Below are 121,896 nucleotides of genomic sequence, written 5' to 3' on the forward strand. Positions count from 1 at the left end.
ATGTTTAAGGTGTGTTTCCAGATAAGATTAAACTGACTTGGAAATAGTCTCCAGGCTGTTTCTTTTCTTAAGATAAAACTGACTTGGAAATACTCTCCAGGCTGTGTTCTCTTCTGTTCTCTAGCCTCTCCTCTCCTCTTTTTTCTTCCTCTCCTCTCCTCTCCTCTCCTCTCCTCTCCTCTCCTCTCCTCTCCTCTCCTCTCCTCTCCTCTCCTCTCCTCTCCTCTCCTCTCCTCTCCTCTCCTCTCCTCTATTTCAAAGCACAGAGTGCATTGTCAGCACAATGTTTTAGCCCCTTTCCCATTTCTCTGGAGGTTCCTTCCCCAATAAGGCTGGAAACTGCTGGACAATTTCAACTGAAACAGGTCTGGGAGTCTCAGCAATAATAAGGCAAGAGTCATGAAAATCAGTAGCAAAGAGGAAAAAGGTACAAATTAGTGGCCAAGGCGATATGAGCAGGTTGAATACACTCCTCCATCTATTTAGTAGCAACTCTCTAGCTGATGAGGATGTAGGTACTGCCTTGCCAACTCATCCAGGCACATCATTCAGCATGAAAATAACCTGGACAAGCCCACCACAGGCTGGCTCTTTCCTAATGGAAGTGTCATAAAAGATTTGAAGGAGTTCTCAGGGAGAAGCCAGGAATCCTTAAGAACACAGTTCTGTTACAGTCCCTGAAATGTCTTTCTTTTTTACCAATGAAGAAACATTAAAGCTGTTAACAGAGTCAGAATCTCTACTGGCAAAGAAAGAAACCAACACCTCCAAAGGGCAAATCTTCCCCTCTCATTAAAATAAGCATGTAAGATACTTGGGACAAAATGCACTCTAGTACCTCCAGTTGAAGGAACTTGCAAGACTGGGTGTTCATCATGGCAATAGCTGAAGTCAAACCAACCATCTGCCCAAGGCCTGTGGAAATTCAGGGCTCAGCAGAGGAAAAAAGTCCCCCAACTGGCCTCTCCCTCTCTATTCACTACTTTATGTTTGCCATCCAACTCAGCAATGCTGAGCCTGGTGCTTTCTCCCTGCCTTCTCACAACTGACAGGGAGGAATTGAATCCAGCAAAGAATTCTAGTGCCATGCAGAAGACACAAAGCCATCCCCACAGACCCCACTGCTTTGGCCCCTCCGAGCCCAGAGGAATGGAAGGTCTTTGTTTTGTGGTGACTCAATGCTCACGGTGAGGAGCATGGGGTGACACACATAACACAGCTGCTTTTTTCTCTCCCTTTGGTTAAACTTTTTCCAGTGGGCATTATGCAAACATTTACACTTGTGAGTGCCACACAGGCACTGACTCTCTGTGCAGATTGGAGAGCACTTATTAGACTCCATCAACACAGGTTGCTATTTGGCCACCTCTCCCCACCCTTTTGAAGCACAGATTGCACCACTGATGCAAAGGTGATCTCACCCTCCACCTGCCCATGGAGTGGGCATTGGCATTCAACCTCTTGAGTGCCCATTGGCACTCCTGTGACCACCACACAGGCTGCTTCAAGACACTTTTGGGATTAGAACTAACCCAACGGAAAATGTAATGGGTTTTCTTCTGGATCAGCTTGCCACCCTGCTTCAAGAACATGATGCTTTGGACAAAACCTTCACAGGAAGAGGCTTGGAGGGGAACAAGAGTTCAGTATTAAATACTGAATCTTTAATATAGAGAGACTTGGTGTTAATTGATGACTCACATCTCAAGATGTCTATTAAGGCATTAATCACTCAGCTGCAAGAAGCTGTCCACAGTGCTTGAACAGGCAATTTCACAGTCCAGCAGTTCCCATCTAGTGACTGATATCTAAAAGGAGCTTGTACTGTGGCAAGAAGCCATCCAAGGCAAACTTACAGGTTGCTTTTTGTGTGTACAAGCTTGTTCAAATCTTTTGAGTGCTCGTTTGCAAACAGTCACAGAAGAAACATCTGTCCAAGACTGATGGGCCCACCTTAGGAGACATGGCTGAGCTAGGTGAAATAAAACAGCTGAAGCTGCTAATTGCTCCTTGATGTGGACAAAAGGAGTCCAGACAACTGACTTAAACTTGACACTCTACTTGCATAGGCATCGAATTCATTGACAGCCTTATACTAAGTCATCAGGCAAGGATTCAAGTGGTTTGGGATCAATTCCCAGCTCCATAACAATCTGCTTTTATAACCCCATCAAGTCATTTAATTCCTCTATGATTCTGCTCACCATCTGTGAGCAAGACATCTTTTGCCTGACTCATCTGCTAAGAAGCTAAATTCTTGGAGTAGAAGCCATAAATCTTCCCCTAACTGCAGTGCTGAGCAAAACACGTTGTTCCTGGTGAGGTGCTGTCGTAACAAGGCTCAGCTGTGTCAGAGCTCTCTCGAGCCTCTGGGAGTTTACCAGCATGAGGAGCAGGGTGTCAACAGAGAACCTGGTCATAGAAAAAAACCCACACTCAACAAACCTCAAACAATCACTGTTTACATTAGATTGAAGTTGGAAGAGCCCTTGAAGATGATCAAGTCCAATCATTCCCCATTCTGTCACCACTAACCCACAATCCTCGGCATCTCAGCCCATGGCTTTGGGATCCCTCCAGGGATGGGGACAGGGCTGGACAGCCCTTGGGGGAGGAAATTGCTCCAATCCCAACCTCCCCTGGGCAACTTGAAGCTGTTTCCTCTTGCCCTGTTGCTTGGGAGAAGAGACTGACCCCTCGCTCCCTGGCCTCAACCTCCTGTTAGGGAGCTGCTCTCCCCTCAGCCTCCCCTGCTCCAGGCTGAACACTCCCAGGGCCCTCAGCCCCTCCCCAGCAGACCTGTGCTTCAGACCCTTCACCATATCAGATCAGCCTCTTCCTTACCAGCCTCCAGTGTTGTTATTACGTTGATTTCAAGAAAGCAATGAGAAAGTATTCTGATCAGCATCAGGAAGATTGGATAAGCTCTTGAAAGCTGTTTCTTCCCCTTTCCCCCCTTATCCTTTCCCATCTCCCTTCCCTCCTACAACAATCTTGCTGCCAGAGAAACCTCACATAGCTTTGTTTTCTCAAGAGCTTTTCAATAGCTTGAGCTCGTGTCTTCCATCTGAGTGAGCCTGAGCTGCTGAAATCAGCATTGCAAAAGCAGGTGACCACTAAAACAGAAGTGCTAAAAACGTGTTTAAACACATTGCATGGTAGGATTGGGCTTTGGAGAGTCTCCAGGTGGGGGGTATTTATGACATGGTTCTAAACTAAGCTCTGTCCACTCAAATTCAGCAGGCCACAACACCATGGCATGGTCACAGCTTGCTCATCCATCCAAATCAATATATGTTGTTAACTTTGGGGTGGGTGGATGTAGAGAAACAGCTTCTGCTTTAAGCAAACAAAAAGCAGTTCTGTGAACAGCAAAACTTCACAAAGCTGCAGCTTCTCTCTTGGGGGTGGGTTTTCTTGGAACTTTTCCTTTCCACTCAGCAACCTTTTCAAGTTGCTTTTCAATAGCTTCATATTTACAGGGCTTGCATTCATCTGTTCCATTTGCTTAAAATTGAGCAACAGGTTCAAAAGTTCCCAGGGCAGGGACTGAGAGATGTGAGAAGCAGATAAGTGGACAGTGGCAAAACACATGTGGAGTAAAATCCAATGAGTGGAATGCTACAAATGTAATAAACTTGATTGTTTTGGTGAGGAAGGTTAGAAGTAAATAGGACTGGCACATGTTCTTCTTGTAATGGACACTCTAAATAATTGCATTTACCACTCCTTGCTTCATTATTTTTGATCCACCAGCAAAGTAATGGCAAGAGGATTCTTTCATCAGTGTATAAATGTTCCCATCCTTCAGCAGGACCTTGACTGGCTGGAGAATTGGGTAGAGAGGAACCTCATGAGGTTCAACAAGAGACCCGCAGCTGGGAAGGAACAACCAGGACAGGCTGGGGGTGACCTGCTGGAGAGCAGCTCTGCAGACAGAGACCTGGGAGTCCTGGTTGATAATGAACTAAACATGAGCCAGCAACGTGCCCTCATGGGCAAGAAGCCAATGGCAGCCTGGGAGCAGCAAGAAGAGTGTGGGCAGCAGGTCAAGGGAGGCTCTTCTCCCTCTCTCCTCTGCCCTGGTGAGGCCTCATCTGGAGTCCTGTGTCCAGTTCTGGGCTCCTCAGCTCAAGAGGGACAGGGAAGTGCTGGAGAGAGGCCAGTGCAGGGCCACCAAGATGATCAGGGGACTGGAGCATCTTTCATACGAGGAAAGGCTGTGGGAACTGGGGCTGTTTAGTCTGGAGAAGAGGAGACTGAGGGGGGATCTTATTGACATTTATAAATACCTAAAGGGTGGGTGTCAGGAGGTTGGGACATCCCTTTTTTCTATAGTAGCCAGCAACAGGACAAGGGGTAATGGGATGAAGCTGGAACACAAAAAGTTCCATTTAAACATATGGAGAAACTCTTTCCCTGTTCAGGTGAGGGAGCCCTGGCACAGGCTGCCCAGAGGGGCTGTGGAGGCTCCTTCCATGGAGCTCTTCAAGACCCTCCTGGACATGTTCCTATGCAACCTGATCTAGGTGAAGCTGCTTGTGCAGAGGAGTTGGACTGGATGATCTCTAAAGCTCTCTTCCAACCCCACCATTCTGTGATTCTATGATCATCCCTGGGTTTTACTCATGGTACCAGTCTATTCCTAGCAGCCTCTCATCCACTCACACCTAAAACACAAGTGCAACTGCACAGCTTCCGAGACTGAACATTGTGTTTTTGCTGAGGAAAGGAATGCAATCCCAACTGCTAGACAGAGAACAGAGATGTCAGGGTTTGAATCACCTCGTTTAACTGTCTAGAAGCTGTCTAACCTAAAGTAGTCACCCAGGCTCCCTCTAGAGTTTATGAAGAGAGACTGGCCTCCTCAGAGAACAGTTCATCCTGGGCCTGGGGAGGTTTCTAAGGTGAATCTCTCTCTGGTACGACACCCACACAACTGCTTTAAATGAGATGTCAGTCTTTAAACATTTAAGTGAGTTGCATCCCACTTACTACAAGAACAGGCTATAAAACCCTATAAATGAGGTGTACCAGAGCTACTGTGAAACTTAAGGTCAATACACCAATGACTTGGCCAATCCATTGTCCAGACACGTTGGACCTGCACCTTATTCAGGCAAGGGGAGAGAAATGGTTACACAACCACTTCTGGTACTCAAGCAACCAGTTCCAACATGAGACTCAGTGATGAATCTGGAGTATCTTCTGGATTCAGGCCAGAAGGCTTAATCACAAAGTATCCCATCCCTAGGAAATTAAAGGTCATGGGAATTCTTCAGTACCACACAGTAGATGTGTTTAGTTATTTAAAGAGCAGGTTAAGAGTGACATCAGAACAGCACTCATGCCTTACTCAGCCCTGCCAGTGTATTTCCTCTCACAGTAATGAGTCAATTGGACATGACTACAGGTGTTCCTCTCAGGTAGCCAGATGTGCAGGAACCACAGCCCATCCAGAGTCCTCAGCACTGAAACCCTCTTTGGATGAAAAACAAACCACATCATTGTCCACTAGCAAGTAGCAGCCTCAGCTGCAAGAAGGTTGGATGATGAGAAGATGGGTGTCACACTGGGATGGCCAGTAGAGATATTGGGGAAGAGTGGGAGGTTTTATGTTGGTTTTCTAACACAGAGCCATTGCTTTGAGACACTAGGTACATCAAAACTGGAATAAACCAAAACAGGTCCCACAGAAGCTGCCACGTGGGATTCACTGAACTGAACCTCATCTCTAATTTATCTGTCTTGATATGCAAGTGGAACCCCACCTGAAATAATTGTTGTGCAGGAACAGGGATGTGGGAGGATGAGTGTTTAGCTCTGGGAGTTTAAAGCTGTTTGAACCCTAAACAAGTGGGTTAATTTCTTGGTGGTTGACCCTTGTGTTGTAGGAAGATGAATGACCTGACTAACCCTCCAGGCTCATTCATCTGGTGGCAAACCTCTTCAGCCTCTGACCATAACCCCATCCAATCCAAAAGAGCTTTTCTTTCCATTTAATACAGATTCCTTCTTATTTCAGGATATATTTTGTACACAATGCACAAGGAAACATATGTGTGGCTGTGTATGCAAATAGCAATCCCAGCTCCTGCTCTCAGCTGTGCCCAACAGAGGGAATTTGAGACCCAGCCTCTCCGTGGATGCACACAGACCATCATTTTCATTGCAGCCTGAACCTACCCAGGGCCAATTTCTACTCACCCAGCACTCTTTAGCTCACACAGCACTTTTCCCTCACCCACTATTATTGTCTCATCTCACACCCACTCCATGGTCCAGCCTGAGATGTTCTGCTTGACGGCCACAGTTCCTGTCCTCACCGGCTCAAGCGAGTCTCCGAGGCCGTCTCCTTGGAAGCCCTTGTGCATGGCAGTGGCCTTTACCCTCACAAAGGCAATGAAATGCACAGTTTTTTTTGGTTTTTTTTCAACAACAGCAGGGATTTTTAACAACCAGCACTTGGGAAATTGGCTTAGTGAATTGCTAGACACTGATTCACCTCTTCTGGAAATGGACCAGTTCCAACCAGTTGAATGTCTCCAGGCAAAGCTCAGCTAAAAACTGCTGACATCTGACAAAAACACTGGGACAACTTTCTATTTCAAGACTCTTCTGTCCATGTAGCACGTCCCCCACTGCCTGCCTGCCTTTTTTTTTCCCCCCTAAGCCTTTCTGCTGGGAGTGAGGATCTTGATGTTTACCATCTTCTAAAGCCATAAATTCGTGTATTAGCTTACTAGAAACTTTCTTGGACTTGCTGAGCGTGCAGTGTCTTCAGCTGGAGTCTGAGCAGCAGCAGGGGATGGAGAATAAAACGGGATTAATTCCACCTAAATCCAGCCATTGAGTTGTCTAGTTCAAATTAATCCTCTAGGCTCCCTCTAGAGTCATCAGAGAAAGAAGACAACACATGGCTTTCATTCCTACCCAAAGATAAGCATCTACTTACTACTAGAAAAGCACCTTTAAAGGGTGAAGTTGAGGAGGTGAGTGTTGCTATCACGTTGGACAATCAACATATCTGTCTCTCAGCTAAGTATTTGTTCCTCTCTGGCAGGCAGCAATGAGCTCTCACTTTTATCTTTGTCACATTTCCTCCCCACGTTTGTGGTCTGGTGATTTGGGGGTTTTCTCCCTGCTCCCTCCTAACTGTTTGGCATAAACAAGGTTCTGTTTGTCTTTGATATCTTCTTGATGCCTGGACTTGTTCCTGTGCCACCTGATCTAAGTGGGACCTGCTTCTGCAGGGGGGTTGGACTGGCTGATCTCTAAAGGTCCCTTCCAACCCCACCATTCTATGATTGTGTGATTCTGTGACACTGCACCTGCATGCAAACACATGTTCACATGTGAATGAAGCCTAGGCATGTGCTCCTGGAATTTGGACACGATTCATTCATCACAATACTCAGCAAATGTGGAGAGGAAGAGAAGAAACCCCAGAGAAGTGTGTTCATTCTTGTCCTAGTCTTCAAAACCAGCCCAAAACATCTCCATTTCAAACTCTCTACTGAAAAACACGCCACTGCACAGCACAAGGGGCAATGACACTGCTCTTGCACAAGGGAACTCTGATATTTTGACATTTGTTTTCCTCTCAAACTGGAACAAGGTCAAAATCTTTACACTGTCCTGGAGGGAAATAGTTCAGCTTAGAAAGGTCAGCTTTTCATCTCAACACATGAGATTGACATCAACAGGAGACTGATGAAATGCTTCCCTTTCATTTCACGTTACCCGTTGAGTCAAGCTAAAGCCACATGGAAGATGTTGCTTTGGGTCTCTCTCTGCCATGATCCCTGTGGACCAGTTCTTTGGTAAAGCTCCTTCTCCAGTGATGCATAGCTTTTTTTTTCCCCTCTCCTTTCTTTGTTGCCCTCAATGGCCTGAGCTCAGACACAAACTCAGCTCTGCTTACAAACAGCAGCCTCACCCAAGGACCAATAACCCAGGACCAGAGGGATTCAGTGGTTTGAGCACAGACGTCTACAATTGCAGTGCCACAAGGCATCTGTGTGGCTTCCAGCTGCTGCTCCAAAAGGGCATGGGTCTCTCTTTAAGGGAGACCCTCACACAGATGTGCTGGACAGCACAATATGCCTCAGAAAACACTGAAGTGTCTCCATTTGGGAGAATGAATTCCACCCCCAGTGGGAATGGGTAATATTTAGGATAAACAAATAATAATAAGCAAAGAGCTGCTCTAGCCAAGTGGAGAGAAGATGTGATGCAAAGGTGACAGAAATAATGCTTAATAATAATAATAGAATCCTTGATAATGCTTTTGCTGTTGTCTCAAGTGTCTCAGGCTAAGAACAACCCCACCTCAGCCATCCCCAAACATAGTTGCTTATTTGTTTTCTCCATAACACCCTAAACTGAGATTGCTACTTTCCCTATAGGCAGAAGAGGACAAACTCCCACCAGCTGAGAAGCTGGCAGACTGCATCTCAACTAGAATCACATGGAGAAAACTGGAGAGGAGGAGAAGAGAGAAGGAATCTCTACCTGTTCTCAACATGCTCAGTTAAAACACTGAGGTGGATCCTTCCAATAGGAATTTATTCCTCTCACAGTCCTCCACGCTGGGCACGAGCCCCAGAACACCCTGCCAAGGGCATCCCTGGGAGAACTGTTTGCATTCAAAGTTCTCACCTTCCCAATTAACACTCTAACATAATGGCTTTGTAAGGATTACATTTCTGTTGGCTACAGGAGCTCAGTCACTTTTTTATCCAACACAATTGTTTCTTTTACAGCCAGCAGCCGAAAAAAGACAACACAAGATGCACCACCTCACTAGCTGTGCCAGTGACTCAGGTTAGGCAGACCTCTGATGGAATAAAACAGATGGAGAAGCATTGCTGTCACTGCTAAGCAATCTGAGATCCTAGAGGAATGGCTGCTTTTCAGCTGGAGGATGCAGCTTTGTTAAAGCTGATCATGTAGTGATTGTTACAGTCCACTGTTACAGGCATTGGCAGCAAGTTTGCTGCTGATCCTAACCTGGGGGCAGTGGCTGCCACCCCAGAGGCTGTGCTGCCATTCAGCCAGAGCTGGACAGGCTGGAGGGCTGGGCAGAGAGAAATCTGATGGAATTCAACAAGGGCAAGTGGAGAGTCTTGTGTCTGGGATAAAACAACCCCATGTGCCAGCACAGGCTGGGGAATGAACTCTTTGTGGTACAGGGGGAAGGGAGCTGGGGGTGCTGTGGGGCAGCAGGATGAGCATGAGCCAGCAACGTGCCCTCGTGGCCAAGAGGCCAATGTTAGCCTGGGGTGTATCAGAAGGGCTGTGGGCAGGAGGTGGAGAAAGGTTCTCCTCTGCCCTCATGAGACCACAGCTGGGATATTGTGTCCAGCTCTGGGCCCCTCAGCTGCAGAAGGACAGGGAGCTGCTGGAGAGATTTCAGCACGGGGCCAGCAAGGTGATGGAGTGGAGCATCTGCCTTGTGCTGAAAGGCTGAGGGAGCTGGGGCTCTGCAGCTTGGAGAAGAGGAGCCTGAGGGCTGAGCTCAGTCATGTTACAAACCCATCAAGGGTGGGTGTGAGGAGGCTGGAGCCAGGCTCTGCTCAGAGATGGCCAGTGACAGGACAAGGGGCAACGGGGACAAGCTGGCACAGAAAAGGTTCCAAAGCAACACAAGGAAGAATTTGTTCCCTGTTGAGGTGAGGGAGCCCTGGCAGAGGCTGCCCAGATGGGCTGTGGAGGCTCTGGAGCCATTCCAACCCAGCTGGATGAGTCCCTGTGTGCCCTGCTCTAGGTGCTGCTGCTCTGGCAGGGGGGTTGCACTGGGTGAGCTTTGCAGCTCCCTTCCAGCCCTTGAGATTCTGTGACTACATCAATGCTGAAAGAACAGGGAGATCCCTGCTTTGGAAATTTTACTATCAAATGAGATGCAATTTGTCACTGACTCCTGCTAAAGCAGCACTATTTATAACCAAGAAAAGGGTTTTAATAAAGAAGCTGGAAAATGTTCCTAAACTGAAAATACCCCAAAATCCTGGCAAACAGTAAATGTTCCAAAGACTGATGTGTTTCTTTTCTTTCCTTTTTTTTTCCATTCTGCTCCCTTATTCTTATGCTTGGCTGAGTAACATTGTTGAAATGTGCAAGAGCCAACTTCCATCGTTTCCTTGTGCAGCAAAAGAGAAACATGGATGGGGTGTAACCACACAGCACCCCAGTGGATTTTATAGATGCCCTTTAGGTGCACACTGCATGGAGGTATAGAGTGAGCTAAAGGGAGGTGAGGAAGACTCCAAGTTGTGGCTGAAGAAGTCTGAGGGAAATCCAGGTGTAACACAGAGTCTTTGAGGGGAAATAGAGAACACACTGAGATAGAAAACGTGGTGTTGAGTGTTTCTTGTCGATTGCTTTATAACATTCCTACTTCTGCTGAAGGGAAAGGGGAAGAAGAACTCCACTACTTGCATATCAAAGCCTTGTTTCACCTTACAAAGGGGTTGTAGTGCAGCACAACTGCTTTCTAAAACAAGTTTTTAAACCAAAAAGCTTACAAGCAAGAGCTCCAAGGCCAATAGGAAATGATGAATGAGTCCCAGAGCTTCATTTGAAGAACACTCTCCCACACCAGTAAAAAGGATCTGTTTTTAAAGTCTCGTGTTCCTCACTGTGATGGATCAAGGTGATGGGTCCTTGGAGCCAAGGCTTGAGACTGGTAGATTGCTATGAATACATGAGTGGAGCTCTCTTGAAGCATTCCTAAGAAAATATTTGGGGTTTCTTGAGAGAAATCAATATTGTCCTTTGTAAATGGAAGAGGCTGGTGCAAATATGTCAATTTAGAGAAGGTGCTGCTGGATGGGGATGACATTTTGTTCAGTCAGTGACCTGAACTCCTAATACAGCCAATCAAGACACTCATGAGATGTTCCAGTTCAAATCCTTGCATGAAAGGAGAGGAAAAAATGCAGACTGAGCATGTGAGCCCTTTCTGGGCTGTCATTTCTCGCAGGAAATGGGGTTTTCCTTGATTTCTACCAGCTCATCTTAGATTCTGCCCATGTAGGGTGAAATCCACACTCACAGGCACACTTTGAATTCCCACTGCAGTTACTCTCATGCTCATTGACTCAGAAGCTCAGCTCAGATGGTTCAACAGCTCCTACATCCTCCTGCCATGTATTTTGCCCAGGTTTTGTGCATGACGAGCTAACCAGCCCAACAACCCAGCTGCTGACATTGTTAGAGACCTGGGGTGATCTTCCAAGGGTAGGAGGAAAGGTTTGAGCTTTAAATGGCTCCAATTCCCATTACAAACATTCATCTTCCAGTGAGGTGTTGCTGAGTGCACAGGATTCCTCTGCCACACATCACAGGATGAAATAAAGTTGGTGTCTTGGCTATTGTAGATTGGCATAGTGTTCCAGCAGAGAACAGAGGGAGATGGTGCCTGGACACACACAGTGAGAATAACATGTAAAAAGATACCTGAGAAAAGGGAGAGGAAGAGGAGGGAAAGGTGGAAGTGGAAAGAGAAGGGGGAAAGGATGAAGAAGGGGAATGGAAAAGGAAAGGAAGGAAAGGACCTGGGAGACAGATTCAGTCCTTTACATTGGTGGATTGTTTAGAGCATTCCCAGGCTGTTAAATAAGATCATTCCTGCTTTTCTTCCCCTATTGTCTTACTTCAAAGTGAAGGTGTTGGATGTCCCTCCTCCCTCTTACTCTGTGCTTTGTCTTTGCATTTTCCAGTACTGAATTTGGCTTTGTTGCTCAGGGACAGCCCTTCCAGGGCATGAATATTACTCTGGATTCTCCTGTGAGTTCTCCCCTTTCAAACTCAACTTTGCACTAAGTGCTGGAAGTTTAAGCTGCTTAGGAAAATGCTAAATAAGTCTCCACCACAGGAAGATTATTTGATCTTCTGTCCTGCCTGGGAGCAGATCTGTGTTTAGTCAGCCTGGCAATTATCTTTGCTCCAGTGGGAATATTTAAGAGGCAGAAAAACCCACCCCTGAGTCTCCAAGTAAGATCTGTCTGCCATAAGTTGTCTAAAAGGCAGATGGAAAGTGCTGAGGCAGTAACCCTAGGCTGTCTTGATAGGCACAAGAGAGAAATGGGCATCTGCAGAGCACAATTTGAAGATCAGTGCCTAAACTGGGTGAGGTCAATGATTGCTGGACACTCCTCTTTACCTCAGGGTGACTCACTCAGAAACTGATACCCAATGCACATCTAGTATGAGAAGGATGAATGCTACCTGAATGTTTCCAGCTTTTCTTATGACAGTATCATAAGAGGCAGCATCAAATGCTTTGTCAGAACCAAGACATAACGCAGTCTCTTATTCCTCTCTAATCCCATCACCTTGCCAAAAGGTAAAGAGCATTAGTCTGACACCATTTGTTCTCGACAGAGCCACGGTGGGTTTCTTTCCACAACCTTATCAGTACTTCCAGGTGCTTCTGGATGTATAAACCATCCCAGTATCTTCCCCAAGACCTGATGTGAGGTGACATCATCTGCATCTTCCCTCATCCTCTTTTTTCTCCTTTACATGAAGGCTGATTATATCTCTGCCTTTCTCCAGTCAACTGAGATGTCACTCTACTATAGTTTGTTAAGGGATTCCTGACTTAACTGTCTTCCTATCCAATCTTACTTTCTCCTCTAGATAAGATACTGGCATTTTTAAGTAACCCATCAGAGAAACATTAGGCTTTTATGCAAAGGAGCCCCAGAATGTTTCAGTCTCCTCGAGCCTCATTTCCATGGAGCATTAAGCTTATCCCAACTGCTTATTTTCTTATTTCTTACATATCCACAGACCCTTCCCCAGCATTTTTCTTTGGAGGGTCATGAGGGATACACCATACAGTTTCAGCTGTATTTCTCTTCCCATCTGCACCCCAAAACACTTTCATAACTCAAATATGTTCTAATTGAGTATCTCTTGACACTCCAAACAAGAGACAATCCAGTTCCCACACTCAAAAGCCTGAGAGAAGAAGAAGGAACTGTTTCTACTACAAACTTCTGTATGTTTCTCAAACCTGGGGTTTTTTTTCATTGTCTTCAAAGTGCTTTGTGTGATACCTGGTGCCAGAGATTTGCAAACCTGGACAAGGATCTAAAAGCAGCAAGGCAGGTTTTGCACCAGACTCAAAATGGCTTTTCAGCTCAGGATGCTACCTCCAGATTATTTAACTAGCAGATTTCTGTCACATTGGTATTTCAGGGTCCTGGCAGTCATGTTACAAGGTACAGTGGGGATAGGCAGAAAGACACTTCCAATTTTGAATTGTTTTTCCTCTACACCAGATCAAATCAGCCAGCATTCTCCAGCTTCATGATTTTGAGCTGAGGCACAGGACATTTAAGTGCCAAGCTGCATCTCTTCCCAGCTGTGAACATCCATTCTCTGAGTCCATCCTGCAGTCATGGAAAAGCCATCTATTATTCTCCTGTAAATGAAGAAGAGACTAATAATGTCTCTCAGTCTTGGGGAGGGAAATAATTATAAAACCAAAGTCTTTCCCTTTTCCCTCCCAGACGATGTAGGAAATCGCTTCTGTTTTCTGATGGCTTTCCTCCAGACACTTTCCACTTTGCCTAGGTGTTGTTCTGCAATCTTTCCCCAAGAGCAGGCACTTCACTTAGACAGTCAAAACCCCTTAGGACCAGCTTCAGGAATAGCTTAAGATATGCTTCAGGAGGTCATGGTGTCTGACCCACAGGTGGGATGCTGCAGCAATACCATGGCAATTCATTCTAGCCCCAAGTGCCAAGCTCACATCACAGAATGAAAAGGAGCAGATGTGTCTTGCATGCACACAGCAGGACTTGGAGCACTCAGTAATGCTCTATGGAAGCCCAGGTAGAACCACAGAATAATTTGGGTTGGAAAAGACTTTTAAGATCATCAAGTCCAATTAACCAATTCCAAGTCCAATTCTGTTATCTCATCTAATCACATTTTGAATCCATGCAAACAGGATTCTGTGTGAGGGGTTTCACAGCTTCACCCTTTGCTTGTGAAGAGCTCCCTCCTCTTGTTACCTTTCACCTACACCAAAACTCTCAGTCCCAATAAAGAGGCTGGGGACACAGGAAAGTGATCCACCATCTCCCAGTTGCCCTGATCATGGTCTCCTACCTGTCACCCTCTCCTTCTTCAGTATCCTCTTTTCTAGGTTGAAAAGTCTACAGCAAGATCACACTGATGAAACACAGCTCATCCCAATAACCTCAAAGTTACCAGGGCTTGAAGACAGTGACATTTGTGGTCAGAGTTTTCCTGCATCAGGGCTGCAGATCTGTTAAGGATCTGCCTAGACTGTCTGGGGAATGGTTTAAGAAGATTTTATTCATTGTACCAAGCACAAGCATCCTGGCAAGCTGAGGCTTTGTGTTAGAGCAGCAATCTCCATCAGCCTCGTTTCCCTCCTCTCCCTGCCAGCTCTGCAGGTTTCAGGCCATCACCTTTGAACACTTATCAGAGCTGAAATGGACTGTGAACTCCGAGGCTGTTCATGAGAGTACCTCACATGCTCCCCACACGCTCAGCCAAACAGGCTCATCAGAGATAAATGAGGGCAAGACACCATATACCAGTTTATGGTCCCAGGAAAGAGGTTACAAGCTCAGCAACTGTAAAAGACATAAAATGAAATCCCTCATCGTTCCCCTATCTGACTCAGCAAGGATCCCTCTTGCAGTTAGTGATAAGGTGATTCCAGCTCCTTTTGTCCTGCTTGCACAGGCTCTTTGCTGGCTCTGAGCACATTATAGCCAGCTCAGCCTCGTATCTGTGATTAAAAGGAAGAAGTATTACTTACCAAAACCCCTTGTCCAATAGCAGTTGGGCACAATGAACACTTCAAGGGTCCTTGCAGCTGTAGCACACTGTGGGTTTGCTGCTGTTCCATCCTGCTGTACACAGGCAGCTCCATTTCCAGGCTCTCTCACCCACAAGCTCTTAGAGAAGCTTGAGAAATGAGTCAAACTCCCTACCAGAGCCAGACCTCTCCAGCTGTTTTAACTCCACAGATAGTTCATCAAAGCTGCCTCAACCAATGCCAGGGAAGGATCTGGCCCACTTATTTACATGCTTAACTCCATGGTGCAGCTGTGAAAGGGCTCATTTGGAAGGCAGCAGGGCTGGGATTAACATCACTTAAGGGATAATCTGCTAATCAGAGCTTCTTTTGCTGAAGTGATGCTCCCATCTCATCATTCCACGCTGGCAGCTTCCTTCTGCAAAGCTTGCCACATGGCTTCAGCCTCTGGCAGTTTCAGAGGGGGTTTTCTTGCTCGCCTCTGAACTGGGGTTTGCTCTTGGTTCTGACTGTAGCTTGGATGACAACGTGAGCTAAAAAAGGAAGATTTGATTGCAGACATCCAGCCTGTCACACACATGGCAGGAGAAGGGGAGAGGTAAAGAAAGATCTTGAAAGAGAGTAAAAAAAGCCCTTATGCATGTCAAGAAATGTTTGTAGGCTTGAGAAACTCACTTCTCCCTTCAGGTGGGAATGAGACTGTCCAGTACTGCTCAGAAATCACTGACACAGCTGAACTGTGATGAGCAGCAGCCAGGGTAAGTACACGTGAAACCTCTCAAGTCACCCATTGCTGTTTTGAAAGGGGGAGCTGGTAAATGCCAAAAGACCCTCCAACTCATCACTTGCTGCTTTGCACGTTGTAAACCACAGAGTGTTGGGTGCCCCGTCTCTGACTACAGATCACAAGCAGTCCTGCATACTGCTGCCTAGAGAGATAAAAAGCCTTTGCAGAGACAAGTAAGCTACTCTTTTCAATTCATGTTTTAGATCTCTCCTCCAGATAAAAAGCTTTTTTTGCCCAAGATGAATGTTTTTGCTCAGGTTGATTTCCTGCCCCACAGAGTCAGGGAAGCAGGGTTCAGGAGGATGTGAAGCAAACCAGAGAAGAAAACTGCTGAGAACCAAACCATTGGTGCAGGAAGTGGTTATAATGCTTTTAGACTGTCACCTCCAGTTCTTCATGAGGATTCATTGGTTGTTCACTCAGGCTGTATGAGAAAAACAAGTGTATTGTCACCTCCCTGTCACTCCTTGGCAGGGCAATCCTGTTCCTTTAAGTGCTAATTGATGATGGAGAAAGTCAGAGCAAGGACCAGCAGGCAAAAAACAGCTCAGGGATAAAAAAGGGGGAGCTGCTTTGCCTGCATTTTGGGTGATTCACCAAGAGTTGATGCTGTGTTTTGAGAAGAGTGCCTTGACACCAAGATCTCCTGGAGGTGATCTCCCAGGGAAACCCCACTTGAAGGCTGAGAGTAGTAGTGACACTGAAAGGTTGTGAGTGGAGCAATAGCAGAGAGTGGGATGGAGACCTTCTTGGGTCTAACAGCTTACCCATCCTGATATTCAAAGGAACTCCTTCCTGGTTAACAAAAGAAGCCCAAAAGTCACCTCACTTCATCTGACTGCATGGCTCACATTGATGACAACAACGGGCCAATGGTCTAGAGAGAGGCCAAGCAGCACATCTGCAGTGGAAGCTGCTAGATAAGATACCAAGCCCCTTCTTCAGTTTAGCAAAATAGGTCCATGTTTGCCCTGGAAGCTACTGAGAACACATCTAATGTGTTTTCAAGGTGCTGTGGAACCTCTTAGGTGTCCCTGGTGTTGAGCCCCTCACCATGAACTCGCCTCTGAGAGACTCCTCTATGCCACCTCTTTTCTCACATCTCCTTACTGATGAGGGTGAAAGCCACTGTGCCCCTGAGAGAAGGCTACAGCTGAGCCACTGGTTTTTGGGCTGAACATCCAGCCCTGACCTTCCTTTCCCACAAGGCAGATTTCAGGCAAGGCTTGAGGAGCTGGAGCTTTGAAGCAGGAGAGTTTCATCCTGGTCACAGAGGTGTTTGACAAGGACGTGGAGGTCCTGACCTCCGTTGGTAACACCGACACAGGCTGTTCGCTGTGGTAATACTGTACCACAACTGAAGTGAACCATGGAGAGCCTCAAGACTTACCCTCAGGACCTCCATATGAGTTTTCCTTTTGCTCTGACACAGATTTTCACCTTGTGTTTTGTCTGCAAGCCTCAGAGCAGGAGTTCCCCTTAAGAGCCAACCAAGAAGCCGTCACACTTCGCCGTCACACTCATCTCAGCCAAGAGATACTACTTCAGCCTTGTGCAAACAGCACCAGGCCTAGAAGTATCTGGCCTCCTTTTCACTCCTCCTCTGCTCACATTAAAAGGAGGAGAAGACATCAAAACTCTCTTCTTTGCAGCACATACCAAACATACAGTGCATACGGCCAGGAATCCACCATGGCCATTTGGCCTGATGCACAAACCCACTTTAGCCAAAGTTCCTTCTTGTATGTTTTGGCCTTGACTTTGCATACAAAACATGAGCGATAGCCAAGTGGAAAGAGAGCAGGAAAGGCCATCTCACCCTCCACAGCACTTGGTCATTGGACTGGCTTCTTGCACAATGAGGGATTTCTGCAGCTTGGCCGCCAGCACCGTCCGTGTCAGACCTTTCCCTCCCCGATCAATGGGTCTGGCTGACGTCAGCTGTGATGTTTCACTGAACCTGAGTGACCCAGCACAGAAAGGACAGGAGGCTTTTCATCCAGGATGGGATTTCAGCTCCTGCAGAAGGGAAATGTTCACACAGCTGGGAAGAACACAATCCAGGGAGAGGAGAAGTTTATTATTAGTCTGTGCACAAGTGAGCTGCAACACAGAGCAGGTTCCCAATAACCATCATTTCTGGCCAAAACCTCAGTTTAAATTGATTATGCTGCTTTTTTTCTCCTTCTTCTTTTTTTGGATGCTGTTTTACATCAATAGAAGGATCTAAACATTTGGAGAGGCTTGTTGTAAGATGTTGGAGACACTCAGTTCAACCCCGTGCCATCCCCAAGGGTCTACTTAAAATAGGGATATTACAAAGAGCTCTTTTAGTGTCACATTCCTTCTTGGGTCATTATATCCACATTCCTGGATGCAATCTGAAAGGAAAACAAAACACAACTTAGATCTCCAAGTTACCTTTCCTTGATAGGAATATAAGCCTGGGACAGATCTGCTAAGGAGAATGGAGTCTTCCTGTGGGAAAACTTCCAAGCAGGGACCTCACACGCTCGCATTTATCATCCCAAACCACAGCCTGCATCTGGACATGTAGAGTGATCTTGTCCTCAAGAGCCTGTAGAAAGAGAAAGGATCCTCTTGGAAGCAGGGCAGAAAGAACACACAGCGTTTGGGGATGATGGCAAATGACAAAAGCATTTTCCTGGAGCACCTGCTCGAAAGCCAACCTCAGCAGTAGAGCTGTTTCTCATCTGGCCTTGCATAAATCACAATTTCCATGGATGGGTGAGGACTAAAACTACAGGGCCTGACTCTCTGCAGCTCACAAGTCAAACAGAGACACTTTTTATGAGGGGAAAGAACTGAACAGGTTGGTTTAGGATCATATGGGTGGTGAAGATGCTCACATGTTCCACTTCTGCTACTGAGAGTCCCTGGACAGGTTCCCTGTGACTTTAGAGGACACAGAATCATAGAATCATCTGTCTCAACCACTCATACAGTCCTGCATTCCTGCTCTGCCCAGAGGGCAGGTGATGAGCTGAGCAGGGTGGCATCCAAGGAGACCTCTCCTGTGGATCTGAGCTCATTCACAGCAGTGGCAAAAATCCACATGAGCGATTCTGAGCTGTGGATTGAACGTCTGAGAGAGGGATGGGAGTTGTGGGGCAGCACCTGTGCCTTGGGCAGAGGAGGGTTACAGATGTCACTTGTGGAAACCCACCTTTAGACTTGGCTGCAGAGATGCTCAGCCCTCCAAAGAACATCTCCAGCCCTTGCATTTCACATCCTCCTAGAAGGAAACAGACAGGGAGAAATTAATCATGCTCTGACTTCTGCAGAAGGCAGAGGGGTCATTTTGGATCCAGGGGGTCCTAAGGTGTGAGTTTGATGAAGGGGACCCAAGAAAACCTCTCCCAGGGTCTTGGTGGCCATGAGAGAGAGACATGGCCGGAGTCAGATACCTCCACTGTGCTTCTCGGGCAAGCTTTAAACTGGCAGCAATTTCCTTCTTGTTCAGCTTCAGCAGTTCAGCACTATCTGCCTTATTCATTACATGGTTTAGGGGAGGAAGTTATGAAAAGATGTGGGGAAGAAAAACCAGCCCAGAAGTATCCCCAGTCCAGACCAGTACCCTGCACATGGGGGACTGGATAGAACCAGAGCCTGGACATGGCCATGCCCTGAACTGTATTTGCTCCTGGTTTATTTACACCACCTCCTCCTCCTGGTATTGGCAGGAGGTGGGGGCATTTTAATATCTGAGGCTTTCCCCTGCTTCTCACCTCTCTCCAAGAAAAAAATAACCAGCAAGGGAGCAGCAATAGGGCCCCAGAAACTTTACAGAGGATTTTTTTTTCCCTCCTCAGAATGACTATAGAGCCCTGAGTACATATTTACTCAGCCTACCCCATACTTAAACACACACAGATGCTCAGCTCCCCTGAGGACAGGGGCTCCCCCACTCCCAGCTCCCCCACTCCCAGCTCCCCCCTCACTCAAGCACCGATGGGCAGGAGTGAGCCAGTGCCCATGAAACAACAGCAGAGCTGCAAATACCTGCCCAGGGTTTAGCCCAAGGAGAGTCAAACCATCCCCCCTTCTTCTTGAGCCCCTCTCCCCATTTATTACCTTTAGAATCCCTTTTATAATCCCTGCTGCAAGAGTTTAAAAAACAGATTTGGGATTGGCTTACAGATGGGGGGAAATAGGGTGAGAAGGGTTCACAGCTTTTCATTCCCCAGCAGCCCCCTCCCCAACCTTGCCCCCTCCCCATCTCCCCCTTGCGCTGCCTAACTGGAGGCTGTGCCCCCTGCAGGGGAAGGGGGTGGGACAGGGAGGTGGGATGGGCTGGGAGGGATGGATGCAGAACCCAGAGGCTGGATGCCACCAACCAATGGAGTCCCAGGCAGGGAGGGGGCTTTTATACCCACCCTGCTTCCCCCCTTCCCTCTAGGCGCAGAGGCTGGAGGGGAGAGGCAGAGGCTTTGCGAGGAGGAGGAGGAGGAGGAGGAGGAGGAAGAGGAGGAGGAGGAGGAAAAGATTGCATCAAGAGCAGAACTCTTTTTTTCTTCTTCCCCTCTCTCTCTCTCTCTCTGACAGGAAGCCCTACTCTACCTTAGCCTTGGAAAGAGCCCCTTTTCATAAGCTGAAGGCACCTATTCACAGCCATGGGGCCGTGAGAGAGAAAAAAAAGGCAGCAAGCAACAAACCGACTGTAGAGTTTTTGGTTTGGGGTTGGAGGTTTTTTTTTTCCTCTCTCTCTCTCTCCCTTCTATTTTTTTTTTTACCTCACTCCACAAAATCAGCCAGAAACACACACAGCTCCACTCCCTGAAAACTTGATGCTTTTACCGTCTGCTCCCTGAGAGATCTAGAGAGGAGGTTGGCGTTCAGCGGCTTTACTTCGTCCCCCACCCCCTTTTTCCCTTCCTTGACACGGTTCAAGCCCCTTCCAAATATCCACTGCTACTGCAGGGGAAGGAGGGAAAAAAACAACAGGGGAAGGGGGTTGGAAACTTCCCACCTTGGGTTGATTGCCAAAGTTCCCCCAGCAAGCAGAGAGCTCTGTGTGTGTGTGTGTGTGTGTGTGTGTGTGTTGCATCCTTGTCAGGGTTTCTAGCCCCCTCCCCTCCTCTCTTCTCCTCCTATGTTGAAAAGAAATGATAAGGGGATGGTTGCTGGAGGTTTCTGTGCTTCAATAACCCCCCAAGAGCTTGGCTTGGGGGCAGTGAGGGGGCTTTGTGTCTTCTTCTTTAAATTGGTATTTATTTCCCACCGCCCCCCGTAGCTTTATGAATGAAACCACCCAGCTGAGCTGGGATTAACATCCCTGCCCTGAAACTTTGCAAAACTAGTGGAGTCCAGGTGGGGAAGGAAAAGGGAGGTTGGGGATGGGGGGTGTGGAACAGGGACAGGGATGGAGACAGGACAAGAGGCGGCGGCTCGATGGGCTCCGGGCAGCAGCGGCAGCTCTGCCCCTCCCATCCTCATCATCATCCTCACCCTGATCCCCATCCTCATCCTCACCCTCATCCCCATCCTCATCCCCATCCTCATCTTCATCGTCATCCTCATCCCCATCCCCATCCCCAACCTCATCCTCACTCTCATCCCCATCCTCATCCTCATCTTCATCCTCATCCTCATCTCCATCCTCATCTTCATCCTTGTCCTCACCCTCATTGCCATCCTCACCCTCATCCCCATTCTCATCTTCATCCTCATCCCCGTCCCCATCCCCATCTCCATCCTCATCCTCACCTTCATCCCCATCCTCATCCCCATCCCGGGAGGTCCCGAGCCAGCCCCGGGAGCTGCGATGTCCCCTCCCCGGCTTTCGGAGGCTGCTCCCGGGTACAGAGAATTCTGTGCCCATGCTGCACAGAGCGGAAAGAGAGAGAGAGAGAGAGAAATAGTTAAACCAGAAACGTAAAGCGAAACCCAACAACCCCAAAGCCGAGGATTTCAGAGTATTTCGCGCGGTGAAAAGCGGTTTTGCCTCTGGGGGAGAGAGAAAAAACTACATGGGGGGGAAAAAGGGGAAACAGCTCAAAGAAACTCCTTTGAAAAGGGGGTGTCGGGAGCCATCCTTCAGCCCCACGCTCCCAGGTCCTGCTCAATCGGCTTTTTGAAACTGCAGATCCTCTGAGACAGAGCGGGAGAGAGAGGCAAGAAGGGAAAATATGTATATATATCTCTCCCTATTTGTAAAGTCAAACACACGGCAAGCTGGAAGGCTGGCAGAATAAACCCATTGTGGAGCTGAAACGCGCCGGGATAGAGAAGCAAATCCCTCCCGGCCCCGAGAGCCGCTGTTTGCGAGAAGGTAAATTGCGAAGGGAAAATATTCCCCGAGCTTTCGGCTTGCTTGGTGCTGGGTGGTTTCTTTTTCCCTCTTAACTTTCGACTTTGTTTGCGTGCTGAAAAGAGGAGAGGGGGAGGAGGGGGAGAGAAAGAGCTTTTTTCTCCTTTCCCCCCCCCCCCCCCACCAAACCCCTCTGAAACCTAACAGATAAAATTACTGCATCTAAAAATAAAGCAGTGGTTAAAAGCCTCCCCCACCCTCTCCAATCTCCCACCCCTTCCACCCCTCTCTCGCCTTTTCCCTCCCTCTCTCCCTCCTTCTCTCCCTCCCTCCCTCCCTCCCTCCCTCTCTCTCTCTCTGCCTCTTTCTGTGTGTTTGCGTTTGACAAAGAAATTATTTGAACTTCCCACTGCCTCATAAAAAGGAAATAGAGGAGCAGTTCGGACATATGGATGTGATTTTTGCTGCTCTGAGACAGATGCCCACGGAAAACAAACAGCACCAGGGGCTGCAGCTCTGAGAGGGAGCCGAGTCGCTCCCCTTCACATGGGCTCCTCGCTTGTATTTAGGGAGCTGCCCAGATCTCCAGACATGAGAAAACGAAGCAAAAGACCGGGCTTTCTTGTCATGTGCCTTTTTGGCTAAAACTGTGGAAACAAACAAACAATCAAACACAAATTCTGGAGGGGGGGTGGGGGGGGTGGGGAGGGAAGGAGAAATCATCTGCGAGCGGAGCGCTGGAAGACCTCTCGTCCTTCTACTTCCCTGAGCGAGCTTGGATGCTGGAAGGAGAAGCCTCTTGGATATGGGATCATATCTGGTTTATCACAGTCTGGGTTTGATCCTCTGCTGCTCCGTACTGAGTTCAGTCTACGCTCTGGTGAGTCCCTCAGTCCTTTTTTCTTTGCTCCCTTTCACGTTCCCGAGCGATCTGCGCGGCGCTTTCCTCGATGAGTAATTCGCTGTATCAAGGGGGTTTGAAGGCAAAGCTCTGCAAGGGGGGTTTTTTGAGAGGGGAGGGAAGGTTGCTGGGGTTTGTTTTTTTCAGCCCAGTGGTTTCCTTTGCTGGCAGATAGTGTGTGCACTCAGGCTCAGAGCTGCCACAGCAGATGAAATGAAAATGTCTGTGCTTCCCCAAGAGTTTGAATCACTTTTAAACCCCCTCGGACAGCAACGTGTGCAGTTTGACAGGGGGCTGGGGAAAGCTTTGGGGGGAATCAATTAAAAGACACCTTTTAATAAGCAGAAGGGGCAACTTTTTCTTCTTTCTTTTTCTTTCCCCACCACCCTCCCCAAGATGATCTATTTCATTTGAATTTCATCTCCCTTAATCTGCAAATCTGCTTCACCTCAGCGCAACTGCTGCCTTCCTCTCTGCGACTAAACGTGGAGAGGACCTCAGAGTGCAAGGGCTTGCAGACACTTTACACTCAGGAGCATGAAAGTAATATTAACCCTTTGCTCCTTGGTGCTGGTGTTACTCTGTTCCTTTCCAGAAGGAGCAAAAAGGGCTAAAGTCTGTCAAACTTGCCTTGATAAGGAATGGGCTAAGAGCTACAGACCCCTGCTCTGCAGCCACCAGTGATCTCCAAAGCCCTTCTGCAGAAGTGAAGGGTCATGTCACACAGAATCAGCCACCAGACATGGACTGCATGCTGCTTTGACACGTGCTTTCCTTGCTTTCTCCATCCCTGGAATCGCTGCTACTGCTGCCATTTCTCAGTGCCTTTTGGTATAGGAAGGGTCACAACCACCACCTAAAGTGTTGTCTGCTTTCCATGAGGGATTGGAGATGGATTTGAGATAGAGTAGGCTTCACCCTGACCCTGCCTCCAGCCAGGTTGTCCCTGATTCTCCAGGAACCATCTCCCTGAGCTGTGTCCCCTGGGTTTAGCAGGGACTGCTAGGGACCTTGTGCAGGGCTGGTAGCAGGAGGGCATTTCCCCACACAGCCAGCATTGTGCTAGAGGGAAACATCAATAAATGAGAAGAAGCAGCCCTGCAGAAAACAATCATTGCTGCAGCCCATCCCTGTCTGCTCTACCTCTGAGCCCAAATAAACCTTTCAAAACTCAAAGAAAACTGAGGAAAAAGGGAAGACCACAGGGGGATTTGTTGAGGTTTTAGTGACAGTCGAGGTTTCTCCCTTGTTCTGGGGTTAATGAGCATCTCTGTGACCGTTTCTGACTTTGGGGACATATGGTGAAGGTAAGTCCTGTGGCACCTGCTACCTCCCCCCTCTCCAGAGCCCTGCTGCCACTAAAGCAGCACCAAAACTCCTGCTGTCTTTGGTGTCTCTGCTGGTACTGGTGAAAATCAGCCAGATTGGGAGCTCAGCAAACTTCAGGACTCAGAAAAGACAGGTGAGGCTGCAGAGTTCATCTCCAGTTCCATTCCCAGTTTAATCCCCTTTCCCAGTACATCCCAGTACCCCTAGAAAGTGCAGAGGACCAGGCAATGAACCAAGTGTCAGCTGTCTTGTGGTCTCAGTGGGTGTTTTACTTTTGATAAGCCCATCACCACAGACACTTTGTGATCCCAGGTGAGCTGCTGAGCAGCGCTGGGAGGTGACAGGGACTCCTGACTGGAGCAGCCCCGTGCATCGGCTCATGGTGAGTTGGACCTGGGAATAAATCAGGAACAGCTCTACCAGAACCACAGAGGGGCAAGAAAGCAGGGGAATTTACTGGGAAAAGTTAGAGGAGGAATGCACAAGAGCACTTGCTCTGTTGCATTTGCAAAAGTCTGATCCCCTCCTGCACTGCTTTAGGGTCCTGCTGCCAGAAACCCCTTCAGTTTAATCAAGTGCAGGCTGAAGCACATATTTCAGACACTTCCCTTGCTTATCAAACCCACTATTGACACCTGAAGGAGTTGCCAGAAGCTTTGAAAAGCTGTCCTGACTATTCAAGGGCTGCAGGGATGTCGTGTGTCGCTTCTGGCACCCACTTAGGCAGAATAAGAAGGTCAGCCCCGTGTCACCTCACTGAACAACAACTTGTGAGGCAGGGAGCAACTTGCAGGGTGCCTGGAGTTTCTTTCCCAAACTGGTTTGATTCTTAAATGAGCTTTGACAACAAGGAGTGATTGACTGCATGTTTCAGCATAGTGATGTCTTGGTAGCTACACTGCAAGAAGGGTCATATATACACTTGATATTTTGGCTAGTGGGTCTGAGTGTGCCTTATGTGCTGCCATCAGTAGAAGTCACCACGTGCCTCTCTCTTAGAAGCAGCAAGCACAAAAATCGATGAGAGTAGCTGCAGAAGGATGAGGATGCATGTGCTTAATTTAGACTCAGGCTCTGTGGCTGCTTTTGGGCTCAGCTAAAAGTGGTACCTGCAATTTCACTCCCCTCCTTCCCCCACCCCGTAGAGCAAAGTCGGGAGGATTCCGGCGGATGGAGGCAGCTGACTGCTCCGAGCTTCAGGGCACAACTCTTCTGTCTGAGCCTGGAAGAGTCAGCTCTTGAGAGCTGTGGCCTTAATTGCTGAACTCTTTGCAGCTCAGCTGCTTTGTGTCTGAGAGCTGCCGATGCTGAGATCAGACAGGGCACCACGCATCCTAATCTGAAGCTCTGGCACCCGCTGTTCCATTTGTCAGCGGGCAAAGATGGTGACGATACAGGCGCCTTTTTGCAGCAGGAGTGCTGAAGTAGGGATGAGAAATGGTTTTGTTGGTTGCCTGTGTCACTGGCACATCGTGGGGCAGCTGAATCCTCCACAGCACGAGGGCTGTGGGTCACTGCATTGAGTGCACACCAGGGTGGGAAGTTCAGCACGGGAGTAAATGCCGTGGGAGTGAGTCCTGACAGAGTTAGAAGTGTCCATGCAGAAACTGTGACCTCTCCATGAGCCTGTGGCCATGCAAAATCCATAGTGAGACTGGAGAGCCCTGAGCTTGAGCAGCTGAGAGCAGCAGATCACAGAATCACAGAGTGGTAGGGGTTGAAGGGACCTTTAGAGATCACCCAGTCCACCCCCCCTGCAGAAGCAGGTAGATGGTTGGTCTCAAGGTGGGGTGAAGCACTGGGTGAAGCTCTGCTCTCCTCCAGCTCCCCAGGCAGTCCAGTGAAGCTCTTCCCCCAGCATTTCCCTGGGAATACCCTGATGAACCTCAGCCACAACAGCGAGGGAGATTTCTCTTGTCGGTTGGGTGCTTTGTGCTGAGATCTGCCAGGCTGAGGGGGCAAATTTGGGTTAATGCTGTGATTTGTGCCACACACAGTGGCACGTGGCCTTGCAAACATGGGCTTGGAAAAAGGATGTGTGCAAAAGGGAGCTTTAAATGTAAGGTCCCACATCAGCAGAGCATGAGGGCTGTTAAGATGTAGGCACAAGGGTTTCATTTGAAAGGCACTGCCAGAGCTCCTTGCAGAAAAACCTCCCCATGACCCACCCTCAGTTGGAAGCTTTGCTCTGCTGAGCCCTTTGGTTTTCACTGTGCTGCCTGGCAGCCCCTAACCCAGTTGTGACTGAAGGAGATATTCTGAAGGAGTCATCAGCCACCAGCCATCTGCAGGCATAACCCAACACAGGGACAAAGCTGAGCCACATCACCTGCAGAAGGCTCCCAGGTCCTGTCCCCCAAGGGAAGTGCATCCACACCAGCACTGGTGTTAATCTCAGGTAGGAAAGTCTGGTAGAAACCTGAAAGTTCACGGCAGAGTGATGCACAGGTCACCAGCTGCCCAAGAGCCTGGTGCTGAGGCAGCAAAGCAGCTGCTCAGGGTTTTGCTCTTGGATTTGTTTCCTGTTCTTTTGCTCAGATCCACATCTTCACAGACCGGGAAAGGGAAAGGATTTGAAGCTGAATGATTTATAGCTGGAGGGGAAAGATAATCACATCCTGCCTCAGAGCACAGCCCCTAGTGACAAGAGTAATAGTGATAAAATAATCCTGTGTAGAGATCCTGCAAATCCCAACCAGCTCTCCAACTTCATTCAGCAAAGACAGGCTCCAAGGGCAGGCAAACAATGTCTGACATGCTCTTTCCTCCACACACTCTTGGGAGCCTTCCCACCCCTGCCCATGTTTTCTTGAAAGAGATGATGTTTGGTTATTGTGCCTCAGGATGAGCAGATGTCCCCGACTACAAAACACTCCACCACAAAACACACAGCAAGCAACCCCCCTGTAGCATGGGCTATGATTTCAGCCCCTGTAAGCCAGAGGAAGGTCAGCTGCCTGGTGACAAGTGTGACCTGAGCAGGTTGGGTTTGGGGTGAGCTCCTTGCATGGGGAAGGGGAGAAGCAGCACAGCAACTGGGCACAAAGTGAGGGGGTCAAGGCTGGAGGAAACGAAACCCGAGGTCCCTCGTTCAGGTCGAGGCAGTTGTTGTTTGGTTTCTGGCCTCCTAGAAATAGCCTCAGAGTGGTGCTTTGAGATCAGTGGGATTATTGTGGCGAGGGCAGTGTGTCTGCAGTCCCTGTGAGGGGTAACCCCAACCCAGACAGCTCAAGCAAAGACAGCTGCTGCCCCTGCCACTGCCGTCGGGGGCCCTTTGAAAAGCGATGCTGGGAGGCTGAGCATCGTCCTACAGCTCTGGGTCTCATACTCTCATCTCTTTTCCTGGGCTTGATAAGAGACTCTCCTGGGGTGTAAACATGCTGGCTGGAGGATTTCTCTCTGCTTGGGAAAATGCACAGCTCAGCCTTGGGATCAAATTCAACTGAAAGAAGTCGTAGGATCGTAGAATCATGGAATGGTGGGGGCTGGAAGGGCCCTGCAGAGCTCAGCCAGCCCCAGCCCCTGCTCCAGCAGCTTCCCCTGGCTCAGGGGGCACAGGAACGTGTCCAGGTGGGGTTGGGAACCTCCTGAGCAGGAGCCTCCACACCCTCCCCCTGGGCAGCCTGGGCCAGGCTCCCACTAAACCCTGCAACCCTTCAAAGAGCAAGAGGTGGGAATAACAGAGCTGGACTACAGCTGCCTGTTGCTTAAACACCTCCTGGGAACACCTCCTGTCTCTCCTTGCTGCCCAGCATCTCTATCCTCATCCCACACTGCTGGGAGAGGGTGATGAAGCCCAGTGAGTGCTGAGGTACTCTCAGACTGTGCAGCTCTCTGACCCTCCTGCTGTCACTGGGCTCGTCTCAGCCTTTTGAGCTCTGACCCCTCCAAACCCTCTCCCCCTCTGACTCTGGATCAAAGGGAGAGGGCAGCAGGGATTCCTCATCCTTTGGATGGGCTGTTATTCTGCAGAAAGGCAAGAACTGAGGGGGTCTGATCATCTCCTTAGGGCAAGCTCTGACTGAAAGAACTCATCAGGATCTGTGTTACAGATTAGACCTTATCAGTTATTTTGCCCTGACTTGGAGAATTTGCTTTCTCCCTCTGCATCCTCTTGGCTGTTATAACATCCCTTGGCTACCTCTCCCCAGAACACCTCAGCCTTCAGCTGGCCTTGCAGCAGCCACTCTGCTCAAGATGATCTTTGTGTGGCACCTTTCACGACTTGGAGAGAAATAAATCACCCTTGGGGCTGAAACTCAGCCAGCAGAATACCTGCTGGGTCAGACTGAGCTTTGCTGTCTGCTGTCATAGGAAGAAAACACCCAGACTCGTGCTTGATGGGTCTGGTTTGGCATCCATCCCTTGATTTCCACTGAGGCCAGGCTGACCCTTGCCAGGGATTAGAGGGGCTCTGTGTTTTAAGGGTTTCTTTTCCCTTCAGAGGCTTCAGCTTGGACTGACTTCCAGAAACCTGATTTTTCAAGACAGGAAAAACTGGGACCAATGGCATCTTCTCAGCAGATGGTACTGTGATCCTCCTGTAACACAAATCCCTCTGACAGCATCCAGGTGGTGGTTCAGTTGTTGAAATCTTCTGCAAGGCTGACCTGTCTTTCTGACCCTTTACCCAACCAAGCAGAAAGTGGATTTCTCTGCCCCTTTTTCCTCTCACACATCCCTGCTTCAAGGCATTTCAGCTGCACAGGGATTGTGCCTTTGTCTCCCTTCTTCCCTCCTGACTGTGTGTCCTGTTGTGTGAGCTCATTCAACTCACTGAGCTTGCACAAAACTAACCCAAGCTGGGAAAAGTAACTGTAGGAGAAGGTTTGGAGCTGGGTCAGTGAGTGGCATCAGCACAGTAAAGGCTTGGATGAACCCCAGACACGTGAGGGAGCCACAGAGACAGGGGCAAGAAGGGATGAGCAGCAGGTTTGCCCTGACAGCGTGGCTGTGCAGTCCTGCTACAGTGGTGCAAAGCCCCCCAAACCCTCTGTTTGACAGACCCACACCCCATTCCTGTTGTTCCTCCCACTATTTGGTGATAAATACAGTGTGTACAGCAATCCAGGGTGAGCTCAGTGTAGGCTCTGTCAGATAAGGGCAGCTCATCAAAAGGAGACTTGGCCTTCTCAGGAAAGACCTCCTCCTAGATCAGTGTCTGGGGCAAGGGCTGGAGACAGGACTTGCTGCCTCAGCACTCAAGGCAGGCTGCTTAGCTCATTTTTCACATGGCTGCCCTGCTGCTCATCAGGGTTCCTCGATGTTATCTTCACTGCAGTCTCCCTTCCCCTCTCTCCAAGCATTTCAGTGTATTTATCTCCTTGCTCTTGCCACGCTGAGAGCAAGAAGCTGCTTCCATTGTGTCTGCAAAGGCAGGTTTGAAAGTCACTGGGTGTCCTCAGAAAACCTTCTCTTCACTGAACTTTGGTTTGGGAGCTAAATGTGGGGGAGTAGGGGGGTTTCTGTATATCCTAACAGACAGAGTGGTCTGCAAAAGCTCACCTGTATTTGCTGGGGGTTAAGGGATGAGGCACTTTATATGGTAGGGAACTCCCATCTCTTGGTCACACAGCAGAGAATAAATGATCATTTACCTGATAGTGGGGCTTTTGGGGGACTCTGCTACTGTTTAGGACTACTATGAAGTCATTTAATCTCCTTGGTCTTGCCACACTGAGAGCAAGAAGCTGCTTCCACTGTATCTGCAAAGGCAGGTTTGAAAGTCAGTGTGTTGCCTTGATTTACTTACACCTGCACTGAGCACTCAAGGGGCTGCAGCATCCAAGCCCATCCTGCACCCTAACCACAGGAACGGAGCTGGTAGCAGGCAGAGTGGGACGTTTCCTAACTCAGGAGGGTTTCAGAAGCTAGAAGGACCAGGGAGGTTGGGACTGATGGACCCAGGAGCATCATCTGGACCTGATTCTGCTCACACTTTCCTGCACTGTGCTGTTCTCACCGTGATGACAGCCTGCTCTGTCGCTTCTGTCTCTGGCCTTTCTTTCCCTAGTCTAGGGAGAAAGACAGCAATGTTTTTTAACCAAGCTGGAAGGCACATGGGGCTGCATTCAGATCACTCCTGTAGGCACATGGAAGCCACCAAAAGACATGCAAGACACCAAAAGTGGCTCCTGCTCGGGCTCACTTGCACTCACAGCGTGTCACTGCCGTTCCCCTTCCCCATAACACCTGAGGATGGATTCTAACCCACTTTATTTAGTGATACAGCAGCTCCAGGGGCTCTTGAGACTGCTCAGCCATGGGAAACCACAGCCTGGCTTGCAGAGTAATTAATTCATTGATCTTGTTAATTAAAGCACGTTAGCCTCTTGTTTTGCAAAGGTCCAAATCAAACTCAAAAGGTCAGTGGAAGCAGCAGCCTGATTTCCACGGGCCCCACGTGCCATGTCCATCCGTCCCACTGTTATTGACTAAACCCCTCCCTCCCCTCAATGCCACTTTGACTTTCTTCTCAACTCCCACACCTCAAACCACTTCTCCTTTCAGACACTGAGCAACCAGAGCTAAAGTAGCTCTTGAGACAGGGGCTCTGGCGAGCGATTGCAAGGAAACGACCCCTTTCTCCTGGCTGCACTCTGGAGAGCAGCATCAATAAAGCAACATTAGGTAGTGTAACTGTTTTGTGGTTGGCAATTTCACTCAGCTCAGTAAAAACACAGCAAAAGGATTTCAAAGTGGGAGGGAGCTGGTAAGAGGTGAGACTGCTAAGAGGTGACCAACACACAGAGCTTCAAACTTGGTTGGGACGGGTGGCTTATCAAGAACCATCAGCTCATGAAGAGTTCTGACCTCTCAGAGCTGGCATCCCCAGTGTTTCCCCCGAGCTTGTGTTTTCTTCCAGTGCCTTCAAGGTTACCCTCACTGAGCTGCTTGCTCTAAAATGGCTCTAAAAGGAGATGAGTCCAGGAGCTGAGATTTAACTCACTCATTTGGCTTTCTTGGTGCTCTCAGGCACTTCTTGCTCTGTACATGAAGCAAAGGCACAGAGGACTTGTGGGGAGTGAAAGTGGACTCTGTGCATTTGGAAACGGGGTTTGTTTATATTGTTCTTCCCAGAAAAGGATAAAAGAGAGAGAGATGGCTCCACAGGCACTGAGGTGGAAAGTTTCTCTCAGTCTACACGGTCTTGGTTACTAAACCACATGCCAGTAGGTGGTCAGAGGGGCTGATGCACCATGTCTAATGCAGACATGGCTTGTTTTCACTTGTGCTAAATGAGCAGGACTGTTTATCCAGGCCAGCCACTGGATGGGGACAAAGCAGGATAACAGGGCTTGGCTTCAATTGTCAGCAAGTGTCTCATCTCAGAGCTGTCCCATATCCTCAGCTGCAGAGCATCCCACCACAGACCATCTGTGGCTGTACCCCACAGAACCTGGGTGGGCCTTGAGGTCTTATTTCCTCATCTGACAAAGGCAGAGGGGTTGGTACAAAGCTGCTGTGTGTGTGTGTGTATGTGTGTGGGTATAACTATGGCTCTGACTCACGTCGTAGCATTGTTACACAGTCTCGGAGCATCCCACCGTAGGATCCCACTGCACAGCACCAGCTTCATCTCCAGTTCCTTCCCCACCATGCCTGGTGCCTCTCTGTCAGCCTTTCAGCACCACAATGAAGCGTGTTTGCTGTTGTTTTGGGGTTTGTTTTCTCGTCTGGTTGCCGGGATCAGAATTTCTCTGCGATTTGCCGTAACCTCATCATAGAAACCACAAAGCTCAAGGGGCCAGAGCCTTCTGCTGGAGTAAATCAGTGGTGTTCCTGTGGAGTGCAGAAGGGCCAAGAGAGCCTCATCTGATGTCAATCAGTCTACCACTGCAGGGAAATCAGGAGAGAGCAGGAGGGTAAATTGGAGATGCCCAAGTGGCACGTGCTAGTCGTGGGCTGCTGGCCCTGGGATGCATCTGCATGGGAAGAGGGAGGATTCTGCACATTGAGAGATTTGGGTCAGATGACAACACCCCCTCCAGGTTCCAAACACTCCTCCAAACCATGTTCAGCCATGCTTCAGTAGCTTCTCTTGTGGCTGGCTGCCTTGTGCAATTAATGCCTTCTTGAAAGCATTTAAAACAAGAGCAATTTGGGGAGAGATCTGAGGCAGAGGGAGGAGTGTCGCTCTTGTTTCTGGCTGTGGTGGTGCTGGGGAAGGATGATCATCATGCTGGCAGGGCTGGGTTTTTCAAACCACAGGATAGGGCTGAATTCCACTGGGGATTTGGGCCTTTTCTTAAAGGATACCAATCATGATGTCTGAATCTCTTGAGATCTGAGCAAGTGTAGCCCCAGTGCTGAGAGCAGACAGTGCAACAGAGGATTGGGGTTTTTTTCCTCTGCTCCCACCCAAACTTTTTATGCTGGTTTTGGCCTTCCATCCCTCAGTGCCATTGACAATGTCTGTGTGATCAGCAAATTGGAACTTAAGTGCATTTCACACACATTTGGTAGGGCTGGGAGTGTGAAATCAGGCCATTCCAAACTCACAGCTACTGCACACACTCCTCATTTACTCTGGCATCAGCCAAAGATGACTCAGGTTTATGGAGGAGCAGAGGGAGGGGCGAGTGCTTCAGCTGGTGAAAATGGAACAGAGTCAGCCCTTGTTTTGCACCCAGGAAAGGATCCATCCCTGGTTTCGTGCCAATAAGTCTGAGCACATGGAAGGTCTCAGTAGGGACCCATGCGGGCACGTGCTTGGCTGACCTGACTCAGCACTTCCCCAGCTGATAAGGGCTGTGAGTTACTCAGATAAGCAGAAAAGTGGCCAAGACAAAGGGTGAACTGACTGAGCTGGATGGAGGAGAGGCCTGAGGTAGGGTAAGGGTAGACAGCTCAGGTGGATCCCTGCATCCCTCCCTCTGGCAGTTTCTGCTGGAGCGGAGGGGAATCAGCCATCCCTCCTGCAACTGCACCGCACCAAATCTGCTGCGTGGAGGCTGCCAGCATCATCCCTGGGAGCACAGATGGGGGAGGGTCCATAGGATGTGGACAGAAACTTAGCAGGCAAGCACACAACTCCTTTCCCAGCCTGGTGCCTAACTCCTTCTACTGTTCTGTCAGTGTGAGCCCTCATTACCAGCACTGCTAGTCCTCCAGAAGAACCAATTACCCATTGTCTCGCTGCTGTGGCAGTAGCTTTTGCATCTCTTCTGGATTTCCTTATTCATCACTTTCCTTTTGGCTTCTTAGTATCACCATTCTTCCTTCCCCTGCTGCTGGCTTTAAGCTCTCAGCTTTGAAAACAGGCATCTAAAGTGAAATGGAAGAATACTCTGTTGGGAAACACCTTCTTAGGTACTTCGGTACTTCTCAGGTTGGGAAGCCCTATGTTGCTTCCTGGCAAGCCTACAGGACAATGCAAAGAAGGATGGACTGGGGAGAGAAAGCTGTTTGACCCACAAAATCCCAGCATTTTGTGTCTCCTCTTCCAGCTGTGCTGGGGAAAAGGAGTGTGACAGACACTGAAGAGGGTCCCACACCTCCTACAGATCACTTGTTCACAGCTGAAAACGAGGTGCTCAGGAAAGCAAAGCTGATACCTCTGGCTTGTTGGGATACAAAGAGGATATTTCCAGTGGAGACTGGAGATAAAACCATTTTGAGGAGGATCCAAGCTTTTAGCTTACAGCCTTGGGTTGGTATTGGAACCCTGGAACAGGGCAGGGGTATGTACAAGCATATAGGGAGGGAATATGTCCCATCCCAAGGGCTTTGATAGGGCAAGAGGTGCTTTTTTAACAGCTCAAAGGAAAGGAAGCATTGAAGGTTCCTCCAGTCCAGGGAGAAGGGTAGACAAGAGAGGAGAGATTTTGACACTGCCTAAAGAAGCTCTCAGCTGACAGGGCTTTGCCTTTAATGATACAAAGAGTAGGCAAGGCAGGGATGCTGCTTTCCTGCAATCCTCCACGCTGTTCTCACTGCCAGCGTGCTCCCTGCCATTGCTTTAGCTCTTAGCAGCCTGCAATTTCATGCTTTGGCCCATTTCAGGTGTAGGAGGTGGTTTGGATGAGACCACACTGCTTTGGGAAAGAGATGCTGTAGGCACAACAAGAGATGTTGTGGGTATGGTCAAAGGGGACAGAGAACAGGAGGCAGCTGATTTCTTTTTCTCACGTGGCTTGTGGTCCCAAAGGAGGGATCCCACACTGCAGCACATCCCACTCCCTGGCTGGTCCCTGCTACAGCCACACCAACAGCCTCGAAACAGGGGTCTTTTGGGACTCCCACCCACCACCTGACACGCTTGGAGTGTGGGGATGCTCCTGTCCCAAGGGAAGATGCACAGATGCCCCACTGTAGTGTGCTTTAGGGTGGATTTGGCCTCTTGCAATGGGTCACAGCCTGTGCTTTCCACTCCAGAGACCTTCCCCCTCCCTCCCCTCCCACTCTTGCCCAGGAATGAGCAGCCACAGCAGCTTTTCTCCCATGGTTCTGAGGCCATGGCTGCCCTCAGCTCCAGATGGGCAGCATGTCAAACTCTCCAGCCTCTCCCTTCCATACTCAGCAAAAGGAGGAGACAAGAGAGATGCCAGAGGTGACTGGCTGGAGCTGGGAGGACGTCATGCCCCAGAGCTGCCTGCACCTCACTGAGGGCTTAATGTGCCCTAATCACAGAGGTGGCCTTGTTGTAGCAGCACCCCAGCCATGCACAGCTCCCAGGACTGCTGGCAGCTCCCTGCCCACGGCTCCTGACCCGTGGTTATTTTGGAACAGATCTCCCTTCCCCTCCAGCTAAAGGGAGAGGGGTCTGAGGGGAGGAGGGGAGAGGGCAGGGAGGGGGGTGGTGTCCTGTCTTGGCTACCGATGCTGCCGCCCCTATCAGGCTGTGAATCGGGACATTAATCAGTGTTCTGGGGCTTGGGACAGGGTCAGATACCTGTGGTTTGAGGTGTGCTGGCAGGGCTCAGCTTCAGCAGAGTCATAATACCACACACTGCTCATGAAAGAGTGGAGCTGCCGTGGGACGGGCTGGGGAGGCAGCTGCTGATGGAGGTGGGAAAGGAAAGCAGAAGGGCAGAGGAAAAGAAAGAGAGAGAAAGAGAAGAAAGAGAGAGAGAAGAAAGAGAGGGTGAAAGTAAGAAAGAAAGAGAGAAAGAAAGAGAGAGAAAGGGAAGGGGAAAGGGAAAGGGAAAGGGAAAGGGAAAGGGAAAGGGAAAGGGAAAGGGAAAGGGAAAGGGGAAGGGAAAGGGGAAGGGGAAGGGGAAGGGGAAGGGGAAGAGGAAGAGGAAGAGAGAGAGAGAAAGAGAAATAGAAAGAGAAAGAGAAAGAGAAAGAGAAAGAGAAAGAGAAAGAGAAAGAGAAAGAGAAAGAGAAAGAAGGTGAAAGTGGAATTGAAAGATAATTTGAGAGGGAAAGTGAATGTGAAAGAGAAAGTGAGGGGGCAGTGAAAGAGAAGGAGCAAGTGAAAAAGAGAAAGTGAAAGCAAAAGAGAAAGAGATAGAGAAAGGGAAAGGGAAAGAGAGAGAGAAAGAGAAAGAGAAAGAGAAAGAGAAAGAGAAAGAGAAAGAGAGAGAGAGAGAGAAAGAGAAAGAGAGAGAGAGAGAAAGAGAAAGAGAAAGAGAAAGAGAAAGAGAAAGAGAAAGAGAAAGAGAAAGAGAAAGAGAAAGAGAAAGAGAAAGAGAAAGAGAAAGAGAAAGAGAAAGAGGAGACAATGATGCTGTGTTTGTGGAGCAGTGGTCAGTGGCATCAGCAGGATGTTCTCAAGGGCTCCCTGGTTTCCATGAACACTCTCTGCTCCAAATGTATTTTCCCACTTGATGCCAACAATTCACCTTGTCAGTCATTTCTTCTCTGCCACACAAGGAAAAACCCCTCTTCAGCCTCTGCAGTGCAATGGACATCTCGTTCTCCTCCTGGTTGAGAGAAGCCTGCAGGTTGCAGTCAGTGGTGCAGCAAAGGACACTCTGCCTTACATTGAATGATTACAAGAGGAGGATATACCCACAGTATACCTCACAGTCCTAAAGCATGTCTGGCTGCCCATGTCCTTAAAGGCTAGGGGCAAATGAGTTAGAAAACACTGTTATCTTGTTCCTGTGTGTCCTGCAGCAAATGATCCTCTGTTTGTCCTACAAATGCTGATGTCTGGTATCTCTCCTGTGCCTCCCCCCAGGAGTCACTAATAAAGATCCATTGGCTTGAGAGTGGTGGCTGGTTTTGCTGTGGGCAAGCAGCCAAAAAGAACATCTTCCTGCCTTCCCCCTCCAGTATCCATTGTGTGAATCACCTAGTGTCTCGTTTCAGATGGGGCTTTACTTTCAGTTGCCAAGGCATGGATGGGAGCATGTGCACAGAGATGTGCATCTCATGGGCACTCTGGCTACAGCAGCTCCTTCAGAGGTGTTTGGCACCAGCACAGCAATAGTGGATGATCTGAAGGGAAAATGAGGCTGGGGTTGGTGTTCCCCAGGGGCTGCTTGCCCTTGTAGAGGATGGAGCCTGGCCAAGAGAAGCTTTCTGCTTTCTCATTGCCTCTTGCTGCAAATCAACCCGAGATGGGAGGGAAGTGGGCTGTGAAGGAGTCTCAGTTAATGGATTTGAGAGGTTACAAGGGGAACTGTGCACGCCAGCGTTGTGGTTTCAGCAGCCACTCTGAAGTAACTGTCTTCCCTCTCCCCCTGCATCTGAGTGCTCGTGGGTATCGTGTCAGGCTCCAAGCCTGCTGAGCACGATGAGTTTGTGCAGGCTATCAGTTTGCTTTCTCCATGTCTGTCTCCTGTTTCTTCCTATTTCTCATACACAAAAGTCTGTGAAACTCTTGAATTTTCAGGAGGGGAGGCCTCTGGGAGCCTTTGGCTGAAACATCCCTCCCTCATGCTGTTCTTTAGTATGCAAATGCACATTTCACCTTTGCCAGAAAGCTGCATGATGACCAGAGGTAGAGAAGGGTTCAAGTATGAGCATATAAATGGATGGAAGCACCATTAATATGACATTGACAATGGTTTTGGGCTATACTGCAGGGCTCTGGGACACAAACCAGTCTGCCCTGAAGAAAGGCCATGGAAGAACATTTAATAGCTGTGTGTCACAAACCTTCTTTTGCCTTCATTTGGGGCTGGTGGTGTTCACCACAATCAGAGGCCAGGATGTTAGGATTCAAGATCAAGGGTACCACAGCCAAGCATGGCTCTGCAGCTCCTTCAGGCAGAGCTCAGGGACCTGCCAGAGCATTTAATGTGATGTAGTCACGGGAGTTCAAAGACTCCAGCAAATTCCAGAGCTCTTTTAAAGGAGAAAAATGCTTTGCCCACAGGAGAAAATCCAGCACTAGTCCACCAACACATCAAACTGTGAGCTAGCACTGGGGTCTCTGCTTTGAATAACCTCTTCCATAAGAAAGCCTGCTTCAGTCACTGCAAGTCCTCTCTGCCACAGCATCTTGCAGCCAAGAATCTGTGCTGCATGAGTGTCTCAAACCTGCCACCTCCTGATTTCAGCTGATGTCCCACAGCTGCATTGTCACTCCACAGCTCCTGCAGCCAGGCTCTGGTGATGCTGTTAGGAACTATCCACCTCCCTCCCTGGAAAGACTCAGTGGGCTTCAGAGTCTTCCTCAGGCCATAGGGATGTGCTTAGTCTGTACCTACCAAGGAACTGTCAGAACAGCCTCCATCAAGCTGCTGAGGACACACTGGAAGATTTTGGGCTCAAAGGTCATGCATCTGCCCTGTGCATCCCTTTGGTTCATTGCTGCTGAGCAGCCTCCTCACTCTTAGATAACAGAGTCCAGGAATAATGTTTTCTCATATGTCCAGTGTAGGAGGTGACTTTGTCCCACCCTGTCAGGCAATGACTCATGGTCAGCTCTTGCTTGGGTTTCCACAGGCTCATGAAGCTACTGCAGTGGCCCTCAGGTCACTGGGTTCCCTGTTCACAGTCCATAGCTGCCAGCCTATGTCCAGCATGCCTGTATGTTGGAGAATCCCCTCCAGCAACTGCCTGAGACCCCCCCCAGTCCCACTCAGAACACAGCCACAACACTGCAAGCCACATCCTCAGCATCAAAGGCTGGCAAATCACAGCTCCTCTACTTTTTACTCTGCCTGTGTGGATTCAAGGTTGAGGCTTTGAGAGGTTCCACATACTACATCAGAGAAGATAAGAGAAGCCTTTAACTGTGTCTGGAGGCATTCATAAACCCAGCATTCTTTGGTTGCCATAAATCTCCTTATCACAATCACAAAGGTCATTGGCTCAGGCTCCCATCTGTGTCCTGAGCTGGCCCAAGAGCAGCAGAGAACTCATGATCTGGGAGGCTCAGAAGACGTCTAGTCTAGAGGAGATCAAGGGGACACATGGTTGCAGCCTTCCAACACATAAAAGGCTTTAGCACAGAGGAATGGGGAGAAAAACATGTTCCTCATGTCCCTGGGGGATAGGAGGTGATGACCTTAGATTGCAGCAAAGGAAGTGTCTGCAGGAGCTCTGTAACAGAGGATGGCAGGGCAGGGAAGCAGAGTGGCTCGTGAAGGGAGACAGACACTGGGAGTTTCTAAAGCAGCTCCAGCACCTCACCAAAGCAATTACAACACAGCTCACCCTGCATATGGCTAAGAAAATGTACACAGTCCTTCCCACCAGACCTGACTTTTTAACAGGTTCAGCAGTGACATGATTGTCCCAAAGACCTCCCAGCCTACCACCTCCACCTTCCTCTCCATACCCCAGACATCTTTGGTTTCACCTCCCTTCTCTAAGGCAATTTCCCAGCAGAGGACACATTAAAGAAACCTGATCACAATCTTCAGAAAGCCTGGAGATAATCCTCCCTGCACACAACTGACTTTCAGAGGAGGGAAGGAAGCAAACAGCATGTCCTAAATAAATCACCATCTTCTTAGTGTGGTCCTGGAAGGGGTTTTTTTTGCAAGATGCTGGTGATGACTGGAGGTTGAGGTGAGCTGACTTGCTATTGTAACAGTCTCAGTGCACAATGGCAGCCCTCTAGGACAGGGGAGCCCATCAGTCTGGGTAGAGCTATCTAATGGAGTAAGAGATTGTAAGAGGTTGCTGGAACAGGCTGCCCAGATGGGCTGTGGAGGCTCCTTCTCAGGAGACAGCTGGATGAGTTCCTGTGTGCCCTGCTCTAGGTGGTGCTGCTCTGGCAGGGGGTTGCACTGGATGAGCTTTGCAGGTCCTTTCCAACCCTTGGGATTCTGTGGTTCTGTGATTGCTGGTTCCTGTCTGAAAGCAGATATCTGGGCTGTTAACAAAACCTTCCTTTCTCAAGCAGAACAAAAGCAATTTGCCTCCAGTGAGGCTGGGTTGCCTTTGTTGTGTAACTGTCAGTGGTCTCTGAGTTTAACTGTGTAATTACATTCTCCACAGCTGGCTTCAGTTCAATGAGTCTCTTATTCACAGCCCCATAGCTGCCAGGCACTTGCACAGCATCCCAATATCCTAAAGATACCCTTCAGTGTCCCAAGGAAGCATGTGTGCATCAATGTGTGCAATCCATGGAGCAGACTCCCACCTCTCTTTGTGCTCAAAGTGGCCAAGAAGCCAATGGCAGCCTGGGGGCATCCAGCAGAGTGTGGGCAGCAGGGCCAGGGAGGTTGTGCTGCCCCTCTGCTCTGCCCTGCTGAGGCCTCAGCTGGAGCCCTGTGCCCAGTGCTGGGCTCCCCAGCTGCAGACAGACAGGGAACTGCTGCAGAGAGGCCAGGGAGGGCTCCCAAGGTGCTGAGGGGATGGAACACGTGTGTGAGGAGGAAAGGCTGCGGGAACTGGGGCTGTTGAGCCTGGGGAAGAGAAGCCTGAGCTCAGGGGGATCTCATGAAAGCTTACAAGTATTTAAAAGGTTTCTGTCAAGTGGATGGGGCAGCACTTTTCTTCCTGTTGTCTCAAGTGACAGGACAAGGGGTGATGGACACAAGCTGGAACACAAGAACTTCCACCTAAACACAAGGAATAACTTCTCTGCTGTAAGGCTGAGGGAGCCCTCTGCACTGAACTGGCACCAGTTCTGCTCCCTTGGCCACCAGTGCTCCCTGGACACATCCCCTGTCATGCATCTGCCTAGTCCTGTGCACCATCCATCCTGTCATGCATCTGCCTAGTCCTGTGCACCATCCATCCTGTCATGCATCTGCCTGGTCCTGTGCACCATCCATCCTGTCATGCATCTGCCTAGTCCTGTGCACCATCCATCCTGTCATGCATCTGCCTAGTCCTGTGCACCATCCATCCTGTCATGCATCTGCCTGGTCCTGTGCACCATCAATCCTGTCATGCATCTGCCTAGTCCAGTGCACCATCCATCCTGTCATGCATCTGCCTAGTCCTGTGCACCATCCATCTGGTTACCTACTCAATGAGTACATGGGCAGTGCAACCTTACTGTCTTCTCAGCCTAATTAATGCTCCCTCTCCTCTTTTCCTCCTTTTTAAGTGCTCTTGTTACAGTCTACCCAGGACACACTGGGATGCTGCCTTTCACAGAGCTCCCAGGAGGCAGAGCACATCAATGTTTAATTCCATTTCCTTGCCTTCATCTAATAGCTTAAAGCACCTAAAAAAAAGGCTGAAGACTGGAAAGAGACACATTTGCTAATACCCAGAAGGGTGGGAAATACCCTGATAGTGTCTGTTTCTGTCTGCCTTGCAGGGAGAGTGCATTGGCTTCTTGTAAGAGTCATCAGCTCTGAAAATGGACTCAGCCTTCAGAGCAGTGACATTTCTGTGCCACGCTCTTTAATGCCCAGGCTCCTGCACGTGGGCTCTGGTGGCTGCAGGAAGAAGTGGGGCAAATGCAAAGAATCACTTCAGTTGGAAAAGACCTTCAACGTCATTGGGTCCAACTCCTCACCTCACCCTGCCACAGCCAGCACTGACCCACAGCACCTCAGCCCCACGGCTCTGGGATCCCTCCAGGGCTGGGCACTCCCCCAGCTCCCTGGGCAGCCTGGCACAGGGGTCACACCCCTCTCAGGGAAACAGTTCTGCCTCAGCTCCAGCCTCAGCCTCCCCTGGGGCAACCTGAGGCCGTTTCTTCTTGTCCTGTCACTTGGGAGCAGAGACAGACCCCCAGCTCACTGCAGCCTCCTGTCAGGGAGTGTCAGAGAGTGCTGCTGTCTGCCCTCAGCCTCCTCTTCTCCAGGCTCAACACCCCCATTCCCTCAGCCCCTCCTCCATCTCCAGTGTCTGGCTCTGGCCATGCTCCAGCTTCTCCATGCCTGTCTTGCAGTGAGAAGCCCCCAGAAGTTCACATATGAGTGGGACTCCTTGCCACAGGATGCTCTAAAGATGTCTTTGTGGCCATGCAGCTGAGCCCATCTCTCCCCAGCAGCTATGTGCTTGACTTCCCCATGGAGTGGGCTGAACTGAGCTGGCAGGACAGGGTGTCTCCTTGGGGCCATGGAGCTAAAGCTGCCACCCCAGCCTGGCCTCAGGTTCTCTGATTTCTGCAGTTAAACGCTCTGGTTCCCACACCAGACACTCTGGCTCCCACAGACCCAGCCAACTCCAGTTATGTGCTTTGCCACACGAGTCCCCCAGGTGCCACAGGGTCACAGGGCCATGGGAGCCAGGTTTGGGGAAGGGGAAAGGGAGGAAGGGAATGGGGGAAGAGGGGCTGGCCCGGGGCTCCTCTGCTGTGGCCAAACAGGCCGTCACAATGGCAGCCCTGTTGCCTCGCGGGCCGGCTGGGAGAGGGGGGTTTCACAGGGCTGTAAATCACTTGCCTGTGTTGAAAAGGCTTAGGTTTCCCTGGAGCAGAAGTGATGGCAAGCTCAGGGAAGGAGGAGGAGGCCAGGTGCTGGAAACATTGGTCGGGGGCATCCCCAATCGCATACCTCTGAAATCTGACCCTGGCAGGGAAGTCGATGCGGTTCAACTGACTTCAGGACCTCGCTGCTGCCTCGGTGCCAGAACAAACAGCTGCATTGAGGATTCCTGGGCCATTAGCAGTAGCCATCCACACTGGGAATGCTTTCTCTGCCTTAGCCAGGAAGGAGGGAGGGAGGGAAGGAGGGAGGGAGAGAGGCGCAGCCGCTCGCGGGCAGCCGCGGCGCTTGTGCGGCACGTGCAGCAGCAGCGGCACTGGCACCAGGGGCTCGTGTCAGGCACAGGGGCATGCAGACACCCTGAGCCCTGTGTGGATGCAGGCAGGCTGGCACATGCTCAGACACTGAGGCACAAGCTGAGCAGGACAGCGGGACCCTCTCAGATCAGCACCCGCAGGCAACGGCCTGGGCACGCGGTCCCCAGGGTGGGAAAGGCGGGTGCATGGTGGAAAAGGCTTTCTGCCTGCTGGGAAGAGCTGCAGTGGCAGGGAAAGGGTCTCCTGCAGCTGTTCTGCCAAAGAGGGTGTAGAGATGATAGAGGTGCCAAGCCTGCCAGGACAAAGTCATCACCTTCAAACCTTTTCTCACCTACATTCGAAACGGGGGATGCTGATGCAGAGGCAGTCCCAGCATCAGAGCTGGATGTTCTCCAGGCATCTGCTCTGGAGATATCAGGGTGTAAAAGGGAAAAGAGAGAGAAATGACAAGGGTAGGAATGTCTACAAAGCCCTTCAAGAGTGTGTGTATGTGTGTGATTGTGCCTGTGTGTTCCCTGCAGGGCAGCAGCGCAGCATCACTCACAGCCCTCAGACTATCACAGATAGTTCCAGTCTCTCTTGTCTCTGCACTTGTTAGCTGTTATTGGTGTCAGAGTCCAATGTCTGGTAGAACCCTGGACTCCTGTGGATCCTGAGACAGAAGCTTTTCATGGCATAGCTGTGCTGGGAAAGAATTGCCATAAGGTGTCTTTTGGATATCACCTCCCTTCCTCCCCATCCACATCTCCACATCCAGGCCTGTCCCAGGGGAGAGAAGCAGCCCTGAGACAGGTCCAGGCTGCAGCCAGCTCCCTGCCTGCTTTTGCATTCTTTATGATGGGCCGTAGATGGCAGCAGACCTCTCAGAGCATCCCTCTGCCTGGGCTGGCTGCAGCTGGGAGCTGCGGGAGCAGAGAGGGGCACAACCCTGGGAAACTCCTCCATCCTTTCACAGTACTGCCATGATCCGTTCTCCAAAGGCAGGGGGGAGCAGAGGTGCGTGTCACCAGCTGGCTCCCATCCAGGGATCTCCAGCCAAGCAGGTCCAGTGGTCACTAACAAGCAATCCCTGCACCAACTGCAGACCCCCATGCTCCAGGGTGCTGAGGTGAACTGGGGGGCTGTGGAAGGAGGCAGACCTGGTGAGACCCTTAGTATTTCCCACCAGCAATGGTCACCAGCAGCAGAGAAAGGGCTGTGGTTTGGTTCACTTTGGCAGTGTAAATTCAGCCACTGCATCCAGGTGTAGAAAAAGTAGACAAAACTAAAGGCTTTGCATCTGTAGATCTACACCCACCCCTCTACATCGAGGCACCTTTGATTTTACCAAGCCCATTTTCCAGCAGGGGAACCTGCTTCAGCACTGGATGAGCTCTGGATGTCCATTCCAACCCCCACCATGCTGGGATTCTGTGCTACCTCCAGCAGCAGCTCTGCAGGGATTTGAGGTGCCTGTGCATCTCACTGACCCTAATGCCTCAAGCTAAATTAGCTAAGCAGAGAAGCAAACACCTTCCCAAGCCCCTCCACCACCAAGGAGAAAGCACTGCAAGATCTGCTGTTTCTCACTGTCCCAGGGGTTTGCTGGCTTACTGGATTCTCAGCCTCCAGCTCTTTGTTCTGCATCTTGTAAGCCAGGCTCCAGACCCATGCCTCTTCTCCAGAGCCAGGAACACCGTTCCTCTGCCAGGTCTCCTTCTCTTTGGAATCCTTTAATTATCCTTTGAGGAGCATCATCACCCATGGGGGAGAGAAAGAGAGAGGAGGAGGGAGATGGAATGAGCAGGAGAGTGTTTCCCCCCAGAAGAGCAGGAGAGGAATGCTGTGGTTCTATAGGTTGGCTCCTGCAATTAGCACAGCCTGTGTAATTAGACCAAGATAGATGGTGCTGGCAAGGAAACACCTCATCCATCTAATTTCAAGCTGTTATAAAACCAGCAAATGGGAAGCAGGGAGTGCCCATTTGTTTCCAGCTGAGAAAAGTGCAGGGTTCAGGTTGGTGTCAGCTCCACCTCTTGCACACAGACACTTGCTCACACGTGGCTGAGTGAAACCACAAGAGAGCAGAGAATGTACAACTGTGACAAATCCTTTGGCCTCTCAGGACACAGAGATACTGAGGAGTCAGGACTTTGTGTCAGAACCCCAAGCAAGGCTTCCTTTGCCTCACCTCTTGTTTGTTTGGCTACACTCTCTGTTTATTTACTTCTTTTCCTACTCCTCCTCTCCTCCGAATTAGCATTCCCAAAGGAGGTTGAGCTCCCTCCTGATGGATAATTCTGCATGCATTTTCTACTCCAGACACTGACCAGTGAAGGAAGGTGCCCATGGCCAGCCCATGAGTCTGGGTCAGAAGAGACAAGAGATTCTGATTCCTGCTTATGCTTCAGATCCACACAGCATTCATCTTCCTCTGATCCACTGACCTGTCATCTTTTAACCCCTCACTCTCCCAGCGTCATGGCTTTTCTCTCTTCCCCCATTGCTCATCATTGTTTCTCCTCTCCCACCAAGCTTTTGCTTTTTCTGTCCCCAGCTGCATCAAGGGCTGGATGCATCTGCCTGGGGGTGCTGCTCCATCCGTGTCCTGTGATGGGTTAAGGGTGGCTGGCTGTGTGACTAGCTCAGGACCAGCAGGGACTTTCCTTAGCAAACAACACTCTGATTGTCTCAGCCTCGATTTTTTTTGCATCTGGGTAGACTTCAGACCTCTGTGCTCCTGCAAGCCAGGGCCAAAGGAAAGACTCTGAGGCTGTGTAGTTCAAGACAGACGTTGCCCTTTAAAGCAGAGGAATCAGCTTGGAGCTGAAACGCCTCCAGCTCAGCAGGACACCTTCCCAGAATCAGACGAGACACTCACCATCCTGTCCCAGCACCAGCAAAGCCTACACAGCCTCTTGGAACAAAATCCCACCCAGGCAGCTCCCTCATCTTTAGGTTGAGTTGCAAACTCCAAACTCCCTCCAAGTCTGAGCTCCCACGTGCCAAGTTCACTCCAGCTTTTGTGCTCACCAGGACACAACGTGTGGGAGGACAGGGAATGGGGAGCATCTTTTTTAGACAGCTTGTAGCCATGGCACTTGACATCCTCTCTTTTAGAAGCCCCTGGAGACTGGTGTGGAAAAGCAGCCTGCTTGTCTGGGCCTGGCAGGTTGGTGCAAAGGGAGCAGACAAGACTATTTGGGACCCAGAGGACTCTGTGCAGTTGCTGCTTGTTATTTCTGTCCCAGGACAGGCAAAAAAAACCCACCCCAAAATGGGTGAGTGCCTTTCAGTGTCTCCTTGAGGATTCCTCCCTAATCCAGGCAAGACATGAGCTCATGATCTCCAGGCTGGGTCCCCTCACTCCAGCAGTGACAGACTGAGTTGCATGCCCAGAAGCTCTGGCTGGGGATGTTTTTGTCTGTGTTCCTCTAGAACCTATTGCCTTTGAACCCAAATACCAGCCAGAAGCCCAAAGATGCAAAGTTCATACCTGCCCTTGAGGAGAAACCCATCAGGAGTCAAATGATCTCAGCTGCCCCACTTGCAGGAACAGTTGTGGCTGTTTTGCCACAGCCTCAGTGAGGGACACATGACCTGCAGAGAGCTGCTGGCGGTTCTGGAGGCAGAGAGGAAGGTAAGGGAGCATCAGCTTATTTTCAGCTGGGGCTTTCTGGAATGAAAATGAGATGGGTTCTGGGTTTTTGCTGGGGTATCTTGTCACCGACATACAAACTCACACTGGGGCACTGGAGTGCTCAGAGCTCCTGCTTCACTGCAAAAAGGCTGAACGAGCTGTTGGTCAGCAAGGGCACCTGTTAGTGGGAGACACGCTCAGGAGTGTGGTTTCTTGAGGGGCAGTTCATGACCTGATGTCACCCTTGGCCATTGAATTGCTGTCTTTCTTGAAGAGGGACTGCATGAGTTTGTCCTCCAGCTGGCCAGCCTTCTGCACACCAAAGAATACCAGTGGTGTTTTACTAAGTAAGGCTTTTCCATCCAAGCCAACAGCTTGCAGGCTGTTTGTGGACACAAAGACATTCACCTCCACAATATGGAGAGCCACCAAAGAAGCCTAAGTCAAGATCTAGTCAGCTGAGCTTCTCCCAGTAGTCAGTGTAGGCTCCTCAACCAGTAGTTGTGATTTCAGATGGGCTGAATCATCCCCCCAGATGCTTTTGTGGTGGATGGGGGCTGCCACAAAACCCTGCTACTAATTTAGGTGCTCTAGTAGGTGAAGTGAGGTGAGAGGCATCTGAGCTGTGGCAAGGGTGTTTCTAGAAGGAAACATAAACCCACATCTCAAAGCCTTGTCATTAAAGTTAAATGCAAGCCAAAAGACCCAGTTTACCCAGGAGAATTATGCTGCCCATTAGGAAATCCTTCCTGGTTCCTCAGGGCTTTGGATCACACTTTGTCACCTCCTGAGCTATGTGCTGCACAGCGTGGTCCTGGGTTTGTCACACACATCCACAGCATCCTCATGACCCCCACTCTTTGCCATTTCCAACTCTTCAGGGAGTCTTACACAGTGTGTCAGTTGAAAGCTCTCAGGGACCTGCTCATTAGCATGGTGCATGCCCACCAGATGGGCTGAGACCATCAGGAGCAACGACCTCCTGGCTGTCAGCCTCTTCTGGGGCTTCAAGAGAAGCCTAAAGCCTTCAGCATGTATGGAACCACCATCACACCTGGTGTGGGGAAGTAAAGTGCTCTTGGACCCATGTCTAAAGGGAATAGTGCTGCTATCAGTTTGCCTTCTCAGTTCCCACTGAATAGGATGAGGTAGTGCCAGAGGGTGGGTGAAGGGGTGGGGGGAGATAAGTGGGACGGGAAACACGTCCATCCTCTGCTCAGGTACTGTGCAAACACAACAAGATCCTGAGTGAACGTTCACCGGGCTCCTCCCGTGCCTCTGGAAAGCTGAGCTGCATCCTCTGCTGCACGAGGAGTCAAAGCTCTTCCCTTCTGGTTTCATTCCTCCTCCATCTGCTTTCCTGAGCTTGGCTCTGCTTATGGCTGGAGCCATTTGGCTGCTGTCTCAGGCTGTCGGCCGTGTCGGTAGAAGCACCTTCCTGTTGCAAGCTCCTTGGTTTTGAGTGACCAGCTTTCCAGATGGCAGATGCCACATCTCCCCTTCTCTCCTTCTGAGACCTGTTTCTCTTCTCGTTACCTGCCAATTAGGGCTCATTACCCACGGGGCAGAGCCATGGGAGTCAGGAGCCCGTGACTGCAGGACTGTGTTGTGGAGGCAATCGTGGCGTGGCGTCGCTCTTGCTGTTCAGTTCTCGTGATGGGAACAGAAAGCTTGCTCAGCTTAACCCAGATGGGGTCTTTTAACCCCAGTTCCTGCCTCCAAAGTGGCCAAAAAACAGACATTTCAGAAGACATGGAGCAAACTCCACTGTAAATGTACATGGTTCAATAGCCCATCCTCCTCCATCCAGGTTTATCTTCTAATCTCTGACTCACCAGTAAAAGCCTGAATCATGAGAAGTGTCTAAACTGTCCAAAAGTGGTTGGTTGGTGCTTTTTTTCACCTGATCCTCTAAAGAAATAAGATTTCCTTGGCTGTGTTTACACCTGTGAGCACATGGGTGTATTTTCCTTTGCAACCAGAACTTTCAAGGGGTTTGGAACCTTTTAGTTGAGGTTTACATGCCAGTGCCTGCAAACCCTGTGAAAACCAGCCACTGCTTAGAGGAGAACAATTAAACCAGTTGGTAACCTTGCAAACTTTTAAGCTGAAACTTGCATTCAGGTGTCAGGAGGCTGGAGCCAGGCTGTTCCCAGTGATGTCCAGTGATAGGACAAGGGGCAACGGGGACAAGCTGCAACAGAAGAGGTTCCAAAGCAACACAAGGACAAGCTTCTTCCCTGTTGAGGTGAGGGAGCCCTGGCAGGGGCTGCCCAGATGGGCTGTGGAGGCTCCTTCTCTGCAGCCATCCCAACCCAGCTGGATGAGCCCCTGTGTGCCCTGCTCTAGGTGCTGCTGCTCTGGCAGGGGGCTGCACTGGGTGAGCTTTTGAGGTCTCTTCAACCCTTGAGGTTCTGTGATTAACCAACAGAGTTAACAAAGAGCCTCCAAAGTGCCAGGTTGTCGAAAACCAGCATTTACTACACCCTCTATTTATCCAGTTAGCATGAGCTCCTCCAGACACAAAAGCCAGGCATTATTGCTGCTCCCTTAGCCCAGCACAAAGCCCGTGGCTTGCAGAGGAGATGGGGAGGTGTCTCTTTTTTTCAGGGGGCATCCAATCTCCTTTTTTGTTGTTGTTGTTTAAACAGAGAGCAGTCTGCACCCTGTGCTAAATTTAAGGAGCAGACACACGTATGTGCACACACAAAGCCAGAGGGCTGGCTGTGCAATGAAATGCCCACAGCTCCTCTGGCTATTTCTAACTGGGGAAAGGGTAATTGGATCTTTGCACGTGCTGATAGCCATATCTGTCTAGATGCCAGTGCATACAAACCTTGTATTGTGGTGCTGAGAGCGCTGGTGTTCTGATTCAGCCTCTGAGGAAAGGGATCCGAGCCCAGCTGACGTCAGCGGGGCAGCTCCAGTTACTCCGGCTGAGACTCTGGGTCCGTTGGTGGGTTCATCGGGGCTGCTGCTGGAGGGGACCTGTTGTGTTGTGCAGCTGTGGCAGGCAATGAGAAACAGCATCAAGGACTCCAGAGAAATGCAGCATAGGCTTCACCAGCTTCACAGTGAGAAGCAGCAAACAGAGGATGCCAAGGGATCACTTTCTGCAGCGTCCAGCGACAGGACAAGGGGTAACGGGCACAGGCTGGAACATAAAACGTTCCCCTGGCCCAGGAGGAGAAACTCGTTGGTGCTGAGGTGAGGGAGCCCTGGCCCAGGCTGCCCAGGGATCTCAGGAGGTTTCCAAACCCACCTGGACACGTTCCTGTGCCCCCTGAGTGAGGGGAACCTGCTGTAGCAGCGGCTGGGGCTGGCTGAGCTCTGCAGGGCACTTCCCACCCTCACCATCCTATGACTACAGGTGCTTTCACACACTGGGCAGCTCTACATCAGCCCTGGAAATGTGGTGCATACATATCCTTTCTTTCCCTAACATGTGACCAACCTCAGGTGTGCCTGAGTTGACTCTGCCAGGGGTCAGCTTGTTCTGCACGTGACCAGTGGATCCAGGGACAGCTTCAGGTGTTGAGTGAGAGCTGGCTGGAGAAACTCTCCCCATAGGGATGGAATCCACCTGCCTCTCATGGGTCTGGAGATAAGTGTGATGGAGCCAAGCTGAGCAACAACACTGAAAGTTCAGCAGGACCGTGGGGTCACAGCTTTGGTCACAGTCAGGCAAAAGCACCAAACAGCATGGACAGAAGTTGGAGGCTGAGATCACAGAAGGTCGTGATGAGCACTGCAGAGTTGGGTTCCTGGCAAACCCGAAGCCTGGATTGAGTGGGTCACCCAATGGCTGCAGGGAAAGCAGCCAGATACAGGGCATAGGCTCAGGAAAGCCAACAATGGTGAGAATAAGGTCTCAAGCAAGTGAAGACAAGTTGCCATCCCTTTTCCAGGAAAAAAAGAGCAATGGCCTTTTTTCAGAGCAATGCTGAGCTCCTAGAAATAGCATAGAATCATAGAATGGTAGGGGTTGGAAGGGACCTTTAGAGATCATCCAGCCCAACCCCCCTGCAGAAGCAAAACAAATGCCCAAAAGTCATGATCAAGAATATTTGTTGGTGGCAGAGATGGAGCATCTGCAGAGCCAGGATTACTTGCTCCTTTTTCCTCTAATAGCTAAGTTTCCCCTTCTCTTCCCACCCCTAATGCCAGTTCACCTGCAGAGCATCAATGCAGTCTGACCCTGCCTGACTTCAGCTTTCCTTTCCTATTCCATGACCCCAGGGTCCTGCTTCACTCTCACCTTTCTGCCCCATCCCACAGCTCTCCAACATCCTCCCCATGCAGATGCCATTCCTTCCCCTCTGCTGCTTGTTGACACTCGTGTTTAACCCCCAAACCAGGATGTGAGCAGGCACTGCTTGTCATAATCCCTCCACACCAAGCTCACCCCACAGAGAACCTGTTTTCAAACAGATAGAAGCTGTTTTGCAGGGTGGTGCATGCTGGTGGCTGCAGCTTTGATTCTGAATCCAAAGTGGATTGCTGGGGTAGCTTTTAACTGTAGGGAACTGAGCAGGTTAAATACAGTGAGAGATATTTTTAGGGGATTGGGTTTGAAGGGGGTTTTTTTAATCCTTCTCATAAATAATGATAATCTTCTTTCCTACATGCTGAAAAGATCAAGTGCTAGCAGGGAGATTGGCTGTGATGGAGTGAGCAGCAAGTCATTTGTCTTGGGGCAGGAGATGGGGTGTCAACTGCAAGGGGTCACTGTCATTTGCAGGAATGCCTGGTGTTGAGCAAAGTGCATCTTGCACAAGGCAAACAGCAGCAGGGAAGGGGTGGAAAAAAAGCCTCTCAGATCCAGCCAGGTGATCTGCTGCTCCTCACCACAGAGCTCTGGCTCTGGCAGAGGGAGTGCTGGAAGGAAACCCTTGTTAAGGAGGCTATGGCTTATCTGGAACGTCTGTCCCTGTGTAAGCCATGTCTGTTGATTTTACAAACCCTGAGAGTGGTGGTGAATAAAAACAGAGAGTGAAAGGGGGTGGTGTTTTAAACAGCCCCTCTGAGGCAGGCAGATGGGGAGGATGCAGAGGTGCAGGAGGAAGGAGAGCAATGCCCCCACCTCACTCTCGGTGGCAAGGGTGGGAACCACTCCCTCTGAGCTCATATCCCAGGCTCCCTTTATAGCTGCTGAGGAAAAACAGGCACTTTTAAGGCATGATTCATGTGCCCTGTTTACGTGTCTACTTCAGGAGGAGATAAATCACGCCTGGCACTGCAGTCAACACAACGACAGCTCTAGCAAACTAAACACTGCCAGTGCCTGGACACCACTTGGGCTTTTTTCCTTAGCTTTAAACTCTTCTCACCTCCAGCTTAGGATGGCTCCATCCCAGCAGCATATCAGAGATGGTGCTTATCCTACTGCTGACCCGTGCCCAGGAAAGCCTGAGTTGGAAGGTGTGCCAAGGAGCAGGCAGAGGGTTGCTCCAGTGCCTGCTCCAGGGCCAGAGGGATTCCCCAGCAATAACTCACTCCCTAACGAGCACAAACACCAGCTATTTTCAGCAGATCCGCGCTGAAGAGAGCCCAAGGTGACTTGTTCCAGTGGAGACATCTGCATCTAGTCAGCCAAATCCTTTCTAAATGTTATTTTAAAAGGCTGCTGGCAATTTCTATTTGCCTGATTTATTTGGTTGGCTTTTTCCAAAGCCCAGTAACAACTGTGGAGACAAGTGTGAGAGCAAAGAGAGGAAAAACAATACGTGCACTCACACACGCGCCCGCTTCGCCCCGTGGTCCAGGTGCCCTCAGGGCACTTCCCAAAGCATCAGGCCAGGTCATCCAGAGAAACTGACTCTCATCTTTCCAGGGATCTCTCAGATCCAGCTTGCAGAAGAGTTCTGCCTTTATCTCAGCGAGGTTTGGAAAAGCCTTTAACCTACAACGAGCCCTGATGGTGGATTGTCCCAAGAGCAAGGAATTCAGCGTGCTGAGGCTGTTCTAAACTGCAGGTGTTTGAGCTGGCTCGGTGCAAGGAGGCTGAGCAGCCTGCCCCAGCACTGCACAGCTCTGCTGTGCCACAGCCCAGGGTGGCAATCCCACCATCAGGTTAGCTCAACCCCAGCCGTGCCACAGCAGGGGCACTGGCATCCCTTCTTGTTCCACATCATAGACATGCCCAGGAGAGCCAAACCCTCTCCAGAAACCCCTCTGAGACCAGCAATGCCTTGCCCAAGCAAGAGAGATGCAGACAGTGTCTCCAAGAGTCTGGCTATTGATCCCTGAACATTACTATGTCACACATTGTTGATGGGAGGACAAAGAAACACAAGGAGCAGGAATGCCTTTAGGCTGGAGATTAGACAGGAGGGGTCCTAAGAAACATTCATAGGTGCTGAAGAGCCTTCCAGTCAAGAGTCATGGAGGTTAAGAAGCCTAAAACAGGCTAAAATACAAAGTCCAGCAAGCAGCTACCAAGATGTCTTTCGTTGCAGAACTCCTCAGATAGCTCTGTGCCTTTTTTCTTACAGCCAAAACCCAGAGTTTCATCAGCAAATGAACAGAAAGGAAGACCCCAGAGTCCTGGCAACAAGCCCTATGTGTGTTAAAGCACTTTTAGCTAGCTCCAGACCAGTGATTCCCTATGGAACTGGCCTTGCAGCTCCTGAGAATGTCCCTGAGAGCTTTGGCATCCTTTTGATTGGGTTTTCTCTTGGGAACTTGGTACAGAAAGTTTAGATTCACCTAAAAGCAGACACTTAGATCATGGCTGGGAAGTGTCTGTTTCTCCTCATGGCTTTCAAAGGGAGTGCAGAGCTTGGATGTAGACATCTGAGCTGTAGATGCTCAAAGTTCCATGGTGTGGACCCCTGGAATGTCCTAGAAACGTCTCTGAGAACATCACCTTCCTTTCCATCTTATATCCCACCAGCTGCTGCTGTGTACCCTTGTTCTTGCAGCTTCACTTTCTTCACACCACCTCATGCAAAGGTGTTTCTGGTGTGAGGAGGAGGAGGAAGAGAGCTTTGCTCAGATCCAGACTTCAGGCATTGGCTTGTTTTCCAAATCCTTTACACCCTTTTTGCACCCCTAGTCCCTTACCTTTGCCTACTTGCACTGCTCCAGCATCTGTCTGCTGTGCAATTCACACTATTCCTTACTTGCTGGGAGAATGTAGCTTCTGGAAATCCATCATCTTTGCCCCATTTAACAGTAGGATGTATTATTCCTTCTGCTAATCTACCTCAACCCACCTCTTCTGCTTTTCATGGCAATCTGCCTAAGCCTGCTTTTGCCTCTGTTTATGGTTAGTCTGGAACAGCACTGTCCACTAAACTCAGTCACTCAGGTCACAGATGGGTCAAAAGAGCATTGACTCATGGAGCAAAGGCATCATACAGTGTCAGCCAGGGCTGAGGACAGACAGACCTACAAGGAGCAGGTGCCCAGAGACATCTGTCTTGTGTGTCATAGCAAAAGATCAAGGGGGGTGTTCTGAGCAAATTCAACAGGGAGGGAAAAAAATCAGACACCAGGAAACCTTCAGAGATTTACCAGACTAAAGGAGTTTGTTGTGACAAGAGAGGGATGGAAACCAAGAGCTGCTGTGAGATCCAGGAGACTGGATGTTTGAAGAGACAGCAAGTATTTCCAGGATTACAGCTCCAACAAGGGATCTGGAGGGCAAGGAAGGGAACTAGGGATGGAGGGAGTCTGGAACCTCACCCTGCAGGTTTCTAATGATGAGAGGCTGTGAACCACCTCTTGAAAATGGTTGTCCCAGAGTGTCGTGGCTCTCAGCTTTCCCAGAGCATCTGCAGGTGGCTTCCAGTCTCATCTGCTCCTCAGTGACTTCTGCCCTCTTGGCAATCCTTGTTGGCCATGCTGTAGTTCAAGTGCAGGTGCCTGAGTTAGCAGAAGGTCCATCACACTCATCCTGCTCCCCTGATCCAGCCCATCTGAGCAGACTTCTGTGGGCACCTGGCAAATTGCACAGAGAAAGAGATTTTTGGCCCCAGAACAGGGCTGGGCACTCCCCCAGCTCCCTGGGCAGCCTGGCACAGGGGCTGACACCCCTCTCAGGGAAGCAGTTCTGCCTCAGCTCCAACCTCAACCTCCCCTGGGGCAACTGTAGCTCGTTGCCTCTTGTCCTGTCATTCATTACTAGGGAGCAGAGACCAACCCCCACCTCACTGCAGCCTCCTATCCTGTCTCCCCTCAGCCTCCTCTTCTCCAGGCTCAAGACCCCCATTCCCTCAGCCCCTCCCCAGCACCCTTGTGCTCCAGCCCCTTCCCCAGCTCTGTGCCCATCTCTGGACACATTCCATCAGCTGTATCTGAGTCACTACCTCCTTGTCCACACTAGCTCAGGGTGAGTAAGTGCTTTGGGTCTCACCCAGGTGAGAGAGAGTCTAGAGGCAGGGGGGGGGGGGAAAAGCAGCCTCCTTGGAAGGAAAATAATCAACATCTCTAGGAAGCAGGAGCCTGAGCCACAATTACAAGGAAAGCTGAGGCTGCACTCAGCCACCACACAAGTTTTTACACAGAGGGATGCCTTTTGTTTACCCCAAGCACTTTGCAAGGGAAGAGATGTTAGCAGAAGCCAGGAGCTCTTTTCTGCAGCACATGGGGCACAGGCTGGACCCCTTGCTGTGGGCTGGTTTACTGGGAGATGGCCCACATAGGCATAGCGTGGTCATCTTGAGCTGGAGCTGGAGTGGAGCAGACAGCCAGACAACCCCTGGGGTTGTATGGCCAGTTACAGGCTTCATCTTCATGCCATGATGTAGAAAGACCCAGAGGAGGCATCATCAGGTTTTCATAGACTGACAGAACTGGTTTAGTTGGAAAAGACCTTTAAGGTCATCAGGTCCAACCCCTCACCTCACACTGCCAAAAGCTTCCATCCCACACACTGTACTTTGAGCCTCAACGTGGGCTCACGAGAGGTTTTTCTGACAATGGGCTGGCATGGAGCAATTCTTGAGGTGGCACAAGCCCCTGTGGCCCTCTGAGCAGAGGATTTGCTGAATGCCTTTGCTCTGTTCCCACCTTTCAGGTATGTTTGTAATTAAGCAGGGCCATATTCATTAAGCTGAGTGCAGCTGCTGTCCTGGATGCTGCTGCAGAGCCTCCTGTGGTTTCTGGTCTGATTGCTGGTGGAAGGGCTGTTGTTGGAGTGACAAGCTTTTGCTGACATTACTTCTAATCTCCTACAGAGAAAAACCTTGTTTGGGTTGGTTTGGGCTTTTTTTTTCTGTTGCTACTGGAAGCCACCTTGATTTGCAGGATTTTTACTGTCACCATGCTCTCGTTAACACAATGGACACAGATGTCAGAGTCAGGAGAAACCTGGTTCTCCTGGAAAGCTGATTACCCTGAGTGTGCTCTGTGGCTGCTCTCCAGGAACAGCAGCTTGCCAGTGCCAGCATCCCCTGGTATGGCAGCTGTGGAACTCACTGACTGCCTGAGTGGTTGTATCTTGCTGCCTCTTCTTATCACTGACTCCCAGCCAGCAGGATCAGCCCATCACTGTCTTCTCCAGCAAAAAGCATCAGCCTAGTCTCATGAGCTGGCTGAATCACCAAAAGGTCCTGGTCAAGAATCTATTGCATTGCAAGAATCCATTCAGATACTGGATCTGAATCCACAACTCTGCTGAAACTCTCTACACTCACCTGTAGGTACCTGTAGGTACCACTGTGGCTCTGAACCTGTGTCTTGCTGTAAGTGAAGGGGAAGTCCCCATGAACCAAAGATATTTGCAACAAAGACCAAGCCAGCCTAGCCCAGACTTTTCCTCCTCACAGTTTCCTTCTTTTGGACCCTCCAGTTCTGATTTCAGCCCTGGAAAAGCAGAGACTGAGACACAGTGATTCCTGCTGTAAGTTACATAATGAACTGGAAAGGTCCCTGGCTCTGGGTTCATGACTGTCTCAGATATTAAATGCTGAGAGAGGATCTTTGGGTGCCTTTCACCTGGGTGAAAGAGCCCTGTCCCTAGCTCAGAGTCACTGTGCATCAGGCATCACTGCCATGGGACAGTTTGGATGCAGCCATTCTCTTTTAAAAGGTGCAAGAGCTTGACAGGAGGGATGTGGCTTGTCAAGAGAGGACAAATAGGGATGGTGTCTAGACTTGAGTGATGGCTAGCTCAGGAGGTGATCCCTCAGACCCTGGAAACACTAATTTCTCTGCACTGGCCTCCAAACCGAGGTGACAGGAAGCCCATTGATGTACATTTATAGGCACAGCATAGTCAGAGCAGCCTCACCATGGCAGCTACTCCCACTGAGGGACTCTTTTCCTGGCCAAACCCATGCTGGCATCTGTCCTTACATTGCCATCAGTCACTAGCTCCTGACCTCAGCTACTGGCCACGCTACTCAGGGTACGTGGAGGTGCACCCCAGAGAGAACAGACGTTGCCACTTTGCTGTGAGCTCAGCCACCAAGGTCTCTGTGCTTTCAGCTGTGGCTGCTGGCACACAGAGTGCAGAGGGGGAGATGGCATTCAGCCCATACCTGCCTGGCCCACAGCCTTGGCACAGGGCATGAATTCCTTCCTCTGCCTGCTGCATCCCACCAGCAGACGTGACCTGGCATGAGTCAACCCCAAAGCCCAGCACTGGGGCAGCAGGCTGAGGGATGTGGGACAGACCATTGGCAGCAGAAACATCTCAGAGGCATCCACCAAGCTCCTTTATGGACATCAAAGATGGGGAGAATGAACTCAGCTTCCAGATGGCTTTTTCACCAGCTAGAAGAACAGAGGGCTGCACCAAACCAGCTCAGTGTCGTGTCTCTCTTCCATCTGTGTCTCTTGCTGGGGAACTGTGGGACTGGATGCTGGTCTGGCATTAAGAGACCAAAATGCACACAGGGCTCTAGAGAGGAGCAGGTCATCCTGACCTAAAGGCTTTGTGCTGTCCCAGGTCTCCAAGCTGCAGTAGGGAAGACGTACCAAGACTTTGCCTCCCTGGCAAAATTCATGGGCTGTGTGAGGCCACAGTGTGACCTTGTCCTTGGCCAGGGCTCAGCAGCCTGCTGAAAGACCAAAAGCTGATGCTTTGGAAGGAGGGAAAGAAAAAAAGCCCCAAAAGAGAACTCAATCATAGCATGGCCCAGAGCAGCTGCAGTGGAAATGCAGTCAAGCCTTCAAGCAAAAAGGCTGATGATTTGCCAAGGTGAAGGCTACAGAGCAGCAGCTCAGGCTTCAGGGGCTGTTCTCTCATTCCCATTGCAAGCAGAGCTTCCCCTGACTGAGAGCTAAGTGCTTCTGCAGCTCCTTACTTGCTGATTGTAGCTGCCTGCTCTCAAATCTGTCTTTTCCTCTCCTCCCACCCCTCCCTCTCCTGCTCGAGAAAGTCAGAGGTAGACACTGGAACCATCCCTGTGTGCTTTGCTGGGGGTATGTGATTTTCTTCCCTCAGAACAATTAGGATTCTTGTCACTTCTGTGGCTGATAATAGTAAGAACAAGCTTTTTCCCCTCTACCTGGGGGTTATTTAATGATGCTGTAAGTCAGCCCTTTAATCCCAATTCCACAAGCAACACAGGGAAAGCTTGTTTTGCCTTGATGGGAGTGAAAACCAAAGATGCTTCCACATGTGGCATTTAGCATGTACAATATTATTTCTATACATGGATCCCTGTTTTGTCTGGTTGGGATCAATCTTGAGCATCTAATGAGTGCTGAGGTGTGGTAGTGGCACAACAATCACCAGTTCTCATGGACCAAAGTCACTGGGATGGGTTTTGTTGGCATGACTATGTAATAATAGGTAATTCATTCTGACTACTTGACAGCATTGGTCTTTCTTATCGTTGTTGTCTTAATTGGAGGTCATTTAGACATTCCACTGGGAGACTTTCACTCTTCAGCCTTAATGGTAAGGACCTGGTGTCAGGCAAGCAACAGGAATTGTGACCTGAAGAGCATCCCATTTCTGTGCAGTTTGGAGAGCTGGGGGAAGGCTGTTGGCACCTTCTTCCCAAGAGCACTCCCACAGTGCTTCATAACCCCCAGATCTTTTGCTGCTGGGGGGAGAAATGAAAGCTCAAAAAGTGCTCTTTATTGTTTCCTAGAGCTCTAATCTCGTGCTTTGATACAGAACTTTCTGCCTGTGCTTCCCACAGTGGGAGGATACCGAGGGACCACGTGTCAGAGTGCATTAAGACAGCTCTGTTTGAATCCTTGTTCCAGCTGGCTGCAAACATCTGTCTTTGCTGAGGGAAAAACTCAGAGTACTTGAGTTAAAAACCTGAACTCCAACTCCCTCGTCCACAGAGGATATTCCTAGAAAGGCTTTGCATATATCTATCAGTGCCTGAAGCTTTGGGAACCTGGAAAGAAAATGAGAAGAGGGAGCTGTTTTGGAAAGGTGCAACAGAGCTGGGGAGACAAAGGGGCAGCAGCTGGACTTTCCCATGAAGATTCAAGGAAAATGCTTCCCTTCTGTTGCTGTGCCAAGGTGGAATCACAGAATCCCTCCAGCTGGAAGAGACCTTTAAGAGCATCGAGTCCAGCCTTTGCCCCAGCCCTATCAACCACTAAGGGACAAGATCTGTCATGCAACTGGGACAATTTCAGGACCACAGGGTCTGTACTCAGGTGATCCTCCTGTCCTCTGTGACAGGAGCATTGGAAGGAGGAAAGAGGTGCCTCTTCTCACAAGATAACCCCTTCCCATGGCCTTCTGGCCTCTTGTCCAAAGGAAGAAGAAAGGGCAGAAATGAAGCCTTGCAGCCCTGACAGTTGTGATACAACCATTGTAGGCAGCGAGGTATGAAACCACAACATCTGCTTTCAAAGGACCAGGGGAGAAGAGGGAGAGAGGAGCCAGCCTTGCAGCTACACTCACACACTGGGAAACGTGGGGTCTTGCAGCACACTTCTTTGTGTCATCCCTTGAAGGTGAGAGAAAGATGTGAGTGTGAGCCAAGACAAACCAAAACACAACGTCATGGCCTCTGCTTTCTTTTATGGTCCTCGTGATATTTCAGCCAGTGGGGTACAGACACTGGGTTCCATCAGCAACAACTAACAAGGGGACCTGCAAGTCACAGGAGGGGGAGGCATCCCAGCTGTCAAGGAGACATCAAGGAGCATCTCTCTGGCAGCTAAGAGAACACAGACCTGTTGTCCTAGCTTGACTTTAAGCCTGCAGCCCCTGCCTTGGTCTAGACAGAGGGGACAGTCCTTGAGTTCAGTTAATCTCAGGCTTGGACACTCAGCTGAGAAGTTCAGGGTAGGGTTTATCTCATGTCACATGAGAGATCTGGAGACATGTGGATACCTCCAGCTGAGCCAGTCCTTCCTTCTCTGGAACCCCTGCAGCCAGAGAACTGGCAGCTTCAGGCTGTGATTCATCTGAAAGTTTTGGACATTAGCTTTAGGTTGGGATCCATCATTCCTGACTACAGTAATCCTGTTGCACAAGTGCAGAGTGTGATTTGTGATCCAAGGCTATAACTCAAAGCTGTGCTGATTGCTGCTGACCTCTCTATACCAGCTCCATCTCCTACTCCCTGGGAAGACCCCCTCTGCTTGGGCTGTACCAACAAGCACCATGCTGCATCTTCTCCTGGCTTGGAAGGATGTTCTTTCATAGCTGAGTCCCTTGGGTTATCCCTCACGTGCTCCAGGGGTGTAAAGCAGCAAGGTAATTGCTCTGGTGAGACAGCCATTCTGCAAATGCACCATAAATGTCAGTTCTCCTTGATAAATGGGACATGCTGACAGTAAATCATCAGATCACTCAGTGATAGAGGCATTAGCATGCCAGGATAGCTCAAGAGGGAGATCCATACAGGTCATCAACTTGAAGAGTCTGGAAGTGACAAGGATGATAGAGGTTCCCTTCCATTGCTGTCATGGTATCACTCCATCCCAGGGAAATGACTTGCAGTGTGACCATGAATGCAGTGGACAGCCACATTCAAAGCAGGTCATTTCTTTTGACATGACCTAACGAGAGTCTGCAAGCTGTGCTTTGTCCAGACACAACGTCATCCTGCTCCTCCTGTGCTGCTTGAAGGATGAGGCTTCCCCAGGACAAACTGAGGCCAAAGGGGATTGGAAGGGCACCAGGGAGGCCAGCTCAGCCTGTGCTGGTCCCCAAGGAATAGTGACTGGATGGAGCCCTGGCAGGAGCTGCCCAGATGGGCTGTGGAGTCTCTGGTGACATTCCAACCCAGCTGGATGAGTCCCTGTGTGCCCTGCTCTAGGTGGTGCTGGGGGGTTGCACTGGATGAGCTTTGCAGCTCCTTCCAGCCCTTGAGATGCTGTGATGCCACATTGCAAGTTCTGCCCAGCAGCTTTCCATGCTGACATTTCTCTTCCCATTCACTGTGGTATTTACTACAGCAGCCACGGGAGAACTGCTCTGAGACATGGACTCTGTCATACACAGGCAGAGAGGGTGGATTTACAACTGAGGGTGGGATGATGACCTCCTTACAGGGCAATGAGGCACTGAGAAACAGGAAGGCAAGCTGCTCAAAAGTGTGCAGACACCTCCTAAACGTGGGAGAGCTGGGTGTGAGGGTGGGATGAGAGCAAGGACCAGCCAACCTGGTGAGGGCAGCAGTGGAAAGGGCTGAGACAGCCCTGAGCACAGCATGAGGTTATTCAGCTTCCTGTAGCTGCTGGGTCCCTGAGCCCAGAGAGACAGAGATGAGCCTCCTGCTGCTCTGGAGCAGGCAGTGGTTTGGGTGATGTGGTCAGGGGATTAAGGAAAAACCACCAACTTCATTTACCCTCTGGGAGGCTGGGAAAGCAAGCAGAGGGCAGAGCAGGTTATGCACTAACCTCTCAGTGCTTCCCCAGCTTGTGGCTGGTCTCATTTCAGCAACATCTAAGCAACTCTTCCTTCTCTTTCCCATCAACTTCTTCATCTAGAAGACTCTGAGGTCTCACCCTCCTCTCCTTCTTCAGTCTTTATACCCTCTTGATTTGATTATCCCATTCAGGTGTTTACAAACTCAGCCTTAAAAAGGAGAAAGGCAGGGCTTGAGGGTGATTCACACCTTGTGTAATTGGGGTGGAAGGAGGATAGCAATGCAGAGAGCTCAGCTCCCAACTGAATTCCTGCCACTGCCCCAACATCACTATGGGTGATGTTTGGTAGAGGGGAGAGAAATAGTTGCATGATCATCATGGGACCCAGCAGAGCTCAGGAATAAGAAGAGAAGCTTTTCCCAGGCTCATCTCTGGTGCAAAGACAGGTGAGTAAGCCTGCTCCAGCAGCAGAGGGAGATTCAAGTCTGCTTTCTTGTGTCTGGGCATAGCCTGTCCACAAGACCAGGGTCTCCTGCTATGAAAGGACCCTCCTTCCCCCATCCCCTTTGCCACTCTGGTGTCCTGAGCAACCTGCAGCTCCACAGCTGCTGGGATTTGCTGCTGGCAGTGGATTGTGGCTCTGCTGCTTTTGGGGCTGTGTCTCTGCCTGGGCCAGCTGCCACTTCAGCTTTCTGTATTGTTAAATCTTTGCAGCATTAACCTGAAAGGTAACAGGTTTCTAACTATCTTTTTTTCTCCCCTAATTCTGGCAGTAATGCCAGTTCAGTTCAATTAAAGCCCATAAAATAAATGCCACTCTCTGCTTTCCCTCTCAATCAGCTCCTCTTTGCAATTCATTGCCCCCAGTGGCTTTTCGTGTTGACTTTGTGTTGGGGTTTCTGTGCCAAGGCAGTGATACCATGCAGGCTGGCAGAGGGCAAGCAGCATGGAGGTAGCAAGAAGAAAAGGGATTAGATTATTTAGGCAGCAGGCAGATCCAGCATTGCCCAATGAGAAGAGGATAAACACTGATTATCTGTATTTACTCTGCTGTGAGCCAGCCCTGAAATATGAAGTGCCAGACCCTCCCAGTCACAGCACAGAGCAGCTTTAAGGGGGGTGAGGGATGTGTTTTGCCTGAAGTGCCAGCTTCCAGGGTCAAGTGCTGGGGTCACCAGCTGCTGTTGAAGCCAACAAGGAGTTGTGCTTGCCAGGGAGCGTGTGCCCTGAGGGACTACAGAAGCCAGCATGCAACCCCAGCAAATCACCAGCATCCCTGTGTTTCTTGTGTGAAATACAGCCAGATACAGGGCACAGTTAATCACCAGCTGAGTAGCAGCCTGGCAGAGCCTCCTTTGCTACAGGACTGCCAGCAGACCCAGTAACAGAGATTGCACAGGGTACATTTTGTCCAAGACAGCACATACAAATCCCTGGGCCTTCCATACTTGCCAGAGTTCATCTGGACCTGAGTAAACCAGCCAGGAGCAGAGGCCAGGAGATGCAGAGCTTACACAAACACTTGCAGAAGTGCAGGAAGACAAAGACAGACCATGCAGCTAAACCCAGTCACAAAATCATTGACAGACTCCATCGTCTCTCATCTCCAGGAAGGCAATTCCAGTTATAAAACACAGGGCTCAGGATCCTGATTTACACTCTCCCACGTTGCCATCCCACTGCTCACCAACCTCATGCAATGCCTTGTGTTCCCAACTGCTTCCACTCTGCCATCTGAGCTATTACCCATCCCTATGAGCTCCTTACCAACCTGGTTTTGGCTCAGCCCATGGTGATGAATCTATCAGCTCCTGCCAAAGGCAACTGAATCCCTACTCTGGGGTATTTTTTAGCTGTGTCACCTTTGTCTGCACACATGGCATTGACACCAGGTTGTCTTCAGCCCAGCTTGATGCTGTGCTGTCACCAGGGACGTGCTGACCTGTGGCAGCTGCAGGTCTGATGCTAGATTAGGCTTGGTTAGATTAAGGTCTCTTCCAAGCCAAACTATTCTATGATAGGATGTATTAATCTGGTTCCAACAGGTACCTTTATCCTTAGAGTTGTGTCATGCTTCCCAAAGGCCCCTGTGTCCTCACCCCAGCTCCACCAGGTCCCCTCCTCCCAAAAAGAGCCCTGTGAACACCAAAATCAACAGGGATGCTTTGGGGTGCAGCCTTCGTGGCTGGCTGCAGCTCTGTCCCATGCTGTTCCCACACCCTTGGGACCCAATTCTCTTTTTCCTCTGCAGCACCAGCACCAATGCTTTCATTTTCCCACTTCCCTTTGTCCTCCTGAGCTCTCCTCTTGCCTGAACCCCTTTTCTGCTTCACACCATTTACCTGGTCCAAGATGGTGACCAGCAGTGGTCCTTTGCCTGGGCTCTGCTGAGGGCTCTGTGATGCTCTCAGCCCTGACCAAGGAATCTATTTGCCTTTAACTGTTTTGCTGAGCTGCTGCCAGGGAAGTTTCATGAAAAAGGGATAGTGTTGTCTCTGAAAATGAGTCCCATAAACAAGGATAACATGACCTCCCCATTGAGAGTTGGGGTTTACTTTAGTGGCTGGGAGACCAGCCAATGCAATGGAAATACCAGAAAACAGGATCATCATTATCCCCATGGACTCCTCTGGGGGCAAGGGGAGGGGGGGGAAAGCTGAACCCAAACTGATTTAACAGCCTCTGGATAGCATTGTCATCTCACCCTTCCCTGCTTGGCTTGCCTCCTGCTCTGCAGTTCTGCTTTCTCTGAACAAGGGCAGGAAAGCAAACCCAAGCCATTCCTGCATCCTTTCCCCACAAGGATCTTTTTTCCAGGCAAAAAAATAAACACCACCACCCCAAAAATCCAGTTCTGAGAAAGAGGAGCAGGCAGCTGTTGATTGCACAGCTGGGGAGGGCAGGGGAGAGCCTCCATCCCTTCCCTGAGTCTACAACAACAAGAGTGAAGGGCAAAGCTGTTCTGCTCCTACCTGTGCCCAGCCTGTCTGCACCCCCTGAGCTTCTATAAGTGATGCCAAGTAAGCTCAGTGCAGGAATTTATGCTGAAGCAAGTTAGAAGGAGGCTGGTGGAGAGGGATTTACTGTGAGCTCTTTGAGTGATTAACTCCTGCAGGGGCATGATGACCTGACACCACAAAGCAGCTGGATTTCAGGCATGTACCTGCCTCTGGTGCTATTTCTGACTTCCTTCAGGTCATCTCTTGTCTCCAGAGCTCGTGCCAGCAAAAGCTCTGCTCCTAAACCCCCCAGATCTTCACAGTGCTGCTGACATCACCAATTACTGTAGTTGCCAGGTGCCCAAAGAGGTGGGAAAAACCAATTTCCCACCCCCTCCCCCAGCTGATCTGATTCAGTTTAGGTGGTGGTTTGACAATGGGATGAATTTCAGCTGATTGATGTGTTTAAACACACTATAAAGGGAGCTCTGGGGGAGTAATGTCAGACTGATGAATCTCATCCTGGATGTGCCCAGTTCACTGGCAAGGCAGCTATCATTTTGGCTAGTGCATATGATGGTTGTTCCTTTCTGTTGGCTGATTAGCAGCTGCAGGAGAGGTGTTGGGCTGGAAAGGAGTGGGCTCAGAGCAGAGGTTCTTGGTGAAAGATGAATAACATGTTGAATGCCCAGGTCTTGCTGAGCTGTGGCTGCAGTGCTCACTTGCATGAAGTGCTTCTAGCACCTCTCCTCTGTTTTTCATGAACTGCAGGTGCAGAAAATACAGAGTAGATGGTGTTGAGTCTGTCAAACTGGGCCATAGCCCAAATGCTCAGCAAGGCACAAGGTTTCTGTGGCTTTAGCAATACAGAGAGTCTGCAGATATGCACAAAACCAGCCACATTCAGTCAACTCTGTGCTCTAACTGACCATCCTCAGGGGCTGCCAGTTGAGGATATTTAGAGTCAACTCTTAGCATTGTCATCTTCTAGGTTTTGGTGGTCAGCAATTTCAGACCTTCCTGCCTCAAAAGTTTGCATCCAGGCTCCAGTGTTGAGTTTGTCCTCTATTAATTTCTCCAAAGCTATGTTGAGTGCACTGATGTGATGATTTTCTTACATCCCGTTCCTTTCACACCCTGTTCTCTTCATCTGCTGCCTCCCAGGATCCCTTTCTCTTCACCACCCAGTATCTTACAGACACCTCTCATGCCAACATCTCTAGCCCCATCTTTTTCTCAGCCCATGGCACTCGAGTTCCCTCCAGAGCAGTGGCTGCTTCTCTAGCAGCAGCTCAACCCTGTTATGAACCCCTGCAGCCTGTACCTCAGCACCTGTGCAAATGAAGCCACTCCTTTTGCTGCCTGAGGGATTTCCAGGTTCCAAGGAGCTGCTAATGATTTTAGCAAGGCTGTCTCACAGTCTTTGGGGATCAGGTTTGAGATTTGTTTGTCAAAGGGAAAGTTTTGCCAAGCCAGATCCAAACGTGTCCAACAGGCTGAGCTGCATCCTTGTGCAAAGGAAATGTTCCTGTGCATTGCCTCTACCCTTTGACACTCAGGGTGGAAAGAGGAGTAGGGCAGCATTGTTTTAAGCTCAGAAGATCCAGAGTAAGAGAATCAGATGCAGAGGGAAAAGTGGGTTTGAACAGTTCAAATTGCTCCAGCAGCTGATAAGCCCAGAGCTGCTCCAGTTTCCAGCTCTGGGTATCTGCCCTGTCCTACCTACTCTCCCTGAACTCAAAGCTGAGCCATTTGTGTCTGATCTGGCTGCAGATTGCTCAGTCCTTGGAGAGCTTTCAGCCTGGCTGACACACTGAAACGCCTTAGTAAGGGGTTTGACAAGGGATGGGGGCAGGGGATGGAAAGTGGGGTTGGCACAGGAGGGGATGACAAGTTCAGAACCAGCATCAGCCCAGTTTTACTGAAGTGTTTCGTGTGAGCTCTCCAGCAGCACAGGAGCAGCTTTGCCAGCCTGGGGAGCTTTCTGTCAAGAGCACATGACTCCAAGTCACAGGATCTACTGAAAATCTCTATCCTCACTCGTATGTGTGTTTACATCCTTGCTTCAGCCTCTTTGACCACAGAGAAACTCATGTCCCAAACCCATCTGTCAGCATTTAAACCAGTTTTGAGGGAGGGGAGAGAAGGGAGGAGCTGTGGGCTTGTGCTTTTTGTACAGCTCTGGCAGGTTGAGGAGGTTTAAGACAAGTAAGCAGGGCTCAGGAAAGCTGAAAAGCTGAGCTGAGCTCAGAGCTCTGCCCCAGCCACTGGGCACGGTGCTCAATGACTTATCTCCCTTTCTGGGAAGTGAAGCTTATTTCTCTGTGCCTGGTCTGGAGCCCATAATTCCCTCTGGCTGGGAGCTGCCCTCCTGCCAGAGAGCAGCCAAAGGAGCCCAAAGGCTGAACGTGCAAGGGATGAATCATCTGGAATGGCTGAGGTCACATTCTGCTCTGGCCACTGTAAATCCAGACTAACTCCCCCAGCTCTGAGGGAATCACTCCAGGTTTGGAGCAGATATAAATTCCAACAGGAGTTGACCCAGAGGTTTTATGTTTCCAATGGAAAGGTTGAAAATGTGGGATGTTGCCTTAAACATGGACAGGCCAAGCATCTGGGAAGGGGTGGCTTTGCTTTGCATTAACATTAACGTGGTTTTGTAACCAGCTCCCACTTCTGAAGGGTTTGTAGCATGGAATTCTTCCAAGGCTGTGAAAAACTAACTTCTGTTTTACTCACAGCCTCCTTATCAGATGCAGCTCCCCATCTGTGTGTCCATTAACCACCCCAGCTGCTCCAACACCCCCTGCTCCTCTCCATGGGAGCACGCTGGGAAACTGAATCTGAGCTCACCTCTAAGCTGGATTTCATTAACCCTCATTAGGTCATTTGGAGTCAGTCTTGTTTGAGAACTAATTGGCCTTCAGGGGGTTTCTCTTTCTCTCTTTCCAAAGTGAATCCACTTAAAGTGAGTGAAGGAACCTTAATTCTGAAGAGCAGTGCCTTAAGGGAGTATAATGCAATGTCATAACCCCCCTTCAGGCTGTGCTTCAGAGGGACTGAAACCAGTAGCCACCTCCATGGGAAGGGTTCACAACCTATTAACAGGTTTCCTTCTCATCACTGCTGGCTTCACAGGGATTTGCATTCTTTCCTCTGCCTGCCTGGGCTATGCATTGCTCTGTAGGTCTGTTCCATCCATCAGGGTGTGGAATGCTGCTCCAGGATTTGCATCACAGCTTTGGGGCAGCCAGTTCCATCAGCACAGTCAAAACAAGTAGTGAGGGGGGGGGGGTGGAAAAGGAGAGGAAAAAGAAACACCAAGATGTTGTTTTGTATAAAACAGCCCCTGCAGCCCTTCTTGTTTATATTACACTTGTACAAGTGAGGGAGTGCTAAATTCTGTCCAAATCCCAGGAGAGGCATCGGCTGCCTTCATTGTATTTATAGTCTGATTAATCAAGACAGGCTGATATCAGGGAAACAATGAGGAGAGCAGTGATTTATCCCAGCTTACTGCATCACTTAATTCTCTCAGGCTAGCCAACATCCTTCACTGAGGAGCCCTGTAAGGTGTTACACAGGGCTCTTCTGTGCTTTGAACCTGCTTGGGGGTGATCTTGTGGATTAGGATCCCTCCAAGTCCTGATCTCCCAAAGGCTCTTCTGCCATGGCTGGCAGAGAACCAGGGATGGACCCAAACCTCAGAGGTTTCATGAGGCTGCTCAAGGTATGCTTGCCAGGAGATGGACACAGTCCCCAGCCTTGCTCACCTTCTTTCATGATGCAAATCACAAAGAACCTGCAGAGAAGGGCAGAAAAGGAGTGTAGGACAAGGTTAAGTATCCTGTTCTTTTGGGGCTGGGGAGTAAAGCAGGACAGAACAAAGGCAGTGTCATCCCAATGTAGCTGGGATGGATACAGTGAATTTTCCATCCTCTCCCTCCAGACTGACCTGGAAGAAAGTCCTCCATCTCTTTATCTGTCAGTGGGACTGGATGTCTGAGCAGGACACCCAAGAGGCAGAGCTGAAAACTGAAGCAGCATTCAATTACATTGCATTCAGTCAAAGCTCTGTGTGCCAGAACAACCAAAGCATCCACAGAACAAGCCTTCCCCAGGGTTGTATCCCCAGCTTCCTGAGGGTTCAGGAATATGCCTGCTCCATGGAGTAAGACTGGTTTTTTGTGACCAGCTGAGCCAAGTGAGATCCACAGAGCCAGGCTGGTGGAGGACATTGCTGATGCAAAGGAGAACTTGCATGCAGATGACCTGCCTTGAAAGTTTGTGTCCTGCTGCTCTCCACATGCTGAGGTTTAACCTCATTTCTCCCTGTCTCTGCAGGTGGATGCTGATGATGTCATCACCAAAGAGGAGCAGATCTTCCTACTGCTAAAAGCCAAAGCTAAGTGTGAACGACACCTGAAAGTCAAAGTGCCCAAGGTGCATGGTGAGTGTTCCCACCACAGCAACCCACACTGCATGGCTCATCTGCTCAAGCCCAGCCCTTCCACTCAGCCCCATCCACAAAGCTCAGAGCTCGTGAGGGAAGCAGCTGAAGAAGGCCTAAAATACAGGGCTTTCAGGATAGTCTGTGGGGAAGACCTTTCAGCACAAGGTGTTGAAGGAAAAAGAGTTGTCACAGCTTCTTTCTCCAGCTCCAGGCCTCCATACCACAGGGTCAGGAGGATGCAAGGGTGATAGTCATGAGTATACAGCCCTTGTCACTACACTCAGGCAATGCTTGGGAAGCAGCATCACCAGGCAAAGCATGGGAGATAGCATCAACCATCAGCTCTCCCAAGATCCTTCACAGCAAGGCAGCAGTGGTATGGGAAACAAAGCACCCTTCCAACACCCCTTCTCTGTTTCCCTCTGACATACTCTCTCTATTCTCCTCACATGGGCCCAAGCTCAGCTAAGCCTCTTCCTTCCACTTCCTTTCTATTTTGGGCTGCAAAATCACTACCAGATGTCAGGCTGGAGGGAGAAGGGAGAAAACTCTCTCATGTGGGCAGCAAAGTAATCATCCCCCCATTGGTTTCTTTCATCAGTTTCACATGTGTTAATTATTGGCCCTGGGGCTGTATGCTGAGGCACCAGCCAGTCCTGGGTGGGTGTCCTGTCCCACCTCCCAAGGCTGCCTGAGAGGAGGGAACAGGATGGAATGCTTCCCACCTCCACCTCTCAGAGGTCTCTCTTAGCACAGCCTCTGGAGACCTCATCAGCAGACAGAAAGGTCCCTAAAGCTAGCTGTGATCTTAGAGCAGAGCTGCCTTCCCACCTGGTGTCCCCCTCTTGTTGGAAATGACAGCAAGGGGCTGTAAAAGCCTGGCTTTCATTTTTATTCCAGGCTTCCAGCCTCACAGCAGCCAAAACCTCAAGCCACATCCTCTGTTGCTGCTTTGTCCTGTCCACCCAATGCCCAATTAACACCTCACTAAAAATGTATGTGCAAAGGCATTTCCTTCTGTTGTACCATTGCCCACCTGCCCACCTTGGGGTCTGGGGACATGAACCAGCTGCTTGTGCTCTGACACCCTATTTTCTGACTGTTCTCTGTGACACTGTCATGATTGAGTAGAGATTTCTCCCCTTAATTGTCAGCAGCAGCGTTGGTGGGGTTAGCAAGAGGTGTGTGACTGAGAGGCAGAGCTGGGGCAGTTTAACATGGCCACTTTGGTAGAGCAAAGGAATCAAACCACAGGGCTCAGCAAACACACCCTTGGTCCTATTTAGAGACCTTGTTCTGCTAATGAGGCCGGTTTTTGTTCTGTCATTGACTGGAACAGAAAGGAATCTCATCCACTCTCACTTAGATCTCATGCACACAAGTCCTGGCTTTGCAAAATCCTGTCCTGAGCTGCTTAAGCAATAAAACTTGGGCTTGCTCCTCCATCCTCCATAGCAAATCCCTGTCCAACCCCAAAGAGGAGGAACCATCTTGATGCCAATACTCACAGCTGTGTGTGTGTGTGTGTTAAGGCTTTAAAGACCCAAGGCAATCATTAGCAATGCACAATTAGATCAAAGTCACCTGCAAGAAGTCCAAAGGCAGAATGAATTCTGATTTAACCTGAAGCTTTCTTAAGATGTTGTGGAAGAACCTCCAGTAGCAGCAGCTCCAGAGCACCCCAGAAACTCACTCCAGCACCTCACAAACGAGGCAGTGAGTTGCCAGACTGTCTCTGAGATGGTCTAAAAGGTCCCAGGCAGAGGATTTAGCAAGTTGAGAAGATCTTCCCACTTTGCAGAAGAGTTTCCATCCACAGATTTGGACACATGAAATCATCGTCTCCTGGGTTATTTGTGGACAAGCTACCTCAATGTCCTTCTTGCACTGCCTCTGCTCCTTCATGCTGCAGGAGCTGAAGGAGATGGATAGGTTTAGATTCCCTTGTAGGGTGAGAGGTGACAGAATAGGGCTGTGATCTGCACTGTGTTAGCTCTAATGCAATTAATGGCTTGGCTAAGGCTTAGATGTTTAGGGTTTGCACAAAGGCTTCATAGCCCAGGGTAAGAAGTGGTTAGGTCTAGTCTTCTCCTTTGATGATATGGAAACTGGAGCCTGGTTTCTATTTGTGCTGATCACTCCAAGGACATGTGGGTCTGTACCCTTCTCAGCCAGATGAAAGGCTTCATTCCATTGCCTATTCCCTTGCTAGAGACCTCAAATAAGAAGCCTGGAAAGTGCAACATGGTCTTCACAGTTAAGATGCACCAGCATCCCCTTGCAGGCAACGTTTATGGAGGCAAAGTGCTTGTGTCTTGGGGAAATATAAGTCCTGGACAGCCACCACAAGCCTTCAGACAGTCTCCTGTGATACCAATGAGAGGATTTCTGAGGAGCACCCAGTGGGGTGGCAAGAGGACCCTGCAGACATGGAGGAATTGTTGTGCTTCCACCCAGCCAGAAAGAGAAGCTTTTGAGGTGCTATCTTCCTCCAATCTATTGATCCCAGGTTAAACCTGGTTTAGGTGGACCACAGCTGCTGTGCTGCAGCAGGAGATGCTTGCTGCTGCTGATGGTGTGGTCCCTAGGAGGGTAACCTAGCACTGAGGCAGCTTACCTGAACATGTGGTGGGATCTCCACCTTCAGAGGTGTTTTGAGAGCTAGCTAGACAAAGCCATGACTGATCTCACCTCACCTCATGCTGGTTTTCAAGGCTGAAGGTTGGACAAGAGACGTTCAGAGGTTCCTTCCAACAATCATTTCTATATTAGCCCTGCTCCCAGGGGGTTTAGGATGACAAGTCAAGAACATCAAGGCTCCTTGTGGGGATTTTCCTCCCTGTAGACTTCAGGGCTCAGCTATCAAAGACTGATGAGGGTTTAACTACAATGCAGCAAGTACAGAGCTGGACCAGGAGAGAAAGAGGGCTCTGGGTACTTTACCTGTCTTGTGTTTTGGAGAAGAAGAGGAGCTTTGCATGGCATCTCTCTCTTTTTTTTCTTGCATGTTGTTTCCATGTACCTTGAGAGTTCAAATCTGTGACTGCTTTATCATTTAATAGAGGGAAACAGGACAAGCTCACAATGAGACAGCAGTTTTTGGGGAGACCATAGGGAAAGCTCACCACAGAGTCATCAGAGGATGAGGCAGCTTCAGCCTTTCTTGGGTCCTTGCTTGTGGTGAGGGCAAAGGAATCTAAACCTGTGTTTAGGTGCCTAGGGTGAAAAAGGAGATGGAAACCTCTTCCATTGGTTCTGCATCACTCTATCTGAAAGTGAGAGCTGGATCTCAGCTGCCCAACCTCATGCATCTGCTCTTAGAGCCAGCATCCTTCTGGGACCACTGTAGCAGCCCTCAACATGGAGCAAACCTCAGTTTATATGGGACAAGCCTGCAGACAGTCCAGTGGTGCAGGATGTTTGGGAAAGGAGAAAGTCTCTGCTTAAAAACCCTTGGCCTAAGTCAGCCAGGAGTGGTGTCAGCCTGCAGAGTCCCATCTCTCCAGGGAAACTCTTAACCACAGAGGTCACAGGAAAAGAGGCCTTTGACCTCATGGCTGGTTTAGAGCTGCTTTGCACTGGATGCTTACACAAGCCTTGCAGCAAGTGAAGACTGCTGTGCAGCCTAAGGTCTGGCCTTCACATCTGTGCTATGGAGTTTCTTGCTGCACCCCTCAGCATTCAGTGTCGTAGCTCATGGGTGGAGACACAAAAGGACTTTGAGAGATGCATCCACTGCTATGGGCATGCAGGGATAGCTCTCTCTCATAGAGTCATACAGTAGAAACATTTTGGCTGGAAGAGACCTTTAAGCCCATGGAGTGCAGCCTCTGTCCCAGCCCTGTCACCCACCAGCCCACTGCCCTCAGTGCAGCACCCACCTGGCTCTGAAACCCCTGCGGGGTGACTCCAGCACCTCCCTGGGAGCTGTTCCAATGCCTGACAGCCCTGAGAGCAAAGAAATTCCTCCTCACATCCAGCCTGAACCTCCCCTGCTGCAGCTTGAGGCTGTTTCTTCTTGTTCTATTGCTTGTTCCTAGGGAGAACAGACCACCCCCTTGTAGAGAGTGAGGAGGGTCTCCCCTGAGCCTGCTTTTCTCCAGGCTCAACAGCCCCAGATCCCTCAGCCCTTCCTCAGCTGAGATGTGCTCCAAACCCTTTCTTACCTTGGTATCTTACCTCTGGATCCCCTCCAGCACCTCCATGTCCTTCTTGTAGAGAGGGTCCCAGAACTGGACACAGGATTGGAGGTGCAGCCTCACCAAAGCTGAGCCCAAGGCAGTGATCAGCTCCCTGCTCCTGCTGACTCTCGTGGCTCTCTAAGCCATGAGGAACTTGTGTGCACTTCTACAAGCAGCCTGTGCTTCTCCAAGGAGGCTTTTGAGGACCTGCTCTCATCAGCACTTTGAGCCTGTTACCTGGCTTCATTCAGCCTGAATGAAGCATTGTTCTTCTGCCAGCTCAGAGGCAGCCAGATGGAAGGTGTGAGGAGGCAGCAATAATGTCTCTTCTCTCAGAGAAGGAGCAAATGGAGTCCCATGGACCCTTAACTGCATCTCATGTCTTGAACTGGTCCTGTAGGGCATCTCTATGGCAAAGGGAAGTAGAGACTCCAGCACAAGCCTATAGCTTTGATCAGTTTGGCTAACAAGGGCTGAGCAGGACTCAGGTAAGACAACAGAGGCAGTAAGGACTCGTGTGTGCACACAGAGGCCAGTTTTCTTATCACCACAAAGGATGACTTCATTTGTTGCTTCAGACTCCCTTCAGCATGTATGACTGGCCTGAGAAAGAGCCTTTTTGGAGGAGGGTTTGTTTTTCATCTGGGTGAGCTTCCTGATCTGGTTCATCATGCAGCCACATAAACAAGAGAGGCATCAGAGGGCAAAGAGCAGTGCCAGGAAAGAAAGGTGTTGGTGTAAGCAGTGCTGTGCTGAGCATTACCTGCTTGAACCTCCAAGGTTTTCAAAGCCTAAGCTGACTTCTCCCCAGTTGCCTTCTCTCCCTGCTCCCATGGAGCCCCACACCACATCAAGGGGTGAATGCATCCACTTGGTCCTGTCACACCTTGTCCTGCCTCATGCCTATCCCTGGCCATCAGAACTTGCCAGGTACCACTGCTTGGATCTTACTTTTGCCCTGGGTGTGATTGCAGCCCGGTGTTGTCATTTACTTCCATCATCATCATCAGTGACCTGTGTTTTTGGAAGCAGTGAGGGAATTTGGAACACCTTGGGGGAGTTTTAGATAGAAAGCACTATCCCACAAGCTGGCCTGGAAGGTTGGTAGGGCTGCTGTCCTCATGCCTGGGAGCTGACGCACAGGGATATTCAACACCTCACCTCCCATCTCAAAGGAGAGCCTGTGGCAGAGCCAACGTCTGGATCCTCATCCCCTTACTCTTCAGCCAGGGCAGAAGCCACAAACCACATTTCCTTTTGTCCTGGAATTCAAGGTGAGGCTACAAAAAAAAAAGCAAACCCAGGTGGCCAGCAACTGATGGAAATGGCTGGATGAATCCCACCTGACTGAAACTCAAAGCTCTCGTCATCACTCCGGGTTTAAAGCCTCTGGGGTTTGTTCTGAAAGGAGGAAAACACATTTGCAGCTTCCTGCAGTTCAAGGAGTGCCTGGGTTCTCCTCCTCCTCTTTAGCTCAGCTCATTGCTGAGTGCATCTCATGGGCCAGCCCTATTCCTGGGATAAACTGGCAGGTTCCCATTCAGCTTGGTGAGGGAATTGGTTCATCACACGTGTGTTGATTTCTCCCACAGTTGAGCACTGCAGATCTTTCTCCCCTTCTCCAATGAGCATTCAAGCAATGTTTTTAAAGGGCAAAATCTGAATTTGATAGATATCCACGAGCCTTAAGAGATGAGGGGTAGGGTGAGGTGATCAGCACCTCGCTTTGGTTTTGGGCTGCTGTGTGCTGTTCCCTTCCTCCCCTTGCAGCTCCCCACTCCTAATGCAATGACTTGGCCATCTCAGGCTAGAAATGGCTGCACAAATTAACACAAGTGAAGGTGACATGCTATGGGAGGGATCTGTGAGTCCAGCACCAGGAGGGGAAGTGAGAAGTTGAGGAGCAGCTTTCTGTGCATCATTCCTCCAGCACAGACTTGGACTTGGCGTGGGGACACGCACCTGAACTGGCTCTTTGAGTGGAAAATGTGATGCTGCCTGTGCTGAGCTTCATGTGCTCTTCCCCAGGAAGCAGCCAGCCCAGGAGAGATAAGAACCTTGAATCACATTGTGGAGTATGGAAAGCAGTGGTGTCCATCCATCATGCAGAGTGCAGAAGGATGTGTTTCTTGAAAGGAGACTTCCAGAGGATGGAAGGGATAGTCACTGTCTGTCTTGATTATAACACTCACCTGATTCCTGGCTCATGCCCTGAAAGATCAGACAATTAGCTGTCAAGTGGAACATGCAACTAAGCTACCTGCTACCATGGCTCAGCAACATCTTGTTCAGCTGTCACCAACCACGTGCAGTTGTAGTAGACATGTGCCTAAGCCTCGCTCCAAGAGTTAAATCAGGGACTAAGGATCATCAGGGTGAGCAGCAGATGTGCCAAGTGCTTCTGGAGAGTGGCTGGTAGGTGTGTGGTTGCTAGCAGGGTCAGGAGTGACAAAGAGAGTCCATCCAAAGCAGAACAGGTAGAGAATGGGTACAGTTCTAAACTTCCTGCAGCAATAACGGGCCACTGTTCATGTGTAAAAGCCCCTCATTCCCTTTTCTCCCCCCAAGATGTTAGCTGTTAGCTTTCTGCTGGACAGTGGAGGGTGAGCATCCTCCAGCCCTCCTACAACAGATCCCATGCACAGTGTCATCTGTCCCCTGACCACCTCTCAGCCAAATCTCTGAGCCTGAGGACCTGCCATGGGCTTTGACCCGTGGGCACAGCCCCACAGAGACCTGTGCCATGGGCAGACAGGGCTGGGCCAGTCCAGTGTGCTTCCACACAGCCCTGTCTCAGGCTCTGTGCATCATCTGCCACTTTTGGCTAAGGCACTGAAAGATGGAGACTCAAAAGTATCAAACACAACCACCAGAAACCTGTCCCCACAAGCATTTGGCTGCTTCTCTTCTTTTCTTTCTCTCTGCATCCCTCCCCCTCGCTTGTTATTCCTCTCTAACTGCAGTCCCTCAGATGAAAGCCTTCTGGAAAGAACAGGAAACCCTCAAATCTCCCTTCTACATGCACAAATGTTCCATTTTAGCCACGGTGGGCAGCCTGATGCCATCCCAAAGTTAAACCTGGAAGGGGATGAAGTGAAATTCCCAGCCAGAAGCCACCAGACCTGCTTTTTCTTTTGCTTATATATATTTCTTTTTCCCCATGAATTAAAAGCCTGTCTGCCTCTGGTTTGGAGAGGGAGATGGGACATTTTGTGGGGGAAGAGAGAGGGGTGGTTTTTTTACACAAACCTGTTATTAGCAAAGGCCATCAGCTGTCTTTTCTCAGCCTTAGGTGTTGCAGCTTCCCTCCAAATGGTTTGTTGCTTTAATAAATAAACCTGTTTGCTAGGGAAAAGGGTTATTTTTAGTCAAGGAGCTTCTATGTATTTACCTAAGGTGTGTGGGTTGCACATCTGAGCTTATGGCTCCATTGTCCCTAAAGGACCTATGCCCAAGCTCTCTCCAAGCTTGCAGAAGACCAGGATCTGCCAGAGTTTCCTCACAAGTTGTGAGTAGCCTCAGGTGCCTTAGAAGCTGAGGGAGGGAAATGCATCCAGGCCACTCAGGATTTACCCTAAACACCTCAGATCTCTGCAAACCCATATCTTCCCCTGCTCTTTCTATCTCCTCTCTGTTTCTGTTCTCAGTCCTCGTGGCTCAGCGATGCAGAGCCAGAGTGTTAGCCCAAACAGCATCCTGCAAGCAACCAAACCATCCCTTGTTAACATGCTCCCAGCACAGTTTTGGCCTGGGACAGCTGTCACTGCCCCAGTGGACACCATTTGAAGGCCAGTGCAGACCTTTCAAGATGATGATACAGACAAGACTGTTCTTGTGGGATGTGCATGAGAGAGAGTGCAGATTCATGGATACAAGCCATGCTGGACTTGAAGGACCTGAAAAGGGCTTATGGTCTGGGGTATTGACTAATAGAGATGCTATCAGGGAGTTTCAGTCAAGCCTGGGTTTTCTCATTGCATCTGTGGTTCTGGAATGAACCACATCTGTGGTTCTGGGTGAAAAGAGCTCTGAAACCCTAGGGAGAGATGACATCTCCCCCCCAACCCCTCTACCACAGCCATCACTCAAGTCAGCAGTCTGTGATGATTACCAATGCCTTGCAGCTCTTCACAGATGACTGCTTGCCAATTGTGCCTGAATCAAAGCCAGCAAGAGATGGGAAATGCCAACACCTGGTTTCTACCTGCAAAAGGTTTATTGGCCAAGGGCTTCCACCTCCATTGAGCAATATCTGATCAGCTCTACAGGTCTTGCAGTGCACAGGAGGAAGAGGTCTGAGGGATTATGGTAGGCATGGACCTGTGCTAGACATGAAATGTAACCCAGAGGAAGGGTGACAAACAGTACACAGGGTGGCTAAACTGCAGCACTAATTATCATCCTTATGTAATAATTGATATGACCAACACCATTTCCCCTCAGAAGGAGAACTGGAGGGGGGTGGAAGGACTAGAGGTACTGGAATGAGGACAGAAGGATGCATGGGCTGAGCCAGGCCAGCAGTGGCAGGTCAGGTGTTGCCAAATGGGATGCTGGAGGTGGTGTTTCTTCACTTGGGTTGGAAGTTCAGTGAGTGGACTGGCAAGATGTGAAGGGGGCTAGTGATGGTGGGGTAGACAGCTCTCTGGAGCTGAGGCACAGGAGCAGTTTTCTAGCAGCACTCATAACCTTGTGACTTTCCCATTCTGCCTTGAGGTGAGGGAAGACCCACTGTGACTTGGAGCAGCCCTTTCCTTCCAAAGCCCAGTTCCTCCAGGGCTGAGAACACAAAAGGAGTGTTTTGCCCACTAAATGCTGATGTGCAGAGCAGCAAAGCTTCAGAGATGTATGCGCTGACATGAGGACACACAGCACTGTGTCTCCACACTGCAGGCAGAGCATCTTTCTCCAAAACAGACACACACTCCCCCTGCCTTGCCCAGCACAGCTCAACAACCATACCCCCCCCTCCCTACTGACCGTACTCACCCATAGACCTGTGCATGTACACAAGCAGGCACTCGTGCACACATGCTGTGACAGGTCTGAAACACATCTGCAACACCAAACACCCTTACACAGAGACACTGGCTCTCTAAACCTCCCTTTCTGCTCCTGTCCCAAAATGCTGCGTCATTTCTTTTTGGGCTGCTCCTTCCTGCCTGTTTCCAACCCACCAAACGTCCTTCCCGTAATGGAGTGACCACAATTGCACACCCCATTCCAAATGTGGTCTCCCTGGTGCCTTGCACAGTGCCAGAGCAAGTCAGGCTGATTTATATTTCATGCCCCTGGATAAACACCTCGAGACCTTGTTTGCATTTCCCCAGCTGCCAAGCGGCCTCGCAGATGGTTTTAATGTGTTCTCCACATGCATGTACCACTTGCACAGAAATCAGACCTGAGACTGGGGCAGGGGGGAAGGAAAAGAGGGAGCAGGCAAGGGGAAAATGGCAGAGAGGAGAGAACAGCCCTTATTGCACCTTGGGGGCTGTGCACTGAGCAGGCATGGCCCAAATATGCCTCTCCTTCCCTCCCTCTTGCACAAAAGCAACCTGCAGCGTGCTGGGATTTCTGACTAAGCTCAGAAGCAAAGAGTGAGCAAAATGAGAGAGATGTATGTGGTGCAGCCCTTCCACAGAGCACTCTGAGACTGGCCTTTCTGCCTCCAAAAGGCAAGGCTGGCACTAATGGCATCAGAGCACTCGCTTGCTTCGTCCTGAACCATATTGGCTTGTGATGATGAGTACCATTTCCATGCCCTGAGATTTCAACCCTCAGGGGCTAAGGGGAGCTGCAAGGCACATCTGTTCTAAAACTACATTAACCTGTGCTACCATGAGTACTCTGTAGCATGGTCTTGCTCTAAGGGAGCATTCATGACAGTCCAAGCAATGGTGAGATGAGTAGCTGCCCAATAACAGCAACCTGCAGGCACTGAGACACAGGCTCAGCTGGGAGGGTTTTACAGTCTGTCCTTAGAAGATGGGAAAAAATGGTCTGTAATAAAGTGTCATGCAGGTGCAGAGAAGTAAATCAGATGTTCTGACTTGCACCTGGCAGGTATATAGCTGCCCTGCTGTGACTGATGTTAGAGGAACGTGGCATTCAGTGTATTTCCACTGGTAACTTCTAGTTAGATGGTGAACTGGCACATTTCCACATGCTTTGTCTTCTCAGAGTGCTTATTTCACAGTGGTCCTCTGCAGAGCTGACTGAGGAGGAGCTGTCTGCTGGTGATTCGAGTCCCTCCCCCAGCACAGCTCTGAAAAGGCAATGGGTGGAAGTAGCATCCAGCTCCATCTCTCCCTCAGACTGTATTTCAATGAGGGCTTTGTTGCTTGAAACTTTGGGGCTGCCCTGAGCTGAAGCTGGGGACTGGGGTGAGCTGGATTGATGGGCTGCAAAGAGAAATAAAGCTTGATAGGAAATGCATCAGGGAACTAGAGGAGGTGAGTGTTACTGGTGCAGGGATGGAGTGGTGGAAAGAGAGGCTGAGCTCTGCTGTGGTTTAGCTTGACTTGAGGCAGTGATGAGCAGGGTACATCAAGATCAATGACATATGGGAGAACCATAGAATCATTCTGGTTAGGAAAGATCTTTTAGATCACCAAGTCTCAGCCCTCCCCTCCCCCTGCCCAGCCCAGCACTAACCCACAGCCTCAGCACCTCAGCCCCATGGCTTTGGGGTCCCTCCAGGGCTGGGCACTGCCCCAGCTCCCTGGGCAGCCTGGCACAGGGGCTGACACCCCTCTCAGGGAAACAGTTCTTCCTCAGCTCCAACCTCAACCTCCCCTGGGGTGACCTGAGTCTGTTTCCTCTTGTCCTGTCACTCAGGAGCAGAGACCAACTCCCCAGCCCCAGCCTCCTGTCAGGGAGCTGCAGAGAGTGATCCTGTCTCCCCTCAGCCTCCTCCTCTCCAGGCTGAACACCCCCATTCCCTCAGCCCCTCCCCATTAATGCCATTGCTATAATGACACCATCTGAAATTCACTCAGGGATGTTTAAACTCACTGACCCCATCCCAAACACGACTCATCTGAAGGACAGAAGCTCTCTCTTAGTTTCCAGTACGAACTTTGGTCTCTGCCAGTTTACACCTCTGTATTTTTGCATCATTTTCCACTTTTGCAGCCCATCTCCATTCTTAGTGCTTACCCTTGGGGTGAGAAAAAGCAGTATTCCTTGTTCTCTCTTGCTGGATTAAGCATCCCAACGCTTTTCTTCTCCTCTAAGGTCATCAACAAAATCTTCCCACCCTACCAGTCCTGTCACTGGATCACCTTTTCTTTCTGTTCCTTTACAACAAAGAAATTGATGAGCTTTTTCTCCCAGAGTGAGTCTTTTGTTTGTCCACTGACAAGGATATCTCAGGACAATGGATGTCTTTAATTCCTGCCTCAGCAGTTGACTTCTGCCAGCCTCACTTATCTGCCTCTGTTAGGTTTGTAGTCAGGGAGTCACTGAGCCTCCCTTTCCCCACAAGTACAGTCACCTTGTCTCCCTCAACTCATGCCAAACTACTGAAACAGAAAGGATGGGATATCTGCAGAGTCTCTGGAGAGGAAAAAGTCCTGCCTCACTTCCAGCTACTCAGGCTGTCCTGCAAGACTGATTTCTTCAGCACTAAAGTGGTTGGTGATCTCCTCTAAACTGCGCTTCCCACCTTCCCTTACAGCTCTGAACTGGGAGCAGCTTCACCCACACACATGCCTGAGAGGGAAGCAGTATCCTCATCCTCCATGCAGCATTGCCTGAATGACTGACACACATCCAGGACACTTAAGATGTTGGATAAGGATGAGATTTACCTCTTTGCTTAAAGGCTTATGGATTCCTTCTTACACCTTCAGTGGATCCTACTGTTTCATCCAATGAAATCAGTTTTGCCTTCCCAGTTCAACATGAGACATGTCCCAACCCTACCCACCTGTATCCCTCCAAGCAGCACATTTGATCCCTCAAACTGGTTTTCACCAGCAAAAGGACATTTTCAAGAGCTTTTCCATCAGCATTTAGAACAAACCAGCCTCCTCCTCATTGTGCTTCTAAACAGTGGTAACAGAGGAAAGGAAAACAAGAGAGAGGAGCCAAGTTGTTGGCACTGTAAATATTTTTACAAACCAAGAGAAAAATAAATGTTTGGAGGAAATATTTGGTAAAACAAACAAAAAGAAGAGTGCAGTTTGCATTCCAGCACAATAGCAATGGAATAGCTGGGATTTTCCTTCCCTGCCTCATCAGCAGCTCACTTCAGAGATCTCTGGAGTGAATAAAATAGAGGAAAGTGGAGGGTAGAAAGTGCAGAATCTGGTCCTAGTTATCACATCAGTGTTCTCAAGCTGGTTTAATGAGTGTTGATCAGAGGAGACAGGGGTATCTTCAACTACATCATGTTGCTCAGACCATGGCCCAACCTGACCTTGAATGTTTCCAGAGATGGGGCATCTACCAGCTCCTGGGGCAACCTCTGACACTGTTCCACCACCTTCCTCATAACAAATTTCCTCCTTTTGTCTAGTCTGAATCTACCCTCATTGAGTTTAGAATCTTTTCTCCTTGTCCTGCCTCTTGCCCACGAGGGCACATTGCTGGCTCATGGTCAGTTTATTATCACCCAGCACTCCCAGGTCTCTCTCTGCAGAGCTGCTCTCCAGCAGTTTGACCCCCAGCCTGTCCTGGTGCAGGGGGTTGTTCCTTCCCAGCTGCAGGACTCTGCACTTGTCCTTGTTGAACCTCAGGAGGTTCCTCTCTGCCCAAGTCTCCAGCTGGTTCAGATCCCACTGACTGGCAGCTCAGCCCCTGGGGAATCAGCCAGTGCTCCCAGTTTGGTGCCAGCAGGGCACTTGCTGAGGGTACACACATACCCACAAGGTATTCTCCATAGGAGCGTTTTCTGCATGAATATTGCAGTATGATACCAAATGAAAGTCCTTGCAAGCCAAGGCTGACCTTTGCAAGCTGTTCTGGGCATTTTAGAAGAGGGGAAAGTTCTTCTCTCTCTTTAGAAGAGGGGAATGTTTTTCTCTCACTTTAGGAAGGGGAAAGTTTTCCTCCCAGCACGACATTCAGATGGATTTTTTTCTCTCCCCAACCCTGTTTCTCCACAGCATTCACTTCAAGCTTTACCCAGCTTTATTTGTTGTGATAATAAGAAAAGAGCTTTATTTTAACACAGACCACTCCGAGGGCTAAATGGAACCTTTGTGTACTGACTTGTCTGCAAAACAGCCTCAGAGACAATCACATTTTTTTCCTAATCCAATTTGTTTTGGGTTTTCCTCTTTCTTTTGATCCTTCCAGAGAAATGAAAAATAAACAAGCTGGGTTTCAGAGTGTAAGTAATCCTGGAACATGATGAGCCCAGGGGAAAGGCTTTCCCAGTATCCATGAATAGGAAATGTAGTATTATCCTTCCTCTAATGTGGCTGGAAGCAGAGAAAATGCAACAAGCTTCCTCCTCCTTTTCTCTTCACACTGATGCTGAGGAGTTTTACCTCCTGTACCCTCACTCCTGCTTCATGCTTAAGAAGACAGGCAGTGCTTATCGTGGTCCTGCTCATCAGCACTGCATTAAAGAGAAACCAGCAGTTAAGAGCTTCTCTCTTGTTTTTCATCTCCAAAGGTAGCAGCAAACTGAATTGATCACTGTCACCTCTGACCCTGGAGGTCAGCCCATCCCAGCCAAAGGTCTTTAAAGCAATCCTGGATTCTTCCTGAAGCCTGTGAAACGTGAAAGCTTTAATGTGAAAGCACCTTCCTTACAAAGGATAACTCACACTTTGGTTGGAAGATTGATAAGGCACCAGCTTTGATATTAATGAATCATGCTGAGATCTTGGCTCTGCTTATCATTCCTTTACCAGTGGAGCTCTTTTGCAGATAAGAGCAGGCTGTGTCATTTTGTTGTGATCCACATTTAACTCCTCTCTGTCAGTCTTAGCAGCTTTTGATAACGTCCTCCACAGGCTGCTGCTGTTACAGAGGGCAGATCCTTCTCTCAAAGCAGCACTGCAGCAGGTTCACCAGGTTTTGATTTTCACTTCAAATGCTCTGCTGCAGCTGAATTGTAACTGATGTGTGCAGTTAATAGAGCCCAACACAGAGGCAAATCACAGAATCACAGTATGGTAGGGGTTGGAAGGGACCTCTAGAGCTCATCCAGCCCAACCCCCTGCTAAAGCAGCTTCCCCTCAATCAGGCTGCAAATATAAGCACCAGGTTAGGGTTGGGTGCATTGTCTTTCCTCAGGGACTGGAGGTTCAGTCCATCTTGGACATCCATATCTCACTGGGAATCTGTTCCCTTGGATCAGATCAGACTGGGATCAAGAGCTGCAGAATGGAAGGATGTAAAAGTTGGAGAACAGGTTTGACTTTCCTCTTTATAAAGCAGTGTTGAAAATGAGGTCAATTCCCACAGCTTTCAAGAAGCCTGAAGGTTTTCTCAGCCCTTCTAAATATGGATAAATTCTGGACTGTGGACTGAATGCACAGACTGTGAGGAAGATGAGACTGGGCAACCCAGCTCCCAGGACAGTCTGCATCCAGCACTGGTACCTCAGCTGCTTCAGGGGCTGGTGGCAATCTCTGTGGGCTGCAGAGCTCCTTCACAACCCTCCTAGCCTAGATACTCGTGTAGAAGGTGCTACTGGAGCCCTTGAATGATTAGCTGACCTCTCTGTTTGTGAGAAGAGAAGCAAAGGTTCATAGTGATGAGTCAATGGAACACCTACTTAATTGCTTCTCAAGCTCTGGAGAATTGCACAGTGACAATTAAAGGACTTTAAATATGTACTTCTATATTGGCCAATTTCCAAACAAAAAGGGGGTTGGGGAAAAAAGCAGATATCAAATGTGGGGAAGGACTTTTTTTCTTGGTTTCTGTCTCTGTTTTTCCCTGTGCTAAGCTAAATCACAGGTAACTGCAGGTCAGCTAATGTACACAGAGGGAAGAGGATGATCTGCATACAGGGGGAGGAAGGATTTCCCCTTCAGGGCTGTTTTAGCTTTCTTCAGTCAACAAAAAGGGAGGATGAGGATGACTTAAAGAAAAGCTTTGTCACAACCACCTCTCCATCTCCTGCTCAAGAGATTAGGAAGCAGCAGTGAGCTGAGCAAAGAGAGAAACAAACAGTTCCCAGGGTATTTGCATTCCTAAGGCAACGGGGTGCTGTGAGTCCTGCACCTGCCTCTGCTCTTTCTGCTCCTTTCCTGAGAACCTCTGACTGAGCAAAGGGCAGAAATCCAACACAGTGAGCAAGCAGTGGGGGGAGGAAAGCTGGGCAAACTCAGCCATTGTACGTTGTGCTTGGCAGCAGGCAAGTGGTCCATCAGCCTGTGTGCAGTGGCAGCCAGTTAGCATGGGCACGGCTCCAAATCCATCAGTGCATGACCTGTCATCATTGCCCCATGATGACATTACAGGGAAAAGAAGGGAGAGGGAGTCTGGGACTAGTGAAGTCACGGGCAAAAAGGGGGTCAGATGGGAAAGGATGCAAATGTCTAGGAAGCAGAAACTCCATCATGTCACTCCTTATGAAGCCAGGTGATGAAACAGTCTCTATTGAAGGTTCCAAGCATTGCCACAGGCACCCCTCTATAGATTCTTCCTAGTTTTGGTGTTACTTCAAAGCACACCCAAACTGAGGAACACAAGCACATCTGAGAAAGCAGTGAAGCACTGTGGTACAGCGCCTTGAGTTAAAATCAGAGCTGAGTTTGGATTTATGGTCTGTGGGCACTAAATCACAGCCAATCTGCTCTGTGGGCACGCATATCTTTCAGGGAAGCCTGAACTAGGAGCCACAGCCTAATCTGGCTAGCTCCTTGGTAGCCTGGTTCAAACCTTTGCTGTCATATCAGGGCTACACCCAGCCAAGCTCCTTTGGGCATGTCCATGTTGAGTCTCCAGAGTCCTGGATGCTCAAGCCCTCCTGTTCTCCACTTTGCTCTCCTGCCCCATTTTCATTTCTTCTAGCCCACAAGGGGAAGCAACTCACCATCACTGAAGTGTCTCAGGGAGTGCTCAGCTGTTACCCCATCACTGCCCATGTCCTTCTGAAATCAAACTTGGGAGAAGCTGCAGCTTCTGGAGCTAAACACTAAGAACATGGCAATGATGCCAATGATGCTTGAGAGCAGCTTGAGCTGAGTGACAGCAGTGCTGGCTTCTTCACAGAGAGCCTTCTACTGTCACCTCCGTGGACCCAGTGCTTCCTCTTTATCCTTATGTCTCTTCCACAGATGGCTTTTGTCTTCCTGAGTGGGATGGTATTGTCTGCTGGCCTGAAGGTGTGCCAGGCAAAGTGGTGGCTATGCCATGTCCCGAATACATCTATGACTTCAATCACAAAGGTAGGTGTTGTCCTCAGGGTCAGCAGCAAAGTTGGGGCCCAGGAGTTACAAATGCTCTTCAGCATCCCTTTTTTTTTGGGGGGGGAGTCACCCCAAGCAGGAGCAAAGCCAGGGGAAAGAAAGGAAAGAAAAGACACTATGATCTTTTTTTATGCTGAAGGAAAACTTGTGTTTTAACCAAAACGATGACAAAGTCCCCACGTGCCCCAGCCAGACTGAGAGAGGGCATTGGAAGCACCACTCCATGCTTGCAGCTGGGTGATCTCACAGCCTTACAAACCTGTTCCTTGTTTGATGGAGTGAAAGTTGCACAGGGACAGAAACCCACGAGGTATTCTTCTCATTGGTATGCTTCACTTCATGGGTTTGCTAATCCCAGCCCCTGATCTCTGCCCAGACCCCTAGGTGGGTGTCTGAGAAGGGAACATGTGAATTCCTCCCTATCTCACTTTCCCTCAGGCAGCTCATTTCTTGACTGGCTGGTGGTGCCATGAAGTCTGTGTGTGTTTGTAGAAGCAGCTGAAGTACACTCGCTCCTCAGTGTATCTGCAAAGCTAAAGCATTCTCTTTGCTCAGGCAAAGCTGTGCACCCAAAGGCAGGAAAAAAAACAGAGAATGAAGACTGTATGTTGCCAGCAGAGCACTGATGCTGTTTGCAGGAAGCAAGTAATGATATTCCAGTGCACTCTGGTTGCACTTAGTCTGTCCTGTCTTTCCTATAAGGGGCTGTGAGCTGAGCCAGCTTAACCCCTGGCTGATGACCTTGATCTGAGCCAGCTTAACCTCTGGCTGATGACCTTGACCTGAGCCAGCTTAACCTCTGGCTGATGACCTTGATCTGAGCCAGCTTAACCCCTGGCTGATGACCTCTCACAGACAGCCCTGCACACACATGGAACAGGCAATCCAGCCCTCTTTTCTCCATACAGTGGCATGGATTCTTCACCTCACTGATGTCCACTGGTCAAGTCAGCTAGAGTGGGAGTCACATTAAGACCCAGAGGTCTCCATAAGCTCTCCCTCTGTAGTCCCAGGACAGAGCTGTTGACTGTTTTCATCCTTGTTAACTGCAATCAGATGATATACACACAGCTCATGCAGTGATACCCCCACACAGACATCTGAACATGGGTGTTTTCATCTACCAGCTGAATCCCAAGATGAAACCTTCTTTTCCCATTGTAGCCATAAAAACACCTCTCTTGAGATGCATTGAATCTACAAAGAGCAGCACAAAGCAGTTCACTGCTTACTTTCACAGGGACAGCTGCAACTCTGGGGATGATCCTGTGACCTTTGAGACCTTTCAGAGCATCTCTCCTTGGTTTGTAGACCCAGTATCTTAAACTAACCTGAGCATTTCTCTCTGGTGCTTCCCAGCGAGAAGCACCAGATGGAAATCACCTTCTCACAGCTGAGCTTCCAAGCAGGCAGGAGGCATCAGGATCGATGGGATCCACCCTCAGAAGCAGCTGCTCCTGTCCTAGCAGTTCCAGTCCCACTGACTTTGTGTGTGTCTCTCCTTTCCCTGCCACAGGCCACGCTTACCGCCGCTGTGACCTGAACGGGAGCTGGGAGCTGGTCCCAGGCAACAACCGCACCTGGGCAAACTACAGCGAGTGTGCCAAGTTCCTCACCAACGAGACGAGGGAAAGGGTAGGCAACTGCACTTGTGCATGAAGTGTTGGCCTCATCCAGGGCTATCCTAAGGGGCACTGTCTCATTTCAAATGCTTGAGGAGCTCTAGTTTGCTGCCTCCTTTTGTAAAGCACGTGTGAGCTTGCCAAAGCCACATCGTTGTCTGGATGGGGAATTATTTGTCCTCAAAGCCAGAAAATGTTCCTCCAGCTGCCTTGATCCCATTTGTAAAGAGATCTTGGGGAAACTTGAAGCAGGCTCAGGGATGCTGAGAAATGGTTGGAGGTTGTTCCATGCCATTGAGACTCTCTCTTCCCCAGCTGGTAACAACTTTGCTGCCTGGCTGTTACCAATAATCCCAATGCTTATGTGCTTCTCTGTGCTTGGGGATGTACAAACACAGAGCTAAAAGATGTGTCAGTCAGACCACTAGCCACCCTTCTTCTGCAGCTGGTTAACAGAGAACCTCTTGGTTGAGAGGTATAAACTAGGAATCAGAGGCTTTATGTGATGTGTTCACTGGACATGGGTGGGAACAAAGTCCTTGCTGATCTTGAACTAATTCTGGTGTAGTCACTTTGAAATAGTCCAAGAATTAGAGAAGGGATTCAAAGCACATGGAGGAGGTTTGGTGTGTTCCTGGGAAAGAAAAGAAAAGGGTTCTCTTTATATACATCTGGTTTATGGGCCTTATTTTTACACTGATTCAAGTGATTGGCAAAAGAGTAGGTGGCAGAAATATCCCACTTCTCTGTCTGGAGGGTTTAGCGCTTCTCACTCCCAAAGCAGAGTGTATATCAGAAGCAATCCTGTGCTGACATGACAGCAAAGCTGTCAGTGGAGTCACCTGAGAGGATGTGGCTTGCTTGTCTCCCAGAGAAAGCCATTCCCACCCACACGTGGTTGCTGCTCTATTTCTGTGCCTTGCAAAAGAATTCAGCAGAAACCTCTGTTTTTTTCCAGCAGTGCTTGGAAGATGTCCCCCTCCCATAGGGGGTATGGCACTAGGGACTGATCATTTGCAAGCAAGGGTTATTTCCAGACACTTGCAGATAAAGATCTAACCACAAGCCTCATGGTAGGGAGCAGCCTTGAAGATGATACACAGTCCCTTTGGGAGAATGGTCTTAATTTTAAATCCAACCACAGCATAGGGGAGGGATTTTTTTTGCTGTTGTTTCCTTTTTTTCTCAATGGTGAAGGAACATATGAATGAAGTTGTTCAGTGAGGGAAGATGTTGTTTGAGCATCTGCATGAGTCACAGCCAAGGCTGTATACACGAGGGGCTGCTCCAGCTACTCCCAGCAAAGCATGTTCTCTCAGTGATGGTGCAAGCTGGAATATAAGAGGTTCCACAAGCAAGAATTTCTTCCCTGCTGAGGTGAGGGAGCCCTGGCAGGGGCTGCCCAGATGGGCTGTGGAGGCTCCTTCTCTGCAGCCATCCCAACCCAGCTGGATGAGTCCCTGTGTGCCCTGCTCTAGGTGCTGCTGCTCTGGCAGGGGGTTGCACTGGGTGAGCTTCCCAGCTCCCTTCCAACACTTAACATTCTGTGATTCTGTGACAACACTCACTTTTAGGGACTTCTCTTTTCCCAGTCCATACAGTGGAAAGAACCATTTTAGCCCTTTAGGAAAGCTTCTGGTGTCGGTGTTGGAGTCATTGAGCACTGAGAGATTCACTGACTTGTACAACTTCACCTCTCTGAAGTCATTGTCTCCCCTGTCCCACCGCTCTCATCCATCTCCTGGGGTGGGACTCATCTGCCACAGACCTCTCCATCTGAGCAGGTCTCTTGAATTTCCCTTAGGGAAAGGAGATCCTTTCTTTTAAACCTCCCACGCTGGTAGCTAGGATTTCATCGAGGCAAATCCATAGGGAATGGGTACAAAGAAGAGAGTTGTGTGATTGTTACCATCCATCTTCCACCCACAGGCTGGCAAAAACTACTGAAAGCAGAGTCTCTTGACCTAGATTTCATGTATTTGTCTGTTTCTCCTGAGTGTAGAGGTGGTCACTGCACAGACAGGGGACTTGGACTGTGCCTCCTAACAGAGAGACATTAGATGAGGTGTCATGACGTAGAAGACTTCGTTTTTGTTTACAGCTTTTGCTCTTAATTGGGAAATCCCTGCTCCTCGTGATCTCTCTCTTTATGAGCCACTTCAACAAACCATCCCAGTAGATCACTAGTCTGTACACAAGGCTCAGTCTTCTTTTGCCACGAGCTTTCTGTTCTAGCCACACAATGTGATGCTATTTCATGGTAAGACAGATCAGACCATCATCATCGTTCAGAGTGGAGGGACCACACGGTACTGCCTCAGTCATCCTTACCCAGGGCAAGGAACATGAGCAAAAATGGAAGGTTCTCCCAGCTTTGGAATTGCATTTTGATTAACAAATGCTTTCCAACAGCATCTGTTACTCTTGATTATTACTATCCTTGTATTTGCAAGAGGTTGTTTTCCTCGGCCCATCCATCCCTGCTCCCCCCTCGTGGTGCTGCTGCATGCTCTCACAGAGCTGCCTTGCTTTACCACAGAGGTGGCTGCATCTTAGTGCCAAGTGAAGCAATGCATATACATCCACTGCAGGTCTCTTGGGCCTCCTGGTATGAAAAGCACTTTGGAAACAAAAAAGGAATGACCTTCTATTTTCCTTCTCAGTTGGGTGATGACTCTGAGAGAAAGAAAGGCCTCTTGTCTTTCACACCCAAGCTTGTCTCTGAAGAGCTGGTATTAATAAACCTTCCTTTGATATTTTTTTCTTGAAGTAAATGTGTCAAGGGATGTAAGAATCAGGGAATTTGGCAAGATAGACCAGTCATCTTCAGAGAGAGATGGTTTGCTATTATTATTTCCCCCCCTGGGGAACAGCATCTCTGCGTCACCAGTAACAGCTGCATTTAACCAGCCTTTAGGAGGAAGGCCATGGGCTGGCTCTGAGCAGGAGAAGCATCTGAGCAGATGTAACCAGAGGAACTTATAAGATATGCATTACAAAGCATTAGGGAAAAAAATGTCTGGTTGTGGCTATATATACTTGGGTGCATTGCCACCTCTAGAAATAGAATCATACAATCACAGGATCGTTGAGCTTGGGAAAGACATTGAAGATGATGAGTCCAACTATTAATTCAGCACTGCCACAGCCACCACTGACCCCTGGCCTCAGCCCCACAGCTCCAGGCTTTGGGGTCCCTCCAGGGCTGGGGACTCCCCTATGGCCCTGGGCATCTGGGACAGGGCTGGACAGCCCTTGGGGGAAGGAATTGTTCCCCAGCTCCAGTCTTAACCTCCCCTGGGGCAACTTGAGGCTGTCTCCTCTCATCCTGTCACTTGGGAGCACAGACTCCTGTCAGGGAGTTGGAGAGCACTGCCCTGGGTCTGCTGCCACCCCACTGCTGAGCCCAGCCAGGCTGCCACTGGCTTCTTGCCCCCCTGGGCACGCTGCTGGCTCATCTTCAGCCTCTGGCACCAACCCTCCAAGGCTCTTTCCCCCCTCAGGCAGTTTCCAGCCCCTCTGCACTGCCTGGGCTTGGGGTGACCCAAATGCAGGACCTGGCTCTGAGCTTGAGTGAACCTCACACCATTGGTCTTTATCTATAGATATATACAGATACACCCACCTAAACAAACACCCACGTCCATGAGCACACAGACACACAGATGTGTCCGTGTGTGTGTGTTGAGCTGTAGAGTTTTCACTGTGGGATACTTTACAGATTGACCAAAGCAGCAGACACGGGTCCCCCATGAAAGTTTGTGTCTTTTGCTGCCTGAACTATATAAATAGGATCATTTCACAGAGAGCAGCAGGGAAACAGCTTTCTGAACTTAGCAAAGTATGTTGAAGCCATCAGAGCCAGGAGAGTTGGCAGCTCACAACTGCCCAGTGAGCAATTGCCCTGGGGCTGTTTGCTAAGGGAAATGAGCACTGCTGAAGGATGCTAGATGGACAGCCCTGAAGACTGAGGCTTGGCCAGGAGAGCAGGTAGGCTGCAGCTAGCTGTTGAAGTCTGTTTCCCCAAGCAGCTTGCAGATAGGAACAATCTCGTCTCAGACACAGTCTGTAGAAGACAACAGTTTAGCAAGGGGTAGGGAGAAGTTTTATGGAAAGGTGTCTTAGCAGCATGTCATGGGGAGATAAGGCAGCTTTCTTTGTGCCTTCAGGCAGTGCTGAAAGCCAGTGCTACACCACAGCTTGCATCATTTCTTTGATATTCTGCTTTTAAGATGAGCCTTCAGCAGTGCAGCAGAGATGGTGGAAAATCTTGTTCTCCCCCTGCTTTCCCAGGAGACATTCCTGGACATTCTCCATCCCAGCTGCCCCCTGGATCTTCAGAAAGCTTCCCTGCACCTGAACAGATAAGCTGAGAGATCTATGGAGAGATCATCAGCTCTGTTTACTTTCCGTGCTGTGTTTAGAGAGACACAGCAGGACAGGGCAAGGAAGGGGGGAACAAACTGGCATTCACTCGTTGAGGAAGGCAGTGTGGTTAAACACCAGCTGTTTCTCTGTCTGCTCTGTGTTTCACATTGCTGAACCACAAGCTGATGAACGCTGGGAGAAGGTATTCAGTGATGCTACCCAACCACCAGATGATAAACATGTCGATAAAGGAGCTTTGGTCTGGCCCAGATTGGCCAGAGCTTTTCTTGGAGCTTTCTCAGGTTCCCTTGAAAACAGGAGTGAGGGTGACCTGTATTCCTGGAGCTCCTCAACCTTCAGATAAAATGTGGCACACATGGGAAGTCCTCATGTGCCTCTGGCATCAGCTGGAAGCTTTTTAGTCAATTGTTCTCAAAACCATAGTAAAGCTTTGACTATGGACCCCTTTCCTTCCACAGAGGCAGCCAATAGCAGCACCTACAGCACGGTCATTTCTCTGGTCTCCTCTTCAGACACTGCCAGGAGCAATGGTGTGTTTTGCTCAATAAGCAGCAATTTCCTTCGTTCCCATCTCCCCAAAAACAACACTAGTGCCAAGGACAGCTGGTTTTTTTAGAGCAGGTCGAACCCATCCTGTTTTCAAGGATGAGCTTAAGGGTAAATGTGACCTCCAAGCACCGAAACGATGGGGAAGGGGAAGACGAGCCAGCAACTTGGGAGGTTAGCTCAGCTTGGAAACCACCAGCCTAGAGAGATGGACCATCCTGAGATCCAACTTCAACCCACCAATCCTGTCTTCATCTGCTACTGCTGTTCACATGGTGGTGGTTTTACTACTTCTAGGGAAATCAGGGAGGCCTGGAGAATCCATCTCATACCAAACACAATGGGAAAGGCACAGCGTGTTGCAGGGCTGCTTTATCTAAACTCCATTGTTCAGATCAAAAATCATCTCCCACTGGCCTTTGTTCTTGGAGCTCTCCAGGGTCCTTTGAAAAGTGAACAACTTGGTGCAGCCTCAGACTGGCAGAACACATGCTGACATGGTGTATGCTGAGTTACACAGATGAGATGCCATCAAAGTGTCTTCTATTTGCAACATGAAAGATGAGCAGGAGTTTTATAGGATGGGTAGGGATCATCCAGATGTTTCCTTCGCTCTTGCAAGCAGCCCTGCCATACAGCCCTCACTTCACAGGTTAGCTCTCATGGGTTCCTCTAAATGCTGTCCCCCTCAACCAGGAGGCTTAGGAAGCGAGTTTTGACAGGTGAATTTTGGGCCAAGGCTCCCTCACCTCAGCACCAAAGGACTTTCTCCTCCCTTGCCAGGGGCACTGCCTGTGTGCCAGCCTGTGCCCATTACCCCTGGAGTCCACACAGGTAGTTTCAGTCACCTCACACAGCACATAGTGCTTATGTGCAGGCAACTGAATCTGAAGATCCCTGCATGTGGACTCCCACGTGAACACAGCTACTCCACACACAGGGAGAGGTGCATTTACACATCTGAATTGCAGGGTCTTAGTCTGAGACCTGCCCTCAGCTGCTGTGCAGATCTGGAGTGGCCAGCACCTCTGCAGATGAGGGGAACAGGATTCTGTACCAAAAAGCTCATGTTCCACACTCAGTGTTTTCCCTGAGGCTTTGGAAATCAGTGTCTGGTCTGTGCCTTTTTTTTCTTAGTCACATACTGTATAAAAGACAAGAAAAGCAAGGACCAGAGCTAGTGACAGAGCCTTTTTGGCATTGCTCATCATCCAGAGCACTAAAATGCTTCCTCTGCTAATTTTAAACATGTCATTAGCAAGGTCTGAATCAGCAGCTTTGAGAAACTTTGCAGATAGTTGTACTGGAAAGCCCTTACACATGCTTCTATCCTCATATTCTGCTAACCCCACCCTTCAGCATCGCTTGCTAACCCCTCAAAAGACCACTGGATCCAGTTCAGCTTCTCAGCCTACGTGTTACACAGAAAGGGGAAGGGCAACAGGAGAAAGCTGGATTCAGGGCACAGTGCAGTCACACTCAGAATGGAGTTTGCCACCAGCCTTGTAGAAAATACCTCTCTGTCACTCACATCCCTCCCTGTGACACTGGAAGGAAACAGGACTCAGGAGCACCAAAGCCCTGAGGGTTTCATCCAGATGCTGAAACAGAGGTGATGTTTACTGCCAGGGTGAAATGAGATGTCCTAGGGTATATGCAGGGGGATTGCAGATGCAACACAGGACCTACAGGAAGCTCATTCCCTTCTGTAACAGCAGCTTGAAGCCAGACAGAACATTTGGGTGTCTGCAATGACATGAGACACATGGACATGCAGGGACCTACATGAGATGGGGCACATGCAGCCCATGGATGCCCACTTTGGCTCGGTTTTGTGTAGTTGTTTTTTCCCCTGCCCTCTCTGATCTCACAAAGAAGCCATCTCCAGCTCTGCTTTGGTTTTCTGTTCTCCCAAAGCTAGCAGGATGCTGTGAAGTTTCCTCCCTGAGGTCAGGCTGGTGGAAAGCTGAGATGCAAAGGGAAGCAGAGAGGAAGCCTCCCACCAAACCAGGAGGGAGGGGGAAAGGGAGATCTTGTTACAGGTTCAGCACACAATGCATCTGCAATAACACTTACTTGTTTGTGGTTCAGTCTGTGAGTTGTGCCTGGTGTGAGCTCAGGAAGGCAGATCAGATGACCTACCTTGCTGCAAACAGATCATTTCACCTGGCTATACAAGACAGCTTTGGTGGAGCTTTTGTAATGTGTGACCAGAGAGGATGAGGGGAGGGAAATGAAATGCCCTGAAGCTATGCAGTGCCTGAGAGCATCACAGAGCATGACCTAGAAAGGGTACAAGGTGCATGACTTGACATGAGGTCATTTCAGCACCCCCAAACCAGTTCAGCCACATCCTGCCTAGTGCTCTGCAGCACCAGACACAACCGGCTCAGCCTTGTGAAGGGAAGATGTCCAGGACATTCCTCTGCAGACCCTGTTGGCACAGGAAGGGAACCAGTTGAGTACTCCTTCAGGAGATGGAGATGCAAGTGGCACAGGGAAGCTGTAAGGGAAAAAAAAGGAGGATTAGGTCCATCCCACACCTTCCCCATCGTTATCCCATCCCAGCAGGGCATGGGATGGAGTAGGCAGAGGGCAGCATGCAAAGAGGCCAGTTTTGAAACTGGTGTTCCTTAATCTTGGTACTGTATTGTGGGTTTTACCAGACTTTGCTGATGATCCCACCCTCTGTAATGACAGATGTTGAGATTTTTGTCCTTCTGCTTTTCCTTGAGCTTGTTTTTTCAGTGCACATGTGTCAACAGTCAAAACAGCAAAGGATCACTGCAGGAGCCAAGTTACATGACACTAGTTAAAGGAGGTTTTTTTTAACCTTTTAAGACTTTTAAACCAGGGTCTCATGTTGTGGCAAGACCACATTTTTGTCACGTGGGTTGTCTCTTCCAGCAGGATGAGCAGTGATGGTCAGACTGTCTTCAAGGTGGATTTATGAAAGACATTAGGGAGAGCTCGTGCTGTAGCAGAACGATCTAGGAGGTTGTGTACTCCTGAGACTATGGAGCTCCAGGCTGTGTCTTCTGTGAACTATTTAAACTCCCATCTATCTCAGGTCCAAAAAGAGAATCCCAGAGTGGTAGGGGTTGGAAGGGACCTTTAGAGATGACCTAGTGCACCCCCATTGCTCAAGCAGGTTCCACCTAGATCAGGTCACTCAGGTACACATCCAGGTGGGTTTGGAAACCTCCAGAGGCAGACCATGGAGGTCGTTGTTTCAGCTGGCAGATGACTCAATATTTTGTTACCTGGAAGACCTTTCCTGATTCAGCACTGTGGTTTCCACTGAGCTGGGACCTCCCTTGTGCTAGGAGATGAGTGAGACCTGGAATTGCCTTTAAGGCTTTCTTTTTTTTTCCCCTCCTGGGTAAATCCAGGTCTCGCCGTTCCTGAGGACAAACACTCCTGGGAACTTGCAAACACGAGCTGCCCTGTGCAGCTTTTTGGAGAACTTCAACCCTTTGCTCCTGAGACTTTCCCCAAGGACCCCATCCAAAAAAAAAAGACCCCATCTTCCCTCATGGCACTGGGTAATATTTGTGGCACCCACGTCTGCAAGCAAGCAAAGCAGCGTGCATGCATGCATGTGTATGTCTTGGCAGTCCCGACTCACATCCTTGCAAAAAGAGGCCCTGTGGTTAATCAGAGGAATTAACCACAGCCTCCCAAAATGTCCTGCCAGCCAATCAGCAGGCCCTTCCCAAGGCCATTGCTGCTACAATGCTGTCGTTGTCCTGCAGGAACGTGGATCTTCCCGGGTGGGTTTCTGAATGGGGCTCAGGGATGCTTTTGTTCAGCTGGGCAGTGACCCCTCACAACTGCCCACTTACCAAGAATCCCAAACTTGGAGGAGGATTTCATTGTTATTATTATTGTTGTTGTTATTTTCTTTATTCAGTTTTCACTCCAGAGGCAAATGTTTCAATGTTTTCCAGTTCAAAGAGGATCCCAGCTTGGCAGTGGGAAAAGTGCAATAGGCTTGGAAGGGAAGGAGCTTCCCTCACACACACACACCCCCTCAGAGCTCTCAGGTCTGCTCACACTGGCTTTTTAGAGCCTGCTGCCTCCACAGATATATATACACACACATATCAAATAGGCACATACACACACACTTGGTTAACATTGGCAAGCTCACCCCTCTACCGATGGAAACCGCAACGAAACGTTCCCGTATCTGGGGATTCTGATGTAATGGGGCTGAGGTTTCGCATTCCAGGACGGCATTTCTTAGCCTCAAATCAAAATCAGAGCTGTCATTCAGAGCCCAGAGTCACCAATGTTATTGCAACCCAGCGGGTGGGGTGAGGGAAAGGCAGGGGAGGAGGGAGAGAGGAGAAAGATGCTGAATTACTTGGTTTCTTTGGGGTTTATTTCTAATTCCAGGCGGTGAAAGGCGATAGAAACCGGATGGTAGCAAGCGTTTTAACCCTTTTCAGGCTGCTATTCAGTAACCCCTGAGTTGAGCTGCAAGGTCCAGAATAGGATGGAGGAACACAGCTCACCCTTTAATTTGAAGCTCAAGCTTTCTAAGCCCAACTCTAAAATACAGAGGGCAAAGAGAACTGAAGCCACCTACAGGATTCATTACCGTGAACTCTCCTGTGACAGGACCTTTTCATATGGGACCTTGGCAAGCTGAAGCTGTGTCTGTGTTGGATAACCACAGTCACAGGCTGCTCTTAAAAAACAATTGCATGTGAAGTCTTCTCGCACCCTGCAGCCAGAGCATGTCCTCCCTGTGTATTCTGTGCTGGTTTGACACCACGCCAGCCCGGACATCAATCATTCAGTGATGGTATGGCATAGCCTTATGGCTAAGTGTTACAGTTCCAGCAAAAATCCCAGGTCAGTGGGCATTTAGTTGAAGCCAAAGTGGCCAAGCGATCTCTGGATTGGGCTGAGAGTTTGTAAAGCGCTTTGGGTTCCTTTGGGATGAAAACGCTGCGTGGGGTTAACCCAACACCACCATTAGTGCCTTGCAAAAAAACCCCAGCTCGTTAGGAAGGATGAATACCACTCTCCAAGCTGCTCTTCTGTCACAGAGATGACAGCAAGTGTGATGGCCAAAGCTCCCCCATCCCCTGAGCAGGCCTGAATGCCCAAGTCTCTGTGCTGCTACCACGGTTGTGTTACGATGCGGTGACGCTATTTTTTCCATCATTTGTACTGCAGGAGGTCTTTGATCGCCTCTATTTGATTTATACTGTTGGATACTCCATCTCTCTGGGATCCCTCACAGTTGCTGTCCTTATCCTGGGATACTTCAGGTAGGCGGCTCTGTTTCTACCTAAAGCGAGTTGTCGCTAGACTGGAAAAGCCTCGGGCTTTCCTGAAGGAGAAAACTGGGGTGGCACGTGCTTCTGCAGCGAGCCACAGGAGGATGCATCTGTGCTTTGGGCTGTGATAGTGTCGTCTAGGTTCTTGGGGGATGGTGGGTGGGATGTTTGGACATCTCCTGCTTGCCTGCAATGGAGTTTTCTAGACCCTCTTAGTGGCAAACGGGAAGAGAGAGGCGCCTCCAGGGAGAGGTTTCACACAGTCATAGAACCATAGAATCATAGAACCATAGAATCATAGAACCATAGGTTCATGGAATCATAGAGTCGTTTTGGTTGGAAAGACATTTAAAATCATTGAGTCCAACCACTCATCTGACACTGCCAAGCCCATCACTAAACCATATCCCTCAGCACCTCAGCCCCACGGCTTTGCAGTAGCTCCAGGGATGGGGACTCCACCACCGCCTGTGCTAGAGTCTGACAGCCCTCTGAGGGAAAAAGTTCTTCCTCATCTCCAATCTAAACCTCCCCTTGAGCAACTTGAGGCCATTTCTTCTTGTTACTTGGGAGCAGAGACCGTCCCCCACCTCCCTAAAACCTCCTGTCAGGTAGTTGTGGAGAGTGATCATGCCTCTCCTCAGACTATCAAGGGTTTTCTGTCCCAGTGGTAGCTCAGTTTTAAGGTTTAATGAGGGAACTTGCACTCTAAACCCAAATATTCACAAAATTTGAAGGGGCCATCAGCTATGTCACAGTGACTCCTCTGATTTCCCCACCCTGCTGCTGTACCTAAGGATCCATAAATGAGCACTCACCCTCCTAGCTCTGAATATCTGTCCTCCCTTTCCACTACCCCTGCCAAGGCATGTAGACCCCTAAATACCATTTTGAGCCCGTGCCATCCATTCCTCAAACCTTGCTTGATGCATTTTCTTCCTGCCACAGAGACTGTGGGATGAGAGGGATGAAAGGTGTTGCTCACAGGTAGAAATTAGTCCTCTGGGAAAGCGTATCTGGTGAGCTGCAGATAGGGTGCTGAGCCCCAACACCCTGAGCCCCAGGTTGTCTTCCCTTGAGTGGCCAGCAGTATCTTCTCCTAGCAGACAGCAGGACCCAGACAACAGCTGTGGAGGGAAATTCCCCACGCAGCAAACAGCCACGTGGTGTCTGCAGATGGACTCAGCAGCTCCCACTGTGAAAGATCCAGATAAGCCCTGGACACATACCAGGGGCAATAAAATGTGTGACCTTTGGCTCTGAAAAAGTGCTCTGCAGTGAGCTAAAGGAGGTTAGGGGGATTTTTGGGGGGATAGCAAAGCATCCCAGCACCCAAATCTGACACACAGGAGCCAAAGGGGACCGCAGAGCCCTCCTGGAGGCGTTTCACATGACGTAGTCCCAGAACCAATCCTTGCCAACACCCTTTCCCTCCTGTTTCATCTTCCACTGGACACTGACAGGGTCATTAAAATATGTAACGTCCAGTTATGCATGAGCACCCCTAATCTCAGGAGACATGCCCCCTCTTTACTCATGCAGTCAGAGCACATCACTTACAGCCCAGACTACACAGGCAACTGCAGCAGAGCATCTTTGTCTCAAGGCTCAAAGCAGCAGCAGGAACCAAAGCAGATTTTATTCCAGATAACACATAGCCCAGCGATTCACTGACTGTATTTCAAAGGCAGGGAAGAAAGCCCATCTTCATTTGTACCTCAGCCATTCCACTTGGCATCATTTGTATTACAATAGCAGAGGAAACCAGGAAACAACTGTTATTACTATCACAGTCTCCTCCAGAGGAGGAAAACAAACCCCACAGGTTTCCTTTTTCACTTCCATTATTGTAGCTGGGGATTTAGGCAAGTATAAATCCATTCATAAATTCATGCCAGGCAACGGAGCTATAGAGGACAGAGGGGACCCCAACAGAACAGTTCATTCCTTCTTCTCAAAACCATAAGCACTGTCTCTAAAACACACCTTTGAGATATGGCTCTAACCCTTTCACTTCACACCACCCAGCTTTTCCCCAACAAGGATCTTAAAGCGCTTTACAATCAGCATTGATGTGTCAGTCGTGCCATTGCTGGGATGGAGCCCAGAACCTGCTCTACATGACCAAGCAAAGGATTGTGTCTCTCATGGCAAATGGAGAAAACAGCCCAGCACACTCTAGTTACTGCTGTAGTTGCTACTACATTTGGAGTCTGCAAGAACCTCTGCAAGGCTTTTAGTGGCCCCAGGTTCTGCAGCCTTTGCAGTCAGTTTCCTCTGCACGAAACAGCAGACAAATGTGAAGCTTTTAAATGCAGGGTTTGGCTCTGAGGAGGGCAGATTGGTTGGAAGGGTGGATTTAACAGGGATACACACTTTAGCACTACTGAGCACTGAAGGGTGAGTGCAGGGAAGCAGTGGCACTGCTTCCCCATGGTGGCACAGAGCTGGGGCTCTTCAGAAGCAGAGGTGACCCTGAGTCTGTGCAGCAAACTCACTAAACTCTTCCAATCCTTCTCTGTCTCCACCTCCAGACGTTTGCACTGCACTAGAAACTACATCCACATGCACCTGTTTGTCTCCTTCATGCTGAGAGCCATGAGCATCTTTGTGAAGGACGCGGTCTTGTACTCCGGGTCAGCTTTGGAGGAGATGGAACGGATCTCAGAGGAAGACTTGAAATCCATCACTGAAGCACCTCCAGCGGATAAATCACAGTTTGTGAGTACTGCCAGAGCAGCCAGCTCTCCAGCCTTTCTACCTCTGTCCTCTCTGTTCAACACCATGCTTCTTTTGAGGGGACTTTCCACCCTACTGAAGGACACCAGCTCCCCACCTTCCCTCACCTTCCACAGCCTCTCCCCATCCCTTCCCACTCCATCACAATCCACTGGCCCAGAGGAACTGTCCAGCCCCAGAGCTGAGGCAGAGCTGTTCCCCATGGCAGTCAAAGGTAAAGTCAAGGTTGGTGTTTTGATTTCCAAAGTGGATGGCTTTGGAAACTCCCTTGGCTATCCCAGTGTGAGGCACATCAGTGCTTGCATCCCACAGCATGGCCTTCTCCCACCTCAATGTGCAACTGGCTGATTTTCCTCTCTGTGTGACTCATGGAGACATGACCGTGCTCTAACGTCAGCACCATCCAAACAACAACCCAGATATATAAAACAACCGTTCAATATGTCTCAGTCCTGACCTCAGAGCTAGAGCAGAGGGAGCTTGTGAGGAAGAAGATTGGCAGTTGACATCTCACCTCACTGTACTTTTGCAGCAAACCATAGCTGGTTGTTCCTGTTGGGATTTATCATTCCCACCTCTGCAAAAAAAAAAGGACATTTTAGAAGGGAGAGTGGAGGGATTATGTGCTATCATGAGGAAGGGTAGAGTTCATCTGCAAAAAGATGTCTACTAGAGAGACATCTTCATTCAGCTGCATCACCTCGAGTCTGAGTCAGTATGATCACCATCACTGAGTCAATATGGTCAAACGAGCCAAGGGTATGACAAACCACGTCCTAAAATCAGAGTTGGAGCCAGTTGAACTTGTCTTCAAAAGTCTGTGTTCCTTTTCACAGCATCACAGAATCTCAAGGGCTGGGAGGGAGCTGCAAAGCTCATCCAGTGCAACCCCCCTGCCAGAGCAGCAGCACCTAGAGCAGGGCACACAGGGACTCATCCAGCTGGGTTGGAATGTCCCCAGAGAAGGAGCCTCCACAGCCCATCTGGGCAGCCCCTGCCAGCGCTTTCCGCTGTTTAGAAAGCTCAGATGGCAATATCTGCATTGCCCATGTCCCTGGAGGGGATGAAGCCCATCCTCAGGTTTCAAAGCCATCTGCAGCTGATGGATTGTGTGCTCTCCTTGTCATTACCCTCATCACAGATTTCCCTTGGTGGGTCCTAGGTGTGATAGCTCATCATCCACTTGCTGTTGGGTGCTGCAGAGACAGAGGAGGAACATTTTCATAGCTGAGATCAAGGATTACTTTCAATGAACCCCAAAAATCCGAGTTGGCTCAAACTTCCTACTGGAGTGGCTCACAACGTAGCAACAAACTCTCAGCCTGTGTATTCATCTGGTTTCTCAAGTCTTTCACAGCTTGTGCTACTACCAGAGACCTGGCCACCAACACAGAGCACCTATGAAGCATCTCACAGTGCATCCAAGTTCCCCCAGATGGAAACTTGTTCTCGTGTTTCCGGCCCATTTCAGAGATTGCTTTCGTTAATTTGATGAGTCTCTGGCTGGAGCACTCAGCAGGCTTCCAAACACTCCCTTTTTGGATAGAGCACAAAACCTTCTCCTGCATTGTTTTCTGTGTCTCCTTGGGCTGGACTCATTGAGAGGGCTAATTGGGATAATCCGTTGTGTTCTTTGAACGGCAGCAATGCCCCGTTCCTCCAAATTGAAAGACAAACGAGTGATGAAAGCAACAATCAACGATTTTCTTCTCTTTCCAGGTGAAGTGGGAGCTTGGCAATTCTTGCCTGGTGCTCCCTGGGTTGGGAAGATGGTGGTTTTGTTTTGTAAATACCAAAAATTCTTATGAAACGTGGATGGGGGGGAGTTTTTCATTGACTTTCGTTCTGTTTGAACTCACTTGGTAAAGTAAAAGGGGTGTAAATGTGCCCACATTTTATCCATATGCATACAGAGGTACATAACATGTGCACATGCACTTTGATTGGCAAAGGATTACCATAAGAGCTGTGTCTGCATGAAAAATTCCCTTTTGACTTCCAAGGTGCACGTTATTGACATTTGCTGCAGGTCACTTGCATCCCCCTGGAAGGATGGAGCAGCGTGGAGATGTGCTGCTGCCATGGGAGATGTTTGGTAGTGAGAGGCTCTCTGTGAAATCAAACTGCCCTGGGTCTTATCATGTCCACATTGACAAGAGATGGCTCTTTGTGCCCCTTTTGTAGCAATTAACCCCACGTGGCATCATTACTCTGCAGCCTTTCTGTACTAGGGCTGAGGAATGTTGGAAGAAGGGTGGCTTTGCCTCACTTGCAGTGAGGGGTTTCCTCTCAAGAAAGCAAAGGATTGCAGGTCAGTGTGGAGTGAGAAAGCAGTTTATGAGCCCATTTAAGACCAGTGTGTCCTGGAAGTCTCTACCACATCTTCCACCTTGCACCTCAGGTCTGTTCAGAAAACACCTCGATATTGTGGGTGAAATCTTCCAGCTTCTGGTTGGTCTTGGAGGACCAGTCACAAAAGCTTAGAGCAGCCATCTGGGATGTCTTCACACTGACTGAGGAAAGACAGGCAGCCTTGGAGGACCCTGTCTTGGCCATCCATGAGAGGATGGGGTGACTCATCCTCAGCAGGGTGCCTGTGTCTCTTCACAAGCTGAGGAGGGAATTGTGCTTCCAAGTGATGTGACTTGCATCAGGTCACTCAGACTGAGGTGACTTGGCCACAGCCCTTTGTCCTCTAGCCTGTACAAGGCACACAGTTAAAAGATGAAATGCAGCTGCCCTTGAAAGTGTGAGTGCCCCTTATCAGCAGGATTGGGAGAGAGCTGGATCAGGTCAGCATCTCCCCACACATGTCCTGTCTTCCTACACCTCCCAACTCACCTGCTATTGGAGACAGAACCTCAGGCTGAGGGGAATTTGTCTTCCCAATTGTTCATCTCTTCTCTTGCACTGATTTTTTCCCTCTTGTAAATCCCTGCCACAGAATTTTCTGGTGTGGGGTGGGGTTTTTTTCCTACCTCTATCTTGTTTTCCAGCCCATCTCGGTAAATTATGGCTTTATTGAGAGTTTCACACCATGTTCCTCACATAACCCTGTCTTGCTGTGCTCATTGCAGGTGGGCTGTAAAGTAGCAGTGACTTTCTTCCTCTACTTCCTGGCAACCAATTACTACTGGATTCTGGTGGAAGGGCTCTATCTCCACAGCCTCATCTTCATGGCATTTTTCTCAGAGAAGAAGTATCTTTGGGGATTCACGTTATTTGGCTGGGGTAAGTCATGGCTGACCTGTCAGAATCCTGTTGGTGGTAGTCCTTGTGGCAGATTGTGCGTGAACATGGATGTAGGAGAGTGAAAAGGGGCAGAGTGAGCATCAGAGAGATGGTGACTCTTGCAAGGACGGGTTAGCTCTCTTCTGAAGTCTTTATCATTTCTAGAACGTGATGTTTGTGCCGTGGCACTTCCAGGGTCTCTGGAAGGATCAGCCCAGGCTTGGAGAGACAGCACGTCTTGCCATCCTTCCAGGGCAGCAGATGTGTGCATGTGGCAGCTGATTTTGCTGCATCCTCTGAGCTATCCCCATCTCTGCCAAGGGTCTCCTGCTGAGAAACAGGCAGAAAGCTGCACGAGGCTGTGAGCATCTGCTCCCAAATGCAGACCTAAGCTACAATTTCCTACCCCAGACCTCAGTAGCTTTAAAAAGCTCTTGAGGTTTCCTGAGTCTTGGGGTAACAGCAGAAATATGCAATCTGTGGGGAAGACTTGTCTCTTGGGCTTCTTTTGCTGGAGTAAGGAGACAGGGGCGGGCTGTGGGTGCAGGGAGGGTGCTCATTAGTGGAAGGCGTTGTGGGCACACACATCTCAGATGAGAATGAGCTTTCTGTTCACTTCTGGCAATGGCTTTGGCTTGCAAGGAGTTATGAGGTGCAGGTAGGCTGAGGACAATAAAAAACTGCCCACAGTTGTCTGAAGTGTGTGGACTGTAAGGGAGAACAGGAAACTTATTAGATGATCCTGGAGGACTTAACTAAGAATAATGGGGTGTAGGTCTCCAAAGGAGCTTACAGCAGGAAAAAATCTGTTTGTGGGTGTCTATGGTTACCTCTAAGCTGTATGGCCCAGGACCACTTCCCAGTTTGCAGGTCCAAAATGCACCTGGCCACATCCTGACTGCACTCTGGGACAAGGTTAATGCGTGCAACCACACCATCCCCATTCCAGAACGTGATTTTGTCTGGAAGCAAACTGGTGTGTCTGACAGTGGAGCTCTGAGCAAGCCAGACAGTGCACAACTGACTTTGTGGAGGATTGCAGCCTTTTGCTTTGTGAGAGCAAGCAAAGGATTGAGTAACCCAGGGCAGGGCAGCCCACAGGAGTGTCTCCAGCCTCTCTCCATCCCAAGTGAGATGTGAATGAGAAAGAGTTTGCAAGCTCCTTGCTAACCTCAGCTGATGCATAGATCAGAAACTGCTGGTGCTGCCAGATGATAAAGACAGGAGGTGTAAACATCAGTCCCCAAGGTCTAGTCCCAGACAGCTGGTAGGTTTTGGGGAAAATAAAGAAATAAAGAGAGATATTTTGGAGGCAGGGCATTTTTTTACCTCAGCTGCTGTGAGACAGAGAGGACTTTCAATGCCACCTCCTCTTCTAAAAACAAATGTACAAAACACAAGTCCAGAAGGACCCAAACCCCATCCTCTTCCAATTCTTGGAGCTATTGTAGGATTTGCTTCTCAGAAAATGGCATTAAACTGTACAGAGCAGACTTAAAGAAGCAATTCCCCAGAGCAAAGTCTGGAAGAGAGGGAAGCAGTCGGAAAGCAATTCCATATGTTTAACAAGTGAAACCAACTCGATGCTGCTCGTAATGCAGCCAAAGGAAAACAGTCTAACAGGCATGGGTTCCTCTCATTAATTCTTCCAACCACTGCCAGAGTGTAATCATTTTATCAGAGCAACCACAAAGCTGAAATCACACCTGTCACAACACCAGTCATCTATGGGCTCCCAAAAGCTTGAGGCTGCTCTGTTTCAGTTCCTCTGGAATGAGAACACAGGATCCCTCCAGTTGCATTTGGTTTTGTTTTGTTTTGATTAGCATGATAATGTGCACACACACACACACACACACATCAGCACAGATGTATTGTTTTGATAGCTTTTGGGCACTGGAAAAAGCAACCCAATCCAAAAGCCACTGGAGTCAGTGGAAAAACTCCAGTTCCCTGCAGTGGGCACTGGATCCTGCCCATACCACAGCAATGAGTGACAGGGAATGAGTGATAAATAGCTACCACATAGGTACAGAAAGGACAAGTTTGCCCCAAAAGCAGGGATGTTTCCTCGCTTGTGTAACAATAAACAGTGGTGTGTTTATCCTGCCTGGAAATTTCCAGGCTTAGGGGCAGGGGAGCTAAGAAAATAATATCACCCTACAACATCTTCCTTCCAGACTACTGAAGAAACCCATCTTTGATGTGCAAGGTTTCTGTCGAGTCTTTTCAATCCACATCCTCGCTGGCACAAGGGAGCACAGCCCTGTGAAAGTCCCTTCTTGCAAGGGAGACACTGATGACAGAAAGGAGCTTGTTCCTTGCCAGCAGCCAACAAAACTAAATAAATAGTGACCTTATGGGCAACAATAAATTCCCCAGCAGACTTCAAGTTCCCTGCAGCTGTTTTATGAAGGAAGTCTAAGAGGCATGACCAATACCTAGAAAACCCAAGCTGATTTCACTGGCATTTTTCCTTCACACCGTGTTAATTCCTGCCCCCAGCCCCAGCAGCTTGGCTACACCAGCTACGCTGCAAAGGAGGATTGTAGGGAGACCTGGAAAGGACAACTGGATCGATGAGTTAGTGCTCAGGTCCAAATCCTCGTGATGGGGAGCTCTGCATGCTTATCCAAGCAGAAATCAGAAATCTTAAGGCATAAGAGGGTGTTATTATTAGCCCCATGTAATTCTGTGACACAGAAGGGCTGATAAAACACGTGCATTGTTCCTCAGAAAGGTTTTCAAGCAGCAGGGGACAGAGACCAGATTTTCCCAGACCTACATAAGGTCTTTACTCATAAGCTTTCTTTTAGCAGTCTCTTTGCAACCACCTCTCTCACTCACAACCTTGACACATGCACAAAACCCTTTTTTCCAACGGGTAGGAGAAACCCACCCCAGTTAAAACGAGAGAGGAGAGCAAGGGGTTGGGGGCTGGCCACCAGCTTTTACCCAGCTTGAGGTTTTTGCCACGTTTTTCCAGCTGATGGGGAGACACCTGACTTTATAGCACCTGCATTGTACACACTGTGTGTATGGACTGGAAATGCACAGCGCATACAATGTGGATTCTGTAGAAGTCGCTGGCGGCATCAGTGCCCGGGGGGGATCGTCCTGCGTCACTGCGCCCGTGCACCGGGGCACAGACGGGCAAGGGGGAGGAGGCCACGCAGGCACCCATCCAGCCCTGTGTCTGTCTGCTCTCACAGCCTCCCAGGGGGTCACACGCGGGTTTTGGAGACTCACTTTGCTTTCTCTAGCGGGTTGGCCAAAGGCATTTCATCACCTATGACTTCCCCGCTCGTAGGGATGCACCCTCTTGCTGTTTGTAGATGTCTTTGGGTGTCTGAGGACCTCAATCCTGATGTGTAGTTGATGGTTCTCCCATCAATGAGGACTTAGAGAGTTTAGGAGGAAGGTATATCAATCTTGAGTTATCACAGACCAGGACCTTCAAGGGGAGACACCAAGAAATCATCAGCCCCTGAAAGTAAAAGCAATGCTGGAGGCAAAGCAAAGCCTTCTGGCTCTTCACAGTGAAACTCTGGCTTAGCAGAGTGGGAGGAAAAGATTGAGCCCTAGACATCATGTGACAGCCCAAATGCTCCCTGTTACACTGATGTGGATAAATCTGAACATTTACTTTTTGTACATTTAAGAGTATTTGTGATCACTCACCCTGCAGGAGAAGAATGGTGTCAGAGACACAGAAAGACAAATGCAGCAAGAAAGCTGGTGCCAGTAATTCACTTTCTGTGTTTTGAAAATAAATGTCAAGGGTCCTTTTTCTGAGCTTTCCTGGATGGAGTGAAGCAGCAGAGCAAAAGGCACAATTAATCCACACTGAGATGGTTTTCAGGCATCATTATTTACTCCTGTGTATTTTATTGTTGCTGGAAATCATAGAATCCCAGGAGGCTGGGAGCTGGAGGGACCTCCAGAGCTCATCTAGTGCCTGTTTGACTTGTTGAAATGAAACTTTCTTTGGGGCTTTTTCATCTTTGGACTGTGTTTCTCTGGGGTGATGTGTTAGAGCTGGAGTTGGACCCTCAGCAGGTTCCTCTCTGCCCAAGTCTCAGCCTGCCCAGCTCTCACTCACTGGCAGCACAGCCTCTGGTGCATCAGCCAGTGCTCCCAGTTTGGTGCCATCAGGGAACTTGCTGAGGGTCCCTCTGTCCCCTCATCCAGGTGGCTGATGAAGATGTTGAATCAGACTGGCCCCAGAACCCATCCCTGTAGAACCCCACAGCCCACAGACTCGACCCAGCACCGTTGGTCACCACCCTCTGGGCTCTGTCATTCAGCCTTGAACAGAGCACAGGATTACTATGAATGGGAACAGTGTCCCTCCTGAAGTGCAGGACAGGCTAGAGGGGAACAAGCACGTGTCAAACACATCCATATCTCTGAAACAACCCATCTTTGATACTCAGAGCTTCGCAGCAGTCGGTGAGCATCTGCCACCTCTCAGGCAGGCACCAGGCACGTCAGCCTCTGGATGTGGCTTGTCTCTCAGCACATGGGAACTGGAATATCAGCAGTGATATCAGCACAGTTCCATGCCTTTAAGCCTTTGGTAGCTCAGCCAGCAGTCTGGAGCAGCGTGCACGTATTCGTCGTAGACAGGCGATTAACAGCGAGGAGGAAATAGAAGGTGCCTGTTGCAGTAAATCATCACCTTCCCCAAGCCCTCAGCTGCAGCGTGCCCTCGGCTTCCCAGTGCAATAGGTTAAGCGTTTTCTCTGGGATGGCAGCCACGGCAGGGGACTGTGAAGCAGGGTGCATGCCTCACAACCAGCCCTTTGTGGGCAGCGCTGCTCCTGAGCGGGGCTCTGTGTGTAGTGATTTATGCTTTCTCACACGGCCACGGCCGTTTCAAGCTTCCAAGCGAGATAACGGCCCCGTTGTCCACGGCTGGGGGAGACAGGCGTCCCTGCTGCACAGCCCAGCTGAGCAAAAGCCTCCGTGGTCAGGAAAGCCTTTAAGCACCCTAATGAGACTTAAGTGCATGCTGAAAGTGAAGCGTGTGCTGCTGCAGCCGGGCCCCGGCCAGCTCAGGCTCTGAACAGCCTATTTACAGTCACCCCTGATAAATGTCCCCTTTATTTACTTTCTAGTGGGTGGAGGGTTTTTTTTCACCTGAAAGGGACTATTCTTGTTGGATTTGTGGAAGCTACTGTGGGTTTGCTGCTGCCTTTTAAGGGAAGCCAGCAGGGGACTCAGTTGCACAAATAAAGCAGAACTGGACCCCGATAAAGATCAATAAATAAGCAGAAGGTTGCATTTGGGTGTTGGGGATTCTTTGACTTTTCATGGGGGGAAAGGTGATGCCCAATGAAATAGGGATGGTTCATTCTGGAGTAAGCCTTTGGCCAGAGTGTTTGCACACAATCACAGAACGGTAGGGGTTGGAAGGGACCTTTAAAGATCATCCAGTCCAACCCCTCTACCAAGGCAGGTCCCACCTAGGTCAGGTCACACAGGAACGTATCCAGGTGGCTTTTGGAAACCTCCAGAGACTCCAAAACCTCCTTTAATTTGCAAAATCCTTATGCTAAACCCTAGGATTTATGTCCTTCATCCAGCAAGTCCCTCACCCTTAACAGAGCTTGCAACCCATCCAGCACTGTGCTGGGACAACTAGTCCGAGCCTGATTCCAGATCCACTTTTCCTTGGCAGATATCTCAGGAAAGGTGTGCTGCATGAAACCCTTCTCTGCTCCAAACTGAATGAGTTGGATAGAGAAAACATCAGTAGCCCAGGTTCCAGCACTGAGGCTGTTTACCCATACAGTAATGCTGGAGGAAAGGCACAGGACCTGAGGATGGATCCTGCCAAGCCCCAGACCAGTTGAGCATCCCCCAGACATGAATCAGGGTGTAGCTAAAGCCTGGACCACCGCTGGCAAACAACTTGGGAAAGAAAACTGCTCCCTTTTGAATACCAGGAGAGTCCAGTAGAGCAGATGAGTCCTGACCATCACATTTCTCTTCCAGGAAGCGCTCTCTGCCGCTGTTTGATTTACCATCTGGGCTACAAAAGAGACATGAGACCAAGATCATGCTTTCCTAGTCTAAATTATGCTTGAATGTTTAAAAACTGCTTCTTCCACCTTCCTCTGTCTCAATGCATCTGGGCTTATGGTAGCAGAGCCCTCTGGTCCTCCTGCTCACCCTGTCTGCCCTGTTTTTTGCAGGACTCCCTGCTGTATTTGTTACAGCGTGGGCCAGCGTGAGAGCCACTCTAGCCGACACAGAGTAAGTCACCTTGGGTCTTCTTTCCTCCCTTTGACCTGTGGGGCTTTTGGGGGGACTCTGTGGGTGAATCAGAGGGGGAAAAATGTAACCAGGCAAAGGCAGCAGTGATTTCCAGTATGAGGTTAGCAAACCTTTGAGGGTGTTTGTGTGAAGGAAGGATAAAGTGGGTGCAATGGGAGTCAATAAAAGCATGAACACCTGCAGCTGCTTTTCCTACAGGAGATTGCTTCACAGCTAGGTAGAGACAGGACAGGGATCCCCAAAATCCTCAGTGAATGGGAGTGGAGTTGGGAGACAGCAGGTTCAGCAGAAGGAAGGCAGCTGGGTGCTGGGGAGGTGCTGAAGCTCTAACTCCTCCCTGCAGGAGGCACGTCCTTAGGTTTAAAAAGCATTTGCACGTGGAAGATAAATCCCTGTACAAGTGTTAGCTACCCAGTAACCCTCTGGCTCAGAAAGCCACCCTGAACAGCAAAACTGGTGGGAGAATATCCTAGAAAAAATATTACTGTGTGCTTACCTGGTGCACATTAAACATCAGCTTCTGCCTCCTGTCAGAAACAAGGTATGGATCAGCTGATGCTTTGGCCCCTCCACACTCAGCCTCATGGCTTCATATTCATACAGCATCCAATCTGCAAGGCCTCAAACAATCACATTTTGCCCTCATCGTGCACAGGCTTGACTACACAATGGGTTTCCTCCATCCAGGGTCCACCAGCAGAAGTGTGGGCGTCCCCAGGTGACTTTTCAAGCAGCTTTGCCTGGGAGGTTGTTGCTTTCCAGATGGGTTTTCAGCTCCAGGCTTGGAAGGACGGAGTAGCACAGCTACTGAAGAGTGGCACTGGCACAGGCTCATCCTCGTAGAGCCTTTCAGTCAGCAGCAGTGGTTTCTCTGCCTCTAGCTTTCCTTGAATAGCTGCCTGGGCAGTGTTTGGCCCACGAAATGAAAAGTGCAGCTGCCATGTGAGGGCTGTCTGGCTCAGATAAAGAAAAGCCTGTGGCACTGCTCGCTCCTGGTTGGAGAGAATTCAGGGTAATTAACACTGAGTGACCTTATTCAATGGCTGCTGGAATGCCTGGGAGGAAACAGTGTTCAGCTCCTTCTTGACAAAGGACCATGACCCAACATCCGTGCCACCAACATTTTGTCCTTCCAGCCCTTACTTGGGTAAGGGCTGAAGATGAGGAGGAGATAAGATTTAGTGGGGCATGGCTGGGTCTCGCTGCAAGAAGCACAGGAATCAAATGTAGAACCACAGGTATTTTCCCCATCACCACGTCTCCAATCAGGATGTGTCCCTGTGAAAAGCTGTGGGGGTTTGTTCCAAGGGATGGTGTTAGGTCATTTCAGCCTCTTTTGTTTTCGTGACAGCTGGATTACTCTCAGTATATATATATTTGCTGGTATGGAAAAGTATGTGTTGCTGTGCAGAAGGGACACATCTTGATGACTATGGAAAGGGCTGTTCCACCATTTAGAGAGCATGACTTTAAGTGAACTTAGTAGTGGCTTCAGTTTAACAGCAGCACAAGGGCTACTTCAAAGCCATGCTGACCGAATGCAGGGCTGCAACTAGCTCTTTCCACACCACACCAGGCTTTGGAGAAGCCCATCCTTCCAGAGTGGATTTATCCAGAGCCTGTTGCTCTTTTTAACCCAAGATTTCCTGATGGGCTGTCAATCTTTTCTCAGGTGTTGGGACTTGAGTGCTGGCAATTTAAAATGGATCGTTCAGGTGCCCATCCTGGCAGCTATCGTGGTGAGTACTGGCTGGTTGCAAGGGCTGGGAGGCAGTGTCTTTGCTCGATGCAGGCTCAGTGGGAAGAGTTAAGCCAAGCTGCTCCAATCACCCTGGTCACACAGCTCCTGCCTTAATAGTGTGGGCTCTCTACACATTCAGTTTAAGGGTCTTATCTTTGATTTGCCTGTAAGCAGAGGGGTTTATGAGCAACTTCAGGCTCAGGAGAAAACAAATGCCATGAGAGTAAGACCCTAAAATTGTTAAAGAAACAGACATTCAAGACACTATTTCCAGCCCATGTGATACTGGAAGCCCTCAAGGGTCACAACACATCCTCACTGGGCATGTCCAGTGGGAAGAACTGGAATTTGGGCTCCATAGCTGGAGCAAACCTTTTCCCCAGCTGTGCTTCAGCATCATCAGATTGTTTCAGGCTGGGTTTTCTGAACTGATAAAAGCTTGAGATGCTACAAAGGTGGGGAAAATCAAACCATGCCAGCTGTGATCAGAGACAAGGATAATCACTCGTGGAGGATTGCTGCAGCCTTCACCCAGGAGCCAGAGGGGACGTAAAGGATATAAATGGTGTTACCCAGACACAGAGCTGATCTCTCAGAAACTGGAGAGGTCATTATAAGATGTGATTATCTGCACAAGGGGAATTCATTGGGTGGTTGTGTGTTTGCTTGAGCAGGGTTCCAATTAGCTAAAGAACCTGCTTTCATGAATTACACTCTTTCCTCCCTCTGTCTTTATGATCCTCCATCACTCCTCCTTCTGATGGTTACATGAGTGCATGTAAACGAGCTTGCCCACTCCCACACATTCTAGTCCCCCTTTACATCCACCCACGAGCAGCTGAGTGGAGTTGGCAAGAACCTCTCTGTAGCCTTCAGAGGGTTTTGCATCGAGCTCTACATCCTTCCTTCTGAGTCACAAATCCAGGAGGCCTTGGAAGATGATCAGTGTGGGTGAGAAGTGAATCAGACCATCTGCATATAAACAGCAGGGAGCTTTCTGAGGTGAATGTGCTCATGGGTGCAGTTAGGTGAGCTGTTTTGGGCTTGGTGGGGGTGTTGGTGGTGGTGGGTAGTGTTATTTTCTTCATCAGAATTTCCTTTAGGTGGAAACTGTCCACCTGGCTCTAGCAATTAGTTCTGCACCTTGGAAGAAACGAATCAGCGAGACCACATGGTCGTCATTGGGGATGGAATAGTAAGATGGAGAAGAAAGTTCAGATAGTTGAGCTAGAGGAATGCCAGCAACCCCGTTGCATTTCATTTGAAGCCCAATTAACACAGGAGAAAGAGCTCAATTGAGGCTCGTCCTTGTAAAAATACTGCTCCTCCATGAGGCTGTGCTGTGCTTGTACCCTGGCTGTTTGCAAATGCAGCTGTTTATCATGCAAAAATATTCTGTGGGTTGCCTCTGTTTAATTTCTGTGGGTTCACATTGTTCACTTGGCTGCCTTTTCAATCCCCACACTGGCTGGTCAAACGTTGCTGGGCTAAGTTATGCGTTTTCTGGGTGTACTTTGCAAAAAGAAACCTGCAGGCTGAGGGGCTTAAAATCCCTCCCCTCTGCTGCTGACTTTGATGGTATGCTGGGGTCTGGATCTCTTTTAAAACTTAGCACATGGCTCAGGAAGTCAGAGGAGTTTCCCTCCTCACTCTGATAAGGGTGGATATCTCCAGTTTAGCCACCAAATGCAGAAGATCCCACTTTTGAGCTGGAAAAAACTCTCAGGAGAAACAAAGCCTCCCTCTTTTTTTCCCCCCTTTCAGGTTGGTTTCTGATGCAAAGGAATCCTGTGCCCCCAGGCTGTGTGCTCCCCTGCCTGTCTCTATGTCCATCCCTCCCTTATGACTTTTGTGCCAGTCAGTAAATTCCAACCAGATGCAATTCAGGGAATGGGGTTGCACGGGTGTTAAATTCCCACAAACCTCACAAAAAACAGTCAAAGAGATACAGGAGAGAAATTCTCCTAATGCCCCTTGAAGGGAAAGTGTGTAGTATGACCTTATCCCCCTTTGTAACACAGAGGAGAGCTGTTCCAAATGAACTTGCACCTCGTTAAAGGAGAAGGAATCCAACCACAGAAGACAAAGCCATAGCAAACCAAGCCCTGTTCCTTCAGTGGCTCAGGCTGCTCCTTGTCTTAAGAGGGAGGATAATTAACTCTTGGAACAACTCACTAATGACTGTGGTAGGATCTCCATCATGGAAACACTGAGACCCAGATCTGCTATAGCTCAGAAATGAATACAAAGAGGTCTTATGGACTGTCTTCTGCAGGAGATCAAACCAGAGGCTCACAATGGCCCCTTCTGGTGTAAAACTATGAGCCTGTGTGTGGAGTGGTGGTTTGTTTCCTTGAACTGCTGCTATACTGGCGTGTGAGTGGCTGCTGCAAGCCTCCAGAGACACCCATAGGCATCAGCCTTAGCCCAGCAATGTGGACCTACCCAGTGCAGACACAGTGTGGTCCCAAGAATGAGTTTGTCTGGGGCAGCAGCAGGTGGAATCCCAGACCCAGTGAAGCCAACCTCTGAAATGCTCCAGGAAGCTGAGAATCCCTCAAGCATCTCCCTTGTTTCTCATCTCTGTTAAGTGGCAGCGTAGCCATGAGATGCTGCTGATACTTTTTGCTGCATGGGCCACCACGAGCACGTTCCTGTAGGACTAGATCAGCATGGTTGAGCAGCTGACTACAAGACAGGTTCATAGATGTGTTTTCCCTGCATGGGAAGGAGCTGTTACTCCCTTATCCTCCTTATCTGAACCATACTGAGCACTCCTTCAGAGGAAGAGTTAGCAGTAGACACACAACAGAAGTTCAATTGCCCTTCTGCATTCTTGATTTCTCATCTCTCGTTGTGTCTTGGCCATGGTGCAGTTTGCTTGTCCTTCTTTCTTTCAGTGCATGGCAATGAGGCATCCTGCTCAGGACCAGTCACTGCCACAGCCCCTTGATTACCTTGGGGGAAGCTAAACACCACTGTCATCACCTGGATCTCTTTTTAACAGTTATCCTTTCTTTCTCCTTTTGTGTTTTTATCCCCCCCCCCCCAATCTCTTCCAGGTAAATTTTGTTCTTTTTATCAATATTATCAGAGTCCTAGCAACCAAGCTACGAGAGACGAACGCAGGGAGGTGTGACTCAAGGCAACAGTACAGGTGAGTCACATGCCTGCTCCACTTTTTGGGCAGCTGGGCAAAGTCCTTGTCTCACCCCTTTCACTACAAAGAGAGATTAATTCATGGTGCCTACCCTGTAGACACCTAAAATAAGGTGAGAAACACGTTGTCTTGCAAGCCTGGTAATGCAGAGCCACAGAATCTTAAGGGTTGGAAATGAGTCAACAGGAGTTTAAACATCTCCCAAGAGCTGGGGAAGCTGCTTGATAGGTTAAGGAGACAAATTGAGTCTCTTCAGACAGTTTAGAAGTGGCTGTGGTGGCCTCAAACCAAGGGTGCAGAAACAAAAGCACTGTTTGTGTTGTTGAAGCCCCTGAAACTTGTACCAATTGATGGGTTTCTGTTCCCCTCCTGTGCTTTGTAAAACTTGGTCTATTTGTTAAATGTGACCTTCAGTGGGTGTTTCAGTGCCTTTGGTGAAAGGAAGAAAGGAGAGATTCCTGACTCCTTGCTGGAAAAGTGGTGTTTCCTCGTTTGTTTTGTTCTCCTTTGTCCTGTCAGCTCCTCTCTCTCGGTGATTTGGGATGCTTCGTAGCGTGGTCAAATTTGGATGGGGAAAAGCAGATTGCTGAGATACCTCAGCTGCCTGAGAGCTCCCAAGCCCTCTCATAAGCTCCTGAGCAAGGCTGACCAGCATGACACACGCAAAGGAGGGAGAGCAGAAGGATTTGGGCTGCAAACCATGAGCTCATTGCTACCGTATCGCTCTCCAAACACAAGATGTTTCATTTGAGGCAGGAATGAGATTTGGCAGGAAAACACCTCTCCCTTTTTCTGTGCTGCCCTGTCAGGGCTCTGATTTATCTCTTTATTTATTTCTCCCTGGCTGAAGCTTGCTATTAATTATGGTTTGGATGAGGCTTTCTCCTTTTAATGTGCTAAATTCCCTCCGTGGTTTCCAGACCTGGACAGAGGAGGTACCAAGTCTTTCTGGTAGCGATGTTTGCCCTTCTCAATAACTGCCTGCACTTGGTGACTTGCTGTAACTCTTGGCAGAAGGTTTAAGCCTTCAATTAATATCCCTTCCAGGCAAGGTTGGTTCCCTCAGGAGCAAACCCAGCCAAGTACTCGGGGTTGCATTGTACCTTCCCCCAGTCCTGAACATAGGTCCTACACTGAGGTGGATCTGCTTCTTTAGAAAGGAGTTTTCCAAGTGGTGCTGCGGTCCAAAGCACCTTCTAAGGCTGTTCATCTTCTGCTTACCCCATAGTGCTCTTGATATCTAGAGTAATTCTACCCCTAGATGCACTTCTCTCTCTGCCAGCCCTGCTCATTGCACAGGAGGCACTAACCCAGCCCTTTGTGTCTTGCCTCAATAAGCTGGCAGGATCACCGAATGCTTGAGGTTGGAAGGGACCTCTGGACATCATCTCATCCAACCACTTCTTCTTAAGCAGTGTTCTCAAGCTCCTGCAGGTTGTACAGGACCATGTCCAGCCATAATCTGAAGCAGATGTACTAGATGACCAAAGGGCAGGGGCACTTGGGCTGGATGGTCTCTAAAGGTCTCTTCCAACCCCTACTGTTCTATGGTTCTATGATTAGGGACAAGGGGATTCACTGCCAGTGCATATTTCTCTCCATCACCCTTCCACCCTCTACCCATGAGCTTGACATAATCTCAGGCTGAAAAGGGCATCTCAGTGCCTTCATCTTTAGTACCTACAGCAGCATCACATGGGGGAATGTGTGTCTTTCCCTCACTACCAGAAAGACTTTGAGGTGCTGGAGAGTGTTGAAAAGGAGGGCAACAAAGCTGGTGAAGGGTCTGGAGAAGAGGTCTTATGAGAAGTGGCTGAGGGAGCTGGGGGTTATTTAGCCTGGAGAAGAGGAGGCTGAGGAGAGACATGAGCAGTCTCTGCAACTCACTGACAGGAGGTTGTAGTTAGCTGGGGGTTGGTCTCTTCTCTCCAGTAATGAAGGACAGGACAAGAGGAAACGGCTTCAAGCTGCACCAGGGGAGGCTGAGGCTGGAGCTGAGGCAGAACTGTTTCCCTGAGAGGGGTGTCAGCCCTGTGCCAGGCTGCCCAGGGAGCTGGGGGAGTGCCCAGCCCTGGAGGGATCCCAAAGCCGTGGGGCTGAGGTGCTGAGGTGCTGTGGGTCAGTGCTGGCTGTGGCAGGGTGAGGGGAGGGCTTGGTATGAGGTGGACAAGCCCGGCTGGGAGATTCCCTCCATCCACTGATTCCCTCTCTGTCTTTCTCTTTCCATATTGCTCCAGGAAGCTGCTGAAATCTACCCTCGTCCTCATGCCTCTGTTTGGCGTTCACTATATTGTTTTCATGGCTATGCCATACACAGACGTGTCAGGGATTCTTTGGCAAGTTCAAATGCACTATGAAATGCTGTTCAACTCTTTCCAGGTATGGTAACTGCTAAACTATGTGGGCAAACCATGAGGCTTCCAGTGGGAAAAGGAGGGAAATGAGAGTGCAAGGTTGCCTTTGGAGACAGGGCTGCTTTTACAAGACACCAGATTTCATTCCCAAGGTGAATCTGGCAGTGTTGTAGCATCCATTTGATATTTGCAAAGCACAATGTGTAAAGGCTCAGGGTGTCCAACAACAACAACAATGTTCCTGTTGAAAGATAGCTTGCCCCACAAGATAAATCTCTTTAGGTCCAGGCTGTATGTAAGATGGTAGAGGCCCACAGAGATGTGTTGTTTCCAATTTGCTTTTCCCAAGTTGTCTTTCAGTCTTGTGAATGGATCCTCTAGTTCTAGGCTTGGGCAGAAGGCAGGTTTAGTTGCACTACTGGTGCTGTATAAGGCATAACAGTAAGAATATGCAACTCTCTATAAGCAGGGCAGTGTGTGACATCACTGCACACCCATCCCTGAGAGATCAACCTTCAGCTCACGTGCTACTGCCTGTCATCATGACTGACCAGCATGGCTGATGAAAGGTGGACAGAGGGTCTGGCCAGATGACAATTTAGAGAAACTGTATGGGAGATGGAGACCAAGGTTGCTTTCGTGTGCTTTCACAGTGCAGATGGGATAAAGTAGTGTGTGACCTCAGCACCACCTGGGTAAACTCTTGGCCAAGAAGAAGATGTGGACAGTTTGCTCACATCTGAATTCCTTTGCTTAGTTCTGCTCCACTGGCAGAGCAGGAAAATTCCCATCAGGATCATCTTCCATGTCTATGTTTATGTGTGCCTCATGCACTACTGAACAATGCAAAGTTTCTTACTCATATTATGTTCATGAGTTGTTGAATACCCCTGAGCACGAATGCCACTCACTCCAGAGGAACACAGGGGCTCTGTGCCACTCCATCAGGAAAGAGATACTCACATGCAGCAAGAGTAACCCTAACATGTTGTTTCTTCTTCCTTCCAGGGATTTTTTGTTGCCATCATATACTGTTTTTGCAATGGAGAGGTAAGTCATCAGCTGCTTAAGTATTTCCCTCCTCTGTTAGGTTAGTTCCTCACAAGGGAGGTGAGGTGGATGCACTTCAGCACACCATCACTTGGCTGGGGACATAACCCACTGTTGCACTCACTGAAAGGTCTGTAGGTCCACAGGGAAAGTTGATACCCTGACTTTTGATGATGTAAAACATCCAGGTCAATATGTCAGCAGTAAATGAGCTGCTGGAAGTAGCTAATGGATAAAAAACCACATGTTCTTTCTTTCCCCAGCACAAGTGCTCTTTAGTGCTGCTTAATTTCAGATCTGTGGCAGGGAGAACAGTGGATTGATCGAGTAGCTGCCTAATCAGAACGATGTTTTGATTTCCCAGGCTTTTTTTGACCTTTTTTCCCCCTCTGTTTGCAGAGTGCTATGCTTTAATGTCTCAGTTTCCATTATTAATTCTCTCTTTGGCTGCAAACTTAAGCAGCTGGATGGTCAGTGGATACACACTGAGAAAGAAGAGAGATGCTCTTTCAGCCTCGTGCTGGTTTATGCATTTCAATGGGGAAATGCAATTACAAATGTGCTGCTTATGTTCTATAGCATAAAACCAAGATGGAAGTCACATCATAAGGGGAACTGATCTCATCCTAGCTAAAACTGGCCTCCTCTGTCCAAAGGATTCAGCTAACTCCTTTCTAGAAGGAAGTCTGTGCTGGCTCAGGTGCATCTGAGCATCACTTACACTTGATGCTCACAGGAGGTTGAGGATTCTCCTCAGGATGTGCTGCTCACCATCCCTTAACCCTTGGAGAGAGCCAATCCACTTTTTTGGTCAGATGTTTTCAGCCATTTAAGCTTCCAAATGCCCTTTGTAGAGGGATGATTTAATGTGAATTTCCTGTCCTTTCCAGTGTCACTCCCCAGAGAGTTTCTCACCCCTTCTCTCCATGGATATTACCTCCTTCTGATGCTCTGTGTCCCTCTCTCCTCCTACTCATGCTTATTCTTGCCTCTTGTCTCTCAGGTCCAAGCAGAAATAAAGAAGTCATGGAGCAGGTGGACATTAGCACTTGACTTTAAAAGGAAAGCACGAAGTGGGAGCACAACCTACAGTTATGGACCAATGGTTTCCCACACCAGCATCACAAATGTAGCCACAAGAGGAGCACTTGCCCTCCATCTCAACACAAGACTTTTACCAGGGACCCTCAATGGACACAGGAATTTGCCAGGTTATGTAAAAAATGGCTCAATTTCTGAGAACTCCATGCCTTCCTCTGGACCAGAGCAGTACAACAAAGATGAGGAGTACCTGAACGGCTCTGGGCTTTACGATGGAGACAGACCCGCGGTACTTGTGGAAGAAGAAAGAGAGACAGTGATGTAAAACAGAGGAGGAGGGGGGAAAACAACAAAAGGAAAGAAGCAGCAGAGAGATGAAAAAGGTTCCTGGAGAGCATTGAGTGGGCAAAAGAGTATCAGGCCACTCATGGGATGCCAAAGGGTTTCCATACAGTTCCTCTGTTCTGTGGAACGAGAGGTTGAGTTATATGGGAAAAGAAAACAACCAAAAAGTGAGGCAGCAAAGTGGCCAGCTGTTGATCACATCCATGTACTCAGTGATCTGTGTCTCCCTGGTGTTAGTGGAGGCAGGGCTTTGCTGTCTGCTGAACAACAGAGATACTGAGAGTTTGCAAGGGAGGGGTTGCCAAGCAGCAGCACGTGGTCCTTGGACCTCTTGGAGAGCGTGGGCAGCCAAGGAGGACAGGAGTCTCACCTAGTAAAGCAAGAGTCTTGTGGGGAGTGTACAGTGCCATCTTCTTGCAAGGGTACAAGCCACCCTTGATCAGCATCTTCAGTTTGGTTTGCTCTTTCCTTGTAAAGTCTGCCTGGTAACACACACAACACTGATCAAGACTCCTTGGGGGTCAGAGCTGCCTGCTCTTGCAAGCACCCAACAGAGCTCACTACAACCATTCACAGGTTCCTCCCTCAGGCAATCTCATTCCTTAGCATGGGATGGGAAGGGAGAACAGCTCATGGTTGCTGGATGCAGGCAGCAAACTCTCTTCTCCTCTCCCTGACCCGAGTCCCAGTAGGAAGGCAGAAGGCAGTGCAGTGTTAGGGTGGAAAATGTGGTCACCACAATGTGCAACGCTGTTGTTCTTCCAGATGCAGCAGTGGAGAGAAGCCCACCAAGAGGGTCGAGGCAGGGTGGGCAATTTGCAGGTCTTGGGTATGTGTTCCTCTGTGTGTGTGTGTGGCTAAAACCAGTTCAGAGTGTAGCTAACTCAGCCCTCCCTTTCTGTGAGTGCCCACGGGAAGGGGCTTCACTCATGTTGTTTAAGCCTCTAAGCTGCTTCTCATTCTGAATTTCCTGCTTCTCACTAGTCCAAACCCTCACCAGGAGAAAGGCTCCATCAGCAGCCTGCCTGTATCCCTCACAAGCACCAGCTGCTGGGTACAGACAGACAAACCCAGCTTCAGGAGGTCCAAAAGCAGAAGCTGCTGACTAAAAGCACGGGGCATGTGGTCACCTCCTGAACATCTTCTGAACTGCTCTTTGTGTTTTGGTCACACACACTCATGTGTACAGCAGCTCAGACTGTACCCTGGTGTAAAACAAGTCCACCTTTAACCAAAGTCCTTGAGTTTGCCTAGAGATGCTCAGGTGAGGAAATGCTATCGTGGCTGCCTGCTAAGGGAAGTGCACAATGAAATACCAGAGAGACCAGAAAGGTTTTGTCACCAAGCAGACTTTTTGCAGGGTGTGCCCAAAAGGTTGTTTTCTGATGCACATCATCTCCAGCAACAAGCCAGAGCTGTTGGCCAACAGCAGCTGATCATCTAGCAAAGGGTCTCTGACACTTACCAAGCACAAAGCAGAATTGCCCAGATGTGGGAAACTAGGAACAGTGACCAAACATCCTCTGGCAGCACTTGCTTCCCCAAGGGAAGGACTCTGGCTCAGCTGCTTCTCCTCAGTCCTTGTTATAACATCACCATTCCCTTCCTGCAGTCTGAGTCAGCTCCTCACAGCCCTTTTTGAATCTCATTTCTTTTATCCCTTCTTGGCAAGTTTCTTGTACCTGAAGCATTTTGACCTCACCTGGCTGTTACCCAAATGGAACAGGAAAGAGGTGCTGTGGAAGTCTGCAGAGGTTCTTTAGGATGCAGGTGTGGCTGCTGGGATAATCTGCTCTCTATCCTGGTCCATTACATACAGCTGCTGGGTCACACCGACCAGCACTGCTGAGATGCATCAGCTGGGCTTCTGAGGGCAAATAAAGGACTAACCTCCAATGGAGGTCAGGAAGAGCAGTTGTTATCTTGTGTCCCACATCTTCTTTAAATAACCTTTTGGGGTAGGGCTTGATGCAAAGCCCAATGAACTCAAGGAGGAAAACAAATCCCTCCCTTTGATATCTCCAAGTTTTGGGTTGAGAATTGGTAGCAAATGTGGTGGCTGAGAGGCAGCCCTCTGTCAGGCCCTGAGGAAGCTCCTGAGCAGCTGCAGACATGCATCAGCAGGTATTTAAAAAAGCCAGTATTTATTTGTGATGGTCTTTTGTTGTTTTGCATCATTAAAATAAGTCAAAACCCACCCACTACCAAATGGCAGCTATTGCAGTGTAAGGTTTGCAGAGAACAGCCTTTGCTTGTGGTTTCCTGTTGTTGTTGTTCATATGATGATGATATTCTAATAATTGTGTTTCTTACTGTCACTTCACTGCTGGAACAAAGGAAAAAAAGGCAGACAAAGACCAAAAAACAACCCCCCAACTGCTGACTCACTCTTTGCTTGTGTTTGTTACTGTGAATTGGAGATTAATAACGTTGGACAATTCCTTAAGCAAAGCCTGAGGAATTAACAACAGCCATGAAATTACTGGAAACCAAAGCCAACAGCCCTCCTGAAGCTCAGCCCTGGCTGAAGTGCAGTTTGGGGGTTGTTTGGAATGAAGGTCTTGAGGCTGTTGTTAAAGGTAGATCAAAACTGCACACACAAGGCATGTGCAGGGGAAGCCTTTTCTTAATCCTTTCATTTACACATCATATGTAATAGATTGGGAGGGTTTTTTTCCTGTGTGTCCATGTGCATGACCAATATTCATGCAAAGTGCTGGGGAAATGCTGATCTCAGAGGAGGGGAGTGACTCTGCCATTGAGGCACAGCAGGATGTATGTTTGTCAGAGCCTGCTCCTATCTGTCAGCTGGAGATCCAAAGACACCCTTCACTGATTTGAGTGAGGAGAGGATCAGACCTGTGTCTAAAAACAGAGGAGAAATCACAATTTGCAGCTGTGATTTGCTCTGGAAGGGCAAGCAGAGTGGTGCTGCTGGCACTTAGCCAAAGCCTCTGGATGCAGAATGGGATCCCCTTCGCTTCCTCCATCACCAGATGGGATGATTTCTCAAGGATAGTTCATCCTTGTGCACAGGTCTGAGCCCAGCTGGGGTGACAGTTCTCCTGTCTGGTTTACCAGTGCAAACACAGCCCTGACAGCCACAGGAAACTGAAACGTGCTGAGCTGAGGGTGCATTTGTCTGTGATTCATCTCAAACCCTGCAGGTAGGACGGGGCTGGTGCCCATCCTGGTCCAGGTCCAACATGGGATGGTGGCCCAGAGACAGCAGATTGCTTTGGAGTCAGTGTGCAGCAAACATAGGCAAAGTTCAACTCAAGGAGGAGGCAAAGGTCCAAAGAAGCTGCTTGTCTGTCTTTTCCTAGTGTTCCATGTCATCAGCTTTCTGCCCCTTTTCTCCTCACCCTGCAATGCTCAGGAGCCCTACAGACCCTGGTGCTTCTCCAAGCTGGTTGAGGTGGCAGAGGCCAAGCTGGGCATTGCAGTATCCCAGCTGTCTGGCTCACATGGAGAGCAATCTCCTTGCCCATCTTTTGGGGTGTGTTCTCTCCTCCAGTGCCACAGAGATGTCAGGCTTGGGCAGGGGATCTCACTCCCTGGCAGGTTCATCTCACTGTACCAGCCCATCACCTCTATTCCCATCCACAGCAGCATTTTGGTGTGAGCCCTTCC

General features: G+C 49.4%; 1 protein-coding gene across 1 annotated transcript; it reads left to right on the forward strand.

Annotated features, from left to right (window-relative positions):
* The first annotated feature begins 22,654 nt into the window (after positions 1-22,654).
* On the forward strand, positions 22,655-120,687 carry PTH1R (parathyroid hormone 1 receptor). The gene is made up of 13 exons (XM_061996638.1): positions 22,655-22,747; positions 67,803-67,908; positions 84,338-84,448; positions 85,986-86,104; positions 96,217-96,311; positions 98,855-99,041; positions 102,137-102,290; positions 108,491-108,551; positions 110,245-110,311; positions 113,376-113,470; positions 115,711-115,852; positions 116,836-116,877; positions 117,881-120,687. Exons 1-13 carry the CDS (start codon positions 22,673-22,675, stop codon positions 118,241-118,243), a joined length of 1,617 nt encoding a protein of 538 aa, XP_061852622.1. The 5' UTR covers positions 22,655-22,672; the 3' UTR covers positions 118,244-120,687.
* Positions 120,688-121,896: the final 1,209 nt, after the last annotated feature.

Source organism: Colius striatus, chromosome 5 (assembly GCF_028858725.1).
Source record: "Colius striatus isolate bColStr4 chromosome 5, bColStr4.1.hap1, whole genome shotgun sequence".
Lineage (NCBI taxonomy): Eukaryota > Metazoa > Chordata > Aves > Coliiformes > Coliidae > Colius > Colius striatus.

Coding starts and splice junctions, on each gene's coding strand:
- PTH1R (XM_061996638.1), top strand. CDS start 22,673: ATGGGATCATATCTGGTTTATCACAGTCTGGGTTTGATCCTCTGCTGC. Junction 84,449..85,985: donor CTATGACTTCAATCACAAAG/GTAGGTGTTGTC, acceptor TCCCTGCCACAG/GCCACGCTTACCGCCGCTGT. Junction 115,853..116,835: donor TGCTGTTCAACTCTTTCCAG/GTATGGTAACTG, acceptor TCTTCCTTCCAG/GGATTTTTTGTTGCCATCAT.